The sequence below is a fragment of the Saccostrea cucullata genome, unplaced genomic scaffold (assembly GCF_032062105.1).
Source record: "Saccostrea cucullata isolate Sc308-1 unplaced genomic scaffold, CSIRO_AGI_Scuc_v1 ctg4765, whole genome shotgun sequence".
Taxonomy (NCBI): Eukaryota; Metazoa; Mollusca; class Bivalvia; order Ostreida; family Ostreidae; genus Saccostrea; species Saccostrea cuccullata.
In genome coordinates this window covers 1-115,306 of record NW_026938218.1, presented here as the reverse complement: position 1 = coordinate 115,306, position 115,306 = coordinate 1, and the positions used below count along the sequence as shown (strand labels likewise).

The 115,306-nt window shown below is 33.0% G+C and overlaps 3 protein-coding genes, 1 long non-coding RNA gene and 1 pseudogene across 4 annotated transcripts; 4 read left to right on the top strand and 1 right to left on the bottom strand.

The window, feature by feature from the left end:
* Nucleotides 1–32,558: 32,558 nt before the first annotated feature.
* Nucleotides 32,559–40,419, top strand: LOC134249639 (uncharacterized). The gene is made up of 3 exons (XR_009988334.1): nucleotides 32,559–32,647; nucleotides 39,358–39,801; nucleotides 40,173–40,419. It is a non-coding gene; the product is annotated as an uncharacterized LOC134249639 (long non-coding RNA).
* A 1,598-nt stretch (nucleotides 40,420–42,017) lies between these two features.
* On the top strand, nucleotides 42,018–52,349 carry LOC134249637 (prolow-density lipoprotein receptor-related protein 1-like). The gene is made up of 5 exons (XM_062731973.1): nucleotides 42,018–42,171; nucleotides 49,122–49,232; nucleotides 51,487–51,741; nucleotides 51,953–52,103; nucleotides 52,208–52,349. Exons 2-5 carry the CDS (start codon nucleotides 49,151–49,153, stop codon nucleotides 52,347–52,349), a joined length of 630 nt encoding a protein of 209 aa, XP_062587957.1. The 5' UTR covers nucleotides 42,018–42,171; nucleotides 49,122–49,150.
* Nucleotides 52,350–55,458: 3,109 nt separating this feature from the next.
* On the top strand, nucleotides 55,459–75,757 carry LOC134249634 (low-density lipoprotein receptor-related protein 4-like). Its single transcript, XM_062731971.1, has 11 exons — nucleotides 55,459–55,566; nucleotides 55,706–55,933; nucleotides 56,036–56,216; nucleotides 58,653–58,786; nucleotides 58,879–59,035; nucleotides 60,384–60,496; nucleotides 60,590–60,715; nucleotides 61,143–61,307; nucleotides 63,358–63,534; nucleotides 72,182–72,311; nucleotides 75,240–75,757. The coding sequence occupies exons 2-11, from the start codon at nucleotides 55,828–55,830 to the stop codon at nucleotides 75,373–75,375; spliced, it is 1,425 nt and encodes a 474-aa protein (XP_062587955.1). The 5' UTR covers nucleotides 55,459–55,566; nucleotides 55,706–55,827; the 3' UTR covers nucleotides 75,376–75,757.
* Nucleotides 75,758–93,901: 18,144 nt separating this feature from the next.
* On the top strand, nucleotides 93,902–110,341 carry LOC134249635 (uncharacterized). Its single transcript, XM_062731972.1, has 2 exons — nucleotides 93,902–93,984; nucleotides 109,727–110,341. The coding sequence occupies exons 1-2, from the start codon at nucleotides 93,921–93,923 to the stop codon at nucleotides 110,173–110,175; spliced, it is 513 nt and encodes a 170-aa protein (XP_062587956.1). The 5' UTR covers nucleotides 93,902–93,920; the 3' UTR covers nucleotides 110,176–110,341.
* A 1,640-nt stretch (nucleotides 110,342–111,981) lies between these two features.
* Nucleotides 111,982–113,196, bottom strand: LOC134249638 (uncharacterized; annotated as a pseudogene).
* Nucleotides 113,197–115,306: the final 2,110 nt, after the last annotated feature.

Sequence of the window (115,306 nt, the reverse complement as noted above, 5' to 3'; positions counted from 1 at the left end):
GTTTTTAGGGTTAGTAGAATGTTATGTAGAATTGCCGAACAAAGGTCATTTTGCGCGCATTTGCTTGCAAGAGCGCGCATTTGCAACATGAGAAATGATCAAAGATATAATTGATATAGACGTTACTTTTTCAATTTTTGATGAAATGCTTTGAAACTCATAATATGGGGATATATTAGTAGCATAGACAAGAATACATGGTTTAAAAAGCAACATTTCTCGCGCATGCACGTGCGCTTCGCTCCGATTGTCTGAAACTAAAGTATCAACATCTTTCTTGTTTTGTGATAAAATCCTTTGAAATTTTGAACACTGCCTTATATTAGGGAGATCTACAGCTTGACATATAAGAATTATAATAAAAGCATGCAAATGCACATGTGCTTGCAAGAGCACGAACATGCAACACGAGAAATGTCTAATATAGCTGACAAAGATATAACTTTAAAACATTTTTAAGAAATGCTTTGAAATTCATAATATAGAGATATATTAGAAGCATAGACAAGAGGATATAGTCAAAATAGCAAGATCTCACGCGCATGCAAGTGCACTTCTCTTTGATTGGTTGAAACTAAAATCTCAATATATTTTTTTTTGTTTTTCGATAGAATCCTTTGAAATTTTCAACATACTGACATATGAAGATCTACAGCATGATATATAAGAATTATCGTGAAGACATGCGCATTGCACGTGTGCTGCAGTCTGGTTGGCTGAAACTTTAAATGCCTATAACTTTCTTAGTTTTCAACAAAACGGGATGAAATTTAGAATATGATTAGATATAAGGGATGCTTACATTATGGTACTATCAAAATTGAATGTATAAAATGCATGTATGCACGTGTGCGCGCAAAATACGCAAAATGACCAATATATTTGAAAAAACAGTACAATGTATATTTTAAAGATTTGTTTTAGTTGATTCTCACAAAATATGGATATGTTAATGGTTTAGACAACATGCCATGATCATCTTGCATGTTCATGCACGTGCTTGCGTGTACAATGCGTTGAATGACATATAGTTGATATCATTGTAGCTTTTTTGTGAAATCCTTCTATACTGAGCATATTTTTAAAAAAATGTCTTGTAGGAATAAGGCACAAAAGGGAGGTGAGGAGCGTTTGGAGAACATCTGTAACGGTCCCCGTTACAATTAACACTAGTTCACTGTGTATTATATGCGAAATGTATTATTAATAAAACCTAAAGGTAAAGAAAAATGAGAATTTTCTTTCAAACTGAGAGATATAAACCGAAAAGAATTTTTTGTCTGCCTTTGCAACAACCCAAAAAATAACTTACAATATTTTCGATACAGAATTAACCATTATACATATTGATATCCATAACAAATAGATACTAGTAGTCTTATGGTTAAAAAATGTCAAGAAAACTCTTATATATAAAACTTGACCTTTGGAAAAACGTTTTTATATTGTAAAGTAATACTAAATGTTCTTGATTATTAGATGATTGTATCCTGTTTAACGTCCCTTTTGAGAATTTTTCTCTCGAAATGGGGACATTACCATTACCATTACCGTTGTTCCTGTCGCGAGGGGTGCCCTTGTAAGAACAAAAGTCAGAAGTACAATATACGGCCTGTGAATTTCTTAAAAAATAAATCATCATTTTCTTGAAAACTATTTGTGGTTTCCGTATCTACTCGACTTCGTCAATGCAGGGGTGGGTAGTTTTAGTCAAACCGGATGTTGGCTTCTTCATCGTAACGGCTAAAACCTATAAGGGTTTTGACTTTTCCGGGATTTTTCACCGATTTTACAGATTCACTTAAAAATTTCAAGTGGGGCGCATTCCTATCGGAAAAAAATTCAAGTATAAAGTCAAACATTGGTATCTTACGCGTATTTTTCAACGTTTTTTTTTCTCCGAGAGGAATGCGCCCCATGTGTAAATTTAAATATTTAAATATGTATGAATGTCGTTTGCTCAACTGCGCATGCAGAAAGCAAATTTACCTTTATATAATTCCTTGTTAATAAAACCTCGCATGGCAAGGATTAAATCTTTCATAAGAAAGGCTACTGTAAATTATGTAAACACAATCATAAATCCATTTTTAGCATAAATGCATTATTTACGCGTGGTAAATAGGGTAGGCTAAACAGATTCTAATATAGCCTAGTTCTCAGTTCAATTAAAAACATAAAAAAATGAAGGAATTTTTTGCGATAGTCTTTGCTTTCCACATCTACATGTCTATTGTGGACCACTGTTTAACAGAAGCCCTCCAAAGTGGCCAGGTTATAACCATAAGGTCTATTTGCTTTGGGTTTTTTTCTCAACATTTGACAAGTCGTCAATATTTTCTCGTGACGTCACAATGTACAGAAAATGACGTCAAAGTTTTTTGGGAACTTTTTTGTACTCGTGGTGATTGTAGATCAATAACTCTGGATGTTCAAAAAATATCAATTTTTGAAAAATTTAAATAAATAACATTATTACTATTTATAGTTACTACATAGGCTTCAATATATATTCTGTGTGTTACATAATTATTATCGCGCATCGGGTAGATCGCGAGCGATTAACTTGTAAATGTCTACAGGTCAGATGTATATGTTTACTCAATCTTTTTATGGGTATATTTTGCTCAGTGAGACATTGATATTTTTCATTTAGTCTGAATATTAAAAGGTAGTCAGCATGTTCCAGAGAGTGCGCGCGAGAGTGAGAGAGATGTCCACTAATATTTCAATAATATGTAGATTATGCTTTTTAAAAAATTATTCTTAGTAAATGACCCATTATATTCATAAAATTGTGATTTTCAAATATGTCAGCCCAAGTCTGCATGTGGCCTCGTTTTCCATGTGTATGCTTTAGGGTTGGGGGTGTCTATAAGCATCCTGTTAAAAAGGCAACATAATTATGTAATATCATCGTTGCAAACCACGGCCAAAATGTACGCTCCTCTTCCATCTGGGAAGAGCTACATGCGGATCGACTCCGGACCGTGGCTTGAGACGATGATGTAATATAGAAATACTGTAATATTCAGCCGGCCTTTATATATAAATAATAAATTTATCAATTTATTATCAGAAAAATCTCAAAAAGGAGGAAATGTTTCTGTTCTGTGTTTGATGTATATGTAATGGATATATGCCGAATACTGTTCTATATGTAAAATTATCAGACTGTTTGAGGCCCGTTAGGGCCGAAAACTGTCTGATAATTTTACATATAGAATAGTATGAGGCATATATCTTACTTAAAACATTGCCATTTAAATGTCCAAAAGTTACCTGGAGGAGTCCGATAATAACACAATGGAAGTATAGGCATCAATTGTTTTTTACCTGTCTAATAAGTAGACAAAAGAAATGAGTGAACGGTAAAAAAGTGAGTGAACTCTTAATTCATTAATTCAATTCATTCAATGGCAGTCGTTTCGTGTAGCAGGACAGGGGTCCGGTGGTGAAAGATTTTTTTTTTTGGGGGGGGGGACATTTTTATTTATGATGTGCATAAATTGACATTGATACTGACATAATTTTGGGTGATATTTTAACCATCACCATGGCAAGTAAAATGCGGATTTTTACCCTAGCTGAATTTTTAGCTTAGATAATGGAAATTCTCAGGTTTTGAAGGTGTGGCCATCGGGGAACAAACATAAAAGGAGATTGCAAAATCTTTTTTTTTCAGAAATGGATTTAAATTCGCTTATTCAAATTGCTGAATCAAAAACTCTTTTAAAGAGTTAATTAATGTTGTGGAAGGTTTAAACTCGGATTTCTTTTCATGGATTTGCTATTTTGTATTGTGGTCAACTTAATTTCCTTGCGTTTGGTTTCCCTGATTTTTTTCCTAACATTTTTATTGGGGGTTTCTGGACATATTTAATCTTAATTTCACTCTTCTTTTTGTTTTTTAAATACCGTCCGATTTTGTTATCATTGCCGTCCGATAATATATTATCAGACTGGTAATTATTATTATCGGACGGCTACAGGTAAATTTTTAGACTGCAAGAACAAAGGCTTGACGTCACAGCAATGTTTTAAGTAATGGATATATGCCGAATACTGTTCTATATGTAAAATTATCAGACTGTTTGAGGCCCGTTAGGGCCGAAAACTGTCTGATAATTTTACATATAGAATAGTATGAGGCATATATCTTACTTAAAACATTGCCATTTAAATGTCCAAAAGTTACCTGGAGGAGTCCGATAATAACACAATGGGAGTATAGGCATCAATTGTTTTTTACCTGTCTAATAAGTAGACAAAAGAAATGAGACAGTAGAAACAGTGAGTGAACTCTTGTTTCATTTCATTCATTCAATGACAGTCGTTTAGCTAGGCAGGACAGGGGTCAGGCGGTGAATGATTTCCTTTTTGATTTGGAAAATTTTTATTTATTTTGTGCATAAATTAAAATTGATACAGATTTCATTTTTTGTTGGTGATACCATCACGATGGAAAGTTAAAATGGGGATCTTATCCTGGAGTTTGAATTTACAGAATGGAAAATTCTCTTGTTTTTAAAAGTGCACTACCCGGAAACAATCCTTAAAAAATTAACAGATTTGCCGATTATTTCTCAGAAATGGATTAAATTCGCTTATTCAAAGTGCTGTATCAAAATTACTTTTAAAAGGTGGGAAGTATTAATTTAGAGGAAGGTTTAAATCGATTTAATTTGTTCATGGATTTGCTATTTTGTATCGCAACTTGATTTCGTTGCGATTGCTTTCCCTGAATTTTTTTTTCCTAACATTTTTTTTGTTTTAGACATATTTAACATTTATTTCTCTCTCCTTTTTGTTTTTTAAATACTGTCCGATTTTGTTATCATTGCCGTCCGATAATATATTATCAGACTGGTAATTACTATTATCGGACGGCTACAGGTAAATTTTTAGACTGCAAGAACAAAGGCATGACGTCACAGCAATGTTTTAATAATAATTATGACATACGTTATAAAAAGAGTGGTAAAAAAGTAGTTTCCGCGACATCGCTCATCATAGGGTGTCTTCACAAAAAAGACCGAAAAAGTGATATTTAGAAAATATCACTGTCCTAGAAGTCCTAGAAGTCTTTCAGGGCAGGCCGTCCCTAAATGAAATTGTGATATTTCGATTGAATAGATGTAAGAAATAATTCAAGATAAAAAAAAAATTAGGGGCATCCTGCCATAGGGTAAAATTCACAAACACACACACCCTCACATACACAAAATAAGGAAACCTGATGTGTTTTTAGTTTAGTAAATACTGTTTTAAAAAATCGAAGGGGGATGTGTGTGTGTTGGGGGGGGGGGGGTGCGCACACCAGAGGCACCTGCGCTGGATCTGCCTCTGATTTAGCGGCGTTCTTGCATTAGAAGTTTGCTAATATGCTGCTCTTGGAAGTATTCGTTCAACGAAGTATAGGTATTGCTCAAAAATACACAAGTGTCGAAAATAGTTGAAAATGTTGAAAAGCAGAAAGATGACAGGGAAAAATGAAACTTCAACCATGTCTAGTGATTGTCAATAAACACACTGTATAGATCATTGAAAATAAATCCATTTATTATTTTTTCTTAAAAACTTTGCAAAGCCAATTGATGATCGTGGTAACATTTTGCTAAAACATGAGGATGATTACTTTGAGAAAAAGAATATCTTCACAAGTACGTGCGTAAAATATCACGTGGTACCCTCTTTAGAGGTGTTCTTTGTTGGAGAATGTGTATGGAACCCCGGTACTGTCTTACAAATTAGGAATAAACATTATACACAGTGTTCTCTACGCCTGTGCACCTAAAACTTGGAAGGTAAAAACTATGTATTTATTTATTTTAAGTCGTGCTCAGAGGAATAGTAAGTTTCTGCCATTTAGATTTTTACCATCACCCCCCCCCCTTTCTCACCAACGCACACATTAGTTCTGGGTCTACACTGGCAGATCTATTTATTTAATTGTGTGCGGATTATAACTCATTCATTTGTTTATTAAATTTCCACCTTTTTGAGTTGTAAATATTAAACTATTTTTACTGCTAGACTGAAAAATATTTCGTGTATCCTTTATATTTTCCAAAAAGCAGTGTCATTATATTCACCCCATGCAGACAGACAATCTTATAGATGCAGTGAATGACTCAAATTCCCTTTTTATTCACTGTCTTTTGTATAGCGTAATAACATGTTACCATTCTTCGCAATTTTTCTGTCTTTATATAAAATTTAGAAGAAAAAGATCAATCAAATAAATTTTCACTTCGCAGTAGCATTGAGGTAGCGTATTATTGTTCCAGATATAGTTTTTAAAATTAATTTCCACATATATGGTAACCAAAGATATATCATTTTATGCTGAATTCAAGCAAAAAAAATACATCTTGACCTATTGAGAGCAATGTTTAAATTATAATAATTTTCTAATGAATTCTACAGTCTTATAAAATGACTCTTGTATGGATTACTAGTAAATATTTTGTTTGAGAAAAGTATTTTACGCGCGTGTTCTTGCAAACACACATGCATGTACGTGCTTTTATGAAAATTCTTGTTAATCATGCTGTAGATCTTCATAATTTGTGACTAAGTTCAAAATTTTAAATGATTTTGACAAGAAACAAGAAAGATATTGAGACTTTAGTTTCAGCCAATCAGAGCGAAGCGCACGTGCATGCGCGTGAGATCTTGCCATATTGACCGAGTCATCTTGTTTATACTACTAATATATCCTTAAATTATGAGTTTCAAAACAATTTATCAAAAAATAGAAAAGTTACGGCAGTATACATTATATTGGTCATTTCACGTGTTGCACGTGCGCGCTCTTGCAAGCACGTGCGCGCAAAATGACCTTCGTTTGGCAACTCTACATAACATGCCTACTGACCCTAAAAAGGTTTCACCTAAGTCGGATGTATAGTTTACAAGATCACTCGTGGACAAAATTTTCCCAGGAAGAAGAAAAATAATAATAATAATAATAATAACTAGGGCTAATTGTAACGGGGACCGTTACAGATGTTCCCCAAACGCTCCCCAGCTCCCTTTTGGTGCCATATTTCCTTAAGCTCTATTAAATAAGACATACTTTGTGCAATATAGATTTAAACAACGTTTTCCCAGAAGACTACAAAATATATTTAAATTTAAGCATTACATGCGAGTGTGGGTAATGATCATATCATCTTTTCTACACTATGTATATATATTCAAATAGACTTAATATCAAAGCATTAAATCCAGAAGTATTAAAAATACACTTATTCAAGCATATTTTTAATTTTACTCATTTCACGTGCACGCACGTGCAAGCATGTGCATGATGACCATACCTTCTTGTAGGGGTCCATTATGTCTATCAATATTCTAAAAACCATCCTATTTCGTTGAAAACCAAGGGAATTATAACCATTTAAAGTTTAAGCCAATCAGATTTCAGCGCACGTGCATGCGTGTGATTTAATGACAATTGTTATATATCATATTGTAGGACATCCTATTGTATGCTTATGTTTTGAATTTCGTATTATTTCGTCAAAAAACCGAAAAGATATTGAGATTTTTGTTTCAGCCAATCAGAGTGAAGAACACGTGCACGCACGTGCATGAAGACCATACCATCTCGTTGGAGTCTATTATGTCTGTCTATGTTCTAAATCCATTCCTGTTTGGTTGAAAAACAAGGGAGTTATAGCCATTTAAAGTTTAAGCCAATCGGATTGCAGCGCACGTGCATGCGCATGTTTTCACGACAACTGTTATATATCATATTGTTGGACATCCTAATGCATGACTATGTTTAAAATTTCAAAGCATTTCGTCAAAAATTAAAAAAGAAATTGCGATTTTTGTTTCAGCCAATCACAGCAAAGCACACGTGCACGCACGTACATGCATGTGCATGACGACTACACCTCCTTGTAGGAGTCTATTATGTTTGTCTATGTTCTAAATCCCATACTGTTTGGCTGAAAAACAAAGGAGTTATTGCCATTTAAAGTTTGAGCCAATCAGATTGCAGTGCACGTGCATGCGCGTGTTTACATGACAATTGTTAAATATCATATTGTAGAACATCCTAAAGTATGCCTATGTTTAAAATTTCATAGCATTTCTTCAAAAAACAGAAAAGATATTGAGCTTTTTGTTTCAGCCAATCAGAGCGAAGCGCATGTGCATGCGCGTGAGTTCGTGCTAATTTGACAGTGTCACATTATCTACAGTACTAATATGTCTTTATATGATGAGTTTCAAATCATTTCATCAAAAAATGTAAAAGTAATAGCTATATTAAATATATCAGTCAATTCACTCATTTCACGCGCACGCACGTGCATGCGTATGCGCGCAAAATGACCTTCGTTCCGCACACCTACACTACACACCTATTAACCCTAAAAAGGTTTTAGCTCAGTTGGGTGAACAGTTTCTGAGAACACTCGCGGACAAAAAAAGTACCGGAGAACAAATAAGAAAAAAAATAATAATAATAAGAAACAGAGTAAAAACAACATGTTCCCAAACTCCGTTTGGGGAACATAACTAGAGCAAATCTCGTTGCAAAGCAACGAGTAGGTCTTCCGTCATAATGGACCGGAAGTAGCTTTTTAACAAAAATGAGAAATAACGCCCAAAAATGGTTTGAATCCTCTAAATTCATGTTAATAAATGCAAAAATAAGCCATTTTTTGCTACTTCCGGTTTGACCGGAAGTGACGACGACGGACAGAAAATTGATTTTATTGCTCTTAGAGACTTTGGTACCAAAAAAACTTATCAAGAAAGGCAAAAATACGCGTTTTCCGTCTACTTCCGGTTTGGCCGGAAGTGACGACGCTGGACGAATTTTGACGACTCCAATAGATTTAGCTTGACATTTTGAACAATTTTGCTTCTTTGACGTATTACAAATTCTCAATACTTTTTGAGATATTAAAGGAAAGTTTTCGACCCCTCTAGGCCCTTAATTTTAGGGGTCAGCCCTTTTTTGAGATATCATTTGAAAGATCTTGGAATTCTACACTTCTTTTGTTATACATGTTTTAACAAAATATTTCTAGGTAAAAAGTTATCGTTGAAAAGGTGTAAAAATTTTTGAAATTCGTGAAATGACTATTTTCTGGCCATAACGAGCTTCCGTACACAGCAATTTTGGTGAATATGAAATACGTTCCGCACAACTACATTTATTGTTCTTTTATCACTGAAAATCTCAAGTTTCTATCTTGAGCCGTTTTCGAGAAAACTTGCGGACAAACTAACCCTCTAAAATTCACTAAAATGCACAAATCTCGGAACCGGAAGTGACGTCATCAAAATGAAAAAAGATATGTCTAGATTTTTACATGTTCCATCAGCCCCGAAAGTTACATGAAAATCGAACAAGCCGTTTCCGAGAACTCGCGTGCACAAAATCGGTAAGAAAAAAAGAAAAAAACTGTGGAAAAGAAACCTAAGAATAACAGAAAGGTCTTCCGTTGGAAACGGAAGACCTTAATAAGAAACAGAGTAAAAACAACATGTTCCCCAACTTCGTTTGGGGAACATAATAATGAAACATTACAATGTATCTAATTATTTACGTGTACCGCGATAAACACACGGGTGCTGAACGGACACGCTGTCATTTTAACTTGTACATGTTTACACCTGACGTTATAATTTCAAATTAAGTTATCTTTTATTAACAAAATATCAAAGTACTATCTGTAATATATTGTAAAATACATTTTTGCGAAATTCTTATCAATTAATAAATATTTGCCACTTTATTTATGAGAACTCGGAAGTGTTAAAATTCACAACGTCATTATGACGTTCCGTAAAATGTAAGAAATTCGGCCATATACATATGCTATTTTGAAGACCTCTTACGGAAAATATGAAAGAGATATTGAAAAAAGAAAGTTGGTTTGAAAAAATATACAGTCTGTAGATATATCTAGAGGCAAAATTGTCCTATTTTGAAAACAGGCGAATTTGTGTACTTTCTGACTCAAGCTCTTTATAGTTTACATGTAGTCGTAGAAAAACATAGTTACTGCATGACCAGCCATTTATTATTTAGAAATTTAGAAAGACTTTCGACTTTAAACTCTCTCTCTCTCTCTCTCTCTGCTTGTCAATTCCCAATGTTTTATAAAATAAATTGATTTTATAGTTCTTAGGCTTAAAATCTTTGCCATGGAAGGGGTTAAGTCACTACGGGATTGTAATCAAATACCCCGACTTGTCGGGGTAGGCCTTTAAATATACAAGATATATACAAGTTCAAATTATAATTTGAACTTGTATTCCATGAGCAGTGATGGATCTGTTTTATTAGTACTAGCAACTCCTGCAATACGGGACCCTTGCCACATTGAATGACAGGGAATCAATAGAGAATTGATATCTGCCTGGTGCATAGTGAATTCTTGTTGATAACATCGTATAAGTAATACGAAGAATAATTTGAGAAAATATACAGTGACTCAGTCAATTTTAAATATGTATTCATCTTATTTTATTTAGGCTCGCATTGTTCAAGGAATATAGACAATGGGAAATTTATAAACTGTCAGTCGAACATCGGAGAAACATGTAAATATGAATGCAACAGTCCTTTTGAAATGAATCCATCGGTTCCAAATGTAATATGTAATACAAGCAATGTATGGAGTCATGATGCAAATATTTTATGTGGTAAGTTATATTTATTCGAAAATTAACATAAGATTTCCTTACAGAAATACGACAAAACGTCTTCTTGTTTCATTTTTTCAGTGCAATTATGCCCTAAAATAATCAAGAACGGAGATCTTGATCCAGCCTGCGAAAGGCAAATTGGAAGCAATTGTTCCTTTACATGTGACATTAACCACAAGCCAGCCATTCCCTCCAAACATATTTTTTGTAAAACAAGTGCAAGTTGGAATGCAAATATTGACGACCTATGCACACGTAAGGCAAAATTGTCCATGCTGTTAAATTTAACACATTTTACAAGTACTCAAAGACATAATGAGATAATGAATAATGATTATACGTAAATGCTTTAAGATATATGGAATTCTAAATACAATAATATAATTTATCAAAATTCATATTTGTAATATCATGAAAATGTTGACTGGTATTTTACTCTGCATGTTTTTAATCTTAAATAAAATATTTTAGAACAAAGATGCCCACTGGAAATCACCAACGGTAATTTTTCATCGCTATGTCAAGGATATGTCGGAGAAAAGTGCGAAGTAATTTGTCTTGAAGGAACTGACATGAATATTTTACATTTGATTTGTACATCTATGGGAATATGGGATAAAGACACAGATGATATATGTGTACTACAAAATTATCGTAAGTTGAATATAGAGTATGGCGGCACTCTGTTTGATTTTCCTCAAAAGAATTTCAAAGATTCTTGAACTTTTAAGATATTCTTTATCGTTAAGATTTATATCCGAAATATATGTGCTAGCTTCAGATCTTTCAAATTGATTTTCATATCATGGATAAAGTACCATAATTTCAAAAAAAGAATTATAACAAGATGTGTTTGTGAAACATTGATGCTCCCGTTTAGCAGCTTATGGCCAGGGTTGAATTCTCTCAAATGCTTGTCAAATTCCAAAGTATAAGGTCAGAAGTGTTTAAGTGGGTCAAACTGTTAGGTCAAGGTCAAAAATATTTATAACAGACAGACAGACAGACAGGATAAAAACAATATACCCCAGGATAAAAATAACAAGACCTAAAGCATTTTTTTTAAATGCCTTTTTAAATCTAAATGACCTTGTATAATTGAAAATCCAGTTGTTTTCAAGGGGTTAACTGCTTTTTTGTCGATTACAAATGTAATTTTTATGTTTATAATAAGCTTATCCAACATAATGAATATCAGATAGACAAATGGTCGCAATATTTAAGGAAGTTCAACTTATTGTTCAGTGCACATTCAAAATACGGGTTTTTTTTTTGTTTTACCTTAAAAATGCACAAAATTGTGATTAAGAGTGGTTTAAAGGATTCCAAACTATCGAGAGCGACTTTTCTGTTCATTTGTTATATTACAAGCTGCTTGTGATTTTTATACTCATATTTAAGAGGGTTTGGAGACAACAAATTAACCACAAGATTTCACTTATTTAGTTTAGATATGATATCTTACATGTAAGCTGTCAACTATCATTTGGCAATGAAAACTTTAATACATTTTATTTTTATACTATTCTTATAAAGGAGGTCAAAATAGTTTGATAATAGCCACAACCCCCAGTCCCTTTAAGTGCAAGGAAAAAGCAATGGAACACCAGTCGCACACATAGCACTTTTAGAAGCGTTATGTCAATACTTCTGTAGCACTATTAAAGCGTAAGGTTAATCGTCACCAACATCGAGTTACGTCTCTACAATCAATTTTTACTAGTGCAAAATATTAATAATATACATTTATTGAGTTTGAGGGCAACATGCGTTTTGACGTACAGTGTACCCAAGATTTAACAAAACTGTTTGCCTGTGGCCATTGGACATTTTGGTTTGAATCTCAACAAACGCATTTTGACCGAGAATACAGTCAATAAATTCAAATGTTTTTATAAATTTTTATAACTTTTATTTAAGTATTTTTTTACTTTAATGTATTTTGTACTGTCATCCGGTATGAAACCTGAGCTCCGTCACTGTTGAACACCAACAAATGCAAATGTGTGAGGTAAGACTAAGAGGTCGGTCCGAACACTTCATCGACAGGTTCATTACCTCACAAAGGGTCAAACATCGATTTTTTTATGCTGGCTTAGTAAAACATTAGAAATTTTAGAATTCTTTCGAGTAGATTTATAAAGGAATAAATTTTTGAAGGAATTCAATAACATATATTCTCTGTAAGCACTAAAATATCTCGAAAAAGACATCTCTCCAAATCAATTTTGATGACCTTTGCACCACAGGTGCATGATTCTTAGATAGGAACAAGAAATGCCTAGATAATGTTTTGGAAATGTGCCTTTTTCTTCGCAATCAATAGTTTTGAGGGACATTTTGATTTTCAAAGATTATCTTTAAAAACACCCTTTGCCTTTTTCAAATTTCTTTTGTCGACTCTATATCTTTGATAAATACGATTCTAAATAATTGTGGTGATGTAGTTAATATAGGATTTTGTACCTTTATTATGATTAATGAATCTTGGGCGAATCCTTAGTCTAAACCTTAATCTAAAATGTTGCAACCTCTATTTTGCGGTTATCTTGCAAATTTTTCTTTACTGCACGGATAATAATAATGTATTATTTCACGTTTTTCTTCTTTTCTAATTGTGTCTGCAGTTGAGAGCTCTTATGAATTGAAGAGTATTTAAAGAGACAATTTACGAGGGGTTATCAAAAGTTCGTGGACTAGCGCCATGAAATTAAAACCGCTCTACGTACATCAGTAACTTTTTAAAGATAATGTTCGCATCATCTTTTCTATCTAAAGAATAAATCATAAATTTTATGTTATGATAAATAAGTAAGGTTTTGTAAGTAATGGTATGTCCAGGCGGCGCTACCTCGAACTCGATCTTTTAGCGATCAAAGTGTAACTGGGAAAAACTCTTTTGATATAAACATTTGGCATCCAAAAATCCCGAAAATTTAGGTACTAGTAAGTGTTGGGATACAATTGTTCCATATAGTATGAAATTTTTACTCAATTCTGGAAGGTCTATGAAATTTTATCGTAAATTTTACATGGAGTGTCAAAAAAAATAAGGACTTGAAAATGACGTCAAAAGGAGCAGGGATTTCCTTTTCAAACATTCTATTATTTTTTTTCCCTGCAAAAAACTGGTATAGACCTAAGAAATGTTAAAATTGGCTACAGAGTACTTGTCTTTGAATGCAAAATAAATTCACAGAGAAAAAGGATGCACAGTTAATGTCGATTTATAGTCAAGGTGTGAAAAATCAATCGTTTCAAAAAATGACGTTGATCATGTGTTGTAGATATCTCCCAAAAGCAAACTATGATGGCACAATCAAGCAAGGATCTCTCCCATTGTATAAATCCATTTGGAATTATATTATATTCATTGATTGCTGCTGCTCATGACATTGTAAAGTCATCATAAATAAGGCGGGTTTAAGTCCTTACTCAGCTCCAGGGAATCTCATCGAAATAAGTATACCATCTAGAAGAAACGGACATTGAAAAACAATGACGCTGTTGGACGTCATGAAACATAACGGTGACGGTGCCTGGTGATCATATTATGTCCCTTATTTTATTTTATAATAATTTAACAAGTAATGAACGAATCAAGCTAAAATCTTCAACATTTCTTTCTTTTTTGTTGTTTTATTTTCCATATAAATTTTGAAAGCACTACATAGTACTAATTTTATATCCTCAGTCCACGAACTTTTTATAACCCCTCGTAATAAGTTCTCGTGCAATCTTCAGCTGTTTTTCACTCCAATACATAATGCCTAAAGGAGAAGTATAAATAATCCCTCTGCATTTCAAACAGGTGTGTTTGGCCTTACCTCCACGAAAACTGCAAGTTGTAATTAAATTGATATTTTCTTTGTATAGCACTTTGCTCAGCCATTTCTTAAGATTGATTTAAGTCCAAGCTTTTTAAATTCAATTAATGACAACTGCTTTTTGATAAAACGGGAACCCATAAAATAACTAAGTACATTGTCATTGGTCATCTGTAAAATATTTCATGAAAAACATTGTGATAGTACACACCAATAAACTGAAGTTTATGTTAAAAAAAAAATGCTTAAATAGTTTATTGACAATACCTTAGTTTGTAGTTTTCGGAGATTTCTGGTCTTCAATTTAATTTTAGCATATTCCAACAATGTTAATCTATAGATAATTAATAATTTATTTTAACGTTGTTTTCCTTTTGAATTAAGATAAAAGATATCACGCAGTCTGAGGCGTCTTTTTATTATTTGAATATTTTACTAGAATAGGTTATTTATGGTTATCTGCTAATCTGACAACAAAAAACTCCACATAAACGTGCATGCACCTTTTTTGTAGCAATATATCTTTATCACCTGCATACTTAGTTTTTATCTCAAAGTTGTTGCAATACACAAGGGCAGCTTTGCTTTATCGATTTATCTTCTGAAAAAGGCAAGGTACTGACAATTTTAATACCCCTGGTAATATAAAATTAAATAAAATTTTAATCCAAAGAGAGCAATGTACAATCTAGGTTAATATTTGAATATCTGACGGTTAAAAGGACACAATGACAATGAGTCAAAATCATGTCTTTTTTAAGATATATGTAGCATACAGAGAAAGACTTCTGAAAACTATGAGTATATACATGATATGACAATTAAACTGCAAGAAAAAAACTGCACTATATAAGTGTCGGAAAAACACACTAACTTTAAGGTAGTATATATCTACCGTTTCGTTGTTTTCGTGTTTTGCAATGTCACGCCACTATTATTTTTAGCTCAAACTTGTAAACAATGGAGCATACAAGGTGGGAAATATTTTGAAAAGATTGCCTCTAATTTTTTGGTCTACTTACATTCATTCCTGGATACTTGAAACCATTGTTACCATGGAAGCTTATTCAACTTTTCCCCCCACGCGACAGTGGGGTGAACGAAGTATTGAGCAGTATTTTCTGTCTGTGGCATACTAAAATTACTTTTACTTTTGTTTCTCCTTTAAAATAGAATTCATAGGTTCTGAAGCTTGTAATTTTCTAAAACCCGATATTTTGAGGAATTGAAAAACTAACAAGGATCATGCAAAAATTCTACATTTGTCGAATTTCCCCTTTCTGCTTCACAGGAAGGATATGGAGATAACGAACAGTATTCAATCTCAACGTCCATTAAACAATATAGTTACAAAATAAGAGCAGAGCAAACACGGACCTCTGAAACATCAGAGGTGGGATCAGGTGCCATGGAGGAGTGAGCATCCCCTGCCGACCGGTCACACCCGCCGTGTGCTCGTTGTCATGATCAGGAAATAACGGAAAAAATCCGTCGTCAATTCAGTGTATAAATAATGGACTAACAATTGGTATGAAAAACGTCAGTCAGCATATGAGTCAATGATAAACTGTATTTGCTGACAAGGTCATTGTATCGAACAAAGATTTTACGAAATGACGACTTTAAACGAGACTGTTGATATTCTTGTTTCATCCATTTGCTTGTCAGTAATTTACCTCGTTTAAGAAATTTTTCATACGTATAGCACGCTCTTGCGTATCGAATCAACTGAGATATATATACTCCGTATGCAGGTGATGAAGGTATATTGCTGCATAAGTAAGGGAAGTTGACGATAGAAAACTTAAAGTCGTCACGTTTATCATATAGCTTGGTTGTAAGATTACCATTAGTGTCTTTTTCAAGTAAAATATCCAAGTATGAAGCAGAAGTGTCGGACTCTGTGATATCTTTTATCTCAAGCTCACCAGGATATATCGTCTCGACGTAGGAATGGAAATTATCATTATTAATTGACAATACGTAGTCGATATATCTAAATGTCGAGTTGAAGGCCACAGCAAGTGTTTTCTTCTTTTCACGCATAAGATTTTGTATAAATTCTGCTTCATATGAATATAAAAATAAGTCTGCTAATAACGGAGCGCAATTTGTACCCATGGGAATTCCAATAGATTGTTGGAATACTTGGTCTCCGAAAACCACATAGATATTGTCAATCAGAAACTCAAGCATCTTCTTGATGTCAACTTCAGAGTACTTATGTGTGCAATCAGAATCTGTCTTAACAAAATAATTTTTCAAATGACCAATGACGAGGTAAGTAAATTTACGAGTTCGATCAGTGTCGCTTTCACAAACGAATTCTTTATATTATTTTAACTTTGCATTGTCTACGAATTTTTCATTTACTCTGATCATGACGATGAGAACACGGATGTGTCTGGTCAGCGGGTGATGCCTACTCCTCCAGTCCATAGAACCTGATCCCACCTCTAGCTATATTGTTTCTAAAGCTTCTCCTTTCCCCTTTTCCTAATATATTGGTTGTAATATACTTTTGCGCATGATTACTGTGTTTTTTCATATTTTATATATAACTTGTTTTTCTATACCCGTTTTTCTACCACCGCAAAATCTTGATTTAAATTAAAAGAAAAGGTAACATACTCGATAAAAATTGCATTGTTCAAGCTTCATTCCAACTCCTTTCAATGTGGTCCAGCCATAACATAAGAATTTGTAATATCTCAGATTTTTTTAAATTATATTTGAGCAACCACTGGAAGTGAAAATTTACATTTTTACAAAGTACTGTTATTGAACTTATTTGACCTAATTTTCAAATTTATTCTTGAAATATATTATATTTAAAATTTTATTTTTAAAGGAGTTAAAGAGTTTTCATAATAACGAAATTCCTTTTTTCAGTAATTTTTTTTTACTTCTTATACTTATGGCTCACGGACGGTTCCTGGTCTCAAAGTGTTATTTTTCCGTGTACTTGTAAGAAACTATGAATAAAGATTGAGGCTTTAAAGTTTTAAGATTGGTAGATCGTGACTTATTATTGTTCTGGTTTCATTTCAATTATCAGCCGAAAGAAGTGGGATACGAACGATCGACGATATATAGGAGCGACTTCCATCAGAGAAAATAATCTAGCAACTGTACCTCGGGGGGGGGGGGGGGGGTATGGGGTTATTAAGCGGTTTTTTTTTGGGGTTTTTTTTTTTTTTTTTTTTTTTTTTTTTTTTTGGTTATGGGTTGTTTGTTTATTTTTTTTTAAGATAACGCATTCAAAGAAGAAGAAGATAAAACAAGCCTTTATCTTGGTGTATTGATTCCAGGTGCTCTCAGTGTGATGATAACATTTGCTATTGTTTTTTTTATCAGAAAAAGGAAATTATCAGGGTAAGTTTCACATTTACTTGAGAATTGAGAAAAGCACACATAAATAAAGCTTGACAAAAAGTGTCATTTTTTTACCTATACTGAAATAATCCATTTATACAAATAGCTCCCCTTTCAACGCGCGATCGGCAACGCCAATGAAGACATTTAAGGAGAAAGTGTCGTACGGGGTTAATTAAAACAGTATTGTAACCAGCTGTAAATAAAATTAGAAAACATTTTATTTATATTATAACTACGGCTTAGGATTCATCGAGAGTAAATTTGTTAAACAGCTTCTGTTTCTGTCGATCAATTCGACATGCTTTGTTATTTTTTATTTTCTAACAAAATTACAGGTCGTTGTTATGTAACGATTATTCGAAGTATGAACAAAATATTTTGAGAAGTGAAGCTGCATGTATTATTCTCAAAACAGATTTTAACTGGAAAATTGGACAGCCGCGGGGCTATCGTCAACGACATGCATCTGTTTATAATGCGATCGTATTACAGGGAAATAGCGATCGTATAACACACAAAAAAAGATTAGCACAAATCTGAGAAAATTCTTTTTTAATGAGTTAATGAGTATATATATATCTAATAATCGACATACAATTTAATCATTGTTTATATAAGATAAAAAAATTACCTACACTTTAATGTAAAAAAGAAATTAAAGTTAACTACGTAGATTTAAGAGATACTATTGAAAAAGAGCTTGATGGCTCACAATAATGTAACGTAGGAATTTTACTTCAATGTCAAAACAGTGTCAGGCCCCTAACCCCCACCTCCAACCTACCCTAAAAAAATACAAATTATCTTTGTTTGACAAACAAATTATAAATAAAGATGTACTACAAAAAAGGGTGAGCAACCAGCCTATTAATGAAGTAAAGGACCCCCCCCCCCCCTTCCGCGTGTACACTGTATGTGTATGATCTTTGTAAATTTGTGTAACATCATAGTAAGCTATTAAGAGTAAGCACATTTTTTAATTTTCCCGATTTTTCCCGAAATTGTCGATGAATGAGGAAAAATAACAATTTTCAGCAAATACAAAATATACATCTATAATGTTGTAAAAATAACACGTGCATGTATACATATAACGTATTTTTTATTTGTTGAAAAATTCAGTTAAATTTCTAGGTATGCCACCTCCTTTGATTGTTATTATCATAGCATTAAACTTATTTTTTCTATAATATTTGGTTTTTAATAAGTATGCCAAGTCATCTAAATTAACTAACAATGCATAGAATAAAACTTTTCTTTCTATAATGCTTTAATTCGGCCCTTGTAACACTCTGTCGACAATTATTTTATATAAAAAAACAAGTGTCAATCATCAATTAAAAGCAAGCTTTGGGGTTCCATTGCATTTTAAACTTTGTTCTCTTAAAATGTGGATATTATTCAAATAATATACTAGAACGTCAGTAAATTCACTCTTTCTCCCCTAGATAAGCAAATGCTCGATGTCCTGTTCTGTTTCAGCAGACTTACCTTCAATACCAAATGGTAATCTATTACTATATTTCAATTAAAAGTATTTAATAAATTTCAAGTTAAACGATCGCATGTTTATCAAATTTTCTTTGTTGTACAATAGCATATAGAGTCATCGACGATCGCCAAAACATTTGCCATGTGTGCACTTCAAACCGTTATTTTGACGCTTTCTGTTTGATAAAGAACTCCAAATTGGAAAAAAAAATATGATTTTCACATCTAAAATTGCAAATGTGCCTTTTGGACTGTCAGGTATACATAATAAGGTAAGATACACCGCTTAAACAAGCTTCGTGGGTAATGTTTGGGCTATCATATTCAAGGAAAACTTAACTTTAACGAAAGATTTCATTTGATGAATTTTAATGCATAGAGAACTTTGATGGTGTTAAACATGTCTAGTTGCATCTCAAAAGTAAAAAAAAAAATTGAAAGAAAATCGCGAAGATAGGACAAAATACTGTTTTATTTTACCCTGTCTTCCACTTATGGTCCCCATGGGGATCCGGGTTAGAACAGGTCCTCAGTATCCCCTTGCTTGTCGTAAAAGGCGACTAAATGGGGCAGTCCTTCGGATGAGACCGTTTAAACCGAGGTCCCGTGTCACAGCAGGTGTGGCACGATAAAGATCCCTCCCTGCTCAAAGGCCGTAAGTGCCGAGCATAGGCCTAAATTTGCAGCCCTTCACCGCAATGGTGACGTCTCCATATCAGTGAAATATTCTGGAGAGGGACGTTAAACAGTAAACAATCATACAATCAATCCACCTATGGTTGATTTTAACGATTGGTGTTGCCGATCGCATCAGCGCTGCTGATCGCGCGTTGACAGGGGTGATTAGTATTCTTAAAAAGTTATGAAAATTTGCTTTAGCAAGAGTTAAGTAGATGAATGGGATAAATCAATAAAGAAGGACAATTCTCATTTAAGACTTATCTGTGGTCCCCGGTTACTCGTCAAATTTCGAACATTTATCAAAGGCTTTAAAAATTAAATGTTATTAATAACTAATGTCTTTATTATTTGAATCTTCATCTACAAATGTTAAATAATAGATATACACAGCATACGAAGCTGTGTTTCGAAGTTGGGGTCCTTTGATTTTCATGAATATCAAAAGAAATCACTGACAGGTACACAATTTCAAGCTTTCGTAAACATCGAGCACAGCTTTGTTCAAAGTCGAGTTTGATATATAATGTGTATATTATATGTGTAAAGGTTGAGTAAAAATATCTTTGTTGAACAACCATGTGCTCTATGTTTTTTAATTAAAAGTATTGTGATTTTGAACCTCGCCTCTGTCTTCATTTACGCATGCGATTAACCTCTTTATGACCTGTCTCGAATCACAACAAGCCACGTGGATTTGTGTCGTTACAGGTAAATGGCCACAGTAAACGTGCTAGCAAGCACTCAATTAAAATGTACTCAGTCGATCATGTATCTATCAGCATATGGACTTGTTTGGTTAATCTTGTGATAGTGGTTCATTCACATTGCAAGAGTTTTGTGAATAGAAAATTGTATTTTTTTTTATTGTGAATCTTGAACATATAATTCGTCTTTGAAAGGAAAAATATTATATATATCACGTATATTCTTTTTATAGTATCTAATCTAAATGTCTCCGCCCTTTTACATGTAACAGAAAAACCGTAGTCTGATGAAGGGGAAAAGTTCCGGCATTTTTTAGCGCAATGGGTGTTAAAAACTGGCTTGTATTTTTTTGATATGTTTAATAATTCAATATGAATGTACGATGATTTTATTAGAAATACTTTGTTATACACAATGAAATCAAACAAAATACCCATTGCAACTATCTATCTAGTAAATCAAGGGTGTAAAAAGGGACCACACGCTATTATATTTAAGTGAAATGCTCCTTTGGCATGGAGGAGGACCATTCTGGAAATGAGACGTTATTAATTTGGTGCAACTTTAAGTCAAATGCAGAAAAGCCCCAGAAAGGCTCATTTTTTTGCTTATTTTTCTTTTCGAAAAATGCCACAATCGCACACTTCAGTTTTTAGATATATCTAAACTACTTCGAAAAATTCTCAAAATCTTTGTGGGCAATGCATGCAGAGGATGTTTTCTGAAAATAATTCCACTGAAAGTTTATGTCTTCTGCAACTTTGAAAGAAAACACTGGGAAATGCACAAGTTAATGACGTCATAATTAGCATTCAGAGTGTCATGTTAAAAAACTTTTGTGTTTTCTTACTGCATGAAATTCCTATGATTCAGAAAGAATGAAATTTAATTTCTCAGATCACGTTCATCATGTTCATATATATACAGGGCTAAATTTGTATTGAATTGTACTTTGTTCTTTCATAAAAAAAACATTGCATTGTATGTTCTGCTTACAATGTAATACGGTTTCTTTGAATTTTTTTTTTTTTCATTTTTTCGTTTGGCGTAACGGGGCTGACGTTACATGCGATGTTGGTGACTGGCCTATTAAACCCATCGGCGATTCAAATTAAAAAAAAAATATTCGCAATATGGGTGATTTTGGAATGAATGGATAGGTTATGATTAGAACTTCTAGATTCCGGTCAGAAAATAAAGTTTAGCAGATTTCATAGGAAAATAGATTTTTACAGGGCAAATAAGACTACGTCGTATCTTAGGCGTGTAACGAGTTTCATTTTTCAGCAAGGAAGGCGCATTTTCTGGTGTAGAATGTTAAAAAATGAACTAAAGTTTTAATTTTCCTCGCAGAACAAAAACATTTAAAATGTCTTTGTGACTTCATTGGCGATTTTGCATACAAATGTTGCAAGAAAACGAGTGCAATTGTTTTACTGAGGAAAATCTAATTAAAAACGTGCACATGGATTTAAACTTACTCTTTTACAAGAAAGTTTAAAAAGAAATAAATTGTATTGAAAAAAATGTTATTTTCTTATATATTTGAAATATTTCATTAAACTTGGTTTCAAACTAAATGCTTTGTAGCTAATGGGTGGATTACAAGTTCAACAAAAATGTCAAGCGCCTAAAATGACGTGCAAAAAATGATTACGTGGTTTTTTGTGGAGTTAAATTCTATTTTTTTTTCGTAGATTACAAAAACAATTATATGTTAATAATGCACTAATTCAAACTTTCAAATTAATGTCAGATTGATAAATTGACTCTATTAATCAATATTTTACGCAACATTTGGTAGGTTCAACGTATTTGTCCGGTGGACGTTCATTACGCGTACTCAGTTAAGCATTACGTAATGCACGAAAATGTGCTAAAGAGTTCTTTTTGTAATTAACGAACTTTATCAGAGACAAAACGAAAGATTCGGGTTTTTAAAAAAAAAAATTTAAATAAACTCTCTATTTTGTTACCCGTTTGATATAGCGATAGGGTACCAATCGAGCTAGTAACACTTACAATTAAACTGTAGAAGCGTTACGTTAATATTTTCCGTTGCGCTATGATAACGTTACCTCAAACGTCATCAGCATTGCGCGTAACGTCGGGCCCTGTGTTCTCATAGTTTGAGTCGTCATTCATTTAGCTGAAAAATATTGAGTAAATAAAATTGTACAACATTTGATCTTCATTAATAACAGTATGAAGAAAATATTTTTATTGTTTAAATTGTTTCATCTTGCCCTTTTAAAGGGGAGTATTTCTATAGCAACCTGTTGAGAAGATTGTTAAAATTAAGTTAAGCCCTGGAGTACTAGTATTTTTAAACAGAGTGAAAAATATGTCTTAGAAATAAATACTTTTAAAATATTAAAAAAATCACTTTTATCCATTTATAAATCTAGTATTTTAATGTGTAAAAATTATAAATGGTAGAACTAAAGGATTTACAAGTAATTACAAACATTTATTAACATTTCTTTTAAAGTAATAAAGAGGAAAAGGGAAATCCATCATATGTACCATTTGAACCTATGAACGAACCGATGGATGAAAATGAGACATCACATACTGGTATATACGATACAATAAACGACTTGGATATAGAATGCGGCCATTCAGATATGAATGACCAGGTAAGAGATCCTCAAAGCACATGGATATGCGAGGATGGCCCTCATGCAATATTCGAGGATACTGGCGACAATGGACACAAAACAAATCCTACGATTAGTACAGTACATGTAGACCACGGAACATATCTTCATCCAGTTGCAAAAAATGAAAACACCTTAAATCATATAAACATTGGGACACATGCAGATTTTGTAAATACAGGATTATACCTAATACCCAATGTGGATAAGGGCTACAATAATCCTACAAAATGTACGGCGCATCAAATTAGCGTTGCTCCAGAGTACCTTAGTTTAGAGATGTCTGACAGCTACATAGAGCCTCAAAGCTGTAGAACATGTCCAGAAGTCGCAAAGACAGGATGCATAAGTCAAGATATGAATTTAGGCTTCAAAATAAACCGAACCAATAGGAAACAATTTGAAGAGGATGATGATGATGATGATGATGATGATAATGATGATAATGATGATGAAGCATTAAAAAATCCAAGAATCAAAGGAGCAGATCTATCTGACGTCGGTGCAGAATACATAGACATGCATGCAACAAATTGTCAATACATAGACATGCATGCAACAAATTTTGCAAATAATACTTTGGTATAAAGGTTCACACTACATTGTATGTCCTTACATGCTCATTGCAGAAACCCCTAATGATTAATTCTGACACTTTTAATTATAGTATATGAGTGAATTTGTTTCCAACAACCAAGACATTACTTTTATTTCTTATAAGATGAGTATTTATATATATTTATTCTGCTACATGGTTTTCAAATAATTCAATTTCTTTGTATTATCTGTGTCCATACATGCTAATGACAGAAACCCCCATGATTATATTTGACAAATATTTTTAATTATAGTTTAATTTTTATGATAGAATTACTTTTCAAACTACAAAAAGTTTATTTACTTAGTGCATAATTATATACAGATTATATGACATTACTATTATTTGTTATAAGATGAGTATTCATTATTACTATTCTACTATTTAACATGACTTGTTTATTGTTTATATATAAGCCGATTATTAATGCAACCATGCTTATAATATCATAATTTTTTTCTAATAAACAAAAGATTGGATATTATATTTTAAGATTTCATTTTGGACTTTTGCGAGAAGCGCTGAGTTTTACAGTTGACGGCTTCCTTAGATACTTAAACAACCTGCGTTATGTACAGAGGTACGGAATTGATAATAAATAATAAAACATTAATAAGTTTAAAGTTATGGTTTTAGGGACTCACATTTTTACCAACGCATGATCAAGACGATTGGAGATAGAATAAAATTACTGAAAATATCTTTCTCATGAGAGATAGTATTCTAGTATCCTTTGATTTTTATTTTCTAAAGGAGTCAAATAAACAAAAAAAATATTTCCGAAAGAAAACGTGGTGGGAGTTTGTCAAGGTTGGAAGATAGGTGGTTAGGGTAGGTTTGGTGCCTCTTCTTTCCTAGACAACTACAATATGTAGTAATAGCTTTCATATGACCAATATTCATCGTTTTATTAGCTGTTAAGCTTAATATTTATATGGCAAAAAGAGCTTTCGTACATTTTCCAGGTGAAAAAGTAAACCGTCGACTGTAAAAGTCAGTAGTTCCCATAAGAGTTCATGAAAACTTTAGCATCAATTCTCTGTCGAGCCCCACCTGTAACGTTGTGAAATGCAAGTGAATTAGTAAATGATTCCGTACCTTGTCATGTTTCATTTGCAAAATTAAACATTCTTATTGTACACACAAGTACTCTGAAGTCGACATCAAAAAGATGCATGAGTTTCTGATTGTCAATATCTATGTTTCATTTTGGAGATCAGGCCTGGGGGCCATAAAACTTAGACGAGCTCACTTTTGTTCTCAGTCTCACTTTTCCACTATATGTTCCTTTAGTAAAAATGAGACTGAGATCAAAAGTGAGCTGGTCTAAGTTTTTTAGACCCCAGGTCAGGTCTTCCAACTATCTATTGAATCTCCTATGGGTTCCAATTGCACCCCATTATTAGCAGAGATACATATATTTTTGCACTCATATGAAGCAGAATTTGTGCAAAATCTTATGCTGGGGCCTATAACACGACATTTAAGATGGTAATTTCCATTCTTACGTCGATTCAGTATAATTATACTGATGAGCTTAAGACACAGAGTCTAACACATCTGTTTCATATTTGGATAGCTTAGTTGAAAAAGAGGTAATGGTAATCAAACAACCAAGCTTTATGATAAACGTGATGACTTTAGCTTATTAATTGTCAACTTGTACGTTCAATTACTTATGCAGCAATATACCTTCATCACCAGCATACGGAGTTTATAAATCCCAGTTGATTCGATGCGCAAGAGCATGCTCTACGAACAAACAATTTCTAAAAGGAGGCAAATAAATTGACAAAACAAGTTGATGTAACAAGAAGTTCAGCAGTCTCGTTTTAAGTAACTATTTCGTAAGTTTTACATGTATGGTCGATACAATAACCTCGTCAGCAAATACAGTTTTATCATTGAGTCAAATGCTGACTGACATTTTCATATCAATTGTTAGTCCATTATTTATAGACTCTATTGACGACGGATATTTTCGTTAATCCTCGATCATGACAAGGAGCTTATAGCGAGTGTGACCGGTTGGCAGGGGATGCTCCCTCCTCCATGGAACATCATGTCATATGTGTGAAAAGAAGAAAACATTTGTCGTGGCCTGACATTTAGATATATCAACCACGTATACTTAATTAAATGAGTGTTTTACTTCTACATGATGTTATTTGTTTTTGTCTGTTTTTAACAAAAGAGAAGTTTGGTCGTTCGGCAGGTGAACTAGGGAATATAAAGTTGACGATGGAAACGCTAAAGCCGTTTCGTTTGTCATACAATAAAAGTTAAATTACGAAGGGTCTATGACACATAAGGCTAACAGGAGTTGCATTGGTCCTTCTTGTTCCTCATCAGAGAATCATTTTCCAATACACATGAATACCAGATATCCGGACGCTTTATTTTCTGGACAATTTTTATGGGAACAGAACTTTTTAACCTTATTTTGTCTAGTTTAACCGGTATTTCGTATCCGGAAGGTCTTTTTTTCAAAAAAAATATGAATTTTAACGTTATATGTTTTGGTCCATTAATCCAGACAGTGTTTTTTAATTGACCTGGGTGTTAATTGCTTTTAGAACACTGGACTGGCTGTTTGTTTCAGAAGATTATATCACATGCGACCGGTTTTCAATGGCTTGCAGCAAAGATGATCATAAGTCGATAGGTATTTGGTACGTATTTATTAAGGGAAATGATTTTATAAGTCTATAATGTTTCATACAAGCAATTTGAAATCTATTTCTGTTTCTTTAAGAATTGGGTCGTAATTGCTACTTATACACATGACAGAAGTTTTTAGGTGCAAAACGGATTCTACAATTTCATGACATTTATAAAATAACTCTTTTTACATAATATAATCGTTGATATGATCTCGATTGGGATGATAATGATTAGCGTAGGCATACCTGTGCAGTTCATTTCGTATTTAGCATTTGTAGGCGTTCATATCAAATAAGTCTATACCTATAGCTTTTTCCTACAACACTTGGAAGTAGAATTCATTGAATGTTTTCCTATAAACATTTTATCCAATAACAATGTACTTTTTTTAATTTCATTTAAACAAATATTGAGTGATACTTACGTATATTAAAGTGTTTAAACAACAAACCATATTGATTTAAAGCAGCATTCTTTAGTATTGCCAAATAACTGGTATGAAAGGTCATATAACCAAAATCAGGACAATTCAGGTATCTGACACTTCACATATCCGGACAAATTGACTGGGAATCATAGCGTCCGGATAAATAACGTTCCACTGTATGAACCCATGTAAAACTTGATCACTCATTGTAGGCCCATTGTTTTGTCCCCTGACGCCTTGGGATCATAATTTGCATACATGTACTTGAGTATTAGTATACACATTTTGTAGATGTTTTCATATGTGTGCAATGTATGATTGATCGTGGATTTGTTGTTCCTGAGAAAAAAATTTAAGTGATTTTTCTTATATAAATCTATGTTATTCCAATATTGATTAAATTCCTTAACTTCCTGTATTTTGATTGACTCCAAAAAGAATTTACACATCGATAAATTTTACAGTCTATCTTCTTTCATGATCTGTTTTTAGTATAAACAACATGGCTACCTCCATGTTCTCGTCGATTATTCATTTTCTTTATCCATTTATCCACGTTTTAAAGTCGTTTTATTGGCATTGATATGTTTAAACATATTATACGGTGGACCCTCAGATATCCGGATGCCAGATATCCGGATGCTTTAGTATCCAGATGACTTTCTCTCAGAACAGAATTATTTAATGTTATTTGTTATTGTTAAAATGGTTATTCAGATATCCGGACGCTTCACATATCCGGACAAATTGACTAGGAACCAAAGTGTCCAGATAAATGAGGCTCCACTGTAATTAAAGATTAAAGCTTTTTTATTACTTAAATAAAGTAAATATTTTGAAATTGAAAAAAAAAATTATCGCTTGCATTAGATGTCCTATGTAGCCTACATGGTATTACATGTTAAATGGAATCTGAAGAAAAACGAAAGTTGTGAGACACCCCCAGTAAAATTCCCATACATAGGAATCAGGAGAGGTTTTTCGTCCTCTAAATGTATTCCAGTCAGATGTTCAGGGCTTTGATGACATTTTTGGATGCAGTTACAACCATACAAAAAGACCAAACTTTAGACGAAAGTTCTAGAAGTTTCAAAAATGAGCTGCAAACTATCTGTACTGAAGTTCTGAACATAAACAGAAAATTACACATTCCATCGGGCAATTATTCAGAGGTGACTTAAGCCCACAGATTTGAGATTTTAAAGAAACAAGATCTGCTGGAGATCGAAACTAATTCATTTAACCAATATACAATCATACCAAATGAAACTTTGGTGTCTCTAATGGTTAGAATATACTAAATATCATATTTGTTTTTTAATGCATAATTCACAAATTCAATGCAATGGTCAGTTTTGATATTAGAATGGAAATCAAAACATGACAATTTATGAATAGATAAGTGTAAAATATTTACGCCAAAGAATTGTTTCTATAGACTAGCCTATAGTCTGTTTTAACCTGAATTGTGGCATACCCTTGATGAATTGAAACTAAATCAACAGTTTATCCATAAAAACCTGTTGTCACCCCTGCCACAATATGAGTATTGGTTTTAAGCTTTAGAATATACAGGGGCCAGAGTGTCAGGAAATAGGTCAATTTCCGTCATTTCTCATTTTTATGCAAATTTTCATCAATTTTACAGTACATTTTCTTTCGGAAAACATAAGGCACACGCTTGCCTATCTACCAAATTTATATATTTTATACACTCACATCAGATGCAGTTTATGTGTAAAAATCTCAGATAGGCAAGCTTGTGTTCTATGTTTTCCGAAGAGAAATGTATTCGAAATATGACGAAATTCCACCAGAATTGAAGAAATTCTAGAAAATGCCCTATTTCTGCGCCCTCTAGTCTAGTGGCTTCCATGTAAGCTTTGAATCAAAATTAGTGCTTGTGTTAAAGTGAGGATCATTTTAACCTCTGAACTACAAACTATCACAATTCTACCATTGTTCGGATTTTCATATCAAATAAAGGGCCAGATTCGGCTTTTACCCTATCTTGTCCTTTTCCTTTGGAAGAGAGTAAGGCCCTTTATTTGAACAATATTGAATTTACATTACCCAAGGAAATTCTTTGCCAAGTTTGATTGAAATAGGTACAGTGGTTCTGGAGAAGAAGATAAATTTGTTTAAAAAAAAATACGACGACAGCAATAACAACAAGGTCAATGAAAAACAACGAATAAATTTTAATCAGAAAAAACTCACTCGGGCTTTCAGCTCAAAAGAGCATCAAATTGTAAATCCTAAGAAATCAAATGCATTCAAGTAATATGTTAATCGTCAGTTTTATAAAAAAAAAAAAAGTTCAGTCAGAACCTTTAAATACTCAACATTTATATTTAAATCAAAATTCATAAAGAATAGGGATATGTGATGAGGAACTTTATGTTTTTGTTGAATTACTCAGATAGAACAAGAGATAGAGAGAGAAACACATACACATACACCCTCACACACACAAAATTAATCTTGGTTTTTTTTTATTGATCGAAGATAATTAATAACTCTAGACCCTCTAGTGTTTAAGTATAGGGTCGGATCCATTAGTTTTTGAAAAGGAAAGTCTAGGTCACAGCACGGACACTTCAAGCCGGTAGCAACGGTTTTCAAAGATGATAACCTCCAAAATGAGGTCACACGCAAAAAAGAAATGAAAAACTTAATAAACTTAAAAACCTGTGCACCACAGCATTTTTTTAAAAGTAAGACCCACCCTCAAATACATATGTACATATGTACGCGGGCATTTTAAAATTTTCTCTTCATCGAATCCAATATTTCCACAATATTATGCATACAGTACTCTCTGTCATGACTTTTTATTCCCATTTCTTAAATTAGTAACTTCAGAAGATGGTCCAAAAATGTCATAGAACAACGTTTGCTTGATTCTTCCGATGATAAAGAAGTGAAATCTATTATATAGCATGTGGATGGCTAAGGCCCCAAGCCCTGGGCCGGGATTGTGAAGGTACACACAGGAAAGCACTAAGCAAACCTTTACCTAGCGAGCAGAAAGGGTAGAAATTGTACTTATTTTATTGAAAATACTAGACGAAACATTATATATATTACAGGTAAACATACCTTTTCTCTCTCTTTCTCTCTTTCAATTTCTGCAAAATTAATGGGAGTTCTGCGCCACCCGCACAGCTCTCCCTGGATCCGCCAATGGAGTTAAATTCAGCCATTACGATACTTGCACGCTGAAACCTCTTTTCATTTTGTTGTTTATTTTAAAGGCAACATTACAATTGTAAAGGATACCTAGATCAACATTTATTACTCATATCATTTCAGGTCCATGATTCTTAAATCATTAAAGCCTAATTAAGCAGAATTGAATAACAACGAAAATGACAAGATATGTGTGAAAGAAAATTGTTAAATCACTACATATAGAAATTTTCTTAGATTTTCGTTTAGAAACACATGCATAGGGTTCACATTTTTAAAGGACAGCAGCTTGATGGTATCAATATTTTATCAATCGGTGATGTTTACAATGATTTTAACCATTTGAAAAGAACTCTTGACAAAAGCACCTGCAAATTTTGGAAGCTACTGGCACATACAGGGCAAATCTCAGACAAAAAAATCTTTAAGTAAAATTAGCTAAGCATATTTAACATCTTTACAATGGCAAAATAAAACAATTATGACAAAACTATGCCTCAAGATATTAATCACAACTTAACACAAGTATATCGTCATGAATAGACGGACTGCAAAAGAACTGTCTCAATTCGAGATTTTTTCTAAAGGAAATTTGACCACGCATTATAGATTTCTTAAATAGAAGATTTTGTGCGCGCATTTAACTGCACATAATAATTTGTAGAATTTTCTGACGAATAAAATGATGATAAACTGTGTTTGTTCACAAACTTATACATTACATACATTTTTACGATCTGTTAATTTGTGTTTCATTTTTCTTTATAAAGAAAAAGTTTTCGAATGAACTATTTTTGTTTTAAAAGATCGATTATCTATGAATTGGTGAAATCTACATATTGAGATATATGTATGCATTGCCAGTCGTTATCAGTTCTGTCTGCAAGGGTTGGGATTATTTCGGTTATTTACATGTAGTTTTCAAATGCAATACTGTCGTTTTAATGTGTTTCAAAAATGTATTCCAAAGTATAATTATGTAATGACAGAGACTCGCATTACAATTTTTTTCTTGCCACGTGAGCATGATATTTAAGATTCACCTTCTTTCAGAATATTAAAAAAATACAGAATAAAGGATAAATATTGTGAGACCAAGTTGTATACCGTTTTGGGCTATCCAGCACGCCATTGAGAACACTACCGGTCTTGTAGGTTAGGCTTTTCCCCCTATAATATTTTCCCCGGAAAACTGGCTCATGAGTATGATTACCCCCACAAAAAAGTGACTCTAAAGTAGGATTACCCCGGCCCATAGAAAAGTTGCTAAGAGCAATATTTCCCCTACAGAAATCCCATACCAGAGTCGATTTTCCGGGGGGGGGGTTTACTCTGTGTAGTGGTCAGTGCGATTTCCCCCAGATGCAATTTTCCCCTCAACAAAATATAATTACTTTACTTATAAATGTATGCTTTGAAGTGGAGGGGCGGTACATTGTAACAATTGTCTCTCCCAAAATGGTGATCAGATGATTTAATATGTTGTATACGAAGAACGAAAAATTAAAATTTCTCATTTTCTCAGCAACCGTCAAACCGAATGTTTTTAGATCAAATAATTCGGTTAAACCAGTGGAACTATAGGTGTATCACGCGTCTGTCCGTCCGTCTGTTTGCATAGCTGTCCCACAGTCTATCCGGAATGGTTTTCCGTACTTTTTTTCCTAAAAGTTTGAAGATAATGAGCTATTTTTGGTATGAGAGTGTATATGTGTCTTGATGATTTAAAATTCAATTTTGCATTTTTTTTTCGCTTCAAAAATTTTTTTACGGAATTATGATCTTTTTTATAATTAAGGGTTTTCCACAATGTTTTCCTAAATGGGTGGAGGTGTTGAGCTAATTTTTCGGTATGTCAGTGTACATTTCTTTATAAAACAAAAACTTTGGGATGAGACTCCATGATTTGAATGCTTCAAAAATTCTTGCTTCATAACTATGTACATAAGTCAAAAAACACCCATTCACCTTTGAAAAATCAGTTTGTCGTTTACTTTTTTCACAAAAATATTGCAACTCTGAATTTTATTGACTCTATAACAAGGGGGGAATCATACTCTGAGAAAGAAAGAGGGGGGATTTTGGCTCTGGTGTGAGATTTCGGGGGAAATCCTACTCTTGAGATCCTGTCCCAAAATATTTTTGCATTCATCTCTATTCAATTCTTTAATGCTGCGAAGCGATCGACTGGAACAGAACTTCCTCGATTGATGGTTACCATTGTTTCACCAATTCGTCAAATACGTCTAAATTTGGTGATTTCGTTCATTAGTGACCAAGATGTGTTTTCGTCACATTGTAACATTTTTGGCCGTCATAAATGCATATGGATACCTTTGCCTCGGTAAGATGATAATATAAACAGATATTTTGTTCTCAGAGTTAATGCTTTCCGTACCTTTTCATAAGAAGAATATCAAAAAGAAGATAATGTTTATAATGGTGTTTAACACAGGTAGAAGTACATTGTAGTTAGTGTAGTGGTGTTAATTAGAACATATTTAATTAACTTTTTACTTTGCTTCTAAATAGATAATAAGAAAATTATATTTGGATTTTTTGTGTGGTTGAATTTAAGATGGTTTATTTACGGAATATATTCAAGAATGTTTGCGTTCCTTATTTCGTCGATAGTGATATATAAACCATATTAAATCCATTTCACAAAAAGGGGGATCTGAGAGAACGTAACTTTAAGAACATGTAGCAAAATATGACAGCATTGTATTTATTTATACCTTTTTGATATATTCTTATCAAAATTAATTGTTGAACTATTTTGTTTAATTAATATTTGGAGATTTATTGCATTCGTGCATTGATGATACAAATGATTTTATTTTTACTGTTGCATTCATCATTCAATTGCCTTTTTACCTTCACACAAAGTGCATTGAACAGAATCTTTGGTATCAGTTCTTCATCAATACGCGTTCATTTGAATACTTTTAACAATTTGAAAAGAACTCTTGACAATAGTGCATGCAAAACTTGAAAACAACTGGCACATACAGGGTAGATCTCAAACAATAAATCTTGTATTAAAATTATCTATACACATGTAAACATCTTTACAATTAAATGACAAAATTAAAACAATTATGACAAAACTACGCTCCAAGTTATTTGTACCATCTTTAGACAAGTACATCGTTATGGACGCACTGCTAAATTAAATGTCCTGATTTGAGATTTTTCGAAAGAAAATTTGGCCGTACAGTATAGAGATTTCTTAATAGAATTTCAACTGCACATTATAAGTTGTAGAGCACATTGAAAAAGAAAATAATTCATGATTACTGAATTTTATCTCTTTGATTTTGAGCTTTTTAAATAAATAGTAATGTACTTATATCCATGTATCTCTTTTAGTTAGATTAAACTTATAAATCAAGACAAAGGGCTCGTGACGTGTCTTTAAGCTTTGTTTGTAGTATTATCTGAATTTAAATAACTTAAATAACCAAACTCTTTTTGACGTACCCTTATAATTACCTTACTTTATTTTTAATTTTAAAGAAATCATCAAAGTAAAGCTTTTCATGGGACTAACAAATAGTAACAATTTCATTGATGACCGGTCTGTTAGTCCCACGTTAGAATTGATAAGCTGCAACGTAACTGCTATATCAATGTCGACGACCCAGAAATAGCAGAAGCTTCAAGAGTTACCTCTTATGCTATTTGAAAGATTGCGACTCGAGAATTTACGCTTGTAATAAATAATTTATGTTATAATAATTAAATATTTTTTTATTCTTTGTTGGCCTTGTTTTAGAGCAAAAATATCACTTATAAAGAAATTGTGTATATATATATATATATATATATATATAATATATATATATATATATATATATATATATATATATATATATATATATATATATATGTGTATATATACACTGAATTATATAATAAAACAGTTATAAACTGCATTTGGGACAACATATGATTTGTAAGATTTAAATGTGAAATGTTGTCAAATCAATAACTGTATATTTTAAATAATATTTGGCGACATAGTAGTTACTGAGCATAATCCAGAACTAATTTAAAAATGTATTTCTTTTCTGGCGGCTTTTGTCAGTCGATTATATTGCTTGGTTTTGTTTTGTTTTTTGTTGGGGGGGGGGTCATGGAACAAGCTACTTGAGCTTAAACTAGACAGTTGCAGGCAATAATTAAGTTACGTTTTGACTACAGAAGTCGAGATATCGAAATGGCTAAACTCAGAATTATATTCTAAAATCATATACTAGTATTCATTTCAGCAATATATGCCATAAACATTGCAATTTTCAATCGTCTCCCTAGTATTGCATAATTCTCAAGATGAGGAAATAACAAACAATTTAAATTTAGTGAATAAAATCAAAAACACAGAATAGAAATGGAAACTTTTTTTTAATACAACCGGAAGATCATCCGATGTAAATGGAAAATAATACAATGAAAATAGAAATTTATAGACTTCAATGTCAATTAGATAAATACAAGCGAATATATAATAAAAATGTATTATATATTATAATTTCTGTAAATTGAAAATGCGAAAATGACGTCATGTGCAAAAAAGTCGAATAGCGAGGAGGCGACCTACAATTAAGTGCTGCTCCATTTGTAAGTGATGGAACCGTTTAACTGGCGCTAGTCCTTTTAATCACGATTATTAGTTGTAAAAGAATCATCTCTTTACTGAATTTTCGCGTCTCGGGAGATAGCTCCGCAAAAAAATTGTAAAAGGTAGACATAATGGACACCAGTTGGTGGCTTATAACCTACTTTTCAAACATTTCGCCATTGTCGCACACTTCACAATGTAAAAGCAGGGGTTAGAAAAGTAAAACACAACAATATAGTTTGACAGGAAAGTATACAATACATTTATAAGTTAGGTAAAGAAAAATGTTTTGACTTTTTTTGATTTTATTTTATTGTAGCAGAGAGCTTTTTATATCGAAAATATGAACATTAACTTTGTTGCGATTATGATTTGAAAGATGAAGAGAACTGTAAATCCAAAACTGACATGCTACAAATTACCGAGGAAAAACAAATTCTTGACAATTTATAATTTTCCAGATAAATCGACAACAGTTTCTCTGACGGTGCATTTTGATTTTGAAAAAAAATACCTTCAAATTGTGTTTTGGACATGCCATTTACCGATTACAAAATACCTCAGTTTCAAGTTTTTACTTCGGACTGGAATCCGGATATATATATTCTTAAATTTCGGAGAAAAAAAACAGGTAATTTTTGTAAAGCAATAGGATTTGAAGTATTTTAATCCTACAGAACTGTTTAAGCATTTTCTTTGAAATTCGGACAATGCCTGAGTGTATTTTTTTTTTACGCCGCAACACTTTCTCTTACTTTGTGTGCAGGTTTCGAACTAGTTTTCCCCGCTCCTTAAAATATATGAATATGATATATTTAAATATGTATTTAACGACTATTTGAATATTTTATCCTCCTTCCGAAGGTCCAAATCAGCCCTTCATGTTTTTGGAATGTCGGTTTCCATGCATTAAATTTCCACACCGACGTCAATGTTGGATATCGTTTGTTTTATCATGATTTGTAAAAACCTTCAATTTATTTGAAAACGCATTATTGTGTTCATTTAAAGTCTATCTTGTAGTTTATGTTACCGTCGCTCAAGCATTGGATAATTAATCATATATTTTACTTAAAGTATTGATACTTTATTTACTTTTCTATATATGGTCCGAAACAGTCTATGATTTTGTAATGCCGGTTTAGGGACATTCAATTCACTTAATTTTTTGTGCCATTTTCACAAACGGATTTTTTGTGAAATGCTAACATAAATATTCAGGAATAGTATTTAAATATGTTGTTCATATTAAATTGTTATATATACAGCCTTTTAAGAACTGTATAAGAAATTACCTCGCTCTTTGCCTAAAAAAGCACCGGCGCAAATCAAAATTTTTACAGCACTTCAATTGACGCCCGCCTAACTTAGTTAGAGCGTGCTTGAAGTAAGAGTTATTGAACCAGGTTTAACAAAAGATGACGTCACAGAAATGTTTTACACAATATTAGGTAAAAGAATCCTCTTTACCGAGGTTTCGCATCTGCAGGAGGTGCTGCCAGCAAAAAAAAAATGTAAAAGGTATGGCCCCAAGTGCCGAGCATAGGACAAAGTTTGCACCTCTCCACCGGCAAATATGCCGTCCGCCTTGATAATTATGCATGCACAAGTCACAATGTAAAAGCAGGGGTTAGAAAAGTAAAACACAACAATATAGCTAGACAGGAAAGTATACAATACATTTATAAGGTGACAGGGATATAGGCATATAGAAAAATGAAAAGACTAATTCTTGAAAAGATGTTTAGTGTAGCAGAGAGCTTTTTGAGAAAATATGAAATACAACATATTGTTGCGATTATGATTTGAAAGATGAAGAGAACTGTAAATCCAAAACAGACATGCTACAAATTACCGAGGAAAAACAACTGGCAATCAATAACTTAAAGACAAATTAGACAGACATTTTTTCTGAGGGGAATGTGAATGGATCCAATTTAAGTGGTAAATTTGCATTAGGACATGCATTGGTTTACAAAATACTAAGGATTTCATTCCCCATTACTTCTTTATGATTGATTGATTATGGTTTTTTTGGTGTGGATATTTCAGGCTCAAAACGTGCGGAAAAAAAACCCACAGCCTGTATGAACGGTTTTGAAAGTTTCTGGCTGCAGAACTAAAGCTTTCTTCTTGAAAGAAAATCAGATAACGCAAAGAGCCACAGATCCAAGCGTTGTTAAACCTTCGCTTTACGCCGCCACTTTTACTACCGGTACTTACTTTGGGTATAATTTCTTGAATTAGTTTTCCCCGCTGTAAGAATGATATATGAATATGATATATTTAAATATGTATTTAACGACTATTTAAAGATTTTTCTTGTAGGTAGGTAAAATTGCCCTTCATGTTTTTGGAATGTCGGTTTCCATGTATTAAATTTCTACACCGACGTCCATGTTTGATATTGTTTGTTTTATCATGCTTTGTAAAAACCTTCAATTTATTTGCCGCCAATTTTTTCGGTCGCTCATTTCAAGTCTTTCTTGTAGTTTATGCTTACTTTCGCTCTTAGAATGGTATCCGATAATTAATCATATATTTTACTTAAAGTATTGATACTTTATTTACTTTTCCATATATGGTCCGACTTTGATTTTGTAATGCCAATTTATGACCATCACAAAAATCCCAATATATTTTTAAGAATTTACATTTTCACAAAGTAGCTCTTCTTTGACGGGAAAGGTAAATAAACATTTCATATTGAATAGCAGTTTTGCATATGTCAGTTTGTTATTGCCCTGAATACCATATACAGCTTGGAAGAACAAAATTCAACATTTTTACCTTGTTTAGCAAGAAAAGACCGGCGCAAATATATTCAAAATTTTTACAGCACTTCAATGTTCATATTAATGCAGTGGTTAAACATGAAAGCGAATCCAAAATCTGTAAAAGAGTTTTTATCCTTTTAATATATTCAAAAGCAAGTTGTATAGCACTTCCGCATGGACAAATTGTTGCTTCGTTTGAAGTCCGTAAAAAAACATTTTGTGTTGATAATTGCTGCCAGCGACCCTGCCTTTATCCTTTGATCCGTCTGTGTAAATTTCTGTTGTTGCAAAGTTTAGCATTTTTTGATTTCAGCTAATTTCTGTTTAAAAACAAGGGATTAGTCTCCATTTTTATGAATTCGGAAAAAATTCTCGGGATGTATTAAACAATACAATTTAATTAATTTCCATGGTGGTATTTCAAAAAAAATGTTGATTTTACTATATCTAACAAGTTTAAACAGTAAACAGATTTTTTACTTAAACAAATTAATTCTTTTGAATTTCTTGATTTTGTATTTCTATAAATTACTTTTTGAGGCATTAAATACACAGTCATGGGCACGGTTGTCGTTTCAGCTTTTAACTTAATTATGTATTGTGGCAGAGAGCTTTTCTTAATTCCTGATTGGCCATTTGCTCTTCATATAAACTATCTTTTGGTGAAAATAATAACAAATTGTAAAGCCTGCAAGCAATAACTATCAAATTTTATTTATAATGAAATTAAAGAGACCTTTATATAAGATTGCTATAAAAAATATCATGTTATTTAGAAATAAGAGACTGATAAATTTGTTGTTCGTTTTGTCATTTTTTTAAGATCCCCAATTTGTTGTTAAGTCTATAACTTTAATAATATCATGCTTTTAAGTTATTTCCCTTGCCTTAAACACCATTTCAACCAATGAAATAATTGAAAATTTTCTCATCAAATTTCTACCAATCACAAAAGAGAGGAAGTCATTTCTTTCACTACTTTAAAAAACTTCAACTTTAATTGTAAATGTGGATCATCAAGACGGTTTTACGTGCTTTAATATGCAAAAATGCATACATGCTGTTTGTCTCTGTGAAAATTTAAAACCATTAATATCGAGATAATTTTGAATTTTGTGTTCAGCATGAGAGATTGAGAGGTTCATATTTTAGCTTTAAAACAAAGAACAAAGTCAAAGTATAGATTTATACATATCATTTTTAAGTACTTCAACTAATACCTAGTAAAACTACTTTAAAGGTAGTGATTGTATGGGCAGTAAATATACATTTTTCCTAGTGACTTCTTCATTCAGTGGATATACACATGTATATTTTTAGTAACCGGTATATGATTAGCAATCTGTCGCAAAAATTCTGTTTTCATTGAGTTCATGTTCATGCCTTCGTCATATGTTTGGCAATAACAAAAATGTCACCTGATCAGACATTCTCATCTCAATTGCAGAATTATGTCCGAGTTATATCTCTTATCTCAGTAACTACAGTGTGAACATCATAAACAATTAATTTTTCCTGTGTCATTGGTGCGAATTTGTAATTTAGACTATCAAATCCATGCCCGTTTTTGTTTTCCTACGAAAGTCGTTAAACCACCTACATATCCAAAATGTCAAAATTACGTGTAAAATTATAATTGATATTATATATCAGGTATTCCTGCTGAGAAAGGTTTGATAATTGGAACGTACAATCCCACTTTGCTGATCACAGTCAAAGAAATACCTACGAGTCAAAGGGATTATTACAACAACGCTTCATATCCACTATCTACTATCACTTTGCCGACCGGCATTACCTCTGATCCAAAGAAAAAGGTTGTATTTTTTAACATCGGAGACACCATTTACGAATACCAAAATTTTTCCATCTGGCAGCAGCTGAATATATCTCACCTTTCAAACCATTCAAAGGAAGGTCTCTATCAATGGGTCAAATGGCTTTTGATTATGTTTCAAATAATTTATACTGGTGTGATTCCGAGTTGAAATGGATCGCCATGAAACCAGCATACAGTGACGACAATGCAATGTTTAAAATCGTTGTACACAACAATTTGGGGTACCCGCAAGGATTAGCTCTTGATCCTGAGGACGGGTAAATGTTTTGAAGGTTTACTAGTATTTACTTTGTAATTTAACTTTTACTTATGGAGTATGGCGTAAAAGCATACTTATAGAGATAATTCAATAAGACTTAAAATATATTAGGTTGTTATAATTTCACAAACATAGATGGTTTGTCCAGTGAACTAATAATATTAATTGAGACTCATACGCTTGTTAAGTGAAGGAAATTTCAGTGACATATATACTGTTGTTTACATAATCTTTATATATTTTGACATATACATGAATTATCAAATTTTTGCATCAAATATATCGGTACAGACTTATATACATGTAACAATCATGTGGCTACATTGCATATGATTATGTATTGCTAGAATTGTCTATGTACTTACACAGGCTGATGTTCTTTTCGGACAATAAACCGAAATCAAGAATCGAAAAAGCCTCCATGGATGGAACAAATAGATCTGTTATAGTACATACTGGATTGCTAGAAATATCAGCTCTTTCTGTCGATGCTACCAATAAGTTACTTTATTGGGGAGATTATAAAAGACATACACTTGAAGTAAGCAACTATGATGGGTCCAAAAGACGAGTTCTGAGACGCATGAACCTCTTTAATGTGTCAGCACTACACTATTATAAGGTAACAAATGACGCCCTAAGGGCTATATGGGAAGAACATGTTGATATACTGATACTTTAAAATTATATACTGATTCTTTCATTAGCACTGTTTTGTTCATTTTTGATAAAATGCTTATTTATCTTCTATCCCTTTCCGAACTACCAGTATATCCAACACTGCTTTCCCCTTTCGTAACATTATTTTGCCAATACATGTACATGTAGAATCATGATAATATACTAAATCTGCGCAATTGAAAACAACACTATAATGAAGTAGATTTTTCCACTGTCAAATAAGTAGGTATTACGATCCCAATATTCATCTTGCATTAAAAACACCATATAGCAAAGTGTATGTATATCAATCATAACATGTTAGTCGCTCGCGTTGTGCAGTAGTTAGAGCGTCTGCTCTAGAGTCTCGAATTAAGGCGTCGATCCTAACGTCGCGAGTTTCTTAATCCTACTGTGGGTCATGGACACCAGTCCTTCGGATGATACAGTATTAACCGATTTCCCGGCATACAATGGTAGTTCATTATACAATGTCAAATAATCAGAATACAATGTCCAAGTATGATATATCAGCATATAATGTTAAAGAATTACTATATAATGCATACAATTCTACAGTATCAGCATATTAATTATGAATTGTCTCGACACAAGGCAGCCGAGGCGTTCCATTAATAACCGTTAAGTTTTATCATAATGATATACTGTGAAATCACAAATTTTCGTAGGGGGTTAATTTTCGTTATTTTTTAGGTGTGAAGAGACCCACAAATTCAAGTCCACCAAAAATATTACATTCATAACTACTCAGCAATTCTACATCCAAGAAATCAAAGCCCCATGAATTAAGATTTTTTTTTTCAAAAATTACGAAAAATTGACCCCAATATAATATGTGATTTTAGACTAATCAGCTACACATAAGTAATCAATAAGACTGTATTGAGCTAATAAACTACACCCAAACTCGAAAGAAATGCAACACTCTAATTTAAGGAGAAAATTATTTGCAAGTTATTTTTATGTACCAAACAAAAACGTTGGGACATCTTGAACAATTGCAAAAATCATTTATTTAACAACGATTTAATAATTTCATTCCATTACGGGAAATTGATTTATAGCCTTCTAACAGAAATCAAAAATTTGCAATTTTTATGAAATTATCGTCAATTTTTTTTTTTTACTTGTAACTTGCTTGGATTCCCATTGTATCGAAACTAATCACATTTTTGTTTGAGTGTTTTGCGTACAGGTTTTTTTGATAATTTCCAATTTTCATTATCTACGTAATAAGAATATGATTCCTATAACCAGTTTAACAACTTAAATGCATGTGTTTATTATCAGTTTTATTGGAATTTGTTTCAATCCGCGAAAGTAAAAATAAGCAAGGGACATGCAGTCTAAAAAAAAAATCAATATGTCCAGCAAAATAAATCAAACATATTTTTAAATCAATAAATGATTTCTGTTATAATAAGCAGTAAATTGGAAAAAAAAATGTGACAGAAACATCATGCTATTCTTACTTTTAGACTGTATTTGAAAATGTGTTATAATCTGCTTTTCTTTCTTTTTATGCAGAATATTTTGCATGCTGTGGGCAAAGGTGCTTACACAAACCAAGTACTTGGTTTGGATCCGAGATCAGGTTCATACGTTTATGTTGTGGGTATAACTGACGCCAATCCTATTCCGTTTTCCATTCACGTTTACGATGCAGAAGATACCAAGTTGTACACTGGTAATTGCAATTTTGTTAAAGCCTATCCTTATATATATATTAGTCGCTCTTTAGCAAAGTTCATTATGACGTCATGATAATACGTAATTAAGTTATTACGGGAAATTAGATTTTTTATACAAATAGCACAATTATATTATGCGGGTAAAAGTATATTTCTTAAAAGAAATATAATTATGCTGCATTTAAAATAGGTTTGTGTCTGTTTATAAAATGTTTTTCTTTAGTTTCACGTTCTTTTTCTGTAGGATCCCTTCGGAATTTATAGAAAGGTAAAACAGTAAAATTTGGGGTTTTATTTTTGGCACAGTTTCTGATGTGTTCGCTTACAACAGTACACTGGCATCTTGGTTCCCTAATTTGTTGTCGGTGTGCGGTCATTCTGTGTCTCAGGGTGTCACCTGTCTGGCCGATACATGTATAATTTTCACCACAACCGTCGCAGGTTATTACATAAAAAAGATTCGAGCTGGTGCATGGCATTGATGTTTTAATGGTAAATTCGCTTCCAGTTTTTAATTGAAATTTGGATCTTTCTGTCAGGTATGGGCAAGTACTGCATCTGGGCTTGTTATATCTATTGAGGATTGCTGGTTCATTGTTTTTAGTAGAAAAGGATGCTTTTGTAAGGATGGATTTGAGAGACAGACTTTGTCGTTTACTCTTAATGATCTGTGAAGTTTCTAATATTTTCTTCATGTCTGGATCTTCCTCTAAAATGGGCAGATTGTTCCTAATAATGCTGAAAATTTTCGGATTTCTTGGGTTATGTGATGACACGTATGGTATGACATTTTTTGCCTGTTTATTTTTCACTGTAAGTAGATTTTTTCCTTCTTGAGATTTGGCTTTGTTTATTCCGTTTTCAATCAACTGTTTAGGATAGTGCCTTTGAAGGAGTAGTTCTTGTAGTTCTGTGAGACGAGATTCCAAGATTTCTGCATAGGAAATTATTGTACAGAGACGTCTGGCTAAATTGTATGGGATATTATTCCTGGTGTGTCTAGGGTGACAAGAGTCAAATATAAGGTATTGTTTGGTATCTGTTATTTTGTAGAAAACATCCGTTATTAAATGGTTTTCTTTTTTAATAACCGTTACATCGAGAAAGGATAATTTATTACTATCCGATTACATGGTGAATTTCAAAGTCGGGCTCAGGGTATTGAGAATATTAAAAAATTCCATTAGTTGATCCTCACTTTTGTCCCATATGATGAAACAGTCATTTAAGTAGCGTATCCACGACTTCCTTAAAAAAATTTTCAAAGTCCTGCCCGAATTGTTCTTTCACAGTTAAATACAGTTTTTCTTCTAGGAATCCTAGGACAAGTGTAGCATAAGTTGGCACAACCTTGGTTCCCATTGCCGTGCCTAATTTTTGTCTGTAGATTATGTCATTAAAATGCATGAAATTATTTTCCAAAATTAATTGAAGGCTTTCTAAAACAAGTTCTTCGGAAATCTGTCATTCAAAAGACTAGGAAATTTGTCTATCCAATGTTCTATTGCAATGAGTCCAAGATCATGTGGAATGTTAGAATAGAGATTGGTGACATCAAATGAAACCAAAATGGATTCAGGGTTGACTTTCTCAGGAATTGTAATAAGAAAATCTACTGTGTCTCGTATATAACTTTGGTAACATACAGTTTCAAAAATATATCCAATAGATTACCTATCCTGTGAGTTTCACATGTTGGTACCGCAACTATGGGTCTAATTGTGAAATCAGCAGGACTTGCAACACTTATGTATGTTGATCCGGAAATTTTACATTCATCTTTAATTGTCTGGCTTATATATATATATATATATATATATATATATATATATATATATATATATATATATATATATATATATATATATATATATATATATATATATATATATATATATATATATATATATATATATATTTAATATAAAAAAATGAAAGTAAAAAATTATTTTTGAATGAATAAATTTAGAATAGAATTACCAGTAAATCGAAAGTTTATTTATTATTTGTATTTATGTTACACCGATATCTCCATTCAAAAACTTGTTAAACCGGTTTCTTAAAGGTCACCAATGCGTGTTCGAACAGTGCAGTTTTCAATTGTATTCATATTATTGTTTGCATAAGCTTAACTGATAGAAAAAATGTTATAAATTTGTGCAATCATGCCTCGTCGAAAACTATAGGATGCTGAGCGTGGCAGGCCATTGGAATGGTGAAATGACGTAAAGTGAGGCTGGTGAACACTTTAATGTCAGTCACACTGTAATTTTGCGTCTGGTACAGCGCTGAAGAAGAACTGGAGGGTGGAAGAAGCCACAAGATTTGGAAGACCTTGAAAGACTACAGAAAGGGAAGATAGACTGCTAAAGCGACTAGCTAAACAGTTTCCTTTTGATACTGCAAACACACCGAGAAGCAAATGGAACACTCAAGCTCGAATCAGCAGAAGCACAGTACCAAGTTACTAAAAAAAGAACGGATGCGATCATGTCGGCCAAAAAATCGTCCTCTCTTATCCCAGAGACACAAACAAAGAAGCAAGATTACAATGGGCACGACAGCATAAGAGATGGAACATTCGGTCGTGGCAAAGGATACATTGGTCAGATGAAAATCGATTCTTGCTTCACCCAGTAACGGCAGGGTTCGGGTATGGCGACATCCAAATTCTGCATACAAACAACAGGGTGTATTGGGAACGAAGGCCTTTGGTGGAGGCGGAATGACAATGTGGGGATGTTTCTCTCTGTGTTGTAAACTGGAGCTAAACATTCTTGATGGTACATTAACAGCTCAAAAATACAGAGACAACATCCTTAGCCTATTAGTTGTGCCTCATTTCGATGATAATTCATTAGCAAGTCAACCTGTACTAATGGATGACAACACTAGACCTCATCGCGCCCGAATAGTGAAAGACTATCTTCGCCAAGAAGCCATTGAAACTATGCCCTGGCCCGCCATGTCCCCAGATATGAACCCAATCGAACATGTTTGGGATTATCATGGTCGTAGAATTAATCAGAGGACACCCAGATGTGAAAACCTACAGGAATTGAAAAACGCTATAATTCAGTAATGGAGACAGTTCCCCCGAAACCGCCTAAGACGACTTGTCCACAGTATAAGAAGGCGTGTTAAAGAACTGTACAAAAGTCGTGGTGGATATACACGTTATCTAATATCTATTCTTAAAAAATGTTGTGTTTTCTATATTGATATTTCTTCACTTAGGGCAGTTATGTTAGTTTAAGAGTTGTTGTAAATTGTGCTTTATAAATAATAATTTATTTCATTACAACATGTATTGGTAACAATCCTCTGTTAAAACTAATTTCCAAAATACATGTACCTGTATCTCACTTCTATTTTCAATGACCGTGTAGTGAAATGTAATTAATTAGTTTCAAATACATTGATAATTTTGTCAATTACTTGCAATTACAATTACATTGATTTTTTTAAATGTAATTGATTACTTTCAATTACTTTGACAAAATATCAATTACTTGTATTTTATTTTATAAAAAAAAAATTAAAAATTTTTAAATAACCTTTTAGTCATTTTTTATTTGTTTTTGGGCATGAGAGGGGCTCACACCTGTACAAAATAAGACCATTAACAAATGCCTTGGGGAGAGCGACACGCTTTATAAACAACTTAAACAATTAACATAATTAGACATTAAATAATTGTACAAACACAAGCCAAAGCTACACCAGTAAGGTCTGTGGCGAGATCTTTTTTGTTACTTTTTCAAATACATATTTATGAAGGAAATAAATATTTCTCACAAATCCAGTCATTATATTCTATCTTAAAATGAATAGAATATAGGTAAATCTAAAAGGGGATGTAGTTAGGCTAACTCTTAAATCAAATTAAAATATCTTAACAATCATTGTTATTTGCATGTGGGAATATGTATAATTGATAATTTTAAAAAGTGAGAATAGGCCCTATTAAACCACCAGTACAAATACTGTATATCAGCATGAGACACCTTTTTTATAAACTTTCATTTTAAAAAAAGTAATTGAAATGTAATTGAAAAGTAATTGAAAATACATGACAGTTTTTGAAATATATATTTAAATACATTTAATTACTTGTAAACATGACATTTTTGAAATGTATTTAAATACATTCAATTACTTGTAATTCAAGGCAAACACAAATGGCGGAATCCAATTGTCATTGGATTTTGTGGCAAAATTTTTGTATATGCCACCTTAATTTTTACATTGTTTTGATTTTTCATATCACAGGGAGATCCCCCTGCCATTGTTGTATATATGTTACCTGGTGATCTCCCATCTTCTAAATGTACATTCAGCAATGATAATCATGTTTTGCTTAGACTTTAGGGAGATCCCGCTGCCATTGTTATATTAGGTGCTCAATAAGTCTATGTATGTTTGTCTGGGATCTCCCTAGTAGTTAAGGTAGTTTATTTGTAATTATTTGTTATTTTCGTCATTAATAAATGACAATATTCATCAAACAATGTCTTTTAGTGTTTTAAGAAAGTAAGAATTAACAAAGCTGCAGGACCAACTGGGAACTGGTTTTCACGCATTCTTTACAATACAGGCATTTGTCTAGCATAAGATAAATGGAGGGCATAATGAAATATTATTTTTAAATAATATGTTTTATGGCATCATTGTATCGCAACATCTATTTTTATCACAAAATCTATTTTTAGTATTCGGTTTTTATATTTATTTTTAGCCTGAGGGTCCATCTGTATCTATTTTTATAAATATTTGTCCTTGTACCTCATAATTAACCAATGAAATTGCAGAACTGTGATCACGTGGAAGTCACTTTTGTTTTTACCATAGTACGTGAAGGACGCTTTTATGTAAACAGAGCGATTGTTTGTGTAAAAAATTAACCCTCCACCATCCCCATCTTATCCACCTCATTACACTTAGTATTATTTTTATAGTTGTGTTTTATAATGGTGTTATATCGGCATGTACAAAAGGCAGAATATATGTCCATTTTGAGTTGAATACTCATTTACATTTGAATTATATGCATGTAAGTAGGCATAATCTTGTTGTTATATACCTCAAATTTGAGAAAATCCTTTTTGGAAATACCACCTTAAAGTTTACATTATTTTTGAAGAACTTTTTTATATGCCATGGCAAAATTTTTGTATATGCCACCTTAATTTTTACATTGTTTTGATTTTTCATATCACAGGGAGATCCCCCTGCCATTGTTGTATATATATGTTACCTGGTGATCTCCCATCTTCTAAATGTACATTCAGCAATGATAATCATGTTTTGCTTAGACTTTAGGGAGATCCCGCTGCCATTGTTATATTAGGTGCTCAATAAGTCTATGTATGTTTGTCTGGGATCTCCCTAGTAATTAAGGTAGTTTTTTTGTAATTATTTGTTATTTTCGTCATTAATAAATGACAATATTCATCAAACAATGTCTTTTAGTGTTTTAAGGAAGTAAAAATTAACAAAGCTGCAGGACCAACTGGGAACTGGTTTTCACGCATTCTTTACAATACAGGCATTTGTCTAGCATAAGATAAATGGAGGGCATAAATAGAAATTACTTCAATTACTTTGAAAAATGTAATTAATTATGTTCAACTGCAATTACTTTATTCAATTACCCCATTCCTGCCCTCTACACCCATATATGTTTTCAGCTAAATTTGGTTGAAATTGATTGAGCGGTTGCAGAAGCTGAAAATGTCCAAATGTTAACACACGATGCACACTGCACCACGTCGTACGAAAACGGATAGCAATAGGTGTACTTTGGTGACTTAATAAAATCTTTTGAGCTGGTAGATAATTTGAGGATAATTTAGTTTTTAAAAAATTTTGGGAAGGCTTTATTAAAAATACCTTGGAGTTGACCAACATTTACAAAGCTACCACACTTAAACCTTGGTCACAGCATTCAAACAGTTGAAGCTAGGGCTTTTATATTTCACAGGTATATTAATTGTGACAATACCTTTCACCTCATGTAAATATTTTTGAGCTTGAGCTAAGATTTGGACAAACTGTATAAAACTTATTGGACATAACTTTTGAACATTTCGAACTAACTAGGGGGTTTCATAAATATTTCCATTTCTAATTTTTTTTCTCTATAATAACCCTTTGAAAGTAAGTGGAGATTGATTCACTGATAATTCCTCCGGAATGTAAGTTAGGCAGGTCGATAGGTCAGCAGCTAAGGAGGCCTAATACGCATGCAAATCTCGTGCGCATCCGTCTCTGTGTCTGACGCTAAGGAGGCCAAATATGCATGTAAATTTCGTTCGGCTGCCTTTGAGTTTGACGTCAGTGTGCAAGGACTATTGAAATTGGCGTGGAAGTCCTCGTGTAATTTAAATCGATTAGTCTACATTTTTAATGTCTACAATTTTATTTCACGGGCTTCGACCGTTATGCAAATTATCCCATGTTTCCCACTATTGTTGATGCCCTGGCAAACTCTCAAAACTAGACAGTGGTTCCTTAAGTACAACTTAAGTAGTAATCCTTGTAACAATCCCTTTCTTAGGGTTATAGTGTAACATCACTTTTGACTTTTACCGTTCTAATTTGACATGCATTTGCGAGAATACAATCCTTGAAATAAGCTGTCATACGGTAGCATCAATTGTTCACAAACAAATCTTGTTGGTAACTTAATGTAGAATCATTTGTGTTTAGCCATTAAAAGAATATAAAAAACAGTGACAATGGAGTTAAACGTTGCTTCACTATTTTCCATAAGAATAACACACTTAAATATTACATTTTAACGAGTACAAGCTGAGAATTCGATTGGAAAATTGTTCCAGCAACCCAATATTAAAATGGATCAATTTGACATTTCTTCTTTTTATTGAAAAATAATCGTTCAAAGTTTTTCAGCAATTTAGATAAATATCTATTTGTTGCACAGATCCATGTTCTAAACGCAGTTGTCAGCATATGTGTGTTAACACACCTTCAGGAGCTACCTGCCTCTGTGCTGAGGGCCATATACTCTCCGCAGATGGAATGACATGCAGAGGTATGAAATACTATAACATCTTAATTTCATATGTTTCTCTCTCCATGAAGATCATGCATTTCTTTTTTATATACTCTACTGAATGTCTGTCTGTAAACAATTTTTCAAAAGGCTACTTCTTCTGTTTTGATCTGAATTAATTATATAAATACTAGTTTATCTTGGCACGCAAGTTGACTATAATAAGATACATAAATTTGTATATCGATTTTTGATTTTGATGAAAGGTGTTGCTTGGTGACCTAACATTGCAGTTTCTGTCTAATACATAAAACTGCTACTCCTCCTACATTAAGGGTTTTATTTCAATAAAACTTGGCACACAAGTGGACAACACATATTTCTGTGTGTCGGTTTTTGATTTTGATGTGTTGATGTGCTTATTATTATAAGACATTTCTGTGAAATACGTTAGAAATGCAACTCCAAATACAATTTAGCAGGCACGTAGACGACACTGAGATACATAATGTAATTATCAGTTTTATGTTTTTTTTTATTTTGATGATTGATGTTGGCATTGAAATAAAATTTTTTTAAAAAGTTTTATTAAAGTGAACTCCTACAGTTTTAGTTTTATTGCAATCTTTTCTAAAAAAAAAAAAGAGAGACTTAATCGAAGATTGTCATTTTATATATTCCTTTTGTGAAGTTTTAAGTCTCAACTGCTTCTTTTCTCTTCCTTTATTATAAGTACAAAACAGTTTCGACAGACACTTCTGGTTCTAACATTATGTATTGTTCTTATGATACTCCGTGTCACAACCCATTAAAACTTTTTGAAAAATGCATAAAATGATTATTGTGAAGACAGACAGCAAGCAATGATCGATCTCAGAAATCAACCTATGTCGCTGAATGGATCTTTACTCGGTATACAGGCCTACTGATCAGCAAAGGGCTCTTAATAGTGTCAACGCTTAGAATGATACCGGTTTTTAAGAAGGATATGGAAATAACGAACAGTATTCAATCTCAACGTCCATTAAACAAATATACAAAATAAGAGCAGAGCAAACACGGACTCCGAAACATCAGAGGTGGGATCAATGAGGAGTGAGCATCCCCTGCCGATCACACCCGGTTGCTCGTTGTCATAATCAGGAAATAACGGAAAAAATCCGTGGTCAATTCAGTGTATAAATAATGGACTAACAATTGGTATGAAAAACGTCCGTCAGCATTTCATTCAATGATAAATTGTATTTGCTGACAAGGTCATTGTATCGACCATAGAATTTACGAAATGATGACTTTAAACGAGACTGTTGATATTCTTGTTTCATCAACTTGCTTGTCAATAATTTACCTCGTTTAAGAAATTTTTCATACGTAGAGCATGCTCTTGCGTATCGAATCAACTGAGATATAAATACTCCGTATGCAGGTGATGAAGGTATATTGCTGCATAAGTAAGGGAAGTTGACGATAGAAAAGTTAAAGTCATCACGTTTATCATAAAGCTTGGTTGTTAGATTACCATTAGTGTCTTTTTCAAGTAAAATATCCAAGTATGAAGCAGAAGTGTCGGACTCTGTGGTATCTTTTATCTCAAGCTCACCAGGATTTTCATCAGAAAAATCTGAGACTTATTCATCTAGTACCGGGCGTTTTTAGAGGGACTTGTCCCTTTTCATGTCTTAGGTTTGACACAGCGCAGCTAATGACAAGGGAATCAGACCCCCTCGATAACGCTAATGCAATATAACAAAGACCAAACAATTGATAAAAAAAACCCTGTCAGCCAAAATACGCTAATGTTTTTTTTAAAGCGTAATGATAAACACCATGATCAATGAAATTCTTACTTTAAAGAATCTTTATTTCCATGCAACGTCAACGTATTTTCCTGTAGCCTTTTTCGGTTTTTAAAAAAAATGCACTGAGAGAAATGGTTCGGAGAAGCAGGTGGTAGCAGAATATTACTCAACGAGAAAAAGAAATGTTGACGATGCACTGTAGTTATCTCGTTTAACTTTCAATTAAATTGTAGGTTGGCTCGTATCGTCTTTCAAATAGACTTTCAAATACAATCTTCAAAATTAAGTCTTAAGGTACTATAGATATTTTTCTATAATCATAACAATGACAATCAATGACAAGGGAGAAACAAAGGAAAATGTTAATAACATTCTTAGGTACAAAATTTTTATGAAGGTAACGTACCAGTTATCAGTTTAAGAAGTTGACTTGCTTAAATAACATTAACACCATTATTTTATTGTTTTTTTTACCGAAACACAATCAAAAACAGATCGTTCAAGGTTCTACGAGAAGGGCTTCATCTTTAGCAATGGAACTGGATTTTTCATGATTAATATCCATTCTGTCATCGGACAACAAAGCGAAATAAAGCACTTAAGCAGTTCTTCTGCAAATATTGAAACCTTTGCTGTGGACATGAAATTACATATTATCTACTTTGTGGACAGCAGTAGTAATACATTGAAGGAGTTTAACATCATTACAGAACAACCAAAGATTTTAGCGTCTGATTTAAATGCTACAGGTAAGAGCATTAATTAACAGATTTACACTTACTGTTTTCTGAAATCCGTGCCATCAGTTATTAGACTTTTGAAAAGCTTTGAAAATATATACGACTGCTTTCTCTCTTTAAAGCAAATTAAATCTCTTTTTGTTTAACTTAGAAAGGGTCTCCTTTACAAATCCAGAAGTTATTCACTTTACACTTGATAATCAAATTTTCTTTATTCAAGACCTGATTTTTGACTGGAATGCGAATCTTCTTGGATGGGTAGACTTTTCCCAATCAACAATACAAGTTTTTTCCTTATATTCTCGGACAATATCCACGATTTACTCTGGACTTGAGCAACCAGTATCTCTTACTGTCGACGCTAACAATGGGTTTGTCATAGTATTGTAACGTATTCTAAATATTCTTTTCAAAAGTTGGAGAGAAAAAATAGCTTGATGTTTAAGCTTTAAATTTGTTTTACATACAATTTTAGCTACCTATTTTGGATTTCGGGGATATCGACAAAATCAATTTTGAGAGGAAACTGGAAAAATGATACTTATAGTATTATTGTGACTTCTCAAGACCTAGACAGTCCAAGATCACTTTATTATGATGTCACAAGCCATAGGTAAAGTTACAAATAGAAAATTTAAGATACAATCAATATTTACTGGAAAAAAAGCACAGGAAAAAAACTTTACTAATTTTAATTTAATGGATTGGAAGGCTTTCGAAGCCGTCAAAACACTATATATTTAATATTCACAAAATTTATACTACAGCAATAAGTTTTTTTGAGAGTTTGTGATTTCAAAATTTGATAGACTCTTTAATCTCTTTCTGTTTCTACATGTGTATAAATATCAAAATTATTGAAAACAAAGGCTTACAGCCCGACATACTTCACAGCTTTTATAATCTACATCCTGAAATTCAATCATCCAAGACTGTATTTTAACGAAAACAGTGCGAATAATATTATTTTCGTAAATGACTTATGTTCTCAAAATAAGGGAACATTTAACATTCATCATTAAATACCGTAAAATGTCCTTTTTCCACAAAATCATATCTCATCGAAATTAACATTAAGTTCAAATCGTAGGTGAAACATTTTGCGGATTTTGTTGATTGTCAAGCATAAGGGAATGCTTGACAAATTTCGATTAAAGGTTAACTTTAGACTGCTTAATAAATAGTATAAATTATTACCTTGCCTAAAAGAACGATTTCAGTATATCAAATCACAATTTTAAAAATCAGCAGCTTCTTAGTCCTTTATGATAAAATTTGAGAAAAAAAATATGAATTTTTATTTTTCAATGTTGACCCCTGTTTTAAAATTTAAGGATCTACTGGCTCAATAGATCATTGATTAAAAGTTCAATGATCGATGGATCTGACATCAAATCTCACAGCATCACATTTGGAGCAACAAGGGCATTTGCTTACAAGGTAAATTTCAGTTGTTCGTCTTTTCACGTCTGATGAGTTATAAAAAGCCATGTTTTTTAATATTGGTCACCAAAATGCATATATAAGTATGGCACGCCAAATTCAAAAAAGAGCTTAACATAGTTTCGGTTATAAACTATAGTTTATCGACTGTAAATTATAGTTAACAAAGTTGAACTATATTTTACATCTGTAAACCATTATAACCCGCGATACTCTTAGTTTTACAATCGTAAACTATACTTAACACCGAAAACAATCATTTGTGTATGCAAAACATAGATTGTCTGCTAAATACAAGTTTCACGATTTGTAAACTATTATTTACATCTCGTAACTATAGTTAACGATTTGATAAATATAGTTTGTAAATATAGTTTCACAAACAACTCTTAACAATAGTTTACGTCTGTTAATTTTTGTTTTTTGTAAATCTATGTTATCAACAAAAACTATTATTAACGCTTAATTCCAAACAGATAAACATATATTAATTAGCATTCGTTAACTATAGTTTACAACCGTTAAATATAGTTTTACAGATGAAAACTATAGTTGAAGAATTGTTCACGGTTTGTAAACTATAGTGTATGGTCGATAAATCTAGTTTATCAACTCAGTTTTGTGAATAAGGCGTGCCATATTTAACATACAAAAGGATTTTCTCTGAATTACTTATGCACAGTGTAGTTTTTAAAAGCACGATGATTATATTTAGAATTCACAGAATTATTAATTGCGTTGTGAATGCTTTAAGAAATAAAAAAAATAGTTTCTTGGATTCGTTCGATATTGTTCACATTGCATTGGTATTGATTAATATGCGATTGATATCTACTCAACTCGTTATCTGTACATTTTTATTGCACTGCGATAACTACAATTCTAACCAGATATATCAATTTAAAAATTCGTGTATAATACAAAAAAAAAATGTTATTGAAAGAGTTATTGTACATGTGTAATGTTATTTATGTAGTAGTTGGCGAAGATTTTGAATTACTTGCATTCATTTAAAAGTCCACTGTTCTGAAGAAATATTGTCTTAAGTCAATTTATCTATACCTGGAATTATAAATAAAGCATAATAACTCATCAAAATGGTACTACTGATTTCAGAATAAATGTAATGACGCATGTATAGAATAACATTTTAAAATTAATTTCCTTTGACAGGATAAGATAAGATATTTCAGATACTGTAGAGTACAAATATGAAGAAAAAGATCAAATCTATTTATCCATAATAATATTATATGGACATTAATTATTTAAATGTATATAATAAGGCTATTAAACTTAATATATTGGTGTATATTGGATGTTCAAAATGCACGAGTTTGCTTGTGCATTTGAACAGCCAACGAGTGCTAATATTCAACAATATAAGTTCAATAACTCCTTTATTATATAGCTAAAATATTTCCACTAAATTTATAATGATTATGCCAACTAAAAGAGGCAAATTAATGATTTTTTAACGTTTGTTCTGAAAACGTTTAATATCGCATCATTTCGATGACTATACCGAGTGGTATGTTTTGCTCATTTATGTTTTAAAGGGTCTAATAAACCTACTTGATTTTTAATAAATAATTTCATTTTGTTTTAAAAATAAGCATATATTACCTAAATGCTCCTTCATTTTGTTAAATAAAGCGCTGCCAATTTGACCAGACGACTTTTTTTGTTTACAACGGGGCATTCGACATTGAACGCTCCTATTCGGACATACTTGTATACGTAAGAGAAAGTCATCGTTCAATAAAACGTCAAGATGTTAAACGCTTAAACGCTCCAGATTTTTTGTTGTGTTATATGAGAGATTTTGTATTAGCTATATAATAATTTTTTTTTATTTTGCAGCTTAATTTTCATGTAAAACAGCCTTTCCATCAAAATAAAAATTTATGTAACTGTTAATAAATTGAAAATGTATTATTTTTGCATATTTTTTTCTAAAAGAAATTTCAACTCAAAGAATTCTAATGCCTTTTTCTAATAGTATTATAAATTTTATGATTATTAAAGAATTATTTTGGTTGGACATCGGGAAATACTATACATTTTGCGAGAAAGTCTGCAGGAACTTCAGAGACCAATTTCACAATAGTACCCAATATAAAAGAAGTCACTGTGTTTGACTCCTCTTTGCAACAAGATACTAGAGGTGAACTTTACAATGCTCTTAATGTTATAACACTAGAAATGGTTCAATTCATATACATGTAACGTTTTTGAAGAAAGTTTCTTATTCTTGATTTTATCTAACAGGCAGCTGTCATATCTTAAATGGTGGATGTGAGGATATTTGCATTCCACTACAAAGACGACGTAAATGTCAATGTGATCTTGGTTTGAAGCTTCAACCTGATTCAACCAGCTGTGATAATAGTAAGTATTTTTAAAATAAGTATTTTTATTTAGCATTCATTATTCATATGTGCATTTTCAGCATTCATCAAACACATATAAAGAGTTCATTTCTGTACTATATGATTGTAATGAAAGCTGATATTATTCAAATTTGTAGATGTTTATACGACAAATTTCATTGTGGTGACGGATTTTACTCACAGAAGGATTTTGCAGATAGACCTTAATACAGGGAATATAACAAAGCTTCCCATAATCATAGAATCGACCTCTTCTATTATGCTCGACAAGTCAACTTTGGAACTTTACTTTGCTGACATCTCTACAAAAACAATTATTTCAACTACGCTTCATGGAAAAAATAAAACCGTATTTTATTCATCAGGTCTTTCCATTTATAAAATTATTTCAAAAGAAAAAATGAATTTATTGTAACATGAAATGACCCCACACCCATTAACTTACAATTTGTTCTTAATTTTAACAGGGTTTGCTCAAATTTCAAGGATGGCAATCGACTATTCTACAGGGAACATTTACTATACAGCAAGAGGGTCTACCACTAATGAAAATCATATTGGTGTTGTAAAAAGATTCAGTTCAATTCATAAGACTTTACACTCTAACATATTAACACCAAGAGGAATTGTTCTATATCCATCAAAAGGGTACATGTACACTATTACCTCATATCGATATAAAAATTAAATGAAATTTTGAATACATCGATATAAGAACTGAGAACCACTGTGCATATTAGAATTAAGAACATAGTGAAGTAATACGTTCACTTGTTTATAAAAATAATATTATACTACGATTAATGTCGACATCAAAGAAATGATGCAGAAATTATTCTCCAAATCACGAACGTCATCAAAAAATTATCAGCTGAAAAAACCTTAACTAAGTATATAAGTCCCTGATTGAAGCAAGAAAAAAAGAAACATGATTTTGTTAAAATTAATCAATTTATGTAAAACAAATAATTTATCATTAAAAAAGAGGCCCAAAAGCCTTGAATCACTCTTTTGATAAATTGCACAATCTATCACTTCTATTAATATTGAAGCCCTAACTTTAAATATCGTAAGACCCAAGATGCATCAACTGACAAAGTCGATGATTTTTACCAATTAGGACTGAAGATTTTCCAATATAACTAATAAATACCTTAAATACGTCCCGGTGACCTACTTTTTAATTGATTTTTTTTTTATTAAGATGCATTAATTGACAAAGTATAATGATTCTAAGCCAATAAGTACCCTAATATTCATGATCCAAAGTTGGTCACCATGACCTACTTTTTTGGTCGACATTCTTTGAAAACCCAAGATGCATCAAATGAAAAAGTTTGATAAATCACTGCAAGTAAGTACCTAGGATACTTAAACTTTTCGTAATATGTATGTCAAAAGTACGTCATCGTGACCTACTTTTACGATGACATTCTAAAAAAAAAACCCAGGTGCATCATCTGACAAAGATTGATTATTCTAATCAATTAGTACCTGAGATATTCAAAAGTGGGTCACCATAACCTTCTTTTTGGTCGACAATCTCCAAAACCCTAGATGCATCAACTAACAGAGATTGACAATTCTAAGCAAATACGTACTCAAGAAAAACTTAAATAAGGCCGTAAAATGTCAAAAGAGGTCACTGTGACCTACTTTTTGGTCGACATTCTTCGAAAACCCAAGATGCCTAAACTGACAAAGTTTGGTGTTTCTTAGCCAAGAAGTACTTAAGCTAGTTAAATATAGCCATAAAATGTCAAACGTAGGTCACCGTAACCTACCTTTTTGTTGATGTTTTCTGGAGAACCAAGATTCATTAACTGACCATACTTAAAGTATTCAAAATATGCCTTTTGAACAATTTGAAAACCAAGGCCTGCAAAATGTTAAAAGTGGGTCACGGTGAACAACTCTTTCATAAATATGTTTTAAAGACTCGAGATGCATCAGATTACAAGATTTGATGATTCCAAACTTTTTAGTGTCTGAATTAATGCGATTACAGTGACCTAATTCTAAGTTGATATTGTTTAAGGACCCAAGGTGCATCAACTGACAAAAGTTGATGATTGTAGGCCTTAAAGTGTCCAACATGCATGTATGCCTCAAAAATTAATTTGAAAATAAATGCCCGCAAAATCAAGGAAGTCGGTCACCCTGACTTACTTTTGAGTCAACATGACCACACCTTTTGCCCCAGGGTAATTCTCCGTGCAAATTTTAATCTTCAATCTATCTTGATCCTTGTATATAGGTCTAGTGAAAATCTGCCAGGTGGTTCTTGAAAAAATTTTTAGCAACCAGTATTTTTTTACCTATTATCTCCACTTGTTTAAAGGTCCCAACCCTTATTTAAGTAAAAATTGTAGCCATTGGACCATGGATACCCTGTGACAAATTTGACCATGATTGGCCAAGAGGTTTTTGGGTTATGGCCCATTTTTTTTAAAAGGATTATACACCGCACAAATGACCATAGCATTCGGCTCAGAAGAGCTACAAATACAAAGGCTTTTTTAAATAGAATGAAAGTTCAATTCGTCTGCACTCATTTTAAAGTTAAGCAAACGAATTTCCTTTCGGTGAGAAATTGAAATTCGTAATCGAGACCTGGTGACCTTATCCGTTTTTCTATAGAGGAGACGATCTGTCGTATTTTAAAGATCTTACCGTAAATCTGGAAATTTTTGCTTTAGATAAATTTTTAGCAAATTTGCGAGTTCATTGCATTCGCAAAAATATTTTTCTGAAAAATAAATTACCAATAAGAACATGTAAACAAACCAGTAGTCATTCGCAAAATTTTGAAACGTAAAAAGTAATCAACAGCATTTTGACCCGAATTCGCAAAATAAAATCGACGCAAAAATTTCCAGATTTACGGTAGTAGAATAGAAATAAAGTCATTGTTGGTGTGAGGATGCAGGATTACCTCGTAGGTCGCGAAATGTTGCTTGAAATATAAAAGCCTCGGCTAATGCCTAGGATTTTATTTTTTTCAAACAACATTTTATCCTGAAACATTCACGATTTTATTTCTTAAATATTTACGTTCGTTATTTTTTCCTTTTCCGAATTTAGTTTCATGTTTTGGACAGAGTCATACGCTGGAAACGTGTCACGAATTGGTAAATCGTATATGGATGGGACTTTGAAAGTTTACATAGTGACATCTGGCCTTAATTGGCCTAGTGGTCTTGCAATTGACTTTAAAAGTAAGTTCAGAAAAAAATTCCACCAATAAGTAGTTTCATATTGTAAAATTACAATTTTTAGACATCATTCTGAATGATGATATTTTTTAAAGCTAACAGGTTATATTGGACAGACGGGTATACGGACCGCATTGAGTATTCAGACCTAAATGGAGGAAACCGTCACGTTCTAACAACTGATGCTGACGCACATTTGATGAGTATCGTGATATCTGGACAACACTTATTTTACACTGCATGGAATAGACAGTAATCTTTATTTCTATTTGCATATTTATGTCAATTCAATAATTCAATCCCGATGCATAAATATGCAGATCAATGCAACTCTGATAAATAATCAACCCTTTTATTTTTCCATATAACGAATATTCATGACAGTTTGTTTTCTGATTTTATTTTTTTTCCTTTTTAACCCGCTGTTTATAAATAAGGACAATTCTTCAAATGTCCCAAATAAAATTTGCTAGAGGAGCTACCTATGTACTCTTTAAAAAGTGTATGCAAAATGAGGGATAAAAGGCTTTAAAATTAAATTTTAAATAGAGAATCTTCATGCTTGATGATGATAATTTAAGAATCGTTTCGAAAAGATTTTAAAGATTAAAAAAACATACACATATATACAAAACAAAAAGAAAAAAGTAATACACAAAATTGTTTAAATGCAAAACATTATTAAAGTATTTTGTAAATGGTTTACTCCTATCAGTTCTTAAAATCTCAAATGAATGATGATGATCGTTTTATTTCTAAGCTCTAGGTGACACATTTTGATTCTGCCATGATACTGAAATAAAACGTAAATTAAATATTTAACCTTTATGATAGAAAAAAGAATTGATATCTTTTTTAATATCACTAAAATATATTTTAAATAATTAATTAATTCTGTTGATATTATCTAATATTTAATTATATTGAGAATGCTTTTTTTCACACACTTTATAATATTTTGTACCTCTGAGACTTGTTAATTGAAAGAAGAACACATTTAATTTAAACTTCTTTTTTTTTCTTAAGGTCAGACGTCACGTTCCTTAAATAAACGTCCTGCCTCTCTTGGAATTATATCATGTTATATCATGAATCATTTATATTTGTCACTCTATTCTGATTTCTACATTGTTTTCAAAATGTTTTTAGATATAAGTATACCAAAAATTATGATATAGGCCATTCAAGAGATTACCCATATGGGTAATAAAAGAAATTTGACACCGTGGTATCTTGTCCAAATGCCTGGTAAGGTACCCTAATTTTTTTCTGAGGAATTTTATAAAAGTACCTTTACTTCATTGACAAATTCTTAGGAAAAAATATATATTTTTGAGGAACGTGTAGACTGACCTTAAAGCATTATTTTGGTAAAAGCTTTTTACTTTTGGTGTACCCTCCGGAGGTTTAAAAGCTAGCATGCTGTGTTTTGTTTATAAAGATTGTTCAATATAAATAAAATGAATAGGCTGCAAAAATATTGGTTAAAAAATTTGCAATAATTCCAGGTAATGGTACAGAACATAGGTGAATTTTAAATGAGAAATGTTATTTTATTTATTCTTTCTGATACCATTTTAAATATTTTTGTTACAAATAGACGAATAACAAAACTGGACATAACAACGAGATCAAAAGTTACTTTTATGTCAAAACATCCAGAGCTTGGTAGACTTGACGACTTAGATATATTTGCAGATGACACAATTGACGGTAAATCGATTTAATTATTCTTTTCTAACGAGATGTTGACTGTAGCTAGCAATTATATACATAACTATGTTTAGAATGTTTATATAATTTTAGTTCACCCTATTTGCTCGAAGAGAAATGGCGAATGTAGTACTTTCTGTTTTCCAACACCAAACGGAAGAACATGCGGATGTGAAGACGATGTTGGTTTACAAGCAGATCAAACAACTTGTGAAGGAGGTTCATGTCACTTTGTTTTTAATATCTACTTTTTTTTATTAACAATAAACAAAATTGTATTATGGCAGGATATTGACTGAATATCGGGTAATAAGCAGGCCCTGGGTGTCGGCGCTGTAGAGCGGACCGAATTTGCGGTCCACCAAATAAAGGAAGGAGGGATTTTCCAATGTTCAGTCAATAACCTAATTTGTACGTTTAACATCTTTACAACATTAGTATGTGCCAGTTAAAAATATTTGTGACGTCAAGTGAACATTTAGTAATTTCATTTAGAATGAGAACAATCAATATTATTATTATTCATAGTTAATCTTTCTAAAAGTACATATTCATGGGTTTTTTCAATAGAATTTAAATATAATATACGTAAATTTATTACTAACGATTTTATGATCTACATTCCGTAAATATTTGTTTCAAATAGTGATTCTCTGTCCGTCATCAATTGCCGATGCTGTGCTGTCATCCAGTTGCAGTCGTAGAGCCGGCGAATCGTGTGAAATCACATGCCTTGAGGAAAACGGGTCTCACGACATAGTTTGCACGAGTGAAGGAACCTGGGACCAAGACACAAGACAATTATGTTTAAGTGAGATAATTGTAAAATTAATATTTCTTTTAAAATAGAATATGCAATTAATAAAAAATATTTTTGATATTTGAATACTGACGACAAAAATACTCTGAGTCAGTACTTACCTTTTAATTATGTTCCGACTGTCAAAACTCTGCAAGATCGCAATATAGTGGTGTACATCAGATAAGAAATTTCAAAACATAACCAAAATAAAAAACGCAAAAAATTTACGGCTTTTCAACTTTATATACAACTACATGTATTCCTCACGATAAATTAAAGTTAGGCTTTCTGACATCATTAACAGCTTCTTTTTCAAGGGGTAAATTTTCTAACCTTTTCATTGCAATTGGACATTTGCAAAATTTAATAATTAAAACATTCTGATTGTACACGCAAGAACCTTAACGTTGATATCAATAATATGACAATAACCATGTTGTTTTCGGGGACCTGATCCTCCAACAATCAATTGGAATTCCCAAGGGACCACATTGCGCTCTGGTATTATTAGACTTTTTTTTGTATTTCATATCAATCAGAAATTTTTCATAATCTTTTACACGAAAAGAAGTAAAAACTTGCTGTGGTTTTCAAATCGACATTTAGATATATCGACAAGGTATTATATATTAACAATAATTGTTTCTGTAGTTATGTCGACGCGATATATTCCAGTGAGCTTGAGATAAAGATACCACAAAGTCTGACATATATCTGTTTCATATTTTAATCTTATAAAATCTTCTACAATTCATCATTAGTTAAATGCTGACTGATTTTTTTTCATACCGATTGTTATGATATTATTTACATACTGGGCTGTCCATTATTCCCAGATCATGAAAATGTCTAAAACAAGTAAGATATTGACAAACAAGTTGATGAAACAAGAATTTCCTCTGTCTCGTTTAGAGTCATTATTTCGCAAGATCTATGGTGGGTACCATGGCCTTGTCTGCAAATACAATTTATCAGGGAGTTAAATGCTAACTGACATTTTTCATACTGATTTTTAGTCCATTATTGATACATTGAATTTCGTGCGGATTTCCCCATGTTTTCCCGTTCTTGACAAAGAGCATATGATGGATGTGACTGTTCGTCAAGGGATCTCAGTTGATAAAATACGCAAGAGCATGCTCTACGTATGAAAAATGTCTAAATCGAGTAAAATATTGACAAACAGGCTGATGAAAAAGAATTATCTCTTTCTCGTTTAAGGTATCCAATCCATATTAGCCTAAGATTCAATGGAATTTAATGCATAATAGATGTGTATGGGCTGAATACTCAATGTAGTTAGAACTAATTTTCATCTTTTAGTAGAAGAATGTTAGAGTGGCAGATGTCCTTATTTTTAACATTTTCCTGCCCTTGACGAGATATGTCCCTTTGATAAAAAAAAATTATTTCTAATTGTCTTTCTATTCCCAATGACCTAATACATCTTTCCACCACGACATTTTTTTGTTATTTGAAACATATATTTTTTATCTTAAAAGACGTCCTTCCTTCCATGGGCTTCAATGCAATCTTCGATAATTAATTTCTGCTTAGGTAATGAAATTTTGAAAATTCCTGGGTTAATCGCGTTCTTCTCTAAAATGCTTTAAAATATTATCAGTATATTTTACGAACAAGTGATATTTAAGGTTAGAAATTTTGTTCCTAATATAGGTCAGATACCTTTAAGTCATTATTTCGTAAGTTCTATCGTGGGTACAATGACATTGTCAGCAAATACAATTTATTAGGGAGTCCAATATGCGGACTGATATTTTTCATACTAATTACTTAGTCCATTATGGATAGACTGAATGCCGTACAGACTAACCCATGCTTTACCTATCATGAACATGAACACATGGCGGGGTTGACTGGTGGGCAGGGGATGCTCACTCCTTCATGACACCTAATCCCACTTGTAATGTTTTGGGGGTCCGTGTTTGCTCTGCTCCTGTTTTGTATTGCTTTATGGACTTTTGGTCTTGAATGCTGTTCGAAGTTGTCCGCCACTCTGTTTACTATTGTTTTACTAAGACGTGGTGATTTTTTTTAGTTAAATTATGTCCTTCAACACTCAAAAAGGGAAAGCTTCACTCTGGTTGCACAGCAAAAGTTGGAAACAGTTGTTTATTTTCGTGTGAAGATGGCTACAAATCCACCATTAATTCTTCAAAAATTGTATGCACTTCTCAGGGCACCTGGAACGAAAATATTGAGGAATTATGCAAAGGTATGACTATCGTAATCTTTAAAAATGCATTACACAACATTACTTACCATAAAAAACGTACTCTTATTTACAGATTTATAAAGAAATTATTGTGTTAGGGTTGATTCACATATAGGTCATAAAATACTAGTAACTTATCGAAAACTACGGCCATTCAAAATGTACAATCCTTTCCCATTCTGGCCGTGGATGAATGTGCAGAGAATATTTCGTAACTATTACACCATTGACTAATGGAAGTAAAGCATAGTCGGAAAATGAACTTTGACGTTACCTTTCAATACCCAATTACACTTTATCAAATATTTTTGTTAACCGATTATGTCAGTAGCTGTTTTTGATTTCAACTGCGATGGAAACAGGAAATGCCGTTGTCAGAATATGACGTCATAACATACATGTATGCAGGTAAATATTCAAGAGTAAGACAATTTAAATGATCAAGGAGCCATGCACGGGTAGGAGGTAGCTATTAGCAGAGTTAAAAATGTGGCTTGAGAGGATGATTAATACATGATATAAATTACTTATGAGGAGGTCAAATTTCCGAAATAATTTATGGTGTTTCCACAGAAAGGTAATTACTCTTTAAGAAGCATATCATCACGCTCATTTAAGAATACTATAAGTCGTTTTAGGCAAATCCAATATCCTGTCATGCAAGTGATGTAGTTTAATAAATTGTCCACTAAATCCGCTCAACATTTTATTTATCCAAGATTTAATGCGGGATGTAATTGGTCAACAATACTTTTCTGTAGATATCTGATCAATCTCGCTCCGCCTTTTACCTTGCATGATTTTTTGAACGACAAAAACCATCGTATCTAATCACATCGGAGAGGTTGTACGTTGTAATTGCAACTATCACAAGAAGGAGATGGTTTTTTTTTTTGTAAAAGCCAAATCTTTCGTTTGTGTTTTACAGCTCCGGAACGACTTTAAAACTGGAGAAAATGCGTGAAGAATAAAGGTCTTTCGTTTCCATCGGAAGACCTTCTACTGATTCTGTTGGTAAAGATTTTTTTTTTTCTTCTGCTTCCTAGACCGCAACTTTGAGGCCTCATATCTTGCTCATTTCTCAACGGATTTCGCAAAAATATTTACTGATTTTAGATAAAAGAAGGATTGAAGTTGTGCACATCGGTTTTTTGTTTTTGGGTATCTGTATTCAAAATGGCGCCTTATAGGGGTCAAAAATAAGAACGCTTAAACGAACCAAAAATTACTCATATTTTTCTTTCTATCTTCTAAACTAAAAGTATTTTGTTAAAATATATAGAACATAATTTGTGCAGAATTAGAAGATTTTTCAAATGATATGTCGAAAAAAGGGCTGAATTAAGGTACCTAGAGGGGCCAAAAGTTTTTTCAGATATCTCAAAAAGTATTGAGAATTTGTCATGCATCAAAGAAGCAAAGTTGTTCAAAATATCAAGCTTTATCTAATGGGGTTGTCAAAATAGTCCTGCGAGGTCACTTCCGGTCGAACCAGAAGTCAGAAAATGCATATTTTGCCGTTTTTGAAAGGTTTTTGGGTAACATGTGTCACTAGAAGCTTAAAGATAAATTTTCCGTCCTTCGTCGTTACTTCCGGTCAAACCGGAAGTACCAAGAATGGCTTAATTTTGCAAAAAGTAACATAGATTCGGAGTCCGGTCAAACAGGACGGAAGACCTACTCGTTGCTTTGCAACGCGCTCAGCTCTAGTTTTACCTTTATTTAGTGGATGACTCGCACATCGCACGATATCGAGTTAGTATAACCCAGTTAAAAAGCTGAATATAATAGTTTCTATCTTATTAAAGAATATTTATTGTAGTATCAAAGGCGTCTGAACCGGGGGGCAGGGGTAGGGGGACAGACCCCCTTTTTTGCAAATATATAGATAATATAGTCATTGAAAATTGGTTTTTACTTTTTTTATTCGTTTAGTCCCCCTACTCAGACCGACGCCTATGAGTATGATTCTAGTTAGTTTTATTTGCTTCTCAGTGTTGTCTATGAAATACGAAATATTCCCTAGAGCGACTCTGTGTAAATTTGGGTTGACGTTAATTCAACCTGTCTTTTTGTTTATATATAAAGTTAGTAATTATGTAAAATCAAACATAGTATGCTACCAGTTCTTGTGGCTGAGTTTCAATAAAGGGTTATGAATAAACATTCTGACATGTAATTAGACATGTGAAGTGTTCTGACATGTTTTAAATGCAGTCAGAAATAAATAGGAGGTAAAAAGTTCATGACGTTCTCCCTGTTATACCAAGTCAAGTTACTGCTGATTTTAGGTCAGTAAAATATTTTAACCACCACCTGAGGAGTACAATATTCAAGGTATTTGAAAATTTAGCCACCTGAAGAGTATGAAAAATAATGCTGTACATTTTAATCATAAGATAGCTAAATCACCGTGTTGACCCCAAAACAGCAACAATTGTATATTTATATTATGTTTGACTTTTGTGTTTCATTTTGTCCAATTTATTTTTCTGCGCAACAGGTTTGCGTACATGATTAAGGTCCTTTTTTGTTTAATTTATTTGTTTTTCATATGACTTTAAAGCATATCCCTATCAGCTATTTTATTCTAATAGGTGTTACGAAAGTTCATTCCAAATTTTTTTTAAAGAAATATGATTGAAAGATATGAACAAGTTGTGATATTTCATTTTTATAGATCCCATTCTTGCTACTATAAAGGTTTTAGCTGTCATTTGTTGAAACTATGAGGGGAGATGAAGAATATGAGCAGACGATGTCTGCATAAAAATTATGGATGATGCATATTTGTGTCATATACTAACACAAAGGTAAAAACATACTTTAAATTACGATGCAAAAATATCAAGTCAGTAAAAAAAATCAAAATGACAAACATATAATATTTTTGAAAGGTGGTTTTTTTCTAATACCTATCCTCATCAGCTTGTTTAATGCAAGATAAGCTATGAAGAAACAATAAAAACAATATCTTATATTTTGATTTAAAATGACCAGCATTTCTGTCATTTGGGTGCTTTAAAGACGTTATATTTACTTTCATATGGAAGAAACCCCCTATAACTTCCAGCTAGAAATGATTTGCTATAAATCTATAGCACACTTTTGTGTTTTTGTCAGACCTGAAAATTCATCTCTTTAGTTAAGCACTACTTTGAATTTTTTGAAGATAGAAGAGTCTTTGAAATAATAAAATAATGTCCTAAACTATATGACATACATTACAGATACAGTCCCTGAAACTGTTTCATATGACATTAAACTTGATTTTCTGTCATTATTGAATCTTTCATGAATTTATAACTGTTACAGTTTATGTGACCACTTTTCATCACATAGTTTCATCGTGAGAAGCTTGGAAACAAGGGCTTTTCGAGACACTGCATTATATATGAATGGTAAAGAATCAGTAAACTATAGTGAAAATAAAGACGTTGGTGCCATTTTACAATTTTAGAATCCGACCTATTAAACCTATCGGCGATTTTAAAAACATACTCGCAAAACAGATGAATTTGGTATGATTGGATAGATTTTTAATAGAACTATCCGATTCTTGTAAGAAAATAACGTTTTACTAATTATTATGCAAAAAGTAGAATTTTAAAAGGCATATACAGGTGACTCTCGATGGCTCGAACTCCGATCTCTCGAAGTTCTCGATCTCTCGAAGTGAACCTCCGGTCCCGTTTTTTTCCTGTATATAACTTAGCAAATTTACTCCTATCTCTCACACTTCTATCTCTCGAAGTTCTCTATCTAATTAAAAAACATGGGTCCGGTTACACATATTTCATTGAATTTTACTCTCTTCTCTGAAGTTTTGATTGCGTGTGTATACAAGCCAATCAAGCGTAAAATTGATGCAGCCTGGACTTACTTGGAAAACAGTGAACGCCTGGGGCTTGGCATTGAGGTGTTAATTGGGTGTTTACATAGATGACACTTCACCTGTGGGTATTCTATTTGTGGAATTTAATCGCGTTTTTTTCATTGAATATAGTTTAATTTGCATTGTAGAATTCGTGTGTTATTATAATGAATTGATTATATTGGTAAATTATAAACTGTTTTTAAATTCACAATTTATTTGGACTTGAAAACGAAACGATAATTTTTAGAAAATAATTTATAATCAAATCAACAGGTTCCCATAGGCCATGAACTTTTATTAGAGTCTACATAATCCCAGTATGGCAAAGATTGCACAAGAAATTCCTTTCTGAAGGACTAAATATCGGTTAAGAAAAACCTTGTGAACAATGGTGAACAGACGGAACAGGTGAAGGACGCGATCAAGCCGCGGAATAGTCAAACCGATAATTGCTATCCGGATTTCATGTAATCATTTAATAAGAACAAATAACTGTATTGAAACTTTAGGTTTTATTTAGTCGAAATACGATCATTGTTGTTGAAATCAAGTAAGTATTACCTGTAAAATACGATAGAAAACGTGCAATGACTTTATTTATATATACTTCCGGGATCTATAAAAGTAGAACTTCGATGATCGGAACTGAAAATTCTGGATTTTATTTACCTTCTATCTCTCGAACCCCTCGATCTCTCGAACTTTTCTTGCGGTCCCTTGAACTTCGAGAGATCGAGAGTCACCTGTACATAGGTATTTTAAGCGTGTAACGCGTCACATTTTTTAGCAGGGATCGCGCTTTGTAGAGTGTGTAGAGTGTTCAAAGTTGAATCCAGATTTTTCATTTTTCTCACAAAACAAGAGCAATCCATGTCGTTTGTGACTTTATAAACGATTTTGCATTAAATGTTGGCAAGAAATAGAAAACGATAGTTTTTACAGATGAAAAATATGTAACGCTTTTAATTAAAAACGTGCATATGAATATGGACATTAAATTTTCTCATTTACAAGAAAATTTAAATAGAAACAAATTATATCAAAATAATGTTCTTTTCTCACAGATTTAAAATATTTCATTCATGTTGATATCAAACTGCATGCTTTAGAGCCAGTAAATGGACTACAAGTTCAATAAAAATGTCCAGCGTCTAAATTGACGTGCAAAAATAAGACAATGCCTTTTTTGAGTCGTTAAATTATATTGTTTTTCCCATCAGATACAGAAATATTTCAATGTCCATAATGTGCTACTCTACTCGGTTTGATTGAATATAAGATTAATAAATTTACTTCATTAATTAATATTTTACGCAACATTAAAGAGGTTTAACATATTTGTCCAGTGGACGTTCTTGACGGGTAAAATTCGTTCTGCCTCAACGTTATACATGAAAATGCGTTTAAGATTGCTTCGAAAAATGAACAACATTTATCATATAAATAAAAATCAAAAGCGTCCTTTAAGTTCATGAGTTTAATTATAAATAATTTATGACTTTTTAAACTCGTATTTCAAGTACAAAGAGATAGCGATAGGGTACCAGTCAAGCAAGATACACTATTAGACGCATTACGTTAATTTCTTCCGTAACGCTATGAAAGCGTAACGTCAAAAGTCACCAACATCGCGCGCAACGTCAAAAGCTTCATTATAGCTGCCGTAAAACTTGTTAAAAATGCCAAAGATATTTTCACTGAAATATACGACATTAACAGCAATCAGTGCCTGTTTTATAGACAAAAGTGCAGGTGGATTTTAATGATAAAAATTATATAATGGGCATCAAAAATGGTTACCCTCCTTGGCATAAAAAAATTTAACAACTTATGTACTGGTTGCCAAATTTCAACAAATAATATTTGATGATGAATGATTGACTTTAAAACACATGACAAATTTGATATACATCATATCGGGAGTAGTTTCCACGGCTGTTTTTAAGAAACGTTTGACGGTAAAAAAGCTTGGTACTCAAAGGTCACCCTATATTTTAAAAAATGAGTGAAAACGACAACGTATACGAAGTTCTTAACAATTATTTTAAAATATCAGTAATTTTAGCTATCCAAGTTTGTTTTATTTTCAAAGAGATAATGGAACATAATTCTATCATTAAAACCCTCAAAACAAAATTTACCATAATATATACTTGATAAAAGCGGCGAATGTCTGACAACAGCACAGTTATTTAAGAGCGCAAAGACAGATTTATATGTAATTTTCTTAAAAATTAGTGGTAGTGTTGTTCAAATTCGTATTCGGAGATACAGTTTAATTTCTGGAGGAGTCTAGAAAGCAATATTTTTGGCAAAAAAATCAAAATGTTTATTAGCGGAAGGACCCAGATTCAAGAATTCACTACACTGATTTCTTCAAGACAGCATCCAAACTCGCATACGCTGAAGAGTAAAGGGGTTTTCGGGATTGACAGAAAAGTGAATGTTTTCTCTTATTAACAATATTCGCCAGATCTTCGACTTTTTGACTTGTTTCTATTTCAAGTCTTGAAGAAAAAAAACCTTTCAGAGGGAAGAAACAACTCCGGGAAATCATTGGATCTATCATTTACCAGTATACTAAGGGTGATACCCAACAATGATTTCTAAAAACAATCAGAAATTGGATAAAAAATGTTTCGGACATGTATTTTACTTAGAATGAGATTAATTAGTAAAATCATGAAGACGAAATCATTGATAAGCGTCTTTTGCTTCTTTCTGAGCATTGAGGACATTATTTATTGAAAAACCCTCGAATATTATCACGGAACGAACTTTCGTAACATCCCTTAGTATAATAGACTAGTGATAACTGTAACAAGAGGCCCAGGGGCCACAGCGCTCACCTGAGCACATCGGGATTGAATTTACCCCCCCCCCCCTCCAGAGTTCATCATTTGAACAAATTAGAATTTACACTACCTGAAGATGATTCCATATAAATATCACTAATCATAGCTTTGAAGTACTTGAAAAGAAGATTTTAAAAGGTTTCTCTGTATATATCTATGTAAAACTTCGGTCGGCCATTTTGGCCCCACCCTTGCCCCGGGGGTCATGATTTGTACAAACTTGAATCTACACTACCTGAGAATGATTCCACATGCGTTTCATCTTTCCTGGCCCAGTGTTTCTGGAGAAGATTTTTCCTATACATGTATATTCCTATGTAAAACTTGGGTCGGCTATTTTGGCCCAACCCTTGCCCCGGGGGTCATGATTTGAAAAAACTTGAATATACATTACCTGAGGATGCTTACACATGAGTTTCATCTTTCCTGGCCCAACGGTTCTGGAGAGCCCTGAAATTATCTATTTTTAAATAGGCCCCTTTCTTCATTATAAGGCCAGCATTTTTTAATGTTTAGGTTTAGTTATGAACATGAGAGTAAAAAAGTCCCAAAGGAGAAGGAAATAATTTTTTTTTGATAAATCAATTATTAACATTTGTGCATTCTGTTTTTATGCTTTCCTAATAGGCTCCTTACCACTGGACACATACTGCTTACAAATAGGAAAGTATTGCTTATTTCATCATCTGCCAGTTTGGGCCAGCTGTATATATTTTGTGATGTTGATTAAAATATATTTTAAATAATCAAATCAATTTTCAAAGAATTCATGTATTGTCATTATTTAAAATCAATAGAGCCCCACCCTAACACCAGAACCCCTGACCCCGGGGCCATAAGATTCACAAATTTGGTAGAGGCACTCTTGCCCATTATTACTGTGTACTTAGTTGGTTTATTTAATACCCAGGAGCAGAGAAAAAGATTTTCAAAGAAATAATGCATTTTCACTATCTACTTATTTAGCCCCGTCCACGCACTAGAACCCCTAACCCCAGGGCCATGAATTTCACCATTTTGGTAGAGGACCCATTGCTGATTACAATCATGCAAACAGTTTGACTGCTTGATGTCCAGGAGTAAAGAAGAAGATTTTTAAAGATTGCATTAATTTTAGTGGTTTTGGCCCCACCCCTCAGGCCCCAGGGGGTAGGGATAATGAAATCACAATTTTAGTTCCCTTCACCCATAGATGCTTTGCGCCAAATTTTGTTGAAATCGGTTCTTTGCACGTGGTTTCAGAGAAGAAGCTGAAAATGTTCAAATGTTAACGTATGACGGACGACGATGGACGACGACGGACGAAAACAGATAGCAATAGGTCACCTGAGTTTACTCAGGTGACCTAAAAATGCCATTAAATTTTAACAAATTCATGATTATCTCCCCTTGGAAAAGGGCGTGACCCTTAATTTGAACAAACTTGAATCCCCTTCACCCAAGAAAACTCTGTGCCAAGTTTGGTTGAAATTGGCCCAGTGGTTCTTGACAATGATTATGAAAATGTGAAAAGTTAACGACGACAACGACGATGACAACAGACAAAGGACAGATTTTGATCAGAAAAGCTCACTTCGGCTCAGGTGAGCTAAAAAGACACCCTATCCTACCCCAAACAAAAAATAATACATATAACAATCTACTATTGGTTGTATCGAAAAAAGAAGCCTTTTCACTTTTAAACAATCGAAAAAGAAGCGTAAAATCGTAATATGTACATGTATGTAATGTATTGTAAAATCTTTTGTAACATTTTTAATATAAAAGTTAGAGAATAGGTTTGTTTAAGTTAGGTATATCATATACATGCATATTAAAACAAATGATGTACCATTGACCTTAAAGATACAACTTATTACATTTTTGGATAAATTATTCTCATTAACATATATTTTCCAATTTCTGTGTTTTTAAGAGGATAAACCTAATTTTGAGAATGAATGGTTAACTGGTGTTTACATCGGATCCTCGGTAGGAGGCGCTCTCATCATTGTCACTTTGATTACCGCCTTAATTTGCGTCATCAAACGAGTAAAATCAAAATCGTAAGTTTTTTAAGCATAAATCAAGAATTTATTCTGATTACTAGTATTTCATTTGTAGTCTGTGTAGGAATGTGATAGTGGATTCAGTTTTGGAAAAAAATAAATTAAGGTAATTCCACCCTCCTATGATGTCATAGGTTTTTGCAAAAACAGTAATTAGTTCAAATTCATGCCTTATAGAAAAATATTTCTTGGAAGAATGCTTTACAATAGGTGTAATGATAAATATTGTTTAGTTAAAGAATTCAAAAAATGCATGTTTTCTACATTTAATCAATTATTCAATCTTTTAAAAATGTTTACAAGGGCAATAACTCCTTCTATGGTCTCTTCATTCAGGCATTTGCTTTTCTGTAAAATAGTTTACCTGGTATTCACAATTCAAAAGTATCTTTTAAGTAGGAAGTATTTAGGAACACTCAGTATCAGAATTACGCATTTTAACCAGTATTTACATATTTTTCTCAATACTGTTTACAAAAAATGTACAATTTTTTTATGTTGATATACACTTCTGTTTATTTATGTTTCGCATCTTAAATAATATGGTGACCTACACTTTTTTTGCAATAAATGGAAAGTTTAAACTACATTGAATGAAAATAAACGCAGTTTTTGTATTTTGAACCTATGAAATTGTGAGGGTGGAAATTCCTTAAGTGACTTTTTTAGTAAAGTTTAATTTACAAGTGTTATCATTTTTTGCATAAAAATGTTCTCTCTTTGCTATGTTTAATTTATAAGTGTAATCATTTTTTGCATAAAAACGTTCTTTCTTTGCTATTTTAAGGCTTCCCAAAGCTTTAAAATGCATAAAAACAACCGCTAAATGTAATAATATAACTCTGTTCATCGATGCAAATGCTAGTATCTTTAAGCGCTAAAACGTATTTATGATTGAATTTTTCAACTGTGTATACCTGTCCCTCCCTATTCTTGGTATTTGAGGCTTTAATACATGTATAATCTCTAGACTAGAAAAGCCCAGATAATATTAATTACATAGTCTTTTAGTGACAGGATATGGGATGATACCTGGCAAGGCGGAGCCTTCGCATTAAAGCTGTTGAAAAAGCCAACCATTGAGCCAATGAGCAATTGCATGGCAAAAGTAATTTTTTTTTATCTTAACGTCCAGAGAAAATGTAATGACTTTGACATGACAGTCCCTCTGATTCAAAGTACCATATAACAATATCATCGATACCATTTACTTACACTTCTGGCTTTTTCAACCCCTGACCGTATGAAAATTCCCTGTCTTTCTCTGTATCCTACAGCATTTTCACAGTAATCCACGGGTATATCTACAGTATGCTACAGAATGCCAGCTCTTTATATACATGTACAGTAAATCTCAGCACAGGCCTTATCAAAATACGGTTATAAAAATAAAGAAGAAAAAATTTGTGTGCTCAATATTTGATTGATTGTATACTGTTTAACGTCCCTCTCCAGAATATTTCACTGATATGGAGACGTCACCATTGACAGTGAAGGGCTGCAAATTTTTGCCTACGTGTATGCTAGGCACTCAAGGCCATTGAGCAGGGAGGGGTCTTTATCGTGCCACACCTGCTGAGACACGGAGCCTCAGTTTAACCGGTCTCATCCGAAGGACGGCCCAATTTCGCCTTTTACGACAAGCAAGGGAGTACTGAGAACCTCTTCTAATCCGGATCCCCACGGGACGTGTGCTCAATAAGAAACAAGATTAAGTTAAACGACACTGGTTTATACAAAGTAACTTTTAATAGAAACAATACATCTTGTATAGAACGGTTAATAAATTTAAATGCATGTACCATCTTAAAAAAGAAACAGTGAAGATTATACTATGGGTCGATGCAAGTGGACGAATCATCCATACCTCGACAAACCGTGACTAACAAGAGCCTTTTTTATTACTGTTATTGATATGGATTTCTGTGTAGTAAAATGTTTTTCAATAGACACACTATGTCATTCGCAGGAACACAAGAAAATTATTCATCAATTACTATAGTAACACATTTTATCACCCGCGTGCCGCAGTGGTAAGAGTGTCTGCTCTAGAGTCGCAAAGTAAGAAATAGATCCTTTCGAAGGACCGGTATCCACGTCCCAAAGTGGGATTTGAACCGCAACGTAAGGATCAACTCCTTACTGTGCGACTCTAAAACAAATGCTTCAACCAATGCACCACGTGGGCGACATCCAAGGGTATATTTTAAATGCAGTTTGAAATAAGGGGTAACATTTTCGACACTCTCCCGATCATACCAGCTCAAATTTCATCGACATGACGTCATTTCCCATTATGACATCATATATTTGGGAATTCAGAAAAGTTAAAGCACAGAGTGCGCTTTGTAGTCTATGGAAGCCTTAACTTACGTTCGTTTTTATTATTTCTTTTAAAATGCAAAATTTACATTATTTGTTATTTTTAGCTCTACTGGTCAGAGACCAGAAGCACTTGTGTGATAGTAATGTGCCTGTCGTCCGTCTGAGTGTCGGTAAACAATTTTTCAAAAGGCTACTCCTCCCACAGTTTCGGTCTGATTTTAATATAATAACTTGGCACACAAGTAGACTACAGTAAGATACATAAAACATAGTGCATCGGTTTTTGATTTCGATGAACGGTGATGCCATAGATACTAAAAATAGAATTTTCTGTGAAATTCCTTTTCAACGTTACTCCTTGCATCGGATTTGAATACGATGAATGATGTTGCTATTGTTCCTAAAATAGAAATGTCTGTAAAATTCCTTTAAAACGATACTCCTTCTAGAGTTTTGGTCTGATGGCAATGGCTTCCTTTCTCATCCTTTGTTATAAGTTCAAACCAGGAGAGCTAGAGTCTCGACAGAGACCTCTGGTTTTCATAATGATCATTGTAGTATGTTTTATATTTTGAATTAATTTTTTGAAATGTTTTATAGAAATGCTTCAAAGAGACGACCTAAAGATGGCCATAACTCTTACCTGGAATTTGACAATAATGTATTTTTGGCTTATGATGGATCAAAACCGTATGCAAGTGTTTACAGTACCATAGAAGACATGCGCAATTTTTAAAAGGAAATATGCCTACCATCTATATGGTGAGGTGCTAAATGATTTCTCTGTTGTTGTACTGTAGAGTTATTGAACTTACATCGGTTGTACAAATGCATGAGCTAGCAATTACTCCTTTTTATATATATCTTAAACATTTTCCTTGATTTATAATTATTATCCCAACTAACAAATTAATTAAATTCGTTTTATAATTTTCTTTGTATCGGTATTCAAATTAACGCCTGTCCTGCAATTTTCACCAACCAAGGGTTTCTGATACGCCATTTTCCATATCAGACCTTGGCACATGGTGTTAAGGTTTCATCAAAGGTCAACATGTCAAAACATTTATTTTTACAATAGCAAAAAATCTTTGTGATGTTTAGAGTTAATACTTTTACAGTTATAAATTGTTCATTGTTTAAGAGATACAAAGTATCACTTGATAAAAAAAAATACTTGAGAATTATATCAATTGAGAAAAAAATCTTCTTAAAAATGCATATATTTTCAAGAAATACACCTAATTGATTCCGCGCTCTTAGTGAAAACCATCATTGCAGAAACAAAATATGTTTATCAATAATATAAAGGGCAAGTTGGACTTGGATAGCCTCTGGAAAGTTGTTTTCCCTGTTTATTTTGTCCAAATGTTATGACTTGAAAGTGAAAGTATATTGCAAATGGCAGATGCTATAGGGGTCTTGTCTTTATACATGTTATACTTTTAATAACAGCCTCTCAGAGACCATTCACGTTCAATTTGCCCTTAAATTATAAACATGAATTATTTCTATTATGTTGATTTTCACAAAAAGAACAGAATTAAGCAGCTGCATTTTACTTTAAATATGCACATTTTCTGATGCAATTTTTCTCATTAAATATCTTTTTTAAAAATATTTGTTATCAAGTGATACTTTCTATCTATTTATCAATAATATATTTATAAGCTGTAAACATTTTGATATTATACTACACATATTTAAGGAGCTATTGTAAAAATAATTTTTAGACATGTTGACCTTTGACGAAACCTTCAAAAGACTAGTTGGGAATTCTTCTTCAAGTTGTGACCGAAGTGAATCGACTTGATCTACCTGTTGCCATTTTTTTAATGATAATATCTGCGTTCGGGACATATTTTGACTCTTTACTCTCGATTTTTGGCAGTTTTCTTTTATTACAGACTATTTATAAATAATATAAAACATTCAATCATAAAAGGGCCAACATTATTTACGCACTTTTTTGAAAATAATGAAAACTGTGAAAAACTAGATATTAATATAGACCAGACATAGAAAACATTAATGCATTCGATCATTTGGAAATAATTATAAGGAAAAAATGTTGCCAGTTGAGGATGAAGAATTATACAGTGTGTATATATATGCCGTTAATTTATTATTTTACTTGAAGCTGAACACAGTTCTTAAAAAGAGATTTTGCCAGCCATATTTGATTTGGACACTCGCTATATCTTAGGTTCCCATATTTTGAACCAATCATTTAGTCACTCATCAGTGTAATCAATCGTCACTGGTGTAGATGGACGTATGCTATGCAGCATCCGATAGCTCGACAAAAAAGAAATGCGTACTTTTTCTAACAAAGGAGAGTAAGATACTGGAGAGACGTATACACACGTAATAAAATGTAAAGAAACGTAATACAAGATAACCAGCACGAACACGGGTCGCCTTTCCACGCCGATACCAGTTCAATAAAGTTATGAGTCACATTTAACAAATGCGAAGAGTATACATGTCCGGGTGCTGAAGACATGCTGATAACGTAGATAATAATATGGCGTATGCCAACATGAATTCGGCTAGGTGTAAAATGCAGAGGATGTAGTCTCCACAATTACTCCAAAACGGTGGGTCAGAGGATGCAAGGGATGGAGCCTCTTGTGTCAATTTTAATACATTTGCCCGTTTTATCTTTCAATCATTTTAGAAACAGAATGTAACTGGGTTGCTTGTAGAGCTCTCCATCAGTGATAAAAAGTACCTCTCAGAAATTAATTACGGATTCAAGATACCAGTATGTCCAAAATGTTTATTGCAGATAATTATGTCATGCATTACACATCGCAGATCACTTTTTCAGCAAATTATCAACAATTAAGAAGTATATTTCACATTGCTGTAAAAGTTGCCAAAGTTTTTGTACGTGTAAACGACAAAAAGAAGATACGATAAAAGACAACTGAAGATGAAATTTAGCAACAACAAAAAACATGAAGTTAAGGTAATCTAGTCCTTAGCAATTTCAACATTTTGCCCTTTGGATATTTGATGCCTATGCTAATAAAAGATAGCAGTGTGAATCAGTGTTTTTCATTCTTTAAAAAGCAATAAAATAAAAACAATTAATTAATTAATGGTCAGAATTCTCTAATAAAACAATCAGCTCATTAAGATATACTGAATCTATATTAACTAATTATTTTTAATTTTTCTATAATGTTTTTGTGTGCAGTAGATAATTGGGCTAATGTTTCTGAGTAAATAATGACATCACGGCACATTTCCAACATCGGACAGTGTCTTCCACAGCAATCAGATATTTCAGAAGATAATAGGTGTTTTGTAATGAAGCAGATTTTCATTGACACCTTTATTTACATACATGTTTCAGTCTTTTTCCATATATCTGTATTTAATATCACCAAATAATAATAATTTTGATGCTATTCCGTTTCAGTCAGTCTCTGTTTTTTTTTAAATTTAAATAATCAGCAAAGCTGTACCCCTCGTTGAAATGTGGTGTTCATTATTTTTTTGTGACCGTTTCCTGTTTCTTTGTTTCGCATTTAGTATTTTATGTCATCACAAAATCAGGTTGGGAGATATAACTGAGTTTCATTCACTCAACTTCAATGAAATTATTTTTTTTAATTGTTTGGGTAATGTTACACTGTAACACATTCTCACAGAGTATCAGAAAATGAGATGACAGATCTAATAAGCACGTGCTAAATTTACGACAAGCACTATGCTCCACCTCCTGCATCATCTTACACAAAAGACTCCACCCCTTACACTCTCTGACCCTCCATTTTGGAGTTTTGTGGAGACTCCATTCTCCGCATTTTTCACCAAGGCACATGAATTCTTAAGAGTCGTGTTCAGCTTTAAAATACGATTAGTGTGATTCAAATGTAGCCTTGTCACATATATGTGTCGGAGAGGTTGACAAGTTGTTAAAAAGTCATGAAAACTGGTTCTGGGACAGTGTTTTCTTATTAAATATTTATTATCTGATTTTACAAACGAGTATGAGGGTTGAAATGTTCATAATTTTTACTAATTATTTCCTTTTTGGAATGTTTTTGTAAAATGTTTATTTTTATATAAGTTTGGATTTCTTCTAAATAAAATTGCTAACTTTTATAGTCTTAAACGTGTCTTTCTTCACGCCTGTTTTGGAGGGTAAAAGTTGGCATTGACACCCCCAGGAAAGCCATTGTTAACCGACGCGTCAGCGGAGGTTGAAAATAGTTTTCCGAGGGGTGTCAATTTCAACTGTTAGCCTCCAAAACAGGCACCATTTACATGTATTTAAGAAACCTAAGAATCACTAGAAGGTCTTCCGCTGAAGCCGGAAGACCTTCTAGTGATTCTTAGGTTTCACTTTTCTTATTATTAGGGTCTTTCGTCTCCAACAGAAGACCCTTCTATTATTCTATTGTTTCTTTTTTTCTATTTTATTAGGGTCTTTCGTCTTCAGCGGAAGACCCTTCTATTATTCTAATGTTTCTCTTTCAATTTTCTTCTTATTATTATTATTAAGGTATTCCGTTTCAACGGAAGACCTTCTTGTTTTCCTGTTGTTTCTTTTTAACTTTAATTTTTTATTATTATTCTTACCGATTTTGTGCACGCGATTTCTCGTAAATGCGTCGATGGATTTTCATGAAACTTTCAGCATTGATGACAAATGATATGAACTTAAGGCGTTTTTTTAGTTGATGACGTCACTTCCAGTTCGGAGTTTTCTGCGATTTAGTGAGTTTTAGAGGGTCATTCTGTCAGGCAGTTTTCTCAATAATGGCTCAAGATAGAAACATGAAACTTTCAGGTATGATAGACCAAAGTCTATAGATATGTATAAGGTATTTCATTTTTAGCTCTACTGGTCAGAGACCAGAAGAGCTTATGCGATAGTAATGCGTCCTGCGTCCGTCCGTCTGCCTGTCTGTCCGTCTGTCTGTAAACAATTTTTCAAATTGCTACTCCTCCTACAGTTTTGGTCTAATTTCAATATAACTTGGCACACAAGTAGACTACACTAAGATACATAATTCTGTGAATCGGTTTTTTGATTTCAATGAACGGTGTTGCCGTGGTTGCTAAAAATAGAAATTTCTGTGAAATTCTTTCAAAATGTTACTCCTCCTACAGATTTGGTCTGATTTCAGTATAACTTGGCACTCAAGTAGACTACACTAAGATACATAATTCTGTGTATCGGTTTTTGATTTCGATGAACGGTGTTGCCATGGTTACTAAAAAATAGAAATTTCTTTGAAATTCATTCAAAATGCTACTTCTCCTATAGTTTTGATCTGTGCTACTTCTCCTATAGTTTTGATCTGATTTCAGTATAAGTTGGCAAACAAGTAGACTACACTAAGATACATAATTCTGTGCATCGTTTTTGATTTCGATCAAGGGTGTTGTCGTGGTTACTAAAAATAGAAATTTTGTGAAATTATTTCAAAATGCTACTCCTCCTTCAGTTTTGGTCTGATTTCAGTATAACTTGGCACACAAGTAGAATACACTAAGATACATAATTCTTTGCATCAGTTTTTGATTTCAATGAAGGGTGTTACCGTGGTTACAAAAAATAGAAATTTCTATGAAATTCTTTCAAAATGCTACTCCTCCTACAGTTTTGGTCTAATTTCGATAGAACTTGGCAAAAAACTAGAATACACTAAGATACATAATTCTGTGTATCGGTTTTTTTTATTTCAATGAATGGTTTTGTCGTGTTACTAAAAATAGATATATCTGTAAAATTGTTTCAAAATGCTACACCTCCTACAGTTTTTGTCTGATTTCAATATAACTTGGCACACAAGTAGAATACTCTAAGATACACAATTCTGTGTATTGAATTTTACTTTTGATGAACGGTGTTGCTGTGGTTACTAAAAATAGAAATTTCTGTAAAGTTGTTTCAAAATGCTACAGTTTTGGTCTGATTTCAGTATAACTTGGCACACAAGTAGACTACACTAAGAACATAAAGAGACTTTATCAACGATCATTATTCTATTTAATGCTGTTTATAAAGTTTCAAATCCCAACTACTTAAGTACTTTCTCTTCCTTTGCTATAAGTTCAAACCAGTAAAGCTTTAGTCTCGACAGAGACTTCTGGTTATCGGAAGTGCCGTACGTCGGCGCTCGCTATGGCCCTAAAATAGGCCTATCGCGAATTTCACAATTTTTAACAACTTTTTTTCAATATCTTTTTACCTGGAAATATTTTGTTAAGACATATAGAAAAAGGACTGGCCCCTAAAATTAAGGGCCTACAAGGGCCGAAATTGTTTTCTTTATATCTCAAAAAGTACTGAGAATTTATAATAGGTCAAAGAGGCATAGTTGTTCAAAATGTCAAGCTGAATCTAGTGGAGTCGTCAAAATACGTCAGGCGTCGTCACTTCCGGCCAAACCGGAAGTAGTCTGAAAACGCGTATTTTTGCCATTATTGACAAGTTTTTGAATAACATATGTTTCTGGGAGCATAATAATTAATTTTCTGTCCCTCGTCGTCACTTCCGGTGAAACCGGAAGTAGCAAAAAAGGCTTAATTTTGCATTAATTATTATACTTTTAGAGGAATCAAAGCAATTTTGGTGTTATTTCTCATTTTTGTTTAAAATGAAAGCTACTTCATGTCAAAAAGGATGGAAGACCTCCTCGTTGCTTTGCAACGAGCTTTGCTCAAACAAAATTTAACATAAGATGTACTTGATAAGTATGGCGAAAGTCTGTCAAGAGCAAAGGCCTGCAAGCGCACAAAAACAGATTATTATGCAATTTCCTTAAATATGAGTGGTATTATTGTTCAAATTTTTATTCGGTGAGACAGTTTAATATCTGAAGGTGTCTACATAGCAGTTGTTTTGCAAAGAAATCGATAGGTTTATCGGAGAAAGGACCCAGAATCAGGAATCCATTACAATGAATTTCTTTATGACAGCGTTCAAACCGGCATGCCCTAAAGAGTAAAGGGGTTTACAGGATAAACAGAAAGTTAATGTTTTTTCACATTAACAATATTTGCCAGATCTTTGACCTTTTGACTTGTTTCTATTTGCAATCTTGAAAAAACTCCTTTCAGCAAATCATTGGATCTGCCATTTTCCAGTATACTAAGGTTCATACCAAAAATGAGTTCCAAAAACATTCAGAAATTGGATAAGAAATGTTACGGACATGTGTTTGAATTAAAAGAGATTAATAAGAAAAAATCATGAAGACTAAATCATTGAAAAATGTCGTTTGTTTCTTTCTGAGCCTCAATGACATTATTTATTGAACACCCCTCGTATAGGGTCGGATCCATTGGTTTTTGAAAAGGGAAGTCTAGGTCACACCACAGACACTTCAAGCCGATAGGAACGGTTTTCAAAGATGATAACCTCCAAAATGAGGTCACACACAAAAAAGAAATAAAACAAGAGGCCCATGGGCCACATCGCTCACCCGAGCATTGTGGCAAGGAAAAAGTAGTACTTGTAATTGGTTTACTATTGAAAAGTTTATATCCAAAAGTTTGGCCCAGCCCTACCCCCGGGGGTTCATGATTTGAACAGACTTGAATCTACACTACCTGGGGATGCCTCCATATAAATATGAGCAACTATTGCTTTGCTGTTCTTGAAAAGAATTTTTTCTTTATATTTCTATATAAAACTATGGTCGGCCATTGTGGCCCCGCCCTACCCCCAGGGGTCATGATTTGAAAAAAACTTGAATCTACACTACCTAAGGATGCTTCCATATAAATATCAGCAATTATGGCATTACTGTTCTTGGGAAGAAGATGTTTAAAGAACTATCCTATATATTTCTATATAAAACTTTGGTAGGCCATTGTGGCCCCGCCCTACCACCAGGGGACATGATTTGAAATGGAGTTACACAGGAGCCAACCCAAGAACCTGAAAAGACTCCTTTGTAACTCCAATTTTGAAGGAACCTATTCAGTGAAAAAATGTGGAAATCCTCGGTGCGGAATCTGTGATTTTCTAACTGAAGGATCTTATTATAACTTTAACGGCAGACAATTTACAGTGAACGCCAATATGTCGTGTGATACACAAAATGTTTTATATGTGATAACCTGTCCAGGATGTAGTGAGTATTATATAGGTGAGACCAGTAACACCCTCCGTACCCGGGCTCGTACCCACAAGCAACAGATTTACACTCCGGAGTATAGACAAATACCATTAAGTGAACATTTAGACGTGTGCGGACAAAAGAAATTTACGATATTTCCGTTTTATAAAGAAGCAGGAGGAAATGATATAAGTAGACGTCAGAAAGAAAAACATTTTATTTGTGCGTTAAAACCAAAGCTTAACAATCTGATGTAATGTATATCAATTAGATTTAATTATGTATGCATATGTATATCTGCATTTTATTAAGAACTTGAAAATTTCCCGTACTTTTATCTGTGCGCAAAGAGCTGTTAACTATGACGTCATAGTACATTTGACTTCATAATAACGACGTCATATATACTCCGCCAATTATTGTGTAACGTTACTATGTTACTACAGTTGTTTATTTTGTAAAGCTTTTGAAGATAGAATGAAAGGCCTAAAGCTTTACTGGAGTTTTTCGTGTTTTTCTTTTTTATTTTAAGTACTGTAAACCAACTTTTATTCGCGACGACTTTATTTCGCGATTTACCAGGGACAAACTAGTTCGCGACGATTAATTTTCGCAATCAAGACTTTTTGCATCTGTTTTTAATAGACAAATATACTATAAGGACCTGTTCGCGGCGAGAAATATTCGCGATGACGAGGCTCTCGCAAACTTCACGAAAATATCTCACACTCGAATAAAAGTTGGTTTACATATATATATATATATATATATATATATATATATATATATATATATATATATATATATATATATATATATATATATATATATATAATATATAAATATATAAATAAAAAGCACTAAAAAACCAACAACACTGTATCCTAAATGTCGGATCTACCAAGTAGATACAAGAACACGGATGGAAATTTATATAAAGTACTAAAAATGACCAACGACACGAATAATAAAAATTGTCAAATTTTCGGAACGCCCTGTCCCTTCCTCGGGCCAAAGAAAAAAGTTAAGAGGTAAGAACAAAGGAAAAAGAGAAACAAAAACAACTAGCACTACTACTAAACTACTAAACACTGTCTAGATATTTACATAATTAATTACATGTTGATTGGAATTTTTTAAGAACACTAATAAAGAAAGAAATCCGGACCGCTATGAAATGCGTCCGGTCTATCGGGAAGACTTCACCCGAGTATACCCGATAGTTGTTTTTGTTTCTCTTTTTCCTTTGTTCTTATGACTTTTTAACTTTTTTCGTCCTTAGGAAGGGACAGGGCGTCCAGAAAATTCGACAATTTTTATTGTTCGTGTCGTTAATCATATTTAATGCTTTATATATATATATATATATATATATATATATATATATATATATATATATATATATATATATATATATATATATATATATATATATATATATATATATATATATATATAGTCCCTGAAACGTTCTACTTTCCCATATTTCCGTTCGCTCACCGTTCGTTCACCGTTCGTTCAGCGTTCGTTCACCGTTCGTTCAGCGTGCGTTCACCGTTCGCTCTTCGTTCACAGTATTGCGTTCACCGTTCACCGTGCGCTCGCGTTCACCGTTCACAAAACGTTCACCGTTCGCTCTTCGTTCCGTTTACTTTGCGTTCACCGTTCACTTATCGTTCAGTCTTCATTGTCATTCGGAACTCCGAAGTGAAAGGACTTATCTTTTTAATGGTAAGGATTTACATGTTTTTTAATTAAATAACTTAGATATAACTTAGATATCGTGTTAGAAGAATAATTATTTCATTGCAAAAATATCTATATATTTATATTTCTATTATTATAACTCAGCTGTTACTTATTTCATGAATATTCCCTAGAAAATAATGAATACATTAAGTACCTACATGTATGTAGAACGATGCTAAAATATTAACTTAAGAAAAGGGCAATGTACAAATGTTTCACGCACGACATCAATTTGCTGTAATTTTAAAGAGGTTAAATTATTAATGGATGTATAATAATTAATAAGTCTTTAACAGAATAAGAATAAATAAAAAAAAAACTAAATAAAAAAACTATTTCTAGAGTAACACGTATTTAAACGACATGTAGGTTTGAGAACTATGAACAGTGCTGCAAATATTCAGTCAACTAAATATCTTTAGAGATAATTAAATTAATGGTGTGGTTTTAAATTTTAGAAACTGTTTAAAATAGTCTATTATTAGAGAAGGAAAATTCCTTCCTTCACCGTACCTACACATATGTTTTAAAATATGTTTTTTGCCATTCAATATAATTAAGAAACCCCCCCCCCCCGTGCCCTTTCTCCCGAAATAAAATTCTTATTTAGTTTTTACAGTAAATTTCAATTAATATTTAATTTAAAACCAGTCTTAGAACCAACATCAAATAGTCATTAAACAATAGTATTTTAGTATAAACTTGTGCCTACAGTAGTATTTTAAATTGTCAGGGAATGTGTTTCACATTCAATTTAAAACTTAATCCTTCCAAGTATATATTCGAATTATTTTTTTTCTGCAGGAATGCAAAAATCAGATCTAGAAATGATAGGGAAAAATATTAAAATTTCTTGGAATACTAAGTGACTCTTTCCCTTCGGCATATTCGGTGAAACGCGATTTCCACATCTCCACTGTGTCGAATTATTTTGATTGACAGCACAAGCACGCTACTACAAATGTAGCACGGACTTCCTGTGAACTGTGTGAACTTGATGATAGAAACTAAAAGCCAATGATAACTGTCAAATTGATTTGTTAATCTAAAAAAAAGATTACCTTTGTTGCTTGGAATATTTAGGAAAAATAATAAGAATTTTTATTTGATATAATATATATCTGAGAATCGAGGGGTTATCTCTCTCTCTCTCTCTCTCTCTCTCTCTCTCTCTCTCTCTCTCTCTCTCTCTCTCTCTCTCTCTCTCTCTCTCTCTCTCGTTCATTTCTCTGTTCAATAAAAATTATGACAACAGATTGCCTATTTAGTTTTAAAAGATTAATCTACGCATGTATAACAAATAATTTCCAACATCTTGACCGAGTATAATCACGGCCGGGAAATGTCTACAGATACATGAATAAGTTAGCTAAAATAATCGTCATAAAAGAATAAAAAGGCACATAAATATAGAATACATGTACTTTGCAGTAGAATTGAAATAAAACGAGAATTTTTATGCAGTACGATAACAGTCAATGTCAACAGATAATTGTGAATTAAAAAAAAAATCCGTTATTTTACTCAGAATCGCTTTGGCACGGAAATATATGTACGGTTGTTTCAACCCCGTAAAATGTAATTAATTCATTCTATTAGTAGTATTTTTATCTTCAGAAGTCCACATTATTTTATTAGTGAAAAGAATGAGCATAATTATTTACTATACAAGTAGATTAATTTATTTTTTAACCACACGCGGTAACAAATACACGTTTGACGGCGATAAAAATCATGCTATTAAAATATCGATTTAAACATAGGTATGTGCAGAAAAAATATTTTTATTTATTTATTGATTAATTAATTAATTTATTTATTTATTTATTGTTTGTCTCAGTAATAGTTAAAAGAATAATCATAATTATTTACTATAGAAGATTAATTTATTTTTTAACTACACGCGGTAACAAAAACATGTTTGACGGCGATTAAAATTATGTTATTAAGATATCGATTTAAACAACGTTTGTGGAGAATTTTATTTTTATTATTTATTTATATCTGTTTATTTGTTTCTCTTTTGTTTATCTATTGTTTATTTATAATTTATTTATGACATTTAAATTATAGAATAAAAGAATAATTTCAATGCAAGGAAAAGACCAAAGGCATTCCGAATAAATCGTTCCTCTTGCGTTCACCGTTCGTTCACCGTTCACTTTGCGCTCGCGTTCGCGCTCCGTTCGCGTTCTGCGTTCACTCACGTTCTGCGTTCACCGTTCGCTCTGCGTTCGTTCAGCGTACCGTTCGTTCAGCGTTCGTTCACCGTTCAGGTGGGAAAAGTAGAACGTTTCAGGGACTGTATATACAGTCAATTCTCGTTCACTCACCGTTCACCGTTCACACATCGTTCACCAAGTTGCGTTCACCGTTCGCACATCGTTCACTCACCGTTCGCTCTGCGTTCGTTCAGCGTTCGTTCACCGTTCGTTCAGCGTTCGTTCACCGTTCAGGTGGGAAAGTAGAACGTTTCAGGGACTGTATATATATATAAGAGGTAAACATTCTTTCTTTCAATTTCTGCAAAATTAAACGGAGTTCCGCGACATCCGGACCGCTCTGCCCCTGGATCTTCCAATGAAGATAATTTCAGTCATTACGATACTTGCATCCTGAAACCTTTTTTTGATTTTTTTGTTAATTTTAAAGGCAACATTACAATTGTGAAAGATACCTAGATCAACATTTATTACTCATATCATTTCCGGTCCATGATTCTTAAATCATTAAAACCTAATTAATCAGAATTGAAGAACAACGAAAATGACAAGACATGTGTAAAAAACATTAAATCACTATATATAGAAAGAGGTAGAGCCAAGTTATGCATAAATGGTCCTGTACTTATATCAAATAATTAACTATCACCCTTTTTCACATTTTATATGTCAAAATAAAGTAGACACTTTGTGCTTTCATTTTCTATAATAAAATTTCGTTTTGAGAATCCAGATATTGGAAAACATGGTTTGAGAAATTGCAATGTTTTTGAAATTTGCAGAAAACATGCGTATTTCACTACCTTCAGCAAAGAATTAAGATATGAGCACAGCCCACGATCCAAAAAATAAAAAATGCGATTTGATCTTCAGAAACAGAGCTTTCATTATGTATTTGCATATTTTGGATCAGAGGTTGTGCTCTATATGAAATATTGAAAAAATTCCTCAATTTTAGGCCATTGTCAAAGGAATTTACACAATATGAGGAAAATGACGCATTTAATGACGTCATAATCAATTGACTAGATGAAAAATTACGTCACAATTAATAGATACAAGGTCACCAACACTCCAAGAAATAAAAACTTCACTTGCAACCTAAACTGAGCGGTTTTGATTTTTCGGAAATTCTCAGGGCCAAATAAGGCCCAACCTGGCTCTTGCTCTTTTCTTTGATTTTCATTAGAAACAAATGCATAGGGTTCACATTTTTAAAAGACAGCAGCTTGATGGTATCAATATTTTATCAATCGGTGTTTTACAATGATTTTAACATTTTGAAAAGAATTCTTGACAAAGCACCTGCAAATTTTGTGCTACTGGCGCATACAGGGCTAATCTTAGACAATAAATCTTTTGATTAAATTAAATAAGCCTGTTTAACATCTTTACAATAAAATAACAAAATAAAAACAACTGTGACAAAACTGCCTCAAAATAATTAAAACAATTACAAGTCAAGTCTATTGTCATGAATATACAAACTGCTAAAGAATTGTCTCGATTTGAGATTTTTCAAAAGAAAATTTGTCTACGCATTAAAGGGATTTCGTAAATAGAAATTTTGTCCGCACATTTTAACTGTTCATTATAAATTGTGGAGTATTCGGACAAAGGAAATGATGATAAACTGTGTTTGTTCACACACTTATACATTACTTACATTTTTACGATCTGTAATCTGTGTTATATTTTTCTTTATGAGGGAAAAGTTTTCGAATAAACAATTTTTGTTTCAAAGAGTGATTATTTATTAATTGGTAATAACACCTACATATTAAGATACATGCATATGTATGCATTACCGGTAGTAAGCAAACCGATCTGTGTGCAAGTGTTGGAATTATTCCGGTTCTTTACATTCATGTATTTTTCAAATGAAATTCTTCTGGTTTTAAGGTAAGGTTTGCGTCTCCCTCCAACTCATATTTTTTTTAATATGCACACATGCTATATATCAATTTATTCAGGGAGATTAGCTTCATTATTTAATATCATTTTCAAAGATATTGCCCGTCTCATTTTTTGAGTAAAAGACGCCAAATTTAACGTATTTCATATTTCACCTCATATATTATTTTCATTGAAAAAATTGATTTATTTTATAAATTATCAAACTTTTATTATCAAAATGACCGTAATTAGTATAATTCATGCTTCTATTATTTAAACGTTTAATTTTCCTTTATCAAAAATGTGAAAATTTGGGTAAAAAAGAAGATTTTTCAATTTTCCTTGATAAAGTGAAACCGTTGCCATGGCAACAAAAATATAAAAACCAACGTTTTACATATCTACCGATTCCATCAAAATCCATGAAGTTATTAATTTGATCATTTTCATTAATTTGAACTAAAAAAATCTGTATGTCCCCAATATTATTTCCATGGAAACGGGCTATATTATGTGTTCGGAACTTAAAAATCAGGCTTTTTCTACACTTTTAAAGACAACATTGATATCACCTTGTCATGGTGAAAGTTAAAGATTAAATGTTGTTTTTGATATTGTTTTTAGACATAAATTGGCAAAAAATATTCAAAATAAAACTCCTCCTGTGCTACATGATGGTCTAAAAATTTATTCCATGGAAAAACTCTAGTATTTATGGCAATCTTTACATCTGAATATTCTGATGAAATTGTCCATGAATTATACTGCAACACCTTTAGAAGTACATGTATATGTATATAAACATACTTCAGAACATGTTGCAACTAAACCAAATGCCTATGAATTTGACCTCATGCTGATTAGTTATTCCAACATGTAGTAACTTCTAGACATCTTTTTAGCAAAATATCTTTCTTCAGTTATGTATGGTGATTGTCATTATACAAGAATGCCATTCTTTGAGTGAAATGTTGTAAGCATTGCATCCACGAGGCTGCTGTTTTTATAATTAAATTATTTCTTTACTTGGAATAGTAGAGATGCTATCTTTAATGTAATGTTTGTTTGCCCTCTCTTGACTCAGGGTAAAATTATTGGGTCAGTAGGTGAGAAAATCTTCAACAGCATTTTTTAAGGGGGATAAGAGGAATAAACAGAAAAAAAAATACTGCCCTGCATTGAAAAAAAAGTTTTCAGTCTGGTCATTTAAGTCAGTCGGTCTGGAGAGGCCGACAACCAAACATTTTTTAAAGATGGCCTATTTCTACACTTCATGGACATTAGCTCAATCATTGGATTAGATATAGTCTTAGAATCTAAATTGAAATATCAGACAGAACAAAATAAAGATGAATTCTAAGTGACATCAATTCATACTTTAATGAGTTTACAGAGTACTTCTGATTTCAGAGAAAAGGCGAATTCTGCAAAATGACATAACACTGTCATTATGATAAATATTTGTCAAGAACAGGTAAAAGAAACAATGCTACAGTGATAGATATATTTCCTTGATATCCATGAAATAATAGTTTAAATAATAAATATAACAAAATTTTCTGTTTTTTTTTTATCAAAATACATGAAAAAAATTAAAAGATTATAAATGTAAACAATTTTAAGATAAACTACATGTATTTGTGAAAAAAATTTAATTTTATTAGATTACTAAATTGGTCTTATCATTCCTACTAAATTAACAACCTTACAATTGCCAAGTGTCATGTTTTAAACTGTTACATTAGATATAATTATACATGTTCATTGCAGCTTTATATACAAAACTTTTCAGTTTTCAGAAACACTTATTTGAGCATATTAGGTCCTGGGAAGAACAAAATTAATGAATAAAAATATTAATCTTAATTGTTCATGTATTAATTTCCTTGCAATTTTACAAACCCTTTTAAGAAATTTGTTACATATAAGTATAGACAAAAGCAACCTTCAATTAATACCTATGTAGTATACATTTATTTTTCTGAAAACAAATTCAAAGATGGAAAAGCAGAGCATGAACTGCAATCATTGCATAATGATACACATCTTTTCTAAATATATGGAAAACAGCATGTATATACTAGATAAGGATGTTGTTGAACATTAAATTTTCTTCTATAATCTATAAACATATAAAAATATGCATTGGGTATAACAAGTCAGAAGTTCTTCTCCATCTCCATTGATTTTGCCATGTCTGGTTCAACATCTTAGCTTGATCCATCCAACTTTCTTTAATATTCTTGAGCTGATATGGGATGACCTCTACTTTGATTGATGGCACAAATCTTTTTAGGAAACACTGAAGTACTTTTTTGGTTCTTATCTATTCCAATGAATGACCCATGATCTGAAATCACATGTGTTCATTTTTACAATAACATTTAAGGAATTGCATTTTTTGAATAGCATAAGGAATTGCACTGAGTTTCATTCACTCAATGAAATGAATAAATTTCCAATATTATGAATGAAGAATCAATATGAAATTATTGTAAAATTTACAGATTGAATTAGTGAAATTCAAATGCTTGATCAAGAAAATTAATGTTCTTGTCATGCACAATCTTTATCTTTTTTTTATTAATTATTAAATGGGATATTTATTAAAATCAAACCTCATTTAAAAAAGTAATTTGAACAATTGAATACCTGTTCTGAGGCCTAAACAGCAAGGATTTTATTTTTCATAACTTCTTGAATGAATGCATTTTTTAATTTTTTGGCAATGTTGGGATATCAGTCAAATCCTGACATCCTTGTACCGTTTATTCATCGTTTTTCTTCCCGGTTCGGACTGCATATAGCATAATACTTTACAGGATACTCTCAGGTCTTTTTTCTTTCCCATTCTCACTTAAAATTTTAGTGTAGTGGTGAAGCGAGAAACACACATCAGCACAATGCGTCAATGACTTTCTTCTGATCGGAATTGCCGTGCAACTTGCCACGTTTCGTATCGAAAATAAACAAGTCCTCCTTTATTGGTTCATCCACATGCATCACGTTAATCTCAAAGGCTTCTAAGATTCCTATGCTTTGATTTGTTATAAGACTGTCTCCTGAAAACGTCCTTTGTTTTTAGTCCTAACATTAGATTAAGTGACAATAAACATCAAGTATGACAGAGGAAATTCGTTACGGAGATGCTTAGCATCGCTGGTTTAAATTTGCCTGTTTCAAACGCTTTGGTGATTCGCAAGAGTTATCTCCCTGTTAACGCAAACCTTACCTTTATGTGTTTCAAAATGTATTCCAAAGTATAATTATGTAATAACCACAACTTGAATAACAATATTTTTGTAAAATGAGCATTATATTTAAGAAATGCTCCTAAATTTTCAGCTTCTTTCAGAATACTTAATATAAAAAGAATATTGTGAGATCAAATTGTATACCGTATTGGGCTATCCAGCAAGCCATTGAAAACATTATCAGTATGGTAGAGTAAGCTTTCCCCCTTTAACTCCCCCTCCAGAAAACTGGCTCTAGAGTAGGATTACCTCCACAGCAAACTGGCCCTAAAGTAATATTTCCCCTCCAGAAATCCAACACCAGAATCGATTTTTCGGGCGAAGAGGAGGGGGTTCTAACCGGAAATCTGTGTCGCTTTTCTTGCAATATCCCCCCAAGAGCCAATTTTACCCATAATAAAATATAAATGTCATACTTATATATGTATATTTGAAGGGGAGGGGCGGTACATTCTAATAATTGTCTCTCTTTAAAAAAAAACGACCAGATGTTTTATGTTGTATACGTAGAATGAAAATGAAAATCTTTCTTCAGCCACCGTCTAATCAAACGTTTTAGATCACAAAAATCGGTAAAACCAGTGGCACCGTGTGTTTACAATGCGTCTGCCCGTTCGTCTGATTGTCTATTTGCCCACGCAAGTGAGTTAAGGCTAAATATGGATATTTTAATGCAAATAAGCTAATGAAAATTCATAATTTGTATATTTTATGTACAGAGAAGGTTCAAATTGATTTTCTGATACATGCTCAGTACCCACAGTTTTTTAATGCAAGTGCACATTATGACGTCATATTATGACGTCATTGTTTTCTCCCATTCAAGGTATTAAATCATATAAACCAAATCAAGTCGGCGCAAGGGCCTATCCTATCTAATTTAAAATAAACAAGGTATAATAATTTAAGGTGAATATTCTTAAAATTAATAAAATTGCTGCACAAATCCTATGCACTTTTCAATTGATAAAAATTTTAGGAAACTTACCCTGGACAGTGAATTTTTACCCTGTTAAAACTTAAAACTGCACGAATAGTAAGTAACCAATTGCACTGCCGACATTTGTGCAGCAATATCTTAAATCCTTGGAATATCCTGCGTCTTTTGATACCTTGTTTCTGTAAAACAAAGTAAGGATGCCCTTGCGCCGAAGCGATTTTGTTGATGTTTCTTATAAACTTGTGTAGTACAGGTCGATGACGTCACAATATGACGTCATAATGTGTACTGGCTATTGCATGTCGTGGGTACCAAGAATGTATTAGAAAACAAATCTTAGCATTTTCTTTAACTCACATGCGCAACTGTCTATCCCAAATGGTTTCTCATATATACTTTTTTCCTAAATGTTTGAATCTACTTGGCTAATTTTTGGTGTATGAGTGTGTCTTGATGATTTAAAGATCAATGTTGCATTTTTTTCCGCTTCAATAATATTTTTGTACAGAATTGTGATCTCTTTTATGTTTTAGGAGTTTCCGCAATGTGTTTGCAAATCAGTGGAGGGATTGAGCTTTTTGCTACATTATGTCTATAAAAATTTTTTTTATATAAAACAGAAATTTTATTTTGCGATGAAACTCCTTGATTACAATGCTTTGAAAATCCTTGCTACATATGTACATAAGTCAAAAACACTCATTCACCATTTTAAAATATGTTTGTTGTTTACTTGTTTTCACGAAAAAGAAAAAAAATTGCGACACTGTGATTTATATTGATTCTATAACAAGGGGGAATCCTACTCCGAGGAAGAAAGAGGGGGTATTTGGCTCTGGTTTGAGAATTCCCCTCGGGTGGAAATCCTAATCTTGAGTACAATTTCCGAGGGGAAAACTGGGTATGTGGGAAATCCTACTCTACAACACTGGTATTTCGCAGTTTTCTATACTTGCAACAAACTTAATCTTTCCATTCTGTCCAAAATATTATTATTCATCTCTTCAGTTCTTTAATGCTGCGAAGCAATAGACCGGAACAGAACTTCCTCGTTTGTTGGTTACTATTGTCTCACTTCCAATTCCTCATAACACATCTTACAGTTGTGATTTTGTTCATTAGTGACCAAGATGTGTTTTCTTCACATCATAACATTTTTGGCAGTTATAAATGCGTATGGATACCTTTGCTTCGGTAAGATGATAATATAAACAGATAATTTCTAATTAGTTAATGTTATCCGTATTTTTTCATAGAAGAATATCAAAAAAAAGGATAATGCTGTTTAAGACAAGTATTTGTACAATGGAATCATTGTCGTGGTGATAAATAGAGCTTGTATTATTAATTAACTTTTTACTTTGATTCTAAACAGAAAATAAGAAAAATATATTTGGTTTTTTAAAATGTTCTATTTACAGAATATATAAGTATATATTTTAGCGTTCCTTATTTCGTCGATAGTGATATATAAACCATGTTAAATCCATTTCACAAAAAGGATGATCCGAGAGAAAGATATTCTTAACATGTAGTAAAATATTGCGGCATTGTATTAATTTTATACCTTTTCTATATACATGTATTATTATCAAGATATATTGTTGAACTATTTTGATAAAATAATATTTGGAGATTAAACGAATAAGTGCATTATTGATACAAATGATTTTATTTTTAACTGTTGCATTTATCACTGAATTGCTTTTATTTTACCTAAATAAGTTTACAAAAAGTGCATTGACTATGGTATCAGTTCTTCAACACTGGCATTCAATTGAATACTTTTAACAATTTAAAAAGAACTCTTGACAAAAGTATATGCAAAATATTGGCACATACAGAATAAATCTTCAACAATAAATCTTTTATTAAAATTGCTATCCATGATAAACTCCTTACAATAAAATGACAAAATTTTACAATAATGACACAATAATGACAAAACTATGCTCGAGGGTTTTTTTTCCAGCTTTACACAAGCATATCGCCGTGGACGCACTGCTAAATTAAATGTCCCGATTTCAGATTTTTTCTAAAGAAAATTTGACCGCAGAAGGTAGAGTTTTCTAAATAGAAATAAATCATGATTATTGAATTTTATCTCTATAGGTTTGAGGTTTTATGTAGCCTATTCTTTTTAGAATAAATGTTATGTATTTTTATACTTTTATCCCTTTGACTTAGGTTAAAATAAAAAATTAACACGTGTTTCTCCGCTTTGTTTGTAAAAAAAAAAATCTGAATTTAAACAACTTAAAGCCAAATATATCTAATTGTTGTACCCCTTCTTTATAAATATCTTTCTATATTTTTTTAATCTAAAGAAATATTCAAATAAATGTAAAGATTTTCATATGTCTAACAATATTTTTGATGACCAGTCTGTTAGTGCTACGTGAGAATCGATAGGCTGCAACGTCACTGCTAATAGTAAGTAATTAGTCGGCTTTCAATGTCGACGACACAGAAATAGCGGAAGCTTCAAGTGTAACCGCTGATGCTATTTGAAACATTACATTATGGAAATAAATAATGCTTCGTGTAAATAATATATATTTTATAATAATTTTAATGATTTTTTTTTTCATTCTTTGTTGTCCTTGAGCAAAAATATCACTTATAAAGAAATCGGGTATACATATGAATACATATGTTTAAAATTTTAGTGTTTCTATCTTAACTGAAGGCTATAATAAACCAGTTATAGACTGCAATTGGGGCAACATATAATTTGTTAGATTTAAATGTGAAAATGTTGTCAAGTCAATTACTGTATATTAAAAATAACATTTTGAGAGAGAGTAGGTTTCTGAGCACAATCCACGACTTAGAAATGTATTTCTTTTCTAGCGGCTTTTGTCAGTCGATTATATTTCTTGTGTTTTGTGTTTTTTTTTTGTGAGGGGAGGGGGGGGGGGTCTTTGCTACTCAAGCTACTTGAGTTTAAACTACATTTACTTGTAGTCTCATGTTGTGTAAAGGAAATAACCGACCATGACATTCAAAGAAATGTCTCTTGGACACATGTAAAACACAATCGAGGTTGTTTTGTCAGAGTTGGTCAAAAGCCTTTGAAGTCGCCAAGAAATGGTAAAATATTGATGACTAAGCGATATTAAACGATCAACAATTATGTTCTCTCATAGGCTGTATTCTAGAAACTATCCTTGTCTCCGCTAAAATGTAGAAGACATATTCTTCAAATATGTTTCAATGATAAAAAAAAGAGATTTAAAAAAGAGAAAGAGGGAATTTTAGCCGAAATATTAGATATTTTTATCATTACTACATTAGCTACACATTTTATAAATAAATTTGATTTTATGCACAAGATGAATGTGAAAGTAATTAATGACGCATAATTAGATACGATGGACAATCCCTTGTTTATACATGGCATCATATCTTATGTGTGAGATGTGTTTCAGTATAATTTGATTTGTTTCCAAATTGTTCATGTTTGTCGTGTTCATGTGGAATAATTATGAATTCCCAAATTCTGATATTTTAAAGTTCTATTATGTTGGGAATGAACATTAGGAAGATGCATATACTTTCAACATTACGAAAAATATAAAACAAATCGAACGCCTTTTTGTGTGCTGATCATGAAATGCACTGAGCTCCACGGGTATTTGTTGTCCTAAGCGCATTAATCTTGACGCCCAAATTATTACTTGGCTAGTGATACTTTTAGAAAACATGTGTATCTAGATGAAAATTAACTCGGCAACATGCGCCATCCCATTGTTTAAGTTTTATTAGGTAATTACACCTCCTATACGTTCGCGGATTCAACGATACCATAATATCGAGTATATACGCGATTTCACGGATAATATCCAGGTTCGAGTATTCTCTTAGATCTGTTAAAAGAATGAAAGCGCCAGTTTAACGGCCCTTTCACCGACAAATGAAGCAGCATTTGAATTGTGTCGCCATCTCGCCATTTGACTGCTTCGCACATGATGTCACACACAAACAACGAAGAATTTATCACGTGAAAATACAATATGTATCATGTGTGATGTTAAAGCTATTTTTGTAATATCATGTTAGCATAAAATTCGTTTTTGACAGTTGCTTTCCTTATTAATAAATGAATCATCATTATCTTGTTCTATATATTTTTCATTCGAAAGGTCCACATCTGTTTTGAGCACGTTTTACTTTCAAACAGATTCGAATTTTGTGTATTTGTGTGCCTTTGTCATGCACAGAAAAGTCAAATAATTCATGTGCTGCTTCATTTGTCGGTGATAGGACTGTTTAACTGGTGGTAGCATCCTTTTAATGACAACTAAGTGGTAGAAGAATCATCTCTTTACTGAATTTTTGCGTCTCGGGAGTTAGCTCCGCGAAAAAAGTAACTGTTAAAAGTAGACAGAGTTGCGACACCTAATACGTCCACATTCACAAACAGCTCTTCTTCAACGGTTGATTGATTGATTGTATACTGTTTAACGTCTCTCTCCAGAATATTTCACTGATATGGAGACGTCACCATTGCCGGTGAAGGGCTGCAAATTTGGGCCTATGCTCGGCACTCGGGGCCATTGAGCAGGGAGGGATCTTTATCGTGCCACACCTGCTGTGACACGGGGCCTCTGTTTATACGGTCTCGTCCGAAGGACCGCCCCATTTAGTCGCCTTTTACGACAAGCAAGGGGGTACTGAGGACCTATTCTAACCCGGATCCCCACGGGGTTCTTAAACGGTTGATAATTAACCACATATTTAACTGCTATTCCTGAATGTTTCTTCACCTTTCTTAAACGGTTGAAAGGTGAAGAAACATTCAGGAATAGTAGTTAAATATGTGGTAAATTATCAGATGTCTTTAATAAAGTTGAGGAGAACATACGATAAATAAAACTTGAAATGAGTAAAGCACTGGCGCAAATCGAAGATTATTACAGCACTTCATTGACGCCCGCCTAACGCACTGGTTAGAGCGTCTGCTCCAGAGTCGGTAAGTCAGGAGTTGATCCTCACGCCGCGGACTCGAATTCCACTTTACTTGGGACATGGACAACGGTACATCGGATGAGACTGTAGAAACCGAGGTCCCGTGTTGCTGGAGGTGCTGGTACGAGAAAGATCACTCCTTCCTCTATGGCCCCAAGTGCCGAGCAAAGAAAAAGTTTGCGGTTCCCCACCGGCAAGTGGTGGCGTCTCCATAAGAGTGAAAAATTCTCTAGAGGGACTTTAAGTAATAATACAATTGCAATTATAATGTTTGGATTCGAGCTCTTTGCTTAATATTATTATAAAAAAAAATAAAAGGAATTTTGTTCTTCTTTGTGGACCAGAGCGGCGGCCATGGTTGGGGAGTGGAGATGTTACCCAACCTGTATAAAATGTAACCAAGACAGTCAAGATTCAGCTTTCCACTCTTTATTAAAGTAAACAATCTATTTCTAATATTTATAATTTCAATAAATAATTTTACAAAATATACTAAACCTTAATAGAAATATAACTACTTTTAATATAAAAAAGTTTAACTTGTTAATAAAATAAGCCATGTGAAAATTTAAATAATTTTGATCAAAACGTGCGCAAGTCTACAAAATAATCTCACCTGTATAAAATGCAACAAAGACAGTCAAGATTCAGCTTTCCACTGAAGTCCTGTCTATCCCGGCCAGTCATTTTATACTAGGTGTACCTTTGTCAATTTACATCTCCATATTTTTAACTCCTTCGAAATTTGCAATAATAACTTTAAATTTTAATTTGAATTTTAATGACTATTATTGTGACCTTGAGTACTTTAAAAATTTCTAATGCACTTTTAAAATAATTTCCAATCTTTTGCATAATCTTTAAATATTATTTGTTGAAGCTAATTTATTCAAATATCTGACCTCTGGTCACTTCATTACCATTGGTTCCTTATTCACCCTAACCAAATACATCTTTTCATAAACAAGCAAGTAGCAGCTGCATTCCCATGATCTCTTTCGTGGGACCGTCCGATTTAAAAGTTTAATTCCTATTGATCAGCCTCTTTAATTACTTTTATCTGTAGAGCTCGCGTTCGTTATCTTTTGACAGACTAAAACTGCAAAGTCATAAAATTTGTTTCATTCTTATATTCACTGCAATTTTTATTATGATAAATCCCCCTACTGTCGAAAATCTTGTCCCCAAGATTTGTTTAAAGAGATTATGATACGAAATAAGCTGTCTTGCTGCTAATTTCACATAAAACCGAATGTTCAAAGTGATATTTATTTGATATTATCGCGCCGACTAAAAAGTAACACGATTAACGTTTTTTCAGATGGCTTTAACAAATGAAATACATAGACAAATATTACTAAATATTATGTTATCTAAATGCACACACAAAGGAAGAGAATTACAAAATACACTTTCTAAAAAAAAATAAACATATAAAGACACAAAAAATACGAAAATCACTATGTACAATTGTCTTGGTTTTTTCTCTCTCTCCCTCTGGGCAGTGGTGGCAGTTTTTGCAGAAAAATACAGTAGTGATAAAAAAAAAATCGTAAAAAAATCTTGATTCACAAAAAAAATTCATTGAATATAAACGCTCTCATTATATAGATTGAGACACTTTTCACAAAAATATCATTGTCGTTGAATGAACCCCTTTTTCACAATTGACAAAAATGTGTTTTTCACAGTACCGTAAAGTATACACTTTTATTACAATACATAATCTCATTCTAATGCATAGTCCTACATCTGACGCATACTCTATCTGCTTTGAAAAAAAAATCTTTAAAAGTTAAGTCTTTATGAAAGGGGAATGATTCTCGTAATTATTTCGGAAGAATGGAAATAATTTTATCCCTTCCATTACGACCATTTTCCTTCAAATTTTTCTCACCAAACCTCATGTTTGGTTGACTATTATAAAGTCCCGACTTAACCTTTAACCTAAATGAATGGTATAAGGGTTTCCCTTTACTATCTTTCAAGGCCCTTAAAATTACCATTTATAGGTTTTGATTAGATCCTCTCGCAAGAGTTTGTAACTTTACTTTCTACCTAAATGAATGGAATCAGGGGTTTTCCTTTACTATCGTTCAAGGCCCTTCCCATTTAGGATTTTTTTTTTGTATCGTGCTTTACCTATACAAATGGTCAACGGGGTTTCCTTTACTTTTATGACCCTTCCCATTTATAGGTTTTTTTCTCTTGATTTCGTCTCATAAATATAACTTTAAGAACACTTCATCTCATATTATGCAAGTCGCTTTATATTTGTTTATAAGCGTCAACAATCTTATTATCAGGTAATTCATAAAACATTGCCCATGTAAAAAAAATTATCAACAATGTGACAACATTCTAAATACCGTCGTCGTAAAAAAATATTCTTACAAAACAAAGGTAGACATTTTGAAAAAAAAAATGCTATCCTACCTTTACTTAATTTTCTTTTCAAAGTCTTACTCGTAGGACTGAAAATTAAATTGTCCAACAAATGGATAATTCGTCTTCACATCGGCACTTGGATTCGGAAGGAGGGGTTCCGGCACAGAATTATAGTCGTTATTTTAAAATACGTATTTGAAATTGTTTTTTTTTTTTTGCCACCAAAGGACGGGATGGTAGTAGTCGTATCGAATGTCCTATTAGCACAAGTGTTTTTAGTTCGTTTCGTCTGTTTCAATGGTCTCGCGGTCGGCACATGTTTGTTTAAACGTGTTAGTCCTAGTTGGTCCTGCCCAGGGAGTGTCAGGTCTCTTGGCCTCGTCGATCGTCTGACGGCTCTGGTCTGTGTCTCGCCTCTATTCAAGTCCTCTGTCCGAAAATCCAGCGGGATTGTGCACTAATCCTCGTCTGGGGGGGGGGTGACTTAGAGAACTGTTAAAGGCTATTTCCATCCTTCTGATTCCGTGGTTAAATTAAGGAGACTCTCCACCACTTATTATAAAAAAATAAAAGGAAAATCGTTCTCTTTTTCTTTGATTTCCATCAGCAGATTATTTTATTGGCTCGAACTAGTGTAAACTCGCTTGGCTTGTGGAGGTACCGGGATGGCTCAATTTTGCTATATTGTCTTATTATATAATTCCTTTTAAACTTGTTGACCAGAGCGGCGGCCATGGTTGGGGAGTGGAGATGTTACCCAACCTGTATAAAATGCAACCAAGACCGTCAAGATTCAGCTTTCCACTGAAGTCCTGTCTATCCCGGCCAGTCATTTTATACTAGGTGTACCTTTGTCAATTTACATCTCCATATTTTTAACTCCTTCGAAATTTGCAATAATAACTTTAAATTTTAATTTGAATTTTAATGACTATTATTGTGACCTTGAGTACTTTAAAAATTTCTAATGCACTTTTAAAATAATTTCCAATCTTTTGCATAATCTTTAAATATTATTTGTTGAAGCTAATTTATTCAAATATCTGACCTCTGGTCACTTCATTACCATTGGTTCCTTATTCACCCTAACCAAATACATCTTTTCATAAACAAGCAAGTAGCAGCTGCATTCCCATGATCTCTTTCGTGGGACCGTCCGATTTAAAAGTTTAATTCCTATTGATCAGCCTCTTTAATTACTTTTATCTGTAGAGCTCGCGTTCGTTATCTTTTGACAGACTAAAACTGCAAAGTCATAAAATTTGTTTCATTCTTATATTCACTGCAATTTTTATTATGATAAATCCCCAAGATTTGTTTAAAGAGATTATGATACGAAATAAGCTGTCTTGCTGCTAATTTCACATAAAACCGAATGTTCAAAGTGATATTTATTTGATATTATCGCGCCGACTAAAAAGTAACACGATTAACGTTTTTTCAGATGGCTTTAACAAATGAAATACATAGACAAATATTACTAAATATTATGTTATCTAAATGCACACACAAAGGAAGAGAATTACAAAATACACTTTCTAAAAAAAAATAAACATATAAAGACACAAAAAATACGAAAATCACTATTTACAATTGTCTTGGTTTTTTCTCTCTCTCCCTCTGGGCAGTGGTGGCAGTTTTTGCAGAAAAATACAGTAGTGATAAAAAAAAATCGTAAAAAAATCTTGATTCACAAAAAAAATTCATTGAATATAAACGCTCTCATTATATAGATTGAGACACTTTTCACAAAAATATCATTGTCGTTGAATGAACCCCTTTTTCACAATTGACAAAAATGTGTTTTTCACAGTACCGTAAAGTATACACTTTTATTACAATACATAATCTCATTCTAATGCATAGTCCTACATCTGACGCATACTCTATCTGCTTTGAAAAAAAAATCTTTAAAAGTTAAGTCTTTATGAAAGGGGAATGATTCTCGTAATTATTTCGGAAGAATGGAAATAATTTTATCCCTTCCATTACGACCATTTTCCTTCAAATTTTTCTCACCAAACCTCATGTTTGGTTGACTATTATAAAGTCCCGACTTAACCTTTAACCTAAATGAATGGTATAAGGGTTTCCCTTTACTATCTTTCAAGGCCCTTAAAATTACCATTTATAGGTTTTGATTAGATCCTCTCGCAAGAGTTTGTAACTTTACTTTCTACCTAAATGAATGGAATCAGGGGTTTTCCTTTACTATCGTTCAAGGCCCTTCCCATTTAGGATTTTTTTTTTGTATCGTGCTTTACCTATACAAATGGTCAACGGGGTTTCCTTTACTTTTATGACCCTTCCCATTTATAGGTTTTTTTCTCTTGATTTCGTCTCATAAATATAACTTTAAGAACACTTCATCTCATATTATGCAAGTCGCTTTATATTTGTTTATAAGCGTCAACAATCTTATTATCAGGTAATTCATAAAACATTGCCCATGTAAAAAAAATTATCAACAATGTGACAACATTCTAAATACCGTCGTCGTAAAAAAATATTCTTACAAAACAAAGGTAGACATTTTGAAAAAAAAAATGCTATCCTACCTTTACTTAATTTTCTTTTCAAAGTCTTACTCGTAGGACTGAAAATTAAATTGTCCAACAAATGGATAATTCGTCTTCACATCGGCACTTGGATTCGGAAGGAGGGGTTCCGGCACAGAATTATAGTCGTTATTTTAAAATACGTATTTGAAATTGTTTTTTTTTTTTGGCCACCAAAGGACGGGATGGTAGTAGTCGTATCGAATGTCCTATTAGCACAAGTGTTTTTAGTTCGTTTCGTCTGTTTCAATGGTCTCGCGGTCGGCACATGTTTGTTTAAACGTGTTAGTCCTAGTTGGTCCTGCCCAGGGAGTGTCAGGTCTCTTGGCCTCGTCGATCGTCTGTCGGCTCTGGTCTGTGTCTCGCCTCTATTCAAGTCCTCTGTCCGAAAATCCAGCGGGATTGTGCACTAATCCTCGTCTGGGGGGGGGGGGGTGACTTAGAGAACTGTTAAAGGCTATTTCCATCCTTCTGATTCCGTGGTTAAATTAAGGAGACTCTCCACCACTTATTATAAAAAAATAAAAGGAAAATCGTTCTCTTTTTTCTTTGATTTCCATCAGCAGATTATTTTATTGGCTCGAACTAGTGTAAACTCGCTTGGCTTGTGGAGGTACCGGGATGGCTCAATTTTGCTATATTGTCTTATTATATAATTCCTTTTAAACTTGTTGACCAGAGCGGCGGCCATGGTTGGGGAGTGGAGATGTTACCCAACCTGTATAAAATGCAACCAAGACCGTCAAGATTCAGCTTTCCACTGAAGTCCTGTCTATCCCGGCCAGTCATTTTATACTAGGTGTACCTTTGTCAATTTACATCTCCATATTTTTAACTCCTTCGAAATTTGCAATAATAACTTTAAATTTTAATTTGAATTTTAATGACTATTATTGTGACCTTGAGTACTTTAAAAATTTCTAATGCACTTTTAAAATAATTTCCAATCTTTTGCATAATCTTTAAATATTATTTGTTGAAGCTAATTTATTCAAATATCTGACCTCTGGTCACTTCATTACCATTGGTTCCTTATTCACCCTAACCAAATACATGTACATCTTTTCATAAACAAGCAAGTAGCAGCTGCATTCCCATGATCTCTTTCGTGGGACCGTCCGATTTAAAAGTTTAATTCCTATTGATCAGCCTCTTTAATTACTTTTATCTGTAGAGCTCGCGTTCGTTATCTTTTGACAGACTAAAACTGCAAAGTCATAAAATTTGTTTCATTCTTATATTCACTGCAATTTTTATTATGATAAATCCCCCTACTGTCGAAAATCTTGTCCCCAAGATTTGTTTAAAGAGATTATGATACGAAATAAGCTGTCTTGCTGCTAATTTCACATAAAACCGAATGTTCAAAGTGATATTTATTTGATATTATCGCGCCGACTAAAAAGTAACACGATTAACGTTTTTTCAGATGGCTTTAACAAATGAAATACATAGACAAATATTACTAAATATTATGTTATCTAAATGCACACACAAAGGAAGAGAATTACAAAATACACTTTCTAAAAAAAAATAAACATATAAAGACACAAAAAATACGAAAATCACTATGTACAATTGTCTTGGTTTTTTCTCTCTCTCCCTCTGGGCAGTGGTGGCAGTTTTTGCAGAAAAATACAGTAGTGATAAAAAAAAATCGTAAAAAAATCTTGATTCACAAAAAAAATTCATTGAATATAAACGCTCTCATTATATAGATTGAGACACTTTTCACAAAAATATCATTGTCGTTGAATGAACCCCTTTTTCACAATTGACAAAAATGTGTTTTTCACAGTACCGTAAAGTATACACTTTTATTACAATACATAATCTCATTCTAATGCATAGTCCTACATCTGACGCATACTCTATCTGCTTTGAAAAAAAAATCTTTAAAAGTTAAGTCTTTATGAAAGGGGAATGATTCTCGTAATTATTTCGGAAGAATGGAAATAATTTTATCCCTTCCATTACGACCATTTTCCTTCAAATTTTTCTCACCAAACCTCATGTTTGGTTGACTATTATAAAGTCCCGACTTAACCTTTAACCTAAATGAATGGTATAAGGGTTTCCCTTTACTATCTTTCAAGGCCCTTAAAATTACCATTTATAGGTTTTGATTAGATCCTCTCGCAAGAGTTTGTAACTTTACTTTCTACCTAAATGAATGGAATCAGGGGTTTTCCTTTACTATCGTTCAAGGCCCTTCCCATTTAGGATTTTTTTTTTGTATCGTGCTTTACCTATACAAATGGTCAACGGGGTTTCCTTTACTTTTATGACCCTTCCCATTTATAGGTTTTTTTCTCTTGATTTCGTCTCATAAATATAACTTTAAGAACACTTTATCTCATATTATGCAAGTCGCTTTATATTTGCTTATAAGCGTCAACAATCTTATTATCAGGTAATTCATAAAACATTGCCCATGTAAAAAAAATTATCAACAATGTGACAACATTCTAAATACCGTCGTCGTAAAAAAATATTCTTACAAAACAAAGGTAGACATTTTGAAAAAAAAAATGCTATCCTACCTTTACTTAATTTTCTTTTCAAAGTCTTACTCGTAGGACTGAAAATTAAATTGTCCAACAAATGGATAATTCGTCTTCACATCGGCACTTGGATTCGGAAGGAGGGGTTCCGGCACAGAATTATAGTCGTTATTTTAAAATACGTATTTGAAATTGTTTTTTTTTTTGGCCACCAAAGGACGGGATGGTAGTAGTCGTATCGAATGTCCTATTAGCACAAGTGTTTTTAGTTCGTTTCGTCTGTTTCAATGGTCTCGCGGTCGGCACATGTTTGTTTAAACGTGTTAGTCCTAGTTGGTCCTGCCCAGGGAGTGTCAGGTCTCTTGGCCTCGTCGATCGTCTGACGGCTCTGGTCTGTGTCTCGCCTCTATTCAAGTCCTCTGTCCGAAAATCCAGCGGGATTGTGCACTAATCCTCGTCTGGGGGGGGGGGTGACTTAGAGAACTGTTAAAGGCTATTTCCATCCTTCTGATTCCGTGGTTAAATTAAGGAGACTCTCCACCACTTATTATAAAAAAAATAAAAGGAAAATCGTTCTCTTTTTTCTTTGATTTCCATCAGCAGATTATTTTATTGGCTCGAACTAGTGTAAACTCGCTTGGCTTGTGGAGGTACCGGGATGGCTCAATTTTGCTATATTGTCTTATTATATAATTCCTTTTAAACTTGTTGACCAGAGCGGCGGCCATGGTTGGGGAGTGGAGATGTTACCCAACCTGTATAAAATGCAACCAAGACCGTCAAGATTCAGCTTTCCACTGAAGTCCTGTCTATCCCGGCCAGTCATTTTATACTAGGTGTACCTTTGTCAATTTACATCTCCATATTTTTAACTCCTTCGAAATTTGCAATAATAACTTTAAATTTTAATTTGAATTTTAATGACTATTATTGTGACCTTGAGTACTTTAAAAATTTCTAATGCACTTTTAAAATAATTTCCAATCTTTTGCATAATCTTTAAATATTATTTGTTGAAGCTAATTTATTCAAATATCTGACCTCTGGTCACTTCATTACCATTGGTTCCTTATTCACCCTAACCAAATACATCTTTTCATAAACAAGCAAGTAGCAGCTGCATTCCCATGATCTCTTTCGTGGGACCGTCCGATTTAAAAGTTTAATTCCTATTGATCAGCCTCTTTAATTACTTTTATCTGTAGAGCTCGCGTTCGTTATCTTTTGACAGACTAAAACTGCAAAGTCATAAAATTTGTTTCATTCTTATATTCACTGCAATTTTTATTATGATAAATCCCCCTACTGTCGAAAATCTTGTCCCCAAGATTTGTTTAAAGAGATTATGATACGAAATAAGCTGTCTTGCTGCTAATTTCACATAAAACCGAATGTTCAAAGTGATATTTATTTGATATTATCGCGCCGACTAAAAAGTAACACGATTAACGTTTTTTCAGATGGCTTTAACAAATGAAATACATAGACAAATATTACTAAATATTATGTTATCTAAATGCACACACAAAGGAAGAGAATTACAAAATACACTTTCTAAAAAAAAATAAACATATAAAGACACAAAAAATACGAAAATCACTATGTACAATTGTCTTGGTTTTTTTCTCTCTCTCCCTCTGGGCAGTGGTGGCAGTTTTTGCAGAAAAATACAGTAGTGATAAAAAAAAATCGTAAAAAAATCTTGATTCACAAAAAAAATTCATTGAATATAAACGCTCTCATTATATAGATTGAGACACTTTTCACAAAAATATCATTGTCGTTGAATGAACCCCTTTTTCACAATTGACAAAAATGTGTTTTTCACAGTACCGTAAAGTATACACTTTTATTACAATACATAATCTCATTCTAATGCATAGTCCTACATCTGACGCATACTCTATCTGCTTTGAAAAAAAAATCTTTAAAAGTTAAGTCTTTATGAAAGGGGAATGATTCTCGTAATTATTTCGGAAGAATGGAAATAATTTTATCCCTTCCATTACGACCATTTTCCTTCAAATTTTTCTCACCAAACCTCATGTTTGGTTGACTATTATAAAGTCCCGACTTAACCTTTAACCTAAATGAATGGTATAAGGGTTTCCCTTTACTATCTTTCAAGGCCCTTAAAATTACCATTTATAGGTTTTGATTAGATCCTCTCGCAAGAGTTTGTAACTTTACTTTCTACCTAAATGAATGGAATCAGGGGTTTTCCTTTACTATTGTTCAAGGCCCTTCCCATTTAGGATTTTTTTTTGTATCGTGCTTTACCTATACAAATGGTCAACGGGGTTTCCTTTACTTTTATGACCCTTCCCATTTATAGGTTTTTTTCTCTTGATTTCGTCTCATAAATATAACTTTAAGAACACTTCATCTCATATTATGCAAGTCGCTTTATATTTGCTTATAAGCGTCAACAATCTTATTATCAGGTAATTCATAAAACATTGCCCATGTAAAAAAAATTATCAACAATGTGACAACATTCTAAATACCGTCGTCGTAAAAAAATATTCTTACAAAACAAAGGTAGACATTTTGAAAAAAAAATGCTATCCTACCTTTACTTAATTTTCTTTTCAAAGTCTTACTCGTAGGACTGAAAATTAAATTGTCCAACAAATGGATAATTCGTCTTCACATCGGCACTTGGATTCGGAAGGAGGGGTTCCGGCACAGAATTATAGTCGTTATTTTAAAATACGTAATTAAAATTGTTTTTTTTTTTTTGGCCACCAAAGGACGGGATGGTAGTAGTCGTATCGAATGTCCTATTAGCACAAGTGTTTTTAGTTCGTTTCGTCTGTTTCAATGGTCTCGCGGTCGGCACATGTTTGTTTAAACGTGTTAGTCCTAGTTGGTCCTGCCCAGGGAGTGTCAGGTCTCTTGGCCTCGTCGATCGTCTGACGGCTCTGGTCTGTGTCTCGCCTCTATTCAAGTCCTCTGTCCGAAAATCCAGCGGGATTGTGCACTAATCCTCGTCTGGGGGGGGGGGGGGGTGACTTAGAGAACTGTTAAAGGCTATTTCCATCCTTCTGATTCCGTGGTTAAATTAAGGAGACTCTCCACCACTTATTATAAAAAAAATAAAAGGAAAATCGTTCTCTTTTTCTTTGATTTCCATCAGCAGATTATTTTATTGGCTCGAACTAGTGTAAACTCGCTTGGCTTGTGGAGGTACCGGGATGGCTCAATTTTGCTATATTGTCTTATTATATAATTCCTTTTAAACTTGTTGACCAGAGCGGCGGCCATGGTTGGGGAGTGGAGATGTTACCCAACCTGTATAAAATGCAACCAAGACCGTCAAGATTCAGCTTTCCACTGAAGTCCTGTCTATCCCGGCCAGTCATTTTATACTAGGTGTACCTTTGTCAATTTACATCTCCATATTTTTAACTCCTTCGAAATTTGCAATAATAACTTTAAATTTTAATTTGAATTTTAATGACTATTATTGTGACCTTGAGTACTTTAAAAATTTCTAATGCACTTTTAAAATAATTTCCAATCTTTTGCATAATCTTTAAATATTATTTGTTGAAGCTAATTTATTCAAATATCTGACCTCTGGTCACTTCATCACCATTGGTTCCTTATTCACCCTAACCAAATACATCTTTTCATAAACAAGCAAGTAGCAGCTGCATTCCCATGATCTCTTTCGTGGGACCGTCCGATTTAAAAGTTTAATTCCTATTGATCAGCCTCTTTAATTACTTTTATCTGTAGAGCTCGCGTTCGTTATCTTTTGACAGACTAAAACTGCAAAGTCATAAAATTTGTTTCATTCTTATATTCACTGCAATTTTTATTATGATAATATTTTCGAATTTTTCCAAGCAGAAAGCTACAGTTCTGGAAAGGATCTACAGTACACATACGCTGTAATTTGTAGATTACGTGCTTTATGCCGACACTGAAAGAAATGACATGTTAATTTGTCCAGTGTGATAGAAAGAGTCGTGATAAGTAATCTTTGTGTTCACTACCTGATAGTGGGAGGTGGAGTTGTGGGTGTAAAGAAACTTAGATAACTAGTGAAATTATTGATTTATACTAATGTTAATCTAGTAAATCTACCTAATACCTAGTACAAGTACTTTAAAGGTAGTGATTGTATGGACAGTAAAAATACATCTTCTTAGTTACTTCTATTTTCAATGGATTATATATTTTGAGTTACCGGTATATGATTAGCAATCTGTCGCAAAAGTTCTGTTTTCATTGAGCTCATGTTTATGCCCTCATCATATGTTTGACAATAACAAAAATGTCACCTGATCAGACATTCTCATCTTAATTGGAGTTATTTCTTTTATCTCAGTAATAAATGTGTGAACATCCTCTGTAGGACAATAGATTTTTTTCCTGTGCCATGGGTGCTAATTTGTAGTTTAGAATATTAATATCAATGCCCATGTTTTGTTTTCCAATGCACGTCGTTAAACCACCAACATATCCAAAATGTGAAATTACGTGTAAATTTATATTATATATCAGGTATTCCTGCTGAGAAAGGTTTGATAATTGGAACGTTCAGTCCCCCTTCGGTAATCACAGTCAGAGAAATACCTATAAGCCACAGGGATTATTTCAACAACGCTTTATTTCCACTATCTACTCGCTGGTCTCGGAACGGCATCACCTCTGATCCAAAGAAAAAGGTTGTATTTTTCTACATCGGAGACACCATTTACGAATACCAAAATTTTTCCATCTGGCAGCAGCTGAATATATCTCACTTTTCAAAACCATTCAAAGGAAGGTCTCCATCATTTGGTCAAATCGCTTTTGATTATGTTTCAAATAATTTATACTGGTGTGATGCACAGATGAAATGGATCGCCATGAAACCAGCATACAAGGACGACAATTTAATGCTTAAAATTGTCGTACACAACAATCTGGGGTTCCCGCAAGGATTAGCTCTTGATCCTGAGGAGGGGTAAATGTATTAAAGATTTACTAGTATTTACTCCGTAATGTAACTTTAACTTAAGGAGTATGGCGTAAAAGCATACATATAGAGATAATTCAATAAGACTTAAAATATATCAGGTTGTTATAACTTCACAAAAAATAGATGTATTGTCCAGTGCACTAGTAATGCTAATTGAGACTCATACGCTTGTAAAGTGAAAAAAAAATTCACTGACATATATACGGTTATTTTCTTTCTATGAAATACTATGTTTACATAATCTTTATTTATCTGAGATGTAAAGAGAATTAACAATACTCTTTTTGTAAAGATAATATTTATTGAATATTTGCGTATCTGGTCGCGGTGAATTTTTTTTTTTTTTTGGGGGGGGGGGGGGCCCCCGGGTCGTCCCCCAGCAGTGAACAATAGAAGTGGCGATCCCAAGTGGGCTGAATTGTGCACTGGGTAGTTACTTCACAAAGGCACAACGCCACGAACATAAAATGCAAAAGAAGGTATATTCAATGGACCAATATCCCATTGACAAAGTTATCAAATATAAATATACGATATGTACGATATGGGCCAATATCCTATTAAATGTAGTAACTTTACAGTCCTAAAGTTATTTAACGGGAAATTCCATTAACATTACATATAAACTGAATTAGTGATACATAACATAATTGCTCAAACATGAATCTGTAATATACAAAAAATTGCGCAAATAGCACCACAAATTGAACATCTATTTGAGGTGGGTTCCGACGATAACGCCACATGCATGCAAGTGCATCTGCCACCAATGAGTGATCCATATATTCGTGACGACGTCGTCAACCCACCTCAAACGGTCACCGCTGACCAGTGCCTTCCCCAGAAAATCAATATGGCTCCTACTTATTTACATGACAACATAACAATTGTTCTATTGCTCCTTGTATGTTGTTCATGATCAAATCATTTCCTAAAGGTGACAAATGGACTCCATCCCCATCGAATAGGTGCGCAAGGTTGCTGTTAAACGGTGGGTGTTTAATAAATGATCCCCCGTGCAGTTGTTGTACGAATTGCCAACCTGTCTTGCCAATCTTGTTATGGCTTTATTCATAGAGCGCATATTTGAAGAAAAGCGCAATACCAAACTAGCTTAGCATCAGGAAATACTTTGCATTTATCATTCATGTAGTATGTGTTTGATTAAACATAGCAGGCAGCTTAACTTTGTTGAACCAATTGCAATATTGTTAGTCCCACAATGAATTATGATAATTACCGGGAAGTTTCCTAGATTTAAATTCTTTAAATACTTGAGCTTAGGGAAAAGATCTAAGAGTTTCATGCCGCTGTAACCTTGCCATCAAATGTTTGTTTGTGGTACGGAAAGGTTCATGTAACCCCTCCTGCTGGTGGCAGCGACTACAGCCCTTTCGATGATGGAAGATCCTTGGATCCACACGTTTACTGAAACCACTTGATTTGTATCAGCATTGTGTAAATAACCACCCAAATAAGCACTGTAAAATTATAAAATAAAAAATAACCAATAAGCCTAGTGACATGTATAAGGTTGAATGTGGGGGGAAAGGGTGGGGGGGGGGCTACCTGATGTAAGATTTGTACGTGTACAACGCCAACAACCCCAACAAATAGCTTCTTCTGATGAAACCCTGTTGAGCTTACATAGTTGCGGTCCCTATCCTGAAGGAAATGTGATTTATAGCGCTTACTATCTATGCCCAAAATGTTTAAAGTTTTTGATAATACAGCGGAATACTGGTAGTAAGTTAAGGTTTGCTCAGAGTAAATACAGAACAGCGGGCCCGGGACGCTAAGACGTACCTGTAGATACATGTATCTTTGCTTTTACTGGGCAAGATAATTGTTTCGTAGCATTAATGGTCAGTGATGTTACAACGCCGTATTGGTCAGTTTTTGAATGCTTGATAAGCAACTGAATAACTTATTTTGAATTTCCAGATGCTGGACTTGAATAATTTACTACTTAAATTTCCTTTAGAAATGGTAAATTCTCTTACTCTTACCAAGGCATGAAAAGCCAGTGAAAAAGCAGCTCTTTATAAGTTAGTTTCGTAGGAATCATGGCATACTACATGTAGCTTATCAAGAATTTGATTAAGAATGTCTAAAGTCATGGGCATACGGATGTCTCTTTAACAGTTTGCCCTTTTAAAACCCTCCAAGAATTTACCCACCAAGAAATGATTGGTGGTTTCACTACCCCCTAAATGTTTACACTGAAAAGCGATTGCGGATACGTATGATACGTATGCCCTTGCTGTGGCCTGCTCATACCCATAAATTGATAAATATGCTATAAACATGAAGATAAGTTGGCTTGGTGGTGGCCATAAAATACCCTGTGTTGCTTGCTAATGATGACATGAAGAGGCGGTTTATTTGAATTGTGAAAGCATGCTGTGGAAGGAGGCTGGAATTGCCCGGGATTGGCGTTCTGCTGTTGAGGCTAGGTACCTGAATCTGTGCCACTGTTGACGAGATATTACATCAGCTATTGCATTGTGTTTGCCAGGGATGTTTTGAGCTTTGAACTGTTTCTTGTTTTTTAAGGTGACGAGCATAAGTGGTCTAATGAGGGACATGCCTCTATCAGATGACAATGATTGTTTATTAATAATGTGAACTACAGCTTGGAAGTCTATGTGTAAAATTGTTTTCTTATTTTGAAGCCCCTCAGTCAAGATTGTAAAAGCCAAGACAGTTGGTACCAATTCCAAAAAGGTTATGTATGTGGGTATCGGTGTACCAGCCCAACGGTTTTGCCATTGAAAATAAGCCCATTGTCCCCTGAAGTAGGAGCCACATCCTAATGAAGCAGGCAGCCCCTCAACTATCTGTGAAAAGCTGGGGGTGCCCTGGGTACTCTATTCAGTATCAAGGAAATAAACTACCCAATTGAAGTTGCTTAAAAAATCTAACCACAACACCACATCTGCATGTCTAGTTTCATTGGTTTGGTGATGTTAACATGGTGATAAGGTTTGTACGTGCACTTGCCTATCATCGCATTATAAAAACGCCTATTAAAAGCTCGGCTACCTGGAATGGCCTTAGCAAAAAAAATTCAATTTCCCCACTATACTCTGAAGAGATGCTATTGTAATTGTTCTTTTTCCAGGATTTGCGTTTTGCCTGTATCGATTTCAAAACCCAAAAATATCAGGCATGTAGTGAGCCCCTGTGTTTTATCTTGATTAATGGGAACGCCCATTTCCGCATGAGACTTTGGAATGCGTTTAGCTGAATAAGACATTGACTAGTGCCTACCCTTCCTGCAAAAATAAAGTCGTCTAAATAATGGTTTGTCAAGTTCAATCTTGATTGTTTCCTAACCAGTCATTCAAGGAACGATGAAAACGTTTCAAGGATTTTACATGATATTGAACAACCGAAGGGCAACATTTTGTCAATATAATAAGCTCCCCTGAAAAACAGGCCCAGTAATTCATGATCCCATGGATGCACAAGTATTAAGGGAAATGCGCTTTTGATGTCTGCTTTTGCTATTAGGGCCCCCGCCCTTATCAACTTGCTAATTGTCTGTACTACTGTGTCAAAAGATGTGTATTTAACAGTTGATTCGCTAGGGTCTATGTCAGAGTTAATGCTGGACGACGGTGGGTAGGATAAATGGTAATCACACGCCAACAGCCATCGCTTTTAGGTACAAGTCCAATGGGAGATATATGAAGATTTGGCAATGGGGGATTTAAAAATGGACCCACCATTCGACCCTCTCGCACTTCCTTAAGTATCTTATCCTCTAAATTATCCAAATAAACATTAGCGGACACCAAGTTCTTTGAAAAAAATGGAGTTCTGGGCCCTTTGTATAACAACTTAAAACCATGTTTAAAACCAATATCTAGCATTGTTGCAGAAGGATATGGAAATAACGAACAGTATTCAATCTCAACGTCCATTAAACAAATATACAAAATAAGAGCAGAGCAAACACGGACCCCCGAAACATCAGAGGTGGGATCAGGTGCCATGGAGGAGTAAGCATCCCCTGCTGACCGGTCACACCCGCCGTGTGCTCGTTGTCATAATCAGGATATAACGGAAAAAATCCGTGGTCAATTCAGTGTATAAATAATGGACTAACAATTGGTATGAAAAACGTCAGTCAGCATTTCATTCAATGATAAATTGTATTTGCTGACAAGGTCATTGTATCGACCATAGAATTTACGAAATGATGACTTCAAACGAGACTGTTGATATTCTTGTTTCATCAACTTGCTTGTCAATAATTTACCTCGTTTAAGAAATTGTTCATACGTAGAGCATGCTCTTGCATATCGAATCAACTGAGATATAAATACTCCGTATGCAGGTGATGAAGGTATATTGCTGCATAAGTAAGGGAAGTTGACGATAGAAAAGTTAAAGTCATCACGTTTATCATATAGCTTGGTTGTTAGATTACCATTAGTGTCTTTTTCAAGTAAAATATCCAAGTATGAAGCAGAAGTGTCGGACTCTGTGGTATCTTTTATTTCAAGCTCACCAGGATATATCGTGTCGACGTAGGAATGAAAATTATCATTATTAATAGACAATACGTCGTCGATATATCTAAATGTCGAGTTGAAGGCCACAGCAAGTGTTTTCTTCTTTTCACGTAAAAGATTTTGCATAAATTCTGCTTCATATGAATATAAAAATAAGTCTGCTAATAACGGAGCGCAATTTGTACCCATGGGAATTCCAATAGATTGTTGGAATACCTGGTCTCAGAAAAACCACATAGATATTGTCAATCAGAAACTCAAGCATTTTCTTGATGTCAACTTCAGAGTACTTATGTGTGCAATCAGAATCTGTTTTAACAAAATAATTTTTAAATGACCAATGACGAGGTAAGTAAACTTACGAGTTCCATTTTTGTTGAAGAAGCAGCTGTCAATGATATCAAAAAGCCTGGATTTTAATTTGTCGTGGGGAATTGTTGTGTATAAAGTTGAAAAGTCGTAAGTTTTTATGCTGTTGATTTTTGTAAAGTCTTGTGATTTCAAATTGCTTGTTCGGATATTCATCGAGATAATTTGAAAGTGCATTATTTACAATTTGGGTATTTCCCAGGGACCGCAGTTGTTTGCCATATCTAT

Coding starts and splice junctions, on each gene's coding strand:
- LOC134249637 (XM_062731973.1), top strand. CDS start 49,151: ATGTGTGTTAACACACCTTCAGGAGCTACCTGCCTCTGTGCTGAGGGC. Junction 49,233..51,486: donor AGATGGAATGACATGCAGAG/GTATGAAATACT, acceptor AATCAAAAACAG/ATCGTTCAAGGTTCTACGAG. Junction 51,742..51,952: donor GTCTGATTTAAATGCTACAG/GTAAGAGCATTA, acceptor TCTTTATTCAAG/ACCTGATTTTTGACTGGAAT.
- LOC134249634 (XM_062731971.1), top strand. CDS start 55,828: ATGCTCGACAAGTCAACTTTGGAACTTTACTTTGCTGACATCTCTACA. Junction 55,934..56,035: donor AACCGTATTTTATTCATCAG/GTCTTTCCATTT, acceptor TAATTTTAACAG/GGTTTGCTCAAATTTCAAGG. Junction 58,787..58,878: donor TCTTGCAATTGACTTTAAAA/GTAAGTTCAGAA, acceptor TATTTTTTAAAG/CTAACAGGTTATATTGGACA.
- LOC134249635 (XM_062731972.1), top strand. CDS start 93,921: ATGTGTTTTCTTCACATCATAACATTTTTGGCAGTTATAAATGCGTAT. Junction 93,985..109,726: donor GTATGGATACCTTTGCTTCG/GTAAGATGATAA, acceptor ATTATATATCAG/GTATTCCTGCTGAGAAAGGT.